The sequence below is a fragment of the Loxodonta africana genome, chromosome 2 (genome assembly GCF_030014295.1).
Source record: "Loxodonta africana isolate mLoxAfr1 chromosome 2, mLoxAfr1.hap2, whole genome shotgun sequence".
Lineage (NCBI taxonomy): Eukaryota > Metazoa > Chordata > Mammalia > Proboscidea > Elephantidae > Loxodonta > Loxodonta africana.
Window position 1 is genome coordinate 59,493,707 of NC_087343.1, and position 144,179 is coordinate 59,637,885.

General features: G+C 39.4%; 1 protein-coding gene across 3 annotated transcripts; it reads right to left on the reverse strand.

The window, feature by feature from the left end:
* Positions 1–9,189: 9,189 nt before the first annotated feature.
* On the reverse strand, positions 9,190–64,174 carry IL6ST (interleukin 6 cytokine family signal transducer). 3 transcript variants are annotated; one of them, XM_064272093.1, is made up of 17 exons: positions 64,032–64,169; positions 56,491–56,676; positions 42,160–42,238; positions 36,555–36,860; positions 35,519–35,639; positions 32,323–32,489; positions 31,659–31,813; positions 29,364–29,523; positions 26,644–26,726; positions 25,711–25,921; positions 24,969–25,151; positions 22,413–22,514; positions 22,077–22,223; positions 21,606–21,746; positions 20,353–20,449; positions 15,363–15,444; positions 9,190–14,488 (listed from the first exon to the last, which is right to left on the reverse strand). In XM_064272093.1, the coding sequence occupies exons 2-17, from the start codon at positions 56,539–56,541 to the stop codon at positions 13,748–13,750; spliced, it is 2,826 nt and encodes a 941-aa protein (XP_064128163.1). In that variant the 5' UTR covers positions 56,542–56,676; positions 64,032–64,169; the 3' UTR covers positions 9,190–13,747. The 3 variants fall into 3 exon arrangements, with proteins under 3 accessions (XP_064128163.1, XP_003408091.2, XP_064128170.1); XM_003408043.4 differs by lacking the exon at positions 56,491–56,676; XM_064272100.1 differs by lacking the exons at positions 9,190–14,488; positions 15,363–15,444; positions 20,353–20,449; ... (4 more) ...; positions 25,711–25,921; positions 26,644–26,726 and adding an exon at positions 27,110–27,287 and having other exon boundaries at positions 64,032–64,174.
* Positions 64,175–144,179: the final 80,005 nt, after the last annotated feature.

A 144,179-nucleotide genomic window follows, 5' to 3' on the forward strand; every position in this document is an offset into this window, starting at 1 on the left:
TACAGCTTTTTACTTCCCTCTGAGCTGAAATTTTCCGTCTTGGGCTACAGTAGCTGCTGCTGCCACCCCTTGCTGGGGAACTGCTTGAGGCTATGACGCTGCCTTCTGGGGACTGTTGGCCCCACACTCATCCATTAGTGTTGGCTGCAGATCACCGCCCCCCCCCAGATTCCTGAACTGAAACTGTGGTTGGTGCTTCTGAATCCTGTGTCCCTGGGCTGGTGGGGCTCACACCTGAGCCACCTGTGGAGGTCAGACTCTGCTCACTGGGACTCTGCTCAGTCTGAGGCCAGAAGCACCTTTTCCAGGCCCCAATCAAAGCCTCGTTCTCCTGTGTTAACCTTCTTGAGAGATGCCCGTGTTGGTCTATTTCTCAGTATTCCTGGCCCATGGACCAGCCTCATCTGAGACCAGAACCAAGTGGGAGCTAGAGACAGAAACCAAGCCCAGAGATCAAAGTATCATCTTATTGTTGCCAAGGAGCCCTGGTGGTGCAGTGGTTAAGTGCTAGGCTGCTAAGAGAAAGGTTGGTGTTTCAAACCCTCCAGCCGTTCCTCCAGAGAAAGATGTGGTGGTCAGCTTCCATAAAGATTACAGCCTCAGAACCCCTATAGTGTAGTTCTATTCTGTCCTATAGGGTTGCTATTAGTTGGAATTGATTCAAAGGCAGTGGGTTTGGTTTTTGGTTTTTGGAGGCCAAGGGGCTCCAGCAGGTTGAAGGTAAGCCACCTAAGAGGGGACGCAGGTGCAGACAGCAGGAAGCATGAGAACATGGAAACTGGAGGAGCTGAGGATGCAACCTGGTAGGAGTGCCAGATTTAGCAGATAGGTACCGAACATGTATTTGTTTAACATGCACTGTTCTATGTGTTTTTTTCAAAGATTATTTCATTTAATACTCACCTGGCCAGTCCTTAAGGGCTGTTGTCAATTGCTGTCAAGTTGGCTTTGACTCATGTAAATGGGACGGAACATTGCCCAGACCCGCACTATCTTCGTGATTGTTAGTATGCTTAAGCCCATTGTTGCATCCACTGTGTATTTTGAATGTCTTTCAACCTAGGGGCTCATCTTCCGGCACTATATTGATAGGACAGTGTTCTATTATAAGCCATAGAGTTTTCATTGGCTGATCACCAGACCTTTCTTCCTTATCAGTCTTAGTATGGAAGCTCTGCTAAAACCTGTCCACCATGGGTGACCCTGGAAGTATTTGAAATACGGGTGGCATAGCTTCCAGCATCCTAGTGACATGCAAACCATCATAGTGCAACAAACTGAGAGATGCATGGTGGTGTAAGAGGTGGTCCCCCACTTTTAAGGTAAAGCATAGTGATTTGGAGCAGGAGCACTGGAGTGAAGTCTAATTGTGAACCCCGGCTTTGCTATCTAGTTATCTATGGTCTTGCATGAGTTTTTCCACCTCTCTAAGCCTCAGTTCCCTTATCTGTACACTGGGGGAAATAGTAGGATTACTGCATAAGATTAAGGGAAGATGAAATGATGTAATGATTGCACTGTACTTAACACAGTGCTTGGCAATAGTAGGTGCCCAATGAATAATAGCTTTCGCTGTTGTTATTATTGCAGATTTGGTAACTGAGAATTAGAGAAGTTGTACCAAGTTTGCCTCCAAAGTCCATGCTCCTTCTGATGGGTAACCTTGCATTATATTACTTGTTTGTTTCTGTGTGGGTCTATCTGTGTAACTGAGGAGAGTTGAACATGAGAGGGGTATGAACCTGTTACTGAGAACCTGCGGAGTGTCTGGGGCAAGAGTGCCACATTTTTCTACCCCCTGTGCTGAGTGCCATTTTCCCTGATACTGGTGGTAAACCAGGAGGCATCCGTCCAGGCCAGCAGTCCCAGGGCAGTATTCTGGGGAGGTTAGGCAGTTGATGCTGCAATAAAGGTGGAGGCAGATATTGGGAAAGTGGAAATGAATTGTCTACAATTCTCTTAAAAGAGGAAATGAGGCATTTCTCAGCCCTTTCTCATTAGTGGAAGTCTGGAGAGACACTTGTTGGGTCTCAGTCTAGTCATACTCCTGGAAACCTAACTTGCTGTAGGCCCCACCCACCCAGCTGTCCCAGGCACAGCACTCCCATGAGTCTCGGGGCACAGCCCAACATGCTGCTGTTGACTCCGCTCAAGTACACGAGCCCCAGGCAGTAACAGAGTGGCCTCCCTAGAACAGAAACCGGTTGTCCTAAAGAGAAGGTAGGGCCTGGTTTCAAGGACTAGGAACCCAGAACCTGAATATGTCAGGACGTTTCTCCTTGGAGCCTCACTTCATCTACAACATGAAAAGTGGGGTAACCTCTCTTTCACCTTCCTGACTTCTTTATCCAGACAGAGCCTCCTATGGCCAGAATAATCCTTGGAAGTAAGGATGGTGAGACTTCGTGTCACATACTTTGGACATGTCATCAGAAGGGACCAGTCCCTGGCGAAGGACAACATGTTTGGTAGAGAGTCAGCGAACAAGAGGAAGACCCTTAATGAAATGGATTGCCACAGTGGCTGCAACAATGGGCTCAAGCATAACAAAGATTGTGAGGATGGTGCAGGACTGGGCAGTGTTTCATTCTTTTGTACAAAGGGTCACTATGAGTCGGTATGGACTCGATGGCACCTAACAACAACAGTTGGAGAAGAGACCTGCTCTGTTACCTCAAATGCAGTATAAGGGCTGTGATTGGATGTCTCTATTGAAACGGCCCCAACTGAGGTCAGAGATCTATGACAAGATGTCACCCTGGATGTTCCCCTTTCTGCACCAGGAGTTGTAAAAGTGTCCAATTACCTCTCCCTAGTTGCTCATCTGTGGATTGCAGATAAATCCCTCTGTCCACGCTGAGACTAAGGGAGATATGACAACTTGGGGAAGGGGGCCTTGGTTGCTTGAGGAAATCACACCTTTGGCAAAGGGTGAAATAAAAGCAGGGCAGATAATATCTGGATGTTGTTCAGAGAGTTCAAAAGCAATTATTTTGGCCAGTCCTGGAAATTAAATCTCATTGCCACCAAGAAGAAAAGAACTATAGTTTAATCTGACCCAGAGGAGTGAAGCAACATTGGCTTGAAAACAGTTTGCAGACACTGGTCCCCCTCTTCTTCACCAGTGCATGTTTGTCACCACAGAAAGTTCTCTTTTAGGAACGCATGCATGCCTGATGAACAGATGTTGCCTGGATACAAAGTGAGTATTTTCCCCTGAAATCATTCCCCTGTAAAGAGGGAACTCCCTAATGGTTAAGTCCTTACAAAGTTTCTCATATTACAGACTCTCTAAATTACGTTGCAAATAAAAGTTCTGCTTGGGAAAGACCCATTTTTCCAAAATGACCTCCCTGAGGCTAGTTTGGGAGAGGTATGGAGAGCTCCAGAAGAAATCAACACAAAAGGAGCCAAAGGCAAAGAGCAAAATTTAATAACTATTCCTGAGGTATGAGCTCACGATTAAATATATTAGATTTCATTGTTAACAAGTTTTTTAAAGATCACTTTAAAAAACAAAATAGTAGGAGGTTCCATTTTGGAGATGATAAATATGCATTTATAAGATAGTTGGGAGGAAGTTATGTTAATATTACACAAGTGGATACTTGTGGCTTGGAATACCTTTTTGAAGGACAGCTTCATCATGGCCAAGCTGTGCTGTGTGTCAGACGACGAGATGGAAGCACTTGGGATATGCTCCAGGAAACTCCACTGATGATTCAAAAAGGGAATCCTTTCTGGTGACAAGGAAAGACCGCATGTCCAAATGCTTCACATTTGATTTCGATTGGATAGAATTATTTCACAAGGTTTGAGTGAGCTCTAATTTTCTCTGAATTTTTGCTTTTTTGACTCACTGAGTAAATATTTAGCTTTAAAAAGCTTTTGCCCCTGGTGGGGGTGGGGTGGGGATGGAAATCATATGCTTCCAAGTTGGAGATGGGAGGAGGGCGACTCTTTGCCCATGGGCACTAGGCAATTCTGGGTGAAACGCAGGGAAGACACATTTTAATAATAACAGAAGCCTTTAAAAACCTGTTCTTTCTACTCATTCCTTCATCATTTCATATTTGCAAGATTTACCATGCACCTATTCTCAGAGCCCTGGTGGTGCAATGGTTAAGAGCTATAGTGAGCTATGGCTGCTAACCAAAAGGTTGGCAGTTCAAATCCACCAGCCCAGCCACTCCTTGGAAACCCTCTGGGGCAGTTCTACTCTGTCCTATAGTGTCAACTTGACTGAAATGGGTTTGTTTTTTTGGGTTTTATTATGTTCTCAATACTATGCTAGGTGCTGAAAGGTCACTAGGTGGTGCAAATAGTTTGCGCTAGACTGCAAACCAAAGGTTGGTGGTTTGAACCCACCCAGCAGTACTGTGGAAGAAAAGGCCTGGTGATCTGCTTCTGTTACAATTACAGCCAAGAAAATGCTATGGAGCAGTTCTACTCTAACACGTGAGGCAGCCATGAGTCAGAATTGACTGGAAGGCAAATAACAACAACCTGCTAAGTACCAGGGACCCAGAGATGAATGAGACAGGTTCCCTGCCTGCAGAGGGCGCCCTCAGGACGGAGGGCGCCCTAAACTGGGTGGAGTGGGGTGGGGTGGGGGAAGAGGAAGGAAGAGAATCATGCAAGGTGCCACCAAGGAAGAGCTGTTTGATTCTTTTCCAGCTAAACAAGGGATTGGAGTTGGAGAACATTTTAGGATAAGAAATCACATACAAAGGCTGGGAGGTGACAGGAAATCATGTGCAAAGGACTGTATGTTTCAGGAATGATAAAAATTGTATAGCTGGGGAGGAGGCTACGAGCAGCAGAAAAGAGAGTCACAGAAGGGCCGGGAAGGGCCACGGAGTCGGGAAAGCAAATGTGGGGGAAAATGGTCCAAGCAGCTGGACTGTGCATGTTTTTCGCAGTTGCCAATGCTGCTCCCTAGTGGATTTGCGGGGAGATGATCGGGAGAAGCTGGAGGCCAGATGGAAGCAGCTCCACGTGGAAATACTGTCCAGTTTGTGCACTTGGCTGCAGTGCCCAGAAATTCTACGGCACAACCACTTGGAACAGAGTGTGGTTCCATACTCAGGAAAGGTCTCTTGCCCTCATATCCTTTGCCACCGGATGCAGTGGGCCAGATTCCACAATTAGAGGATCTTTTCGTTGGTCAAGATTATGAAACTGTAGGTGGTGGTGGTTGTTAGGTGCCGAGGAGATAGTTCTGACGCATAGTCACCCTATGTACAACCGAATGAAATACTGCCCGGTCCTGCACCATCCTCATAATGGTTGTTATGCTTGAGCCCATTGTTGCAGCCACGTGTTGATCAACCTTATTGAGGGTCTTCCTCTTTTTCCCTGGCTCTCTTCTTTACCAGGCATGATGTCCTTCTCCAGGCACTGGTCCCTCCTGATGACATGTCCAAAGTAATGTGAGACAAAGTCTCGCCATTCTTGCTTCCAAGGAGTATTCTGGCTGTACTTCTTCCAAGACAAATTTGTTCATTCTTCTGGCAGTCCACGGTATATTCAGTATTCTTCACCGACACTGTGATTCAAAGGTATCAATTCTTCTTTGGTCTTCCTTATTCATTGTCCAGCGTTCATATGCATATAAGTCAATTGAAAATACCATGGCTTGGGTCAGGTGCAACTTATTCCTCAAAGTAACGTCTTTGCTTTTGAACACTTTAATGAGGACTTTTGCATCATGTAATACGTCATTGGATTTCTTGACCGCTGCTCCCATGGGCATTGATTGTGGACCTAAGTAAAATGAAATCCTTGACAACTTCAATTTTTTCTGTTTATCATGATGTTGCTTATTGGTCTAGTTGTGAGGAATCACGTTAAAATGCATTATCCTCAGGAACCGGGCACATTCACCTCCCCTACAGGCCTTGGTGTTGCTATATGGCTTCAGAGCAAAGGATGTGCTAGCAAGGGAGGGCAAGCCCCAGCTCTTAACTCAGATGAAGGTGTGAGGAAAGATCCTGATTAAGAAACACTGCTCTGGGCTTAAGGCTCGAGGTGGGGATACTGGGCACTTTGAGGGCCTGTTCACAATGGTGGTGGGAGGAAGAGACGAGGGAAAGTCAGAAAGGCCTGGGGAAAAAGAAGTGCATTCCTCCATAAGCTGGCCCTCGGCCTGCCCATCATCAAGGTTTTTGCTAAAAGCAGTTCAGTATAGTGGTTAAGATCATGAGCTTTGGAGGTGGGTTAGGGTTAGAATCCAGTTCTGCTCTTCATCAACCACATGACTCTGGGCAAGTCATTCAACCAGTCTGAGCCCTAGGAATCTGTAAAATGGTGCTGATATCTGAGAGATTTCCAAAAATTTGATGACACAAAATAAACACTCCATGAATGGTATGTACTTGTTCACCTTTATACAACCTGCTCTGGGTGGCCCCAGAAGCTGATCAGAAATGTCTGCTGATTTACCTTGATGAGGACCAGCCTTAGACATGTAGGCAATCAGTCGCTCCTCACACGGGCAAAATAAGCAGCCTGGGGATCGCTGTCTTTTGTTGAGCACCCCAATTTGGCCTTGATTTTCCTTGGGTAGCAATTTCTAGTCACAACTCTAAACGTGGAACTTGGACTCTCTCAGATCTTTTCCTAGGCTCTGATGCTGGCCAGGTAGCCCTGGTGTTAGTAAGTCTGGAGTGAACAATTAGCAAATCCACACTTTGATCTATAGCGAAGGGCAGGGGCTGCCTTTTCGTTCTACAAGTGCTTGTGCAGAACTATCTTTTCTATTATCACAATCTCAGAGCCTCTGAGAACCTTTGTATTTAAATATTCTCTTTCAGCCATTCATTTAAAATCATGAGCTCCCCCTCACGGTACCTTACAATTCTAGTTCCCCCCCACCCCGCCGTCAGTCAATTCTGACTCATAGCGACCCTATAGGACAGAGTAGAACTGCCCCATAGAGTTTCCAAGGAGCACCTGGTGGATTCGAACTGCTAACCTCTTGGTTAGCAGCCATAACACTTAACCACTACGCCACCAGGGTTTCCGATTCCAATTCCAATTCCAGAGGACAGAAATTTCTATTAATAAAAGCAATCACTAGTCAACATGCTTCTTCTGCCTATGGCCAAAAAACCACCAGGAAAACAATTTCCTAGAAGGATGGGACCCGGATGTGTACTTACTAGTGATATCCTGGACCTGATAGTAAAACAAGAGTGTTCTAACATCACTGAGATGTGAGACTTCTAGTCAACACGTGGGTCTTATTCACTGTTTGGACAAGTGCTCTGGGCGATAAACCATTTCTGCCTGCTTAGTTACTCTAGCTACTCTGTCCTGAAAAGATCACCCAGCACCTTTTTTTCTCTACTTTTATTTTTGCGTGAAGATTCCCACTACGTATCTCCCAATGTTATCCCAGAAAGATTCCAATTTCATACAAATGCACAAATGTATAATTAAAAAGCCATTTAAGTGGAAGATAATTCTTAATATAAAAAATGTTCCAGAATGACAAATGGCATTCCAGTTATACATTTCTGGTAGGTAAAAATGACATAAGGATTGCAGGCAAAAGAATTAGGTTTTGAACGTCCACAGATTTCTAAAACTAACCTGTGCCTTCCTATTTGTTTAAAACCTCTAGCAGTTGGGAGAAAATAAAAATACACGCTGAACTTTGACTATAAAGGCGGATGAAATTTTCTTCCTCAATTGAGATAGGACTGTTGAAGTTGCTGAGAAACTACGCGGCCTTTCTGTGAAGAGGGGCCAGGAGCCAACCTCAGGGAGCGCAGCAGGGACAGGAGCTATGACCACCAGGTGTTCTTCTTTTGTCCACCTCAGCTCTCCTTTCTCCCACTTTCCCAGTTCTCTCCACTAACTAGACAAAGCATGGGGCTTAAATACATGTAAGATCGCATGTGTGTGTGCGCACGCACACACATATCTGTTATACCAAACCAAAGACACCAAATCCATTGCCATGGAGTCCAACTCATAGCGACTCTATAGGACGGAATAGATAGAACTGCCCATAAGGTTTCCAAGGCTGTAAATCTTGAAGGCAGCGGAATGCCACATCTGTCTCCTGCAGAATGGCTGGCAGGTTCAAACCACCAACCTTTCAGCTAGCAGCCGAACGCTTAAACACTGTGCCACCAGTGCTCCTTATGTGTTATACAGTACTATATTTTACATTTGTATTTTCAAAGTGTGGGAGGAATGTGTTCTGTAACTTTAAAAAGAGCCTAAACTGAAGGTTAAGCAATCTTGAATAAGGAAATTATTCCCCTGACTCTGGACTATGGAAACAGAATGCTGCACAGGAGTTATATAATCTTTTTGGAAGCAGAATGGCCTGAATCCATCAAACACATTAGGATAAGACAAGAAGTACCATGCTTTAAGAAGTCAGGCTGAACCTAAAAGAACCATAACCAAGTATAAAATTTTCAACAAAAGATATACATAGCTCAAGGCCAAACTACCATTTCCATAACTTCTACTACATATGTGATGGATGAAGTTTGTTGGCTGGTGTGTGGATTTTTTTTGGCTTATTGCGTATTTTAGATAAAATCACAATGTGAAGGTTTGCAACCTAATAGCACAGTTCTTCCTTCCCTCAGATGGAACTGTTGACAGAGCTAATTTCATACACGATTACCCGTACACTCAGAAGGCAGAAGTGGGATGTGGTGTGTCAATCTGCTGCTTGCCTCGCTGTGACAGGGAGAGACACCAGCAGAGTCTGTGCTCAGACAAGCCACAAGATGGCGCAGCACCTCTGAACTTGTTGCCTCGGCAACTGGTAGGAAAAAAATCCATCCAGAAGGTAAGATGTCTGGGACTCCAGAACTCATCTAGTAAATCTGGACAACTGGCAGAAGAATCGGCCATTTCAGAATCTGTGCTATATGTTATTAAGGCCAAGATAGTGTATCAATTTTTTTTTTTTCTGAATCTTATTCCATTATATCAACGTGACCCTATATGACTAAAAAAACAAAAAGCCAAACCCGCTGCCGTTGATTCCAACTCATAGCCCCTACAGGACAGAGTACAACTGCCCCATAGTTTCCAGGGAGCACCTGGTGAATCTGAACTGCCATTGTTTTGGTTAGAAACTGTAGCACTTAACCACTATGCCACCAGGGTTTCACATCACAGTAATGACAGTGAAATGGTAGGATCACACACAAAAAATCTGAGTAAGAATTTATTTCTTAAATTTAAGGGATCAGACCTTATACATGAAAGAATATTTACGGTAACATTTAGAGTTATGTCAACATAAAAATGATAGCTGTGGTTACATTTAGTACATGCAATTCACTGCAAAGGTAAAAATACATATAATACTCTAGACAAGCCTTCTACAGGAAGTTAGGTTAGGTGGGGTAAACAGCAAGTGGACTTGAAAGTACTGCATTTACCAGTACAGGGGACACAGCCAGGGTAGAAAAGGAGACACACCTAACGCTAATCACTGCATTGCAGTCCTAGTGAGTTTCACATTTATTTTAGAGAATATTATTCAATATACATATACATTAAAACTAAAGGATTTTCAAATATCCACCTTTAAAGCAACACTTTGTTTCTGACACATCACATTTTCATATTCATGTAACAGCATTTGAAACAGGTAGTTATCACTCAGACCAAACTTTGGTTCAAGGGATAAAAGATCTGGAACATGTATGACCATCAGCCTCAAATGCATTTTCACTGTATCTACCAACTTTAATGAAGAACTAGGAAATAAATTAGCCAGTCGAAGGAACTACTGACTCAAAAAGTCCTTAAAATTTTAGGAAAAAATAACAATAGCTCATGCTGAGCTGTCTTTTTTTTTTTTTTTTTGATCCAATGTATACTAGAACATCATGCTAATACACAGACGGCACATATGATTAAAAAAAAAAATAGATTAACCCAAAAGGTATTACATTTGGCTTTGGAATTTTTTTTTTTTTTTCAATTTTTTACTTACATCTCAATAGAATAATAAGAATTAAAACCGTTTCCAAGGAAGCCCTTATGGGCTTCCATGGGCCATCTTTGTGTTTATAAAGACTGAAAAGGAACTGCTGTAAAGGACCAGTCCAAAAAATTGGCTGTAGGTTTGCTAGTTTATACCTTCTCTGAACTCTATGACAATGCCCAATTTTAGGCTAAATATCTTGCCATTTTATGGCTCCATTATTTCTCTAACTTACATAAAAGTGCAAAAAACTTTAAACTTACCTGGGCAATACAATCTAATGCTCCATACAACAGAAAGATAACCCCAAAATATTTCTGAACAATTCACTTGAAGTTTTATGTAGCTTATTAATTTGACATTTTACCAACAAAATAAACCTTTACTAAAACAGAGGTTTCTCAAGTGGTAATCATTTTTTAGATTAAAAATATATTATCATTGCAATTTAGTTTAAGCATGGTTTAGAAATTTGCTCCTAAGAACCAGCTGAGCAAAATCACACAAGAGTGATATGAAATATAAAAGAATGGCGGGAGAGCTCTCCCGCTTGACTTACTTAGTCAATATAGGCCAGTGAACGGAAGATTTTAGGGAATTCTACTATACAATTATTCTATTCTACATTGATGTCATAATTTTAACTAGTTAACTATATGGGTCAAAAAAATCTCTTAAAATTATATTTACCTGATTTCTATTTCTAAAGTGATTTAGGATGTTCTACTTGAAATCTGAGCTTTAATAAAGAAACGTTTTTAAAGTATGCTTCAGCGTCACTAATCCTTAACCTCGCAGGAAAAGCTATAGTTGCTGGAAGACTTCATGTGGTAAGACCTCTTATCAAGAAAGAAGGGCAAATTTAAAACAATTAGGTAGAGAATACATGGGAACAAAGAGCTTATAAATGATTTTGTTTTCCCCCTGCCTCTACTCAAATATTTGGTGTGATTTATGTGTTAGAAAAAAGATTAAAAGTTTAGATATGAATGAGTATAAAGTCTGCAGTTTTATAGTTTTTCAAGAGTTTTCAGCATATGTCTTTCTAAGGGATGAGGCTGGCCTACCAAAATTCCAGTAACTAATTGTCAAATTACAATAGCCACACATGGAAGACACATCCACTGGGTTATCTTCCCCCAATCCTACAGGGGGACAGGGATAGCACAAGCAGTGAATGAGCTTTATCCACATATCCAGAAAGAGGCTGTTTTCTTATATGCTAGTTTACTTCAAACAAAGATAAAATGTGGGGATAGTAAAGATTTAAAGAGTAATAAATCCACTAACTTTTACGTAGACTAGTTTTCATACAAATAAACTAGATTTGTTCCTCTGCATACCTAAAATACAATCTGCATGCATCAAAACATGGATTATTGTAAGACGTGCTCCAGGAAAATAATTCTGTATTTAAATCAAGTTTCGTGATTGCTTTTCTCTATAGGGCAAAGATGTGTATTACATATTAGTGCTCAAATATATACATTCACTTCCTGAACGAATGACTCTGCACAGTAACCGTGTATCCACTTAAAGGTCTAAAGTGCTCTTGTGGCTGGGGGGCAATCATTCACTGCACCATGTTCTATAAGGTTCCACATACAAATCTGCTTACAAGATGTTCTTTCTTAAACAACCCTTCATTTTCATTCTCTTAGATCACCAGTTCACATAACTGCCCCCATCCCAAAATGTACATGTTCACACTACAATGTTCTTCGTAATACTGCTGTTTGTTATGAGGAAGGTTATAACTAAGAACATGATGACAGTAACATGGCTACTTATTTTGGAGAATAAAAAATGTAATAGATTAAAATTTCCTGATGACATATAGCAAGATCGATCTAGTCCTGTCCTGGACCAGCCTTTGATGACTGCCTTAGATGATGGTAATGTCATTACCTTGTAGTGTGAGTTTGGGTCTCTGTCCCTCCTGGGACTCTCTGTGCCTAATTTTCCTCATCTGCTTCTAATTCTGTCACTCTTCCAATCTCATGTTGGTTTTGACAAAAGGAAGAAACGGGATATATTCAAATAAAGCATCTGCGGTATTTGGGAGATTGTATATGTGAAAGAACTCTGAAACTGTTAAGAAACAAAACCTGTTGCTGTCAATTCCAACTCAGCAACCCTACAGGACAGAGCAGAACTGTTCCATACGGTTTCCAAAGAACGCCTGGTGGGTTCGAACTGCCAACCTTTTGGTTAGCAGCTGTAGCAGCTCTTAGCCACTATGCCACCAGGGTTTCCTGAAAGTGTTAAGCATTATATAAATGCAAGAATAAAAAAGGATAAAATAGGAAGTCTATTGTGAACAATATACTGTGAGAATAAAAAACAGAATTACATTCCAACAGTAAATACTTACCAATTTTTCTTAGTCTTTTATTCTTCAATACCCTCTACAAAATATTTTAAGTCTGCCTGGCTTAAATATGATAGAAAAACAACACCTATTTCCTCCAAACTCATTTGATAGCAGTAGTCTAGAATTAAACTACTGATGGTTAATGGCCACTATCTTTAGCTCCTGCCATGTCAAATGTGGTGGACAAAGGATGGCCTGAATGCGAAAGTGGGTTTAGCGCTAAACTCTGGAGGACTGGCTCACTTCTCCCCTGAAAAACAATATTAGAAGGAAGAGATTTAAAATATTCCTAAATCATAGCATAGAACTAAGTCCCACTCTACCTCAAAACTGTAGATATTAAAATATTATCTCTTCATTAAGTGCTTCTATAATATGGATATTTGCTAACCGTGATATTTACATTTCTGGGGCGGTGTTTCATTTGTTTGTTTTCGTGAGCAGCGCCCAAGGCCTCTAATTTAGTTTGCTTCAATCACCTACCAGAGATTTTTCAATCTTGTCCTACTTAAAAATAAAAAGTACATTAAATTAAAACACATTTTAAGCTGAAGATATATGGTATAAAGTGCTTTTTCAACCAAATTCTCTGAAGTGTTAAGAGGAAGGGTCAATAATTTTGTATATATACATGTATAGAAGTATGTTAAAATTTAAGCCTTTACAAGTGGCAAAGATTTTTGAAATGTTTAAGATAGTTTGTGGCATTCATTCCTAGCTCTACCTGGGCACTCTGCAGAGTTTGTGAAAATGGGTTATCAAAGACATGGCCAACAGCAATTTTGGAAAAGTTTAGTGAAACTAGTGACTATGTAATATTAAAAAAAAGAATATTTTTATCTGCCAAGTTAAAGCTCTAGAATTCCCTTTTTTTTTCTTTTTTTTGCTCAGACTACAAAAGCTAGGCTCATACCATATGGATCTCTTTTTAAATTATGTTATCAGCTGAAGTAGAGGTTTCTAGACTTTGCTCCTCTAATTTTTTATATTCACTCTCCCTAAGTAATTTTATTTGATGATTATGTTTATCAAAATGTGTATGGTTCTGATTATTAAGTATTATGCTGCTTAGTATTTAAATAGCCTCTGTTTTCTAGGTAGCAAAACAAAAATGAGAAGTTTTACTTTACGAATTCCTGGCAAGCTTTCTGTTTTTCTTCAGTGCAAACATCCTGAAACAGCACAAAGTCATTCAGCTATTCAGAGGATGAAGTCAGTTTATGTAGTGCTTAAAGTAATCCTAGTTATTCTGGAATGGCAACAGCCCATGTGAGAGTACAGTGTATTTTTGTCCTTAAGGGCAAACGATCATCTTCAGTGAGTGAAGATTATTTTTATCTGAAATGACAGATAAAGTATTTTTAGCTTGTCTTACTGCTGATGTTGGAACAGGAACTAGTCTTTTATTGAGGCACGTAACCACCTTGTCTTACAGTCTGTGGTAAGTAACTTTTAGGCATTCCTTCATCAATCGCAGTCTCCATCCCAACTGTTTCAAATCTCTCTACTTCTCCCTCAGTACCAGGACCAAAATCATCTGCTGTAGAAATTTCTTGAAACATTTTCATTTGCCCAGATCCATAGGACTGTGAAATATGATCTGAAATCTGCTGCTGTTTAAGTCTGACAAAACCTTCCTCACTGACTGATGAAACATGCTTTGGCCTTTCAAAATGCGAAATATCTTGACTGGTTTCAGGTTGACTGCAGTTTTGTTTGAAATACTGTTGCCTGGGCAGTATGCCGTCACCACTGTCTACATTATCTACTAACTGTAGGTCTTCCGGCCGCTCCTCTGAATCTAACAAGGGCTGGGTGGACTCAGATCTTGAGAAGACTTGAACCGATGGAACCTGGTGTCTGTAGCCGCTGTGTACCACAGTAGAATACTGGACAGTGCTAGAAGTGTTTTGTCCAGATTCATTTTCATCACTGCTAGAAATGCTTGGCCTAGAAGATGACATGCACGAAGACCCTCCAATACCACTGCTGTGTCCTTCAGTACTACTTTTTTCCTTCTTAAATAGGTCCGTTGATTTCAGATCTTCTGGAAGAGGCTTTTTGTCATTTACTTCTATTTCCACAACACTTACATCAGTGAAATTGCCATCTGAATACATTTGATCTTTTGAATTAAAATTGTGCTAAGGAAGAGAGAAAATGGATTATTACCTATAGTATATCTTCATGCCACTTTAGAAATACTTTTGACAGAGATATATATACATGGCAAATATTAGTTAAAGCCACAGAGCTAATGCATCTCTGAAACTTCTAAGTAACTTTCAATGGTACAGAGATAACCTACTTATGTCACTAGATCACTGTCGCCTACTCAAACTGTAGACATTGTGAAATCAATCTAACGAGTATGAATCAGGCTATATTTCTTCAGAACTTCCAAATAATATTTTGATAAACCAATGTCTACAAAACAGTTTTCATACACAGAAAATTATTAAACAGTTTAGTATTAACTGGACAGAAAATACATAAAATACATTAAGAAAAAAATCAAACTTGAATGACTGGGGTTTTGTAGCAATATAAAAGTACACATTTTAATCTGTTAATGCAAGTCGATGATCATTTTGTCATCATTTTTCCTTTAACATATATTTTAAGTTCAAAGAATTTAGTGTAGGTTTCCTGCAATCATTTCATATCGGTATTAAAATGGTAGACTATTAAACTTGGTTTTAAAATTCAATCCAAAATGCTTCCTTATTAGCACAAAGTAGTTTTAGCACTTAAAAGTTCTCAATTTTCAAGATCAACCAAATATTTTTAATGTTTACTGAATAGAATTAGGAATATCAGAACAGATATGCTATGATGACAATAGACCCCTAGAATGTATAGGCATTCTTTTAAATTTTGATTGAAATTCTCATTTGCATACTATTATTCTGTTTTCATTTACTTTTCAATTAAGACCGACAATCTTTTGGTTGAACTATATACACACAATCTAATACACCTGCATATTATAAATAACTCAGAAGCGTTTTATCTTACCCTTGGAGGTGTGTGAGGTGACCACTGGGCAATATGACTCTTTGAAGGATCTGGAACATTAGGCCAGATATGTTTTTTAATCCTGGAGAGAAAAGAAATATGGCATGTGTAGAACCACATGTAATAAACGATGCAGAGTCTGTTTCTAAACACGTTCACCTAAGAATCTTAAGAACCACACCAATTATTCAAATAAACAAAAATACCTATTCTATTCCCAAAAACCAAAACTCTTGCCATCAAGTCAATTCTGATTCACTGCGACCCTGTAGGACAGAGTAGAACTGCCCCATAGGGTTTCCAAGGAGCACCTGGTGGATTTGAATTGCTGACCCTTTGATTACAGCCAAAGCTCTTAACCACTATGTCACCAGGGTTTCCATTCTACCCCTAAAGCAAACAAAAAATTATTTTTCTTGTATCCAATAGAAAATACTGTTATAAATGCGTAAGGATCTTAATCCATTCATAAAGAAAAAAAATGTTAGCAAGGCTAAAGCTAATAATCAGTATTCAATTAAAAAAAAAATCTCTGAAATCAAATGCTGTAAGAAAAACCACTGTTAAGAACCATATCCAGACCACAAAATGTGTGGTTACACCCGCTTCCAAAGAAAACAAAAAAAAGTTCTATTTCCAGTAAAAAGAATCCAGATAGCAAAATAAATTTTAACACCAAAACCAAATAAAATGTAATACATTTGATTTTTTACAAGGAAAAGAGGCAAACAACAGTAAACATATGCAAATCATTCAGGATCTCCGTATCACCAAAAACTTAAGGTTCTACTCTGTCACGGGGTGAGCCGAAATTGACTGGATGACACCCAACAACAACTGCAATGATGGACACATGACATTATGCATTTGTCAACACCCACAGGAGGGTACAACACAAAGAATGAACCCTAATGGAAACTATGGACTTCAGTTAATAATAATGTAGAAATATCAGTTCATCAATTATAATAAATGTACCACACAAATGCAAGATGTTAGTAAGACGAGAAACATTATGCAGGGGGAGGGTTATGGGAACTCTCTGGTACTCTGCACAATTTTTCTGTAAGCCTAAAGCTGTTCCAGAAAACAAAGCGTATTTGAAACAAAAACAAAAATCTTATTTAAGTATGTTTACTTTAGTGTGGTTCCCAGGCCAAAGTTAGAGGTCCTAGGTGTATAGTAAGTGAATCATCTTGAGAATGTTAAGTGCAAATTTAAAGTTAAATAAAAAATAAAAACGAGTAATGAGAAGTGGTGCTTCTGGGAATGACAGAGTAAGTTCCTTGCAGACTGACTCTCCTGCAGAAAACAACTATAAAATCTAGACGTAATAGAGATAAAATGGATGAATTCCTTAAAAGATATAAATCACCAAAACAGAGTAAAGAAGAAAAAGAAAACTTTGCCAGCCCTGTATTTATAAAGAAATTGAATTTTCAATTAAAAATCTTCCCACAAAGAAAACTCCAGGCTGAGATGGCTTTACTTGTGAATTCTAACAAACATTTAAAGAGGAAAATACTACACAAATGTTACACAAACAATTCCAGACAACAGAGGAGGCAACACGTCCCAAATCATTTTATGAGGCCAATATTAACCTGACTCCAAAATCGGAAAAAAACACGACCCAAAAAAGGACAGACTAGTATCACTTATGAACACAGACACAAAAATCATTAACAAAATATGAATAAAAATGAATCGAGCATTATCGCAGGAATGCAAGGATGGTTTAACATCTGAAAAAAAAAAATCAATGAAATTCGCCATATTCATGGAATAAAGGAGAAAAACATACACTTATCTCAACAGATGCCGGAAAAGTATCTGACAAAATTCGACACCCGTTCTTGATAAAAACTCTCCACAAAATAGAAATATAATTTTCTCAAGCTACAGATAATACCAGTATGTAACAGTGAAAGACTGAATGCTTTCTTCCTAAAGAAACATGACAAAGATATCAGCTTTCACCACTTCTATTGAACACGTACCGAAGTCCTAGCCAGTGCAATAAGAAAAGCATAAAAATTTGAACTAAAGGCAAAAAAGAATTAAAAAGTATAAAGATTGGGACAACCGTTTTTACTTGCAGGCAGCATAATCATGTATGTAGAAAGGAACCAAAAAAGGTTACTATCATTAGTAAGCGAATTTAACAAGGTCTCAGGATACAAGATCAATATATTAAAAAGATCAACTGCTTGCTGTATACCAACAGGGAAAATTAGAAAGATTAAAACCCATTCATAATACAGAAAAAAAAAACCAAAACCAAATCGGCTGCTGTCGAGTCGATTCTGACTCATAGTGATGCTACAGGACAAAGCAGAACTGCCCCACAGGGTTTTCAAGCAGTGGCTGGTGGATTTGAACTGCTGACCTTTTGGTTAGCAGCTGAGCTCTTAATCACTGTGCCACCATTTACAGCAGCATTGAAAAATACTTAGGAAAAAGTTAAACAAAAGATGTGCAAGGCCAGTCCACTGAAAAGTACAAAACACTGTAAAGGGAAATTAAAGAAATCTAGATAAGATAAAATCCAAAACTCTGCAGGTTTTCTTTTTTAAGGAAATTGAAAAACTGGTATCGAAACTTATATGAAAAGGCAAAGCAACTGTTCAAAATAACTTTGAAAGAGAACACAGCTGGAGGACTTCCACTATTTGTTATCAAAACTTACTATACAGCTACAGTAATCAAGACAGTGCGGAACTGGTGTAAAAACAGATGTATAGATCAATGGAACAGAACTGAGAGTCCAGAAATACAGACTTACATAGACTTTTTTCTTTTAACAAAGATATCAAGGCAATTCAGTGGTGGGGAGGGATATAGTCTTTTCAACAAGTGATGCTGGAACAACTAGATACTTGTAAAAAAAAAATGAACCTTTACTCTCACCATGCAGCATGCACAAAAACTCAAAACGGATCCCAAACACAAGAGCTAAAACAATTAAACCTGTAGGAGAAAATATTTTTGACACTGGGTTAGGCGAAGACGTCTTAAACAGGACACACAATGCAGGAACCACAAGATAAAAAATTGATAAATGAATTTCACCAAAATTAAACATTTTTGTTTTTCTAAAGTCACAGACTGGGAGAAAAGATACAGACTGGAAGAAAAATATAAAAAATGACAAAAAGATACGGACTGGGAGAAAAATATAAAAAATGACAAACATTTTGTAATCACAACATATACATAAAAATGCTTACAGCTCAATATTAACAAGACAAACAACCCAATTTAAAAATAGGCAAAAGATTTCAGCAGGCACTTCACAAAAGAAGATATATAAATAGCACATGAAAAGCTGTGCTTAACTGTGCTCATGAGGAACCTTTACATAGGTCAAGAGGCAGTCATGTGAACAGAACAAGGGGATACTGCGTAGTTTAAAGTCAGGAAAGGTGTGCGTCAGGGTTGTATCCTTTCACCGCACCTATTTGATCTATATGCTCAGCAAATAATTTGAGAAACTGGACTATATGAAGAAGAACCCGGCATCAGGACTGGAGGAAAACTTATTAACAACCTGCGATATGTAGATGACACAATTTTGCTTGCTACAAGTGAAGAGGACTTGAAGCACTTACTGATGAAGATCAAACACCACAGCCTTCAGTATGGATTACACCTCAACATAAAGAAAACAAAAATCCTCACAACTGGACCAATGAGCAACATCAAGATAAACGGATAAAAGACTGAAGTTGTCAAGCATTTCATTTTACTTGGATCCACAATCAACACTCATAGAAGCAGCACTCAAGAAATCAAAAGAGATACTGCATTGAGCAAATCTGCTGCACAAGACCTCTTAAAAGTGTTGAAAAGCAAAGATGTCACCTTGAAGACTAAGGGGCGCCTGACCAAGCCATGGTGTTTTCAATCGCCTCAGATGCATGTGAAGGCTAAATGATGAATAAGGAAGACTGAAGAATCGAATGCCTCTGAATTGTGGTGCTAAAGGAGAATACTGATTATACCATGGACTGCCAAAAGAACGAACAAATCTGTCTCGGAAGAAGTACGACCAGAATGTTCCTCAGAAGAAAGAATGGCAAGACTACATCTCACATACTTTGGCCATCTTATCAGGAGGGACCAGTCCCTGGAGAAGGACATCATGCTTGGTAAATTAAGAAGAAGACCCTCAACAAGATGGATTGACACAGTGGCTGCAACAATGAACTTAAGCATAATGACTCTGAGGATGGCACAGGACGGGGCAGTGTTTTGTTCTGTTGTACACAGGGTGGCTATGAGTCAGAATCAACTCGAAGGTACCTAACAACAACAACATGTGAAAAGATCCCATCACTAGTCTTCAGGGAAATGGAAATTAAAACCACAATGAGATAGCAGTACACATCTACTACACATCTACTAAAAAGTGGACATATGGAATTCTCATACATTGCTGGTGGGAATGTAAAATCACCCAACCATTTTGAATAACAGTACAGCAGTATCTTACAAAGATAAACATACACTTAATAGCTAGGAGGAGAAATCTCACTACTAGGTGTTTATGCAAGATAAATGAAAACATACGATCAAACCAAGATTGGTATGTTAATGTTCATAGCAGCATTATTCATAAAAACCACAATTTAGAGACAAGCTAAACTTCTATCAACAGATAAACAAATTTTGATATATCTGTACTGTGAAATACTATTCAGCAATAAAAAGGGGACAATATTAGTAATGCAAGAATATGAATGTTCAAAAATGTTATGCTAAGTGAAAGATATTTAGTTCCAATTACATGAAATTATAAGAAAAGAAAAACTACAGTTACAGTAGGCAGATCAGTGATTGCCTGGAGCAATTGACTGTAGTAGTACACATCTGTATACAACTGTCAAAATTCAGGAAATTACACACTTACAATGGATGAATTTTATTATATGTAAACTATACCTCAATAAAGCTGAAAAAATACAAATACATGAATAAGACTACTTACAGGTCTCGCTTATTAAAGCAGAATAACACTCCCAAAAGAGTTGTCAATAGGAATCCTAAGCAAACAGGCACAACTATGGCTTCAATTTCTCCTTGGGCTAAAAAAGAGAAAGTGGTGAGATGGGAAATAACTGTTGACACATATGCTAAAGAGAAATAATACAACTTTCCTGCCAGATTCCTATTAAAAAAAAAAAAAAAAACCCAATGGCCAGATTCCTATAGAAAAGATAAAATGCCATCTTTTCTCTCCACTCCCCTCTCTTCTTGGTAAATCTCATCTTAGCCATTTATGCCTTACACAGTCCCTACCCACGTAAATAAATAAAAAAAAAATTTACCCACATAGTAAGCATAAAATAAATGTTGGTTGGGAGAATAAAATTAGTTCCGCTTACTGGAGAGATAACCTACCTGGTAATTTAGAGCTTCCAAACCTAACCGTCTATGATCTATGATGTGCACTCAGTGGGATCTTAGCAAAAACTTATCTTTCAGTTCTAACACTCACTGACTGACAAACTGTATCAGAACAAATGAGTACTGGGCAGAAATTGGAAAAGCTGTGAAACAATCTTTTTTTATTTTATTTTATTTATTTTGTTGTTATTGAGAAAATACACAGCAAAACACACACCAACAGTTTCTACCTTTATAATTTAGTGACACTGTTTACATTCCTCACCCTCCTTTTCTGAGCAGTTTCTCCCCCATTAACATAAACTCACTGCCCCCTAAGCTTCCTATCTTATCTTTCGAGTTGCTGTTGTCAGTTTCATCCCATATAGATAGCTCTTAAAAGAGCACAATGCTCAAGGCAGGCATTCTTTACTAGTTAAGCTAAACTACTGTTTGGTTTTAAGAAGACTTCAGGGATATTTTTGATTTAAGGTTTAAAAATGATTATCTCAGGGCAATAGTTTCAGGGGTTCATCCAGTCTCCGTGGCACCACAAAGTCTGGAGTCCATGAAAATCTGAAACTCTGTTCGGCATTTTGATCAGGATTCTGCTATAGAATCTTTGGTCAAAATGTTCAGTAATGGCAGCCAGGCACCATCCAGTTCTGGTCTCAGGGCAAAGGAGGCAGTAGTTCCAGGAGGCAGTTAGCCACACATTCTACATCCTCCCTCTATTCCTGACTCTCCTTCTTCTTCTGTTGCTCCAGGCGAATAGAGACCAATTGCCTAGTGTGGTTAAATTAAAAAAAAAAAAAAGGAAAGAAGGAAAAAAGATCAAATTTCATTATTCCTTACCAAACTTTGGAGTAGTAAAAGTGAAATCGGGTCCATACATTCCACCTTCATCTGTGTATGCTGCCATTCGTACCATGTACAACGTGTCACTCGTCAAAGAGGACAGCGTGTATTCTGTGTGGGAAGAATTCACATTCACGGCTGGAAGAAATGAAGTAAGTGGGCTTTATTCAACCACTCAACGTTCTGCTTCACCTGGACTACGTTTGGTATTATACAAGAATTAAAAATGAATTAAAATATTTTACCAAAAAACAACTTTCATAGCCCTAAAACAATGTTCTTCTAAGCATAAAACAATATTTCTTTAATAGGATCATGAAAGCAACAGTAAGGCATATTCTCAGGTGACTCTCTTCCGAGGATAATATGGTACACTAAGAAGCATAACATAAAAAGGTGAGATTTAAACCGGTATTTAAAAGTTAGAAAAAAAATCTGATTCTTAATAACTGATAATGGCTTTATTACCGGTTTCATTTCCAAGTGCAGTTTTATAAAGTATAGTATAATTTCTGATAAATCCATTTTGAACATCAACAGGGAGTTGGTCCCATTCTAAGACAGCTTCATTTTTCCCCACTTTTTTTGTCCGAACGGTAGGTCCTTTTGACGGTGCTGTAACAGAATAAATGTTATTTGCTAACAGAAAACCATCAGAATTCAGTAAATCATTAGATTCACATAAAATTTCCTCATCATAAAATTACTGAACATAACGAAACATACCCTTATGTAAAACTGATAAAATGTCTTTGTTAATACAAAACTCTTAATGTTTTTCAAAGAAAGTGAGTTTGGACTTACCAGCCTGTTTAAGGTATGCCCTTATGGATTCAGGGCTTCCTGGCCCGTCATCATACACTGGAGTAACTGTTATCAAATAGCATTTGCTCTCCATTAGGTTCCCTAAAGTAAGAATAGTAGTCTAAGCATTTTTTTCTACAATGAAAAAGTCATATTCATTCCATTACTGATTTTCATAGTTTCATGACCATTTATCTTTCTTTTAAAACATTAAAAAAAGCATTACCTTTTTTGTACTGGATTCCAACTCAACAGAGTAAAACTGTTTTTAATAAACTATAAATAAAACAGGTTACTTTTATTACCAGTACAGTGGATAAAAGAAAAATATTTGTATATAGTTAATACAAGTAATTACTGCAACTATAGTCAGGGTTTACATTTACCAGGTTATACAACACTGATCTCAAATTATCCTGGGCCTTATAATTTGACGATCCTAATTATCTGAGAATTGCTTAATAAACAAGTTCCACTAATAAGACCTAGGAAAAGCATGAACGGTCCTGATTTGTGACTGGGAAAAAAATATTAGTGCTGTTTCCCATAGAAAGGGGGGAGGGTAGCACTAGAAAACTACCACTTGTCTGTCAGTTGGTTGTACTGTGGTGGCTTATGTGTTGCTGTGACACTGGAAGCTATGCGATGGGTATTTCAATACCAGCAGGGTCACCAATGGTCAGAGCAATTGTGAGGATGGCACAGAACTGGGCAGCATTTCACTCTGTTGTACACAGGACTGCTACGAACCAGAGATGACTCAACAGCACCTAACAACAACCACCCCCTAGAAAGTAACACATTAAAAAAAAAATTATCAAAATATAATTCCTCCAAATTAATCTATCTTTTTCATATGCAACAGCAAAATATTCTTTCTTTTTATACATTTTATTTGTCTACATCAGAAAGGAGCCCTGGTGGTGCAGTGGTTAAAGCATTCAGCTGCAAACCAAAAGGTCGGTGGTTCGAACCCATCAGCCATTCTTCGGGAGAAAGATGTCGCAGTCTGCTCCCTTAAAGATTTACAGCCTTGGAAACCCTACGGGGCAGTTCCACTCTGTCCTACAGGGTCGGAATTGATTTAATGCAGTGGGTTTGGTCTACATCAGAAAATAAGGTGAAAACAGACATTATGCTAATGTTTTAATGTCTACATAGTAAAGCCTGTGAGAACTGGAACTCTGCAGAACTGCCTTGTTGTTCCTGGTCTCGCATGTTTTTTCCTTTGATAGGGTGCAGTTGTACCATTTTTCTATCACTTATTTTAACGGGAAATATTTGCGTTTTCCTTCTCTGACAGGTTTCTGTCTTCCACAGGTTCCAGTTTTCACAGGTTTTACTGTACCTTCAACAAAAACTCATTCCCTTAGCCATTATTCATGAAGTTATATGTGCCTTTGCATTCTTAAACAGAGTAATTTTACCATCCCTTGATTATTTATGATCATCAAGAAGATAAGAAATTTTTATATTCTGTAATAATGACACTATCAGGGCTACTGAAGTATCTGGGGCCACCTGCTCCAACCCTAAAGGCTCCAGAACCTATGCTACGCTTTTTTAAGAAAGTTAGCTTTGCCAAGCATTTAATTTCGTAAGGTTGTGAAACTAGACAACCAAGCTCATTAGAATTGCATATCAAATAATAGGCTAATAAAGGCCACACAGTTTCTTTTACAAATAAAGCTCATAAACTTTATGGCAGGTATCTCTCTCCTTAGAGGTTTTTTCTGATTAATCATATTACTCACAGCTGAATTCTAATGATTATTTCTTTTACTAATAAAAAAGCACATACAAGTTGTTTCTGTTTTCTCTTTAAAGTTGCTGTATCATTTTAAAGCCACTTATGAAGTGGCTTTAAAATGATATAAACACAGACATAAACACAGAGCGATCCATCTGGAGGCTCTGTAACATCCACTGGAGTCCTGGTGGTGTGTGGTTAAGAGCCTGGCTACTAACCAAAAGGTCGGTGTTTGAACCTACCAGCCACTCCTTGGAAACCTATGGGGCAGTTCTACTCTGTCCTATAGGGTTGTTATGAGTTGGGATCAACATCATTCTGTCCTAGAACTTTAACTTAAAAGACTTAAGGAAATCTGAGCTCTAGTTCTGCTTCCCCTACTCAACACCTGTAAGAAGTTAAATAAGTCATCCAGGGACTCTAGGAAACTATTTCCTAACCTGAAGAATGAGGAAGCTAAATCAGATACAGAGAAGACATAAACTAGTTAGTGACAGAGGCTGGATGATCTTTTATTTCTATATTACTTTACAGTTTATGAGCATTCCTTTGAAGATCAAAACAAAATTAAGGTATAAAGGAAGATGATATTAGCCCCATTTTATCCATGAAGAGACCCTGCAGTTCAGAGAGGTTAAGTGTGACTTGCTGAGAGTCACACATCTAGTAACTAGAGGTGCTATGATAAATTGGAAGTGTTTTCAATGGACCACAATGTCTACAAACCAGAAAAGGATATGTAAGAGAGAAATCTCCCTAAACAGTTAGAAAAATGATATCAACTTAATGCTTTCAGCTGGGTTTACCTCTTAAATAGGTGAGATGTATGGTACCGTCTTCTTGTTGCCAGTCTGGGATACAGGGCGATTTATCTGATAACACACACCACTCAAGTATATATTTATTTACAGACTCATTAGAAGCAGTCCATTCTACCCAAAGCTTATTATCTTTGGGGAATGCTTTAAGATTCGTTACAGGGTGAGCAGCTTTAAAAAAAAAATTGACAAATGGTAAAAAAAATTTTTAATTTGAAATTTTGACATTTTATAGTCATTTCCATAACCATGTGACTGATCCTGCTACCACAACTTTTATAGCATATAATATTAACATTTCCATGACCGAAAATACTTTATTATAATTTCCATATAAGGGAATTCATTTATTTCAACTATTTATTCTTGTTCTCTCAAAATTCTTCAACTGTTTTGTACATGTAAGTCTGTAACTGCAAACTTTTTGTCTTTGAAAGCTAAACAATATATTTAAATCATGTGAATATAAACTTATCAGAACTTTAAGTATTTTTTAAAATCCAGGTAAGTAATCAGAAAAGTGCTAAAAGGAATTAAGCATCTTACTGCAAGATTTAAGTGAGCCACATAGTGATGAAACGGGTCATTGGGCTGCCGACTGACTTCTGAAACTATAATTCTCTCTGATGCTGAGGGACAGTCTTAGGCTACTCTTCTTTTTTCACTGGAGCCCTGCCCACTCCTAACCACCCTCTTTGGCACTAAGCCAGGCTCTCTCACAGGCACAAACCTTGGAAGTCACAGGCAGGGATGGTTAAAACGGACGCATCTGATCTGCCAACCAGATTTCTTGCTGTCAGAGTTGCTATATAGCGATCATTTGTGAGGTTTACTGTCAGTTTTGTGTCATTAACTCTGTAATTTTGAAAGTGAGATTTCCATCTTGTAAGAGTCACTTCATAATCCAAGATTTTCCCATTGGCTTCAAAAGGAGGCAACGTCTGTAATAAAATAGCTTATTTAAAAAAATTATTTCATAAATCGTGAATAAAGCTAACTAGTTTTTCTTTGTTTTCACTAAGAATTGTCACCAATTGTGTCAAACCTCTAGGTATTTAATTGGAAGGGACAGGCAACCTCTTTGTGGACTTGGTACTACAGTAAACACACTACATACTGATCAGCTGAAAGAGAAGAAGGGACATCGTTCTGTTAGCTCTTAGTTCTTATTTGTTATATGCAGTTCTGTACTGTGGCTGTGTGGACCTCAATTATTTTATCTTTTTATTAAGCATTTCTCTCTACCTTCTTAGTATGATCTACTTATAGCACATTTATGAAATATGTGACAATTTTATATTTTCTAGTTATCAGCATACATTTTGTTGCTCTTTATGTTCAAAAGACTGATTACCCAAAACTTCTTTTCTATGAGGTGCCCTGGAAAATTCAATAAAGTACTAAAACATACTTTTTATACAACTTATACTCTTCTAAAACTGTGCTGAGATCCCTATGAGGTGTTATAGTTTGATATCTGATTTCTATGCAGTATATATAAAAGCTTGTTTCTATTTAATTAATAAACATAGTTAACAAGAACTTTGCTGATATTAAAATGAATAAAAATTTAAGCTTTGGGAGAAAAAAAAGACTCTACTCATATCATATAAAAAAGTATTATAAGAGCTAAAAGAATTTAAACATGTCATTTTTTCTTTACCTTCCATATGAGTTTTACAGGTCTATAGCCATGAGTATGGGATGGCTCTATCTTATACCAGAAACTTGGTTCCTTAGATGGTTCTAAAAATAAAAAAAGACAAAAGCTTTTTAAAATAAAAAAATTTTAACAGTAAAAAAAAAATCCTGGAAGTTGTTTTCCTACTATTCTTGTCTTTTACCAGTATTTTCCTTTTCCCATCCCAGCATGTTATGCCTGGGTCTTCTTTCAGTCAGGGTAATAGTTTGATGATTTACATTGTACTAGAACACTTTCCTAACCTCAAAATTGTAAGCATACAAATATATCCTAAGCAATAACCACAACATGCATCATTATTTCCTTGCACTAAAAAATCAAATTGACAAATCATTTAAATAAACGCTGAAAGCTCCCAAATGTATATAAGATCTAAGAATATAAAACAAATCAAGATAAACAGAGTAAATGTGTAAGTTTATTGATTTATAATGGGATGCTTCAGGACAAAAAACCAAACCCACTGCAGTTGAGTCGATTCTGATCAATGACCCTACAGAACAGAGTAGAAGTGTCCCACAGGGTTTCCAAGGCTGTAAGTCTTTATGGCGGCAGAATGCCACATCTTTCTCCCACGGAGTGGCTGGTGGGTTGGAACTGCCGACCTTTCAGTTAGAACCAAGGGATAATAGGATATAGTTAACACTAACTCACAGAACTACAGAATTGAAGATTGTTAGAATGTCCAATGTGTTGTTACATATATATTTACCACAATTAAAACAAACTCACAGGATTGTTGTGATAATCACCAACCACGTGAAAAAGCACTTTTAAAATATAGTATCAAGTACTAGTAAATGGGCTTTTAAAATTCCTGTAGTATCAACTGAGTTTTCAAAATTTTTATAAATATCATCACAAGATATGGTACTTAACAGAAGAAAAAAGGATCTGAATGAAACTTAAGCAGTGCTGTGCTGATCATGAAAAGGCAATTATAGATGAGAAAACAGAGGAAGGAGGAAAGACAGGCAGACCAGGAAGGCTGGTACAGGAGGTTCAAAGAAATACAAAGTGCCATAAAATAAAGAACTAAGTGCAGTGCTCAAAAGACCATAACGTTATAAAGGAAACTTTATGGGCCAGAAATATTCCCTAACATATGTCCTAACATAGCAGAGAACCTAGAGGCTTCATTCACTAAGTTGAAGAAATGCCTAGTCCAGTGGTTCATAGCTTTTTGCGCTCCAGAGTTCTCTTTCATTGGAAAAAGATTATGTACTCCTCCCCACAAAAAATGAACAAAGGCACCAAGCACAGTATTTCACCTACATTTAGAATGTTTCCTGAGCTCTCCCAAACTGACCCATATACCTCTAAAGGGCCTAAGCACCCCTATTTAAGAACTCCTGGTCAAGACAAAGGCATCTGGATGAGGAGCCCAGAATGGCAGTAGCAGGATTGCTTTGCTTCCTGGCACTTACAAGAGTGGAAGAAAATTCCTATGGGGGAAGGACACTTTTCTGCCTTTGACATTTTCAATTCATGTAACACTCTAAGTATCTAGCAGAGTTGGAGGTGAAGGGATATGGATGGTAGGGAGGGGTTTCTAAGCCAAAGCTGCTGTCATTCAGACCTAAAGAATTGGAATTGTGATAAAAAAAAGTTCAAAAACAAAAACCTATATGTCATAAAATTATATCTTGAAGGTTACACAAGAAATTAGTAATGTTAGTTGCTTTGGGGAAGGAATATTAAGACTGTGCACTCTTTTGTGCTCTTTGGATCCTACTCTACACGTATTATATTATCTATGGGAAAAAATGAAAATCAACCAACCAACCAGCCCTTTCCTAGGGACTATCAAGTGCTGGTAGGAAAAAACAGGAACAAACAAAAATATATATATATACACCCACCCACCCCTCACTTATCAAGACATGGTTAGGTTCCAAAGACCAGGGTGTCACGTAAAAATGGAGGATAGCCACATCAGATTATCAAATGGAGGATGACTACGTCATTACATAGCTGTCAAATTGCATCATTATATAACTGTCAAATTACATCACTACGTAACTGCCAAACCACTGAGAATCATGGCTCAGCCAAGCTGACACATCACCTTAACTATCACAGCCAGCACTACTTATCTCGTACCTTGGTGTTTGTTACTGCCAGACGTACGTTGTTGTTAAAGAACAAAATAGTTGGGATGGCAGATTTTTTAGCATTGCTGCAAATGCAAAATGTTGGATAACAAGATAGTCAATAAGTGAGGAGTAGGGGTGTGCGTGTGTGTGTGCACGTGTGTGTATACATATAACAAATATCTTTTTTGATAGTGAGGGTCTAAAGTATATTTTGCTACACAATATGATTATGTTTCAAGACATAATTCTCTGGTTAGGGATAATCTGTAAGCCCTTTCCCTTTATAAAATGTTCTAGACTTATCAACCTTTAAGCAATTCAATAGTATTCTGATAATATCTAACATACCATTCCATGATAATTTTCTTGAATTAAGTATCAAATCAATAATGCATGTTAAGTTTTATATCCTGGTGTCCTTAAATGGCACTGGGTTTGGTTTAGTTTTTTTGGTTTAAGTTTGAATAAAATGATCGAAAAATAAGAAGCAATGTGGTGTACTCTAAACTCAATATTACTAAAACCAAACACAACTCACAGCCAGAATTCCAACAATTTATTTTTTCATATACTTAATTTACTTACTAGCTTCATATGTGATCCCACTTGCTTCTTCACTCCAGTCACTCCAGAATCCCTTACCATCGTTCTTCATACAACGAATCCTAAATACATATTCTGTAAAAGGTTTAAGGTCCTGGACGGTGAAGGAAGACCGGGTGGATGATGTATCTTCAGGAGGAATCTGAACCAAAACAAATCAACCAACGACAAAAAAAAAAAGGTACTTGTAATAGGTTTTATATGTTGTACAAGATTTTAGAGATCAATTTAATAAAACAAGACTAATAAATTAATCTCAAACTCTGAAAGAAAGAAGTACAAATCAAAAAGCAGTTAAAAAAAAAAAACAGTGAAGTTACTATGTTTGAGAAGTATGGAAATATCTATCATTCTCCATTTATTTTTTTTTTCTCTCCTTCCTGGGACCTATAATACTCAGGGTCTCAACAGAAAAAAGATGGTACACTGCAATTAATTCAAGGAAGGTTTAGTAAAGGGACTATGGGCAAAATGTAGGGGAACCTCCTTAGAGTACTCTGGGATTTTTAACAACAGGGAACTGTTATCACTCTAAGCCCAAAGGGGTGACGGGAGGTACCAGAACCTGGAAGAAGAGTGTCAGACAGACAAGGTTGCCTTGACAGGAGCAGTGACCTTCATCTGAGACACAGCCAGCTCCAGAGAGGGAGAAGGGGAAACAAATATGCTATCTTACTCCCTTCTATCCCTCCTCTCTCCTGCCAGGCCTCCTCCTCCCATTATCCAAACTCATCTGGAAGCTAGAAGGGATAGAAACCCACTGATGGAATCCATACAGGTCAGTATCCCAAGACAGACAGCAAGGTGGAAAAGGGTAGAATGTAGATCTGGACAGGCAAAAGGAAGATATCCAGCCTAATCTTTCTTTAGTTCTTTTTCCTACTCTGAGATTTCAATATTGGGTACAAATAGGAGTCAGTCTTTTTTGTACCACTGAATTAAGATCCTGTGATAATAAAAAATATTTTGAAGAACCTCAGGTATGTATCCACTCAGTACAACGTGAAATATTAATCCAACTTTGTTTTGGTTACTTTTTCTTACTGTATTCTGAGCCCTTTAGTGGGACAGAGGACAGAAGCAGTAAGGTCATGGGCTCAGTTTCCTTTTGAGTACAATAGTGCAACCAGAGAAACAAAAACAAAAACCTATGTACTCTTAGTGACGAATGGAGTCATGACAAAGAATAGTAGTGGTAGCTGAATGCTACAGTTAGCTTTTTGAAAAGCTCTAAGAATTTCTTTGGGTAACAGCATCATTTTTGGGTGGTGGTGTTGTGCGTTGTCGAATTAATTCTGACTCATGACGACCCTATAGGACAGAGTAGAACTGCCCCACAGGGTTTCCTAGACTGTAATCTTTACGGGAGCAGATTGCCAAGTCTCTTCTCCTACGGAACCACTAATGGGTTCGAACTGCCAACCTTTTGGTTAGCAGCTGAGTGCTTAACCATTGCGCCACCAGGTCTCCTTATCTTTGGGTACGCCATTCTAATTTAACTTTTTTTCCTTCCAGTATTAAAAGTTTCCCACCAAGCCCTTCATCTATCTCTGAGGTTGGCAAACATTTTCTGTAGAGGGCTACTGTTGTTGTTATGTGCTGACGAGTTAATTTCAACTCACAGCGACCCTACAAGACAGAGAAAACTACCCCATAGAATTTTCTAGGCTGTAATCTTTATGGGAGCAGATCACTAAGTGTTTTCTCCCACAGAGTCATTTGTGGGTTTGAACCACCAACCTTTTGGTTAGCTGCTGAGTACTTAACCATTGTGCAACCAGTAAATATGTTAGGCTTTGTGGGTCAGATGATCTCTGTTGCAACTATTCGACTTTGCTATTGTAGCAGGAAAAAATCAAAGACAATACATAAACAAATGAGTGTGGCTGTGTCCCAGTAAAACTTTATAAAAACTAGGCTGCGCTAGATTTGGACCAACTCCTGCTCTAGTTTATTTATATAATTTCTTTATTTTTGCCCTTCACTTAATTTGCTTATTACTTGCACGCCTTTCATCTTTAATCAAAAATGATATTCCTTATCACCCTACATCCCTTCCATATTTTACTTGAAGGCGCCTGTATATAGCAAGACTGTGTTTTCTCTCCGGATGTCTTCTTGTTTGCTCTTTTTTGAAATAAAGATCTAGAAGAAGGGTCAATCACAATATCTCATGTAACCAGAAACTTAAGACATTTAGAAAATGATTCAGAAAACTTTTTAGCTTAGAAGGTCTACAAGAAAGATTACTGAAATAAATAATAACTTTTGATTTACCTGGCTCCAAGTTGAGGCATCCTTGGTCCTATACTGAATGTTGTATTTCAGTCCTATAAAAGTCTTAATACTTGGGTTGATCCAGGCCAATTTTAAGATACTGGACAGTTCCTCTGAGTTTCTCACTGATAAATTATGTGGTGGATTGGGCTTCACTGAAGAATAAAACCATGTTTTACTTTTAAAACTTCACATACAAACTCAAATATACTCTGTATTTTTCTTTATTTCACAATACTCATTTATTCTTATAAAATGAACTAATTACTCTGAAAACAATGCTATGTCATGCTATTATAATGGAAAGGAAAATTTCTAAAGAAAACTTTAGTTTTGTCAGTTTATTCCATTTGTTAATCTTTTCCGGATATGAAAAAACAATTAAATGCTTATAATATATCAAATTAGGAAAAAAAATGCCATACAATGGTTGAGAACTGGACAAATACTAGAGCATAACATTCAAAATGAAAATTGCTGCGAGTGTGAGATTATGGATATTTTTCTTCTTTCCAAACTATTTCTAATGTTCTTGATAAAGTGCCTTTGTAAAAAGTAAGATTAAGTAAATGCTTGTTTCTATATTAATTAAAATCTGAAAATTATTTTAAATTATAAACCAGTGTATAGTCTAATAAATTCCCAAATTCAAATTTATAATTACCTTTATCTATAGGATCAAAATTGATATGATCTGATGTAATCTTCCCAAGGGCATTCTCTGCTTCTACCCAGACTTCAATGTTGACAAAATATACAGGAGAATAATCAAGAGTACATGAGTTTGGGGTGTCACGCTTCGCTTTACAGTCTGCAAACTTCTCTGTTGCCCTAAATATAAAATTAGAAGAGTCAGTCATTAAAGATAGACTTTTAAAAATTAGAGTGAAAAAAGCTACTTGAAAAGGGTCTCATGAGATGAAGACTGTTGTAGCAAAGTTTGGAATAAACTGTTCATCACTAAAGGTAAGTGCAATTTCTTAAAAATTAACCAGTTTCTCTTTAAAACCAAGTGTGATATATGTATCTTAAGACAAAATTATTTTCAAATTTTTACTTTAAGAATACTGCATTTTAGAATTTCATGATCTATGCCCCCGTGCTCTCCAAATATTATTTTTATCTATTTCCTTGTGCTCCTAGCCCTGTTTTTTCCCCTTTCCTAAAACAGAATCCTTACTGCGCCAGAAATGTCTTTCTCTAAGCATAATAAGCTTTTTCCAAGCACCATATGCTAGGAGTGACAGAAGGGTAGGGGTAAGAATTTTCATCACCCTAGGAAATTTGCTGTTTCTTTCCAGCCAACCCCACTCCACCCTGGCAACCGCTGTTCTGATTTTGAGCAACATAAAAAGCTTCAAGTGATACTACTATATTTATTCACTGTGTTATAGTTGTATCCCAATTAAAATATTTATGTAAACACACTACTTAAAAAAAATGGAAGGATAAATAAAAAGTAATTTTAATCTTAAAAGCAGCCATTGGTTTATTGTGGGATAAAGCAAATTAATAATTATGTTGGTGTCGTTGGGAGCTACAATTTTCACTGTAGGCAAAAGGAAATACAGATGTAAGATAGAGAAAATTAAGCAAAAACCTGTGGTCCTGATTACAAATTGGAAGTAACAGTATGAGTTCATGATATTTTTAAAGAAAACAAATATTTCCCAGCTCTTTCCACTGAAAAAGCCTAAAATCGATGATAACCCAGTAGCAATCAGTTCCCCTGGCACCCTGGTTGTAGTCTCCGTTATTTCACACTAAATGGAGCAGGGCTCCTTGGAAAATAGTTGATTCTAGGTCTGGAGAAGGAAATGTAGAAAATGAAGCTGGAATATCATATCAGAAATCAAGAAAACTATCAACAACTAATGAAGTTGTGTCAAAAGGATGCAGCAATCAACCACTGACCAAAGATAAAACAATTTAAGCAGCAATAAAAATAATAACTATAACGCACTGAAACATATCAAACCTGTTTAAATGTGAATTCATAATGAGGGGAAAACCTCTTGTTATTCAACTTTGGGGGATGCCAGGAAACCAACTCATTATAAAACTGGTTAATAAAGGGAAAATATTAACACTTTTGGCCTTTGTTATATAAACAGTACCTCAGGGTAACCAATAGTTGATAAAGGGAAGTTTTTCTCAAGTATTTCAGCCAAAAAATAGAAAAGGAAATGATAAAATACCACCACTTTGTAATTCATAAAGAAATAATGATCACTGACGATTGTTCAAATTTTTAGGTAAAAAAAATTAATAGAAAGTAATGACATGATTAAATCTCAACATTCTGCTGAGCCACAAAACCCTTTCACAAAAGAGAACATAATTTATGATTCCATCTGTATGACATTTTAGAACATGCAAAAATAATACCTGGTAAAGATAAGCAGTTACCTCACGGGGGCAGAATGGGGGCAGGGAACGACAGGGGAAAGGGCTTAAGAGAACTTTCTGGGGAAGCTGGTAATGTCTGATATCCTGATAGGAGTGTGAATTACACAGGTGTATGCACTTGTCAAAACTCACTGAATGATACACTTAAGATTTGTGTATTTCACTGTATGTAAATTTTACCTAAAAAAAACTTTGGAAACAAATATTGAACTCTAGCTAATGTTATAAATGCTGAAGTGTTTAGAGGTTTGGTATACTAATGTCAGCAATTCACTTCGAAATGCATAAAAAAAAGATGATTGGTAGATGGACAGAAGGATCATAGGTAAGTTTGTATGCGATAAAACGAATACAGTAAAATATTAATTGTAGAATCTAGGTGGTGGGTATATATACAAAATTTACTTTACTGTAAAATTCTTTTAACTTTTCTACATTTGGAAAAAAACAACAATCTTCCCAAAACAACCCAACAAATGGATGGGGAATTTTATACTGAATAGATTGGGCTGACAGTAGCTGAAAGCACAGCTTCCATCTTAGTACCAGGTATTATGTGTTTCCTGATGGAAGTACACACTGCTCTTAGGAAATCTTTTTGGAGAAAAAAAGAGTAAAAACTGAATCTAATTAAGTCTCTAGATCTAACAGCAATTTTTAGGAAATATAGGGGCAGAGGGCTATGTTAAATGATGTATAACATATAACAACGAAAATACAAGGAAAAAGAACCTAGAGATTAACAGAGACTCACAAGACATACCAGCAATTTGCAATGTATGCAGCTTATTTGGATCCTGATTCAAAATAATGTTTTTTTAAAAAAATTATGAGACTGACAGCAGGGGAAATGTGAAAATTTACTGAATATTTAAGGATATTAAAGTATATTGAGGTATACTATGGTATTGTGGTTTAGAGAGTCCTGCTCTCTTCAAGATACATACTGAAATATTTAAGAAGCCCTGGTGTACAGTGGTTAAGTGCTCAACTGTTAAGTAAAGGTTAGTGGTCTGAACCCACCCAGAGGCTCCTCAGGAGAAAGCCTCAGCAATCTGCTTCTGTAAGGGTTACAGCCCAGGAAATCCTATGGGGGCAGCTCTACTCTGTCACATGCGATTGCGGTGAGCGAAAAATCAACTCGACGACAACACTTGAAATATTTATGGATGAACGGATACCATGCCTGGGATTTTCTTCAAAATAATCTGGGATGGGGTACATATGAAATAAGACTGGCCTTGAGCTGGTAATTACTGAAGCTGGGTGATGGGTACATAGAAGTTGATTATACTATTCTTTCTACTTATATATTTATTTGGAATATGCCAAAATATAAAATTAAGTAAAACGTCCAAAATTTTGCATTTAATATTACCTCTTGACAAAATAAAAACCTCAGCAAAAATGATTTAATAAATCCAAAATACAAGAAACTTAAAATAACCTACCATTCAGATTTTAAAGTATAGTTTGTTTCCAGGTATGTCTTCCTTCCAGGATCCCACTGACACATCATATTCTTTTCCTCATTCACAATACAACCCAAATTTTTAGGTTTTTCTGGAGGCACTAAAAGAGAATAATTAGCATTAAAAAAAACTCCAAAGTTTTATATGCCTCACAAGACATTTACAACATAAAATTAGATACAAAACACAAACCCAGGCAAAAGGTATGGACATAATGAAATAGTGGTTACTAAGGAGTTAATTTTCTATATAAACTCAAACTTTTTAGGTAGTAATATGTATTTTGTATCATAATTGTAATTTACTAGTTTGTTTCAAATTAATTTTCTAGAAAAAACTAACATTCATTTATAGCTATATGATAGTATCAACTGATTGGCCCATTTAGCTTATTTTTAAAAATATTTACATGTGTTACTAAGTAGTAATTAAGTAAAAGCAAAAATGGTTAATTTATATTTTTATCTTCCTATTGTTTCCCAAACTCTGTTGGAGGGAAAACGAATATCAAAATCGCAAAGTTTGGGTGACCCACAAATTTGATTCTATATTTTGGATCATAGAAAGTTTACTCTATTTACTGAGACTTATCAGAAGGACTTTCTCCCGTATTTACGCACTTTCAGGTAGCTGCTTTACACGTGCAATTTCTCAGTAATTAAGTGGATGTGAAAAGTTACTATGAACGCATTCACAGGTTTCAATTCAAGAATACTTTCTTGGGGGGGCCTCATGGTATGGAATGTTTTTCTAAAAAACTGACAGATACTTGACTTTCAAGGCCACATAGAAAGCTTCATGTTATTCTCTAGGCTTTTGTATATTAATAATGCAAATGTAGTTCCTAATTCTAAGCTTTTTTTTTTTTAATGAATGTGTCCAAATGTCACTGAGGCCACAAATTATCGCACTTCATAAAGATCAACACACAACAATGAAAATGCAGTTCACTCGTCATGACAAATTCTGAAATAGGACCCCTTGCGCCCCTCCAAAAAAAAACAACAAAACTCACAGCCTGAAATGATGGTGATTCCATAAACATTCTGCTCAATCTGCCCGAATGCATAAATGTTACAAGTGAGTTGAGTATTTAATGAAGAGATATCTGTAAAGCTGACACTAGATGCTGTTCTGTTTATGATAGTATATTGTTCCTTCGGAACAGTAGCATGGTTTGTTTTCCAGAAAATGTTATCAGCATTTACATCAAAATTATCCATACACTTTTCCTTTAGTACACAAACTGCAGTGAAATTAGAACCAAGTTGTACAACTGGAGATTCAGGGCTGATATGACCACATGGATCTAGAAGAACACCTGAGAAGGAACAATAGAAAACATTAAAACAGGGTACAAAATGATTATCTGGCTGGGAGCCAGTCGCAGAAAAAGAAGAAAACACACAACTGCAAACAAATACTGACAATTTAATGGCTAAATTTGTAAAGAAATATGTAAATTATAAGAAAAATGGAGCTGGCTTAAGAAAAATCTATTTAGGCTTCAGCCCATAGTATATTATTCTAACTTTACTGTAGAAAACACAAACTGTCTGCAACATGATTCATACCTGTCCCATCACCTACCCTGCCTCTTGATTCAACCCAGGATCTAAACTAAACTCTCCCCCTCTCCAGTCCCGAATGCTCTTGAGAGGTGGAACTAGGAAGGGGCAGAAAGAGACAATATACATCATTCATACTGGACAACAAAGGAAACAGCAAAGGAGCAATAAAAAACAAAGACTAGAACAAGATAGGCAAATACATTAGTTTTAACAATAAATGTATGAGATAAAATCTCAATTAAAAAACAAAGAATCAGACTGGCTAAAAATAATAAAATACAAATATATGCTTTAACTACCACCTACTTCATGCTGATAAATCCCTATCTTTAGCCCTAACCTCTCGCCCATCAAAAAAAAAATCAAACCCGTTGCTGTCAAGTTGATTCCGACTCATATGGACCCTATAGGACAGAGGAGAACTCCCCCCATAGTTTTCAAAGAGCGCCTGGTGGATTCAAACTGCTGACCTTTGGGTTAGTAGCTGTGGCACCTAACCACTACACCACTAGGGTTTCTGTGATAGCCTACAGGTACCTTAAACTGAACATGTCTAAAGCTAAATGTATCATGGTTCCTCTCAGACTTATTCTTTTAATTTCTCTATCGCTGCTAATACCACCACTCCCATCCAGTCATCTAGGCCAGATACTCTATAATAAAAACAAACAAACCCGTTGCCGTTGAGTCGCTTCCAACTCATTGTGACCCTATAAGACAGAGTAGAGCTGCCCCAGAGTTTCCTATGAGTGCCTAGTGGATTCGAACTGCTGACCTTTTGGTAAGCTGCCACAGCTCTTAACTACTACACCACCAGGGTTTCCAGATACTCTATAGTCACCTTCAAAATCTCCAATTAGCCTCCTCCAGTCCCCAATTTATAATACTGCACAAAGTTTTGTTGGTTATACATTCTTAATATCACATTACCAACCCTTTCTTGACAACCTTATTTTGATTGTTGAAGCTCAGACCATCATTTTAAATCATAGTCTGGCCTTCCAGTTTATCTTACATGCTGCTACCAGAGTTACCGGCTCTAACATGATTATACTATTTCCCTATTTTAATTTATTGAACAGTTTTCTATTACCATCAAGATAATGTATCACCATGCCAAGTATTTGGCATGACTCTATTCTCTTTCTCCAGTGTCATTGTTCACAAACCTATGGCAGTTTTCCCCAGGGAATTCCATTCACCAGTACGTCCTTGGGTTCCATTCTATTTGAGCTTCAGTTTTCTCACTTGGAAAATGAAGTTAATAGTAACTATCTTGAAAGGTTAATATTAAAAATTACTTATGGTAAATACCTAGTATAATGCCTACTATTCAATAAAAATAAATAGTAGCCTATCATCATCATTACTGCTTTCCATAGAAAGGTAATCTAGTCACACTAATAAGATCTGCAAGGTTCTCTTAGGAGTGACTAGTTCTAGCAGTTAAGGTGAAAGGCAAAGAATCACAGAATCTGAAACTGAAAAGAACCTTGAAGATTATTTACTTTAACACTTTATTTTACAGATAAAGAAAGCTGAGATACCTTCACCTACTTAAAAAAAAAAAAAAAACCAAACCCGTTATCATCAAGTTGATTCCGATTCGTAGTGACCCTATAGAACAGAGTAGAACCACCCCATTAGGTTTTTGAGGAGCGGTTGGGGGATTTGAACTGCAAACCTTTTGGTTAGCAACCGAGCTCTTAACCACTGGGCTCCGTCTTCACATACTCAACCTCAGTTATCAGCCAGATTCTTCCAATTTCCCTCTTGGTCCAAGCTAGAGGGCCCAAAGTTAAAACTACTTTCAAAAGTTAAACAATTATTTTTTTATGTCATGTTATGGATTGAATTGTATCCCCGAAATATGTGTGTTAACTTGGTTAGGACATGATTCCCAGTATTCTGTGACTGTCCACCAATTTGTCATCTGATGTGATTTTCCTATATATTGTAAATCCTACCTCTATGATGTTAATGAAGCAGGATTAGACTGAGGCAGGACTCAACTGACAAGATTAGATTATATCTTGAGTCAATATCTTTTGAGATATAAAAGAGAAGCAAGCAAAGAGACAGGGGGACCTCATACCACCAAGAAAGCAGCACCGGGAGCACAGCCCTTCCTTTGGACCTGGGGATCCTGCACGGAGAAGCTCCTAGGCCAGGGGAAGACTGATAAGGACCTTCCCCCAGAGCCAACAGAGAAAGCCTTCCCTAGGAGCTGGCACCCTGAATTCGGACTTCTAGCCTCCTAAACTGTGAGTATAAATTTCGCTTTGTTAAAGTCATCCACTTGTGGTATTTCTGTTATAACAGTACTAGATAACTAAGACACTCCGTATTTCTCAAATCCTGCAGTAGGAATTAAAATGTCTTTGCAATCAAAACTGTACTCCCAAATGAAACTCTGGGATCTCACAGGGTCCATTAGGCCCAGAGTCGGAAGGTGAATTTGTTTCAAGACTTATGATGTGGCTTGTTAATATCACTTCCTATGGTGGCACAGTGGTTAAGAATTCAGCTGCTAATAGAAAAGTAGGAGGTTCGACTCACCAACCGCTCCATGGAACAAAGATGTGGCAGTCTGCTTCCATAAAGATTTGTTGTTGTTAGGTGCCGTCGAGTAGATTCCAACTCACAGTGTCCCTACGCACAACAGAACGAAACATTGCCCAGTTCTGTGCCAACCTTACAATCGTTTTTATGCTTGAGCTCACTGTTGCAGCCACAGTGTCAATCCACCTCATTTAGGGTCTTCCTCTTTTCTGCTGACCCTGTACTTTGCCAAGCATGATGTCCTTCTCCAGGGACTGATCCCTTCTAACAACATGTCCAAAGTATGTAAGACGCAATCTCACCATTCTTGCTTCTAAGGAGCATTCTGGTTGCACTTCTTCCAAGACAGATTTGTTCATTCTTTTGGCAGTCCATGGTGTATTCAATATTCTTCGCCAACACCACAATTCAAAGGTGTCAATTCTTCAGTTTTCCTTATTCATTGTCCAGCTTTCACATGCACATGATGGGACTGAAAATACCATGGCTTGGGTCAGGCGCACCTTAGTCTTCAAGGTGACATCTTTGCTTTTCAACACTTTAAAGAGGTCCTTTGCTGAAGATTTACCCAGTGCAATGCATCGTTTGATTTCTTGACTGCTGCTTCCATGGGTGTTGACTGTGGATCCAAGTAAAATGAAATCCTTGACAACTTCAATCTTCTGTTAATCATGATGTTGCTTATTGGTCTAGTTGTGAGGACTTTTGTTTTCTTTATGTTGAGGTGCAATCCATACTGAAGGCTGTGGTCTTTGATCTTCATTAGTAAGTGCTTCAAGTCCTCTTCACCTTCAGCAAGCAAGGTCGTGTCACCTGCATAATGCAGGTTGTAGTGAGTCTTCCTCCAATCCTGATGTCCCGTTCTTCTTCATATAGTCCAGTTTCTCGTATTATTTGCTCAGCATATGGGTTGAATAGGTATGGTGAAAGGATACAACCCTGATGCACACTTTTCCTAACTTTAAGCCATTCAGTATCCCCTTGTTCTGTCTGAACAACTGCATTTTGATCTATGTAAAGGTCCCTCATGAGCACAATTATGTGTTCTGGAATTCCCATTCTTCGCTATTTTATCCATAACAAAGATTTACAGCCTTGGAAATCCTATTGGACAGTCCTACTCTCCTACAAGGTTGCTATGAGTTGGAATTGACTCGATGGCAATGGGTCTGATTTAGATTATTTTAAGTCTCAGTGCATATATTACTCTCAGTTTCCAATAGTATGGAACTTGATCTTGTGGAGGATCTCTGCTAATAACTTACCCTGTGACAGCGAACCGGTACTTACAACTCTCAGACCTCATTTTATTCATTGGTAAAATCATTCCTGTGTCACTTTCCCTGAAGTAATTATAGGGAATAGCAACATGTTAAAAAAAAAAAATTGGCATAGCAGCACTTACGAAAATACCTTGCGGGGGGAGGGTGCAGCTGGCAAACACAGAAGGCATGCGTTATTTGAGTAAAAATACGGTAATCTAGCTTTATAGGGTTATCAGGCTATTTGAGATAAAATTGTAGAGAGTATTTTAAGAAATTTGTTTCATAAAGTTATATTTTACGTTCATGTCGGCAAGATGAAGAAATGTGGATCAGAATATACCAGACCAGATATCAGACTGAACATTACGAAATTTCTGATATTTAACTATTTTCAATCTACAAAAACAGAAATTTCATAGGTTCAAACTAATAGATTTATTTGATTACTCATACACAAAAAACACTGGCTAAGAAGAAAGTCAACCAAGAGGGAAGTCTTGAGTAGTATGCTGATGCCTCCTGACCTCAGTGTCCTGGTGGCAGACTGTATATTCCAAAGATGGCCACATTTATTTATTCCATCCCACATGTTCTTCTTAAAATGTGACTGATACTCCTTTTACTATGAGGTTGGAGTCTATACTCCCTCCTCTAAGATCTGTGTGGGTACTTGCGTCTGCTCCAGCCAATGCAGTGTGCTATGTGACTTCCAAGGCTAGGTGGTTAAAGTAGAGCTTGTGACTTGACTAGATATCTTTCTCACATGGGATATTTGCCCCTGGAACCCAACCACATGTTATAAGGAAGCCAAGGCCACATGGAGATGCCACGTAGGGGTGTTATGGACATCAGTCCCAGCAAAGCTCTCAGCCTACAGCCAACATTAACACCAGACACATAAGTGAATAAGCCTTCAGATGATTGTAGCCCAAAGTCTGAATCTTCCAGCTAAGGGCCCGGACATTGTAAAGCAAAGATGAACCAGTCTGCCTGTGCTTGTCTGTATTCCTGACCCTATGAAAAATAGTAATTATTGTTTTAATGTTAAAACAACATTAAAACAAAAATTATAGCAAATAATTATTGTTTATTGTTGTGTTTTGGGGTCATTTTTGAGGCAGTAATAGATAACTCCTTAATAGGTAACTAATGCTATGTTAATTTCACCAACAGCTTGGAGGAAAACACAGAAGACACACTTACCAAGTTTCATGAACCTTACCTATAGATTCAGTGGCGAGGAAAATAAATGAAGCTTGCACTATCCTAGTCCACAAAGTCAACATCTTGTATAGATATTTCTGTAAAAGATACATGTAATATTATTTTTAACATTTTTTTCTCTCTCATATACACACATAATAAGTTAAGACACAATTTCTAAAGCTCTTGTTTCCATTATGTAGTTGTTTTCTAAAAGCTGGTACAATTCCTATGAGAATGCAGAAAACAAGTCTTCAGAATGTTTTCCTTTATTCCCATGGAAGTTATGGCTATGTAAAAGACTGCCAGAAAACATAATTTATACTTTAAGGTTAATTGAGAGGGCACCAAGAAAGTCAGAAAACTAAAAAAAGGCTATAAATTTTTAAAATTAGATGAAATTTGTATTACGATTTGGTCCTCAGTTACTAATAGACTCAGTATATTAAAAGATAATTATATTTAAAAATATAATCCAGACTTTGATGATAATACAAAATGTTATGAATAGCACACTTCATGTCTCTGTACAGCTAAAGTTTACTTTCTATCCTTAAAAATGAGGTGGGGGAGTGATTTCTTGGATGGGTGTCCACTTACTGTTAGAAACATTTAAATCTGCTAGCTTTCTATGGCACATAACATTAGTTCTGAAACTACCATGCACATTAACTTAATGACTAGTTTACTTAATTTGAGACTCAAAACAACCTTAAGTAATAATATTCTAATTCAGATACATGAAACTGATAAACTACAATTTTTTTAAACAGATATTGTATAATCAGAACTTTTTTTTACAATTATCTTCAATATGCAAAATAATTTTTAAAAACAATTTATACTGATATTCATATTGATTGTAACAGAAAAGTTCCTTCTTTATAGAGTATAATATATATTCTTTTTAACATAACCATAGAAGCATCTAAAATATATTCATAATTCCCTAATATCATCAAATACTAAATCAATGTTCAAATTTTTCTGTTTCATAAATTTGTTTTAAACAATTGGTTTGTTTATATCAGGACCCAAATTAAGTTCACATGCTGCATTTGAGTGATTTGTCTCAAGTCTGTTTTAATCTACACATTCCCCTTTCCTTTTTTTTCCGATGTTTATTTTTTGAAAGAATTAGGTCAGCTGTCCTATAGAATTTCTCACATTCTAGATTTTGCTGTTATCTCCATAGCGTCATTCATGTTCTCCCTACACATGCGGCTTTTCAAAATTACAGATAATCCTGGGTTCCACCTAACAAACCTAACTCTCCAGGGTAGGGTCCTGGCGTGTTCATAGTTTGAAAAGTTCCTCAGGTGATTCTAATGTGCCACTAGGTGAGAAGCACTGGCCCAGAGTTTGTTTTTTTTTTAATCTATTTAAGTTTTTCAGTCAACGAGATTTTAAAAATATAACAAATGTCTATGTAATAACTTCCTGTCATAGGAAAAAAAAAGGAACAAATACAGTCCCATTCTTCTCCTCCAGTCCCAGTTTAACTGCTATTTTCCCACGTAGAACTTATGCTTCCATTACATATGCAGTTACCCGTAAATAACGTATAGTACTACATTTATTCTCAGAATACGAAGATGGTTTAATATTATAAAAATCTATTAATGTGGCAGTGTGGTTTGCAGCCAGATAATGGTGGAATCTGTAAATCTGTTATTATGTACTTCTTTAAAAAAAAAAAAAATCTTATTGCTATAACTAACCATATTGACAGGTTAAATGCACAAAAGCATATGATACCAAGAATCCAGAAACAGTATTCATGATTAAACTTTGCCCTCATTCCTTTTTAGGGGGAAAAAAACCCACCAGCAAATTAAGAAAAGGGAACTTATTTAACTTCATAAGGGGAATCTACCAAAAAACAGAGTAAGCATAGTGAACGATGAAACATTAACTTAAGAATGAGGGTTCAAAACCCAAACCAAGTTCAACTCCTCAAAATGACTTTTGACTTTGGCTGACTAAATATAACCTATTAGTACTATTTCAGAAAGAATCATTTAGCGACTAATGCTCAAATTATTTTGAGGTGCCCTTTCAATCAGCTGGCATTATATCTGCACCTTAAAATCAGAAAGAAACTAATCAATAAAGATGTGATTGGCAGGGACAAATGCCAGTATTAAGTGGGAAAGGAAGGCTTGGGTGAGGGAAACCCTTATAACTGGTCAGTTTATTAGTGGCTATTTTCATGTTAAGATACCTAAACAACCTTATAAGTGTGGGGTTTCAGATAACAGGGACCCCTTTATTAGTTTCAAAAATATTAGAGATGGAGGAGATAAAAGAAACTACTCAAGCCAGGGCCAGAAAATACAGGGCACAAATGCTGCCACTCTGCCTTTGCGTGGCAAACATATCAAGTATTTACTGCGTCCTTTCCCATGGAGACCAGACATGCTTCCAGAATCCTCAATGAAGTGCTCCAGGGAATTATTTGCAATTAGCTAAAGTTAGAACATGAAATGAGGCATCTGTGCCTTATGAATCTTTCATTTTACTGAGGAGCCTGGGGGCCAGAAAAGTAGTATGACTTCCTGAGACTCTAGTAGCTAAAGAATTAGAATTTTTTTTTTTAACTTGAATAAACTAGTGATAGAAAGGAGCTACTTACTCAGAATATAGGTAAAATCTCAAGTTTTTCATTATAGAGAAGATACACACACAAGCAAGGGGACTTCCTGCCAATACAGCACCACAGACAGAAGCACCACACCATCCCTCCACAGCAAAGACTCAAAAAAGCTAAGTAGAACAGAGACAATCTTCAATCCTGGAATCCGAAGTGTCAAATGAAGAGATAAAGAATTCAGCCCAGCACAGAATGGAATAAGAAACTGACACAGAACAGTGAGCAAGGAGAGATATGTGCAGAGGTTCCCTATCAGCTAACGCAGCACAGATTCGCCATCTTGGACTCCTGTACGAGATCGGTGGATGGGGGCAGGGAAAGCTGCTTCACAGAGCTCCCAACAGGAGACAGAGCACCGAGTAACCAGCGATACACGCTCACACTGGTCTGCTCCCTGAATGCCATTTGTCTGTTGCTGGTGTTGCTTTTTTTTCCATTTCTTTTGGTTTCTTCCATGCCTCCCACCACCTCCCCCTCCTTTCTGTCAAACACCTGGCTTGGTGTGCCATCTTTGCTTTTTCTTGAAAGGCTGTGAAGCACCACTCAACTAGGGAACCACTCCCTTGGCCCGCAACACCAACTAGTGGGATCCCCAAGGCCTTTTTTTTTGTTTTGTTTTGTTCTGTTCTGTTTGTTTTTTCTTTTTTGCAGCTTGGGAGCCCCTTTTGGCTGGGCTGCACTGCACGGCTGAGAAGCCACTTCCCCAGTCTGCGTAGTTGCATGGGTGGGATCTCCAGTGGCATTTCTTTTTTCTTTCTCTTTTTCCTTTCTTTCTTCATTTCTTAGTTCTCGTCTCTCTGTACTTACCTTCTTTTCCTGTCTCCTGAATATCTGGTGCTGTGTGACATCTATACCCCCCTCTAGCCAGGCTATACTGCGTAGCCTGGAAGCCACATCCCCTATCTTCGCAGCTGCGCCAGTGGGTTCCCTGGGGGCTTTTGTTTTCTTTTTTTTTCATATTTTCATCTAGTTATTTTTTTCCCCTTTTTTCCTCCATTTCTCGGTTTCTCATCTCTCCACTCCAAAGGCAAACTCCCTTAGCACTCTTTTTTTTTGGCTCTTGTTTCTCTCTCTTATTTCCCATACCCATCTTAGCTCCACACATCACAACCTCCCCTTCTTCCTGGCTACCTACACCGTGCACTGAACATCATACCCCCGAGAAGCACAGGCACAGCATACTGGAACCTGCCCAGCACTGACTCCTGGCCTGCCCTGTCGGCCCTATTACATGTCACAAATTACCCATCCCAGCCCCTCCCCTTCAGCTGGACCTGCCCTGCTGCACCATAGCTGAGCGACTGGCCCTGCCCATAAGGAGGTGAAAAGTATCATGAGTACAGATGGGTGAATAACAAAAATGCACAATCTGCCTACTCAAGCATAACCAAATAAAACAAAAAAGCATGATGAAACAAACAGATCTACAATCAATAAACGAAGAAAATAACTACTGAATGTCACAAAGACTGCAGATAATATCAAAACACATAAAAAAGAGGACAGCACGGTTCCAGTAGATGCCCAAAATAAAACACCAGATGACTTTCCAGTAGAAAAAAGAGCACTAGAACTACCTGAATTCAAATCTCTAACATTCAGAGCTATACCAGAGTTGAAGTAAAAAACAGACAAAAATGAGGAAAAAATAGACAAAATGGAAAGAGCAGACAAATTCATGGAAAATACAGACAAAAAAATGGAAGAATTCTGGAAAATAATACAGGAACAAGATGCTAAAAATAAATTCACAACTAGAAATCATACCAAAAAAAAAACAATTAGAAATCCAAAGATAACAACAAGCTCTCAGAAATGGACAGTGTCATAGAAGGGCTGAGGAGCAGGTCTGAAATGATGGAAGACAGGGTCAGTGAAATTGAAGACAAATACTTGGATACAACTCTGTTTGAGGAAACATCAGAAAAAAAGAATGAAAAAGCCATGAGAATTATGTGGGATACAATCAAAAGCAAAAATTTGAGAGTGACTGGAGTTCCAGACCGGGGTGGGAGGGGGGGAGGAAATGGAAAACACAGAGAGGATCATTAAAGAACTGCTGACAGAAAACGTTCCTAATACCATGGAAGATGCAAAGCTGACCATCCAAGAAGCTCAACGAATCCTAAAAAATTCACTGAAGCATATCATAATCATACTTCCTAAAACCAAAGACAAAATTCCTGATAGCAGCTTGAGAAAAACAAAAAGTTACATACAAAGGAGAAACAAAAAGACTAAACTCTGCTTATTTGGCAGAAACCATGCAGGCAAGAAGGCAATGGGATGACATGTTGCCAACCAAGAATAACATATCCTGCAAAACTCTCATTCAAATATGATGGTGAAACTAGAACATTTCCAGATAAACAGAAATTAAGGGAATATGTAAAAACCAAAACAAACTTACAAGAATTACTAAAGGGAGTCCTTCGGTCTGAGAACAAACAACATCAGACCACAGCCTGAATCCAGGACACAAGATTGTACCAGCCAGATACCAACCTAGGAAATGAACTCTCAAGGACTATCCAAAACCAAAAGAATTACAACAGGGAACCAGAGAGGTTACTGTAAATGACAACAGCATCAGAACAACAAAAGAGGGAATAAACAGTATAGGTATAGAACTTTCTAATGGAGAAGAAGGCAAGGCAATACCAAATAATAATAGACTGGTTCAAACATAAGAAGATAAGGGTAAATTTCAAGGTAACCACAAAGAAAGCTAACAAACCTACTCATGAAAATAAAGAAGAAAAACATAAAAGTCTCAATAAAAACAAAATCTACAAAAACAAAAGAAATGAAATAGAAATCCACGAACAAAAGGAATTCAGCACAGGAGAGTAAGAGGAACAAAGAAAATGTTAGCACCACAAAAGAAAAGCACTACAAAATGACAGCAATAAACTCACACCTATCAATAACACTGACGTAAATAACCTAAATGCAGATGGAGAGGGACAGAATAAATAGGAAAAACAGGATCCATGAATATGCTGTTTACAAGAGACACACCTCAGAAATGAAGACATAAATTTATTAAAAATAAAAGGATAAAAAAAAATACATTAAGCAAACAGCTACCCAAAAAGAGCAGGAGTGGCAATATTAATGTCAGAAAAAATAGACTTTAAAACAAAATCCACCAAAAAGACAAAGAAGGGCACTATATAATGATTAAAGGGACAGCCATCATGGAAACTTAACCGTAATAAACATCTACGCACCCAATGACAGGGCTCCAAAATACATAAAACACACTCTAACAGTACTGAAAAGAGAAACTGACAGTTCCACAATAATAGTAGGAGACTTCAACACACCACACTCGGTAAAGGACAGAACATCTAGAAAGAAAATCAACAAAGATACAGAAGAGCTAACGGATAAAATCAGCCAATCTGACCTCATAGACATATACAGAACACTTCACCCAACAGCTGCAAAGTACACATTCTTTTCCAACACATGGAAACGTTCTCCAGAATAGACCACATCTTAGGCCACACAGCAACCCTCAACAAAATCCAAATCACTGTGATAATACAAAGTTTCTTCTCTGACCACAATGCCATCAAAGTAGAAATTAACAACAGGAAGAGCAAGGGAAAAAAAAAAAAAGAATAACATGGAAACTGACTAACCCTGCTTAAAAACCACTGAGTAATAGAAGAAATCAGAGAGGGAATCAAAAAATTCCTAGAATCAAATGAGAACCAAAATCTTTGGGACACAGCAAAGGAAGTCCTCAAAGGTCAATTTATAGTAATAGATGCACACAAAAAAGAAGGGACAAAATCAAAACATTAACTACACAACTTGAACAAGCAGAAAAGAGAACAGCAAAAGAAGCCCACACCCACGAGAAGAAAGGAAATAATAAAGAACAGAGGAGAATAAATGAGTTATAAAAAAACAACAGAAAGAATCAATAAACCCAAAAGTTGGTTCTTTGAAAGGATCAATAAAATCAACAAACCACTGGCCAAACTGACAAATGAAAAACAGGAGAGGACACAAATAACCCAAATAAGAAATGAAATGGCAGCCATTATAACGGACCCAACTGAAATAAAAAGGATCATAACAGTATTATGAAAAACTATACTCCAACAAATTTGAAAACCTAGAAGAAATGGACAAATGTCCAGAAACACACTACCCACCCAAACTAATGCAGAATGATGCTGAAAATCTGAACAGATCCATTAACAAGGGAAGAGATTGAAAACGTAATTAAAAAAAAAAAAAAAAACTCCCAACATAAAAAAACCCTGGCCTGGATGGCTTCACTGGAGAATTCTACCAGACATTCAGAGAAGAGCTTATGCCAGTACTACTCAAACTATTTCAGAACACAGAAAAGGAAGCAGTACTTCTGAATTCATTCTATGAAGCCAGCATAACCCTGATACCAAAACCAGGCAGACACCACCAAAAAAAAAAAAGAAAATTACAGACCAATATCACTCATGAATATAGATGCAAAAATTCTCAACAAAATTCTAGCCAATAGAACTCAGCATTATATCAAAAAAATAATACACCACGACCAAGTAGGATTTATACCAGGTATGCAAAGGTGGTTCAACATTAGAAAATCAATCAACATAATCCACCATGTAAATAAAAGGAAAGAATCACATGGTCATCTCAATTGATGCAGAAAAGGCATTCAACAAAGTCCGACACTGATTCCTGATAAAAACTCTCAATAAAATAAGTAGAGAAGGGAAATTCCTCAACGTAATAAAGGGCATCTATGCAAAACCAACAGGCCAACATTGTTCTTAATCTCCTTGAGAAAAGGAACAAGACAAGGATGCCCTTTATCAGCACTCCAATTTAACAATGTCCTGGAAGTCCTAGCTAGAGCAGTAAGGCAAGGAACAGAAATAAAGGGCATGCAAATTGGTAATGAAGAAGTTAAACTGTCCCTATTTGTAGATGATATACTACACGTAGAAAACCCAAAAGACTCCATGAGAAAACTACTGGAACTAATACAAAGAGTTAGCAGAATAGTAGGATACAAGAAAAACAAACAAAAATCAGTTGGATTCCTATACACCAATAAAGAGAACGATGAAAAGGAAATTAGGAAATCAACTACACGTAGAAAACCCAAAAGACTCCATGAGAAAACTACTGGAACTAATACAAAGAGTCAGCAGGATAGTAGGATACAAGAAAAACAAACAAAAATCAGTTGGATTCTTATACACCAATAAAGAGAACGATGAAAAGGAAATTAGGAAATCAATACCATAGCCCCTGAAAAATAACATACTTAGGAATAAATCTAACCAGGGGTGTAAAGGATCTATACAAAGAAAACTACTAAACACTACTGCAAGAAACCAAAAGAGATTTACATAAATGGAAAAACAGACCATGCTCAATGATAGGTGGACTCAACATTGTGAAAATGACAATTCTACCCAAAGCAATTTACAAATACAATGCAATCCCAATCCAAATATCAACAACATTCTTTAAAGAGATGCAAAAACTTATCATTAACTTTATATGGAAAGGGAAGAAGCCCCAGAGAAATAAAGCACTGTTGAAGAAGAAGAATAAAGCTGGAGGACTTGCACTACCTGACCTCAGAACCCACAATACAGCTAGGGTAGTCAAAACAGCCTGGTACTTGCACAACAACAAGGTACATTGACCAATGGAACAGCACTGAGAACCCAAATGTAAATCCACCCACCTACAGTAACCTGATCTTCGACAAGGGCCCAAATGCAGAAAAGACAGTCTTTTTAACAAATGGTGCTGACGAGACTGGATGTCCATCTGCAAAAAAATCAAACAGGACCCATACCTCACACCATACACAAAAACTAATTCAAAATGAATCAAAGACCTAAATATAAAGCAAAAACTATGAAGTTCACAGAAGAAAAAATAGGATCAATGCTGGAGGCCTTAATACACAGCATTAACAGCATACAAACCACAACTAACAACATACAAACTCCAAAAGATAAGCTAGATAACTGGGATCTTCTAAAAATTTAACACTTATGCTCATCAAAAGACTTCACCAAGGAGTAAAAAGAGAACCTACAGACTGCAAAAAAAATTTGGGCTATTACAAATCAGACAAGGTCCAATCTCTAAAATCTACAAGAAAATCCGACACTTCTACAACAAAAAGACAAATAATCCAATTAAAAAATGGGCAAAGGAAATGAACAGACACTTCACCAAAGAAAACATTCAAGAGGCCAACAGACACATTAGGAAATGCTCGGGATCACTAGCCATTAGAGAAATGCAAATCAAAACGACAACGAGACACCATCTCACCCAGGCATTACTGGCACTTTTTGCATCCAAAAAAAAAAACAGGAAATAAAGAAAGTTGGAGAGGCTGTGGGGAGATCAGAACTCTTATGCACTGCTGGTAGCAATACAAAATGATACAACCATTTTGGAAAACGATACAGCATTTCCTTAGAAAGCCAGAAATAGAAATACCACTCCTAGGAATATATCCTAAAGAAATAAGAGTTGTCACGAGAATAGACACATGCACACCCATGTTCACTGTAGTGTTGTTCAGAATAGCAAAAAGAAGGAAATAATCTACACGCCCATCAACGGATGAACAGATAAACAAACTGTGGTACATGCACACAATGGAGTATTACGCAACAATAAAGAACAATGAATTTGTGAAGCATCTCAAAACATGGTTGAATCTGGAGGGCATTATGCTGAGCAAAATAAGTCAATCACAAAAGGAAAAATATTGTATGAGACCACTACTGTAAAAACTCATGAAAAGGCTTACACACAAAAAGAATCAATCTTTGATGGGTATGAGGGAGGGGAAGGGTGGGGATAAAAAAAACACTAAATAGACAATAGGTAAGTGGTAACTTTGGTGAAGGGTAAGACAGTACACAATACTGGGGAAGCCAGCACAACTTGTACAAGGCAAGGTCATGGAAGCTCCACAGACACATCCAAACTTCCTGAGGGATGGAATTGCTGTGCTGAGGGCCTTGGAGAACATCTTGCTCAAATGACATAACATAGTTTATAAAGAAAATGCTCTACATTCTACTTTGGTGAGTAGCATCTGGGGTCTTAAAAGCCTGTGAGTGGACATTAGGATACTCCACTGGTCTCACCCCTTTGGGCACAAGAAGAATGAAGAAAACTAAAGATACAAGGGTAAGATTAGTCCAAAGGACTAACGGACCACATATACCACGGCCACCGCCAGACAGGGTCAAGTAAAACTAAATGGTGCCCAGCTACCACTACTGAATCCTCTGACAGATATCACAACAAAGAGTCCCAGGCAGAGCTGGAGAAAAATGTAGAACAAAATTCTAACTCAAAAAGAAAGAACAGACTTGCTGGCCTGACAGAGATTGGAGAAACCCTGAGAGTGTGGCCCCTGGACATCTTTTCAGCTCAGTAATGAGGTCACTCCCGAGGTTCACTCTTCTGCCAAAGATTGGACAGGCCCACAAAACAAAATGAGACTAAAGAGGCACACCAGCCAAAGGGCAAGGACTAGAAGGCAGGAGGGGACAGGAAAGCTGGTAATAGGGAACCCAAGGTTGAGAAGGGAGAGTGCTGACATGTCATGGGATTGTTAACGAACGTCGTAAAACAATATACTGTAAATATATTTTTTATGACATAGTACTAATTGTACTATAACTGTGCTGTTTAATGAGAAACTAGTTCTGTAAGCCTTCATATAAAGTGCAAATAAAAACACACACACACACACACAGTCAAAATAAATCAGTGGTGGCATGAGGAACAGAAACCAGGTTTCAATTTCCAATTCAATCGTGTTTACTATGTGAAACCTTGCACTATTAGTAAATACTGAGATTGAAAACAACTTCAGAGAAACAAATTTCTATATGGCAAAAATGACCATCGAGAAAACCAAAAACCAAACCCACTGATATCAAGTCAATTCTGACTCACAGCGACCCTACAGAGTACAACTGCCCCATTGGGTTTCCATAGCTGCAAACCTTAATGGAAGCAGAGTGCCACATCCTTCTCCTGTGCAGCAGCTGGTGGGTTTGAGCTGCTGACCTTCTGGTAAGCAGATGAGCACTTCAACCACTGTGCTACCAGGGCTCTGTAAAATAATCATAAGTAACCTCAAAAGATACTTGATAAGATGAAAAAAATGTTACTTCATAGCACGACCAAAGATATTCCCTAATATATGCAGGCTACCTAAAAAAAAAAAAAGACTACCTACGAGTCACTAAAAAATACCAATACTTAGTAAAAACAGGGGCAAAGAGATTTGAATAAGCAATTTATAGAAAAGAAAGTACAAGCAATTCAAACACATGAAAAGACACTCTCAGCCCCCTGCGTTATAAAAGCTGTAAACGAAAACTGCCCCGGCAGGATACAGAATGACACAGCCACGCTGGAGAGCAATCTGATAGCTGCCTGATAACTCAGCGTTCCCCCAGCGCTTACCTTGCTTACCAGATCATCTGCGATGAACAATGTCATTTTTTTTTCAGCACATCAAAGATTCTGCTTCTAGGTATGGCTGGTATCTGTCTCTCTCTCAATCTCACAGCACCTTCCTTCCTACAGAATCAAAACCTCTTTTCATATTTAACAACCCCTGACAGGCGCAGATGACCCCCGTAAGCAAGGTAAGCACGGGCTTACTTGTGCTTACGTTCAAATATGAAGTGAACGTCTTTGATGTGCTGAAATTGTTCATTACAGATTAGTAAGTAAATACAAGTAAGCCTGTGCTTCCTTGCTTATTGCATTATCCGCCCTTGCTCCTAAGTATATAACCAAGGGAAATGAAAAGGTCTACAGAAGGACTTACATTCAAATGTTCACAGCAGCTTTACTCATAATAGCCCCATACTGGATACAACCACTTTGTGTTGCTTATCCTACCTTTCCTGTTTTATTTTTCTCCACAGCAGTTTCTAAAATGGGTTGGGAAACTTTACCTGTAAAGGGTCAGATAGTAAACATTTTAGGCTTTCTGGGCCTATGGTCTCTCTTGCAACTAGTCAACTCTGCTGCTGAACTGCAAAAGCAGTCATAGGCAATACAGAAACAAACGGGCACGGCTGCATTCCAGTAACTTTATTTACAAAAACAGGCAATAGGGCAGATCCAGTCTGTAGGCTGTTGTTTGCCAACCCGTTATAAAATACCATACAATTTACTTACTTTCCTTATTGCCTGTGACCCCAAAATAGAATGTAAGCATATGAGGCACAAAGTTTTGTCCATTTTGTTTCTTGCTATATTCCTAGCATCTAGAATCACTGCCTAGCATAGTAAGCACTCTATAAGTATTTGCTGGATAAACTACCTTCATTATATTGAAATGGTGCATAATACATCAGTGTATGGATACACTGTAATTTAATCAGTCCCTTTAACATTTAAGTGTTTCCAATTTTTGCAATTTATAAACAATATTATCATAAGCATCTCTGTATAAGGAACATAACACTGTACCTAAAAAATTTTACATAAAAATTATTCATAGGATTACAAAAATGAGGACTGTAGTAGCTTTGCATATTTTCTATTTGCTTCTTTTCTGTGTGATGATTTACACGCACTAACCATTTTTTCCTTCTTTTTCTTCCCATTTTTATCTTATATACAAATTGTTGGAAGTTAACTTTACAACTTTGTCTTTGGATATCAGAAAATTCAGTGGGACTATGCCGACAATGGATACAACGATTCTTGGAACTACCTATCTCCTCATTTTGGAAAGAGCAAAAACTTCCCATTTATAAGTGTAGCTGTTTTTTGTTAGGCAGAAAAACAAAAAATTATCTATAGGATAAATTCTTCAGTGGAATTATGGCGCAAGGAATACATGCATATTGAAAGTTCAAGGAATAATTCCAACTCTTCTTTAAAAAGAATCTGTAGGTTTAATTATTATTACTAATTTGGATTCGTCGGCCCCTGTAGCCATGTGAGTTGGGAGAAGCCTATATCTGACACACAGATTTGGGATTTGCCAGCCTCCATAACTGCGTAAGCTATTTCCCAGACGCGATTTGTGAGTTCTGTGAGATGCTACGTCGAGAGATATATAAACGGAAAATGAAAAACTGGCAGAGAGTATAACCACCTTTCAAGAAAAAAAGACAATCAAATGACAAACAATTAGTACTGAGAGTTTAATATAGTAGTTGAACAAAACATCACAAAATACAGCTCTCCTATAATGGAGCAAAAGCAATATATTGGGCATCCTAAAAAAGAATGTACATTCTTCAGCTGTTGGGCAAAGTGCTCTATGTATGTCAGTGAGGTTCGATTGATCAATTATGTTTAAACTCTTATATCCTTATTGATGTTTCTGGCTGCTTATCATTGAGGAAGGTGTGTTAAAATCTCCAACTCTGATTGTGAATGTTATTTTTTAATGTATTTTTAAGCTATATTATTAGATTTATCCAAGTGAAGAACTGTTATATATTTTATTGTCAGATGTTCATTTTTATCTCTAATAATACTTGATGACTAGAGTCTACTTCTTCTAATATTAATATAGTTATACCAGCTTTATTTATGCTCAGTATTTGTAGGATGTATTCTTCTTCATCTTTTAACTTTTAACATTTTGTGTCCTTATCTTTAAGGAGCCCGGGTGGTACAGTAAGGAGCCTTGGCAGTGTAGTAGTTAAGCACTCAGCTGCTAACTGAAAGGTCAGTGGTTTGAACCCACCAGCTGCTCCATGGGAGAAAGATGTGGCAGTCTGCTTCTGTGAAGATTATAGCCTTGGAAATCTTATGGGGGCAGTTCTACTCTGTCCTATAGTGTGGCTATGAGTCAGGATTGACTCAGTAGTAATGGATTTGGTTTTTTGGTTTGGTGGCGCAGTGGTTAACATCTCAGCTGCTAACCAAAAGGCTGGCATTTTGAACCCACCAGCTGATCTGTGGGAGAAAAATGTGGCGGTCTCCTTCCGTAAAGATTACAGCCTTGGAAATCCTATGGGGCAGTTCTACTATGTCCTGTGGGATTGCTCTGAGTTGGAATTTGACTCGATGGCAGTGGGTTTGGTTTGGTTTTGGTCCTTACATTTGGGGTGGATCTCTTGTTGATAGGACGGCATATGGTTGGATTTTGTTTATTTTGTCTAGTCTAACAATCTGCCTTATTACTGCATTGTGTAGTCTTCTTACATAAAACAAGTTTTGATAAATTTCAAAGGATGAAATATATATATTTAGCTCTCCTATATACCAGGTTGGGGCCTTGGTGGCTCAGTGGTTAAGCAGTTAGCTGCTAACCAAAATGCCAGCAATTCAAATCTACCAGCCGCTCCTTGGAAACACTATGGGGCAGTTCTACTCTGTCCTGTAAGGTTGCTATTGAGTTGGAATTGATTTGAAGGCAATGGGTTTGATTTTCTGGTATACATCAGTTAAAAATACACCAATTAGAAACCATACCAAAGGGAAAATGTAATAGAAGAAATCCTATTCACAATAGCATTGAAAATGATATATACCTAGTGAAAAAAAGCTAGTAGAAAATATACAAACACAAGAAAAAGGGCAAAATGGCAAATATGGTGTTAAGTATAATTTTTCAACAACAGCAGCCAAAAAAAATTAATAATAATGATAAATAAAAAAGACAGGCAGCAGCTGTTGATACTACTTACGTACAATGAAATACCCGGTGGGATAAATTTTCTTGGTTCGAAGGTTTAGGGTCATGGTTTCAAGGGTCTGTCCGGTCAATTGGCCTAATGTTTTTAGAGTCTCTGTTCTACCTCCAAGTTCAATGATAGGGCCTAGGTCTTAAAAGTTTGTGAGCAGCCATCCAAGATACAGCAATTGGTCTCTACTCGCCTGAAACAGCAGAAGAAGAAGGAGATTCAGGTAAAGAAGGAAATGGGCTGCAGGTCTAATTGCCTCCAAGAACTACTGTCTCCACTGCCATGAGACTAGACGAATGGGATGATACCTGGCTATTATTATGGAACATTTTGATCAAGGACCCAACAGATGGATCCTGATCACAAAGAGAGAAAATGTAGAACAGAATTTCAAATTCTTACAGAAACCAATGTTAACTTTGGTGAAGGCTACGACAGTACACAATACTGGGGAAGTCAGCACATTCAGCACAACTCAACCAAGGCAAGGTCATGGAAGCTTCAAAGACACATCCAAACTCCCTGAGGAACCGAATTACCGGGCTGAGGGCTGGGGACCATGGTCTCGAGGGAGATTTAGCTCAGTTTTTTTTTTTTTTTTTTTAGCATAACATAGTTTATAAAAAAAATGTTCTACATCCCACTTTGTGAGTAACATCCGGGGTCTTAAAAGCTTGTGAGTGGCCATCTAAGATACTCCACTGGTATCACCCCATCTGGAGCATGAGAGAATGAAGAAAACCAAAGACACTGGGAAAGATTAGTCCAAAGGACTAAATGACCACAACTACCACAGCCTCCGCCAGACTGAGTCCAGCACAACTAGATGGTGCCCAACTACCACCACTGACTGCTCTGACAGGGATCACAACAGAGGGTCCTGGACAGAGCTGGAGAACAACGTAGAACAAAAAATTCTAACTCACCAAAACAGACCAGACTTAGTGGTCTGACAGAGACCGAAGAAACCCCGAGAGTATGGCCCCCGGACACCCTTTTAGCTCAGTAATGAAGTCACTCCTGAGGTCACCTTTTAGCCAAAGATTAGACAAACCCATAAAACCCTGGTGGCGTAGTGGTTAACAGTTCAGCTCCTAACTAAATGGTCTGCAGTTGAATCTACCAGGTGCTCCTTGGAAACCCTGTGGGGCAGTTCTACTCTGTCCTGTAGGGTCACTATGAGTCAGAATCAACTTGATGGCAACATATTTGTTTTTTTATAAAACAAAATGAGACTAAATGGGCACGCCAGCCCAGGGGCAAGGATGAGAAGTCAGGAGGTGACAGGAAAGCCGGTAATGAGGAACCCAAGGCCGAGAAGGGGAGAGTGTTGACATGTTGTGGGGTTGGCAACCAGTGTCACAAAACAGTATTTGTATTGTTTAATGAGAAACTAATTTGCTCTGTAAACCTTCATCTAAAGTACAATAAAAAAAAAAATTCTTACAGAAACCAGACTTACTAGACCTACTGGGACAGGGGAACCCCCAAATCTATTGCCCCGAGATACTCTTTAAGCCTTGAACTGAAACTATGCCATGAAGTCATCTTTAAACTAAACAACAGCTTAGCTCAATTAGTAAAGAATGTTTCCCTTGAGCAGCGCACTCTTAAAGAATTACGTACGTGAGATCAAATTGACAGCAGTAACTCTAAAACACATAGATGTTTAGGGAGTCTAAGTTAGTGGTAGTGAAACAGTATGGGTAGAGATAATGAGAATGGTAACACAATATGAAGAATGTAACTAATGTCGTTGAACTGTACATGTGGAAAATGCTGAATGGGTTTGTTTTGTTATGTATATTTTCACAAAAAAGTATACAAGGTCTTTATGATGAAACTATAGAATTTTACTGAAGTGCTTTATTAAGGTCTAAATATCATACGGCAAGGAAACCCAATATAGTAGACATATAGTTCTTCACAAATTAATATATAAATGTAATACAATTTTAACCCAAATTGCGAAGTGGTTTATTAAGGAACTTTACAAACCAATTTTAAATTTCACATAAAACATGAAAGAAAAGCCACAAGCTAATTTTCAAAAAAAGAAATACTTATTCTACTATAAAGCTGTTATAATTGAACCATGGCACTGGCACAGGAACAGACAAGTCAATCAATGGTACAATAAAAAGACCAGAAACTGACCCAAATATAAGTAAGAATTTAATATCTGATAGAGGAAGAATCTCATTGCACCGGGGAAATAAAAGACTATTCAATAAATAGTATTGGGACAACTAGTTCCACAAGCAGGAACATAAATTTACAGCCCTACTTCATCACAGACACGGACACATTCCCTACTGATTCAAGACCCAAACGTGAAAACAAAATTATAAGAATACTGGACAAAAATAAAGAACATGCCTTTATGAATTATCATTGACTATTTCTGAGATATGAAAAAGTTTAATGATGACTTTGATGAGCATCCATGTTCTCACTATAGCCTAATAAAACATTATAGAGTTGAACCTCAAAGTTTAGAGAAGGATAATATACACAGTGCTACAGAAGCACAGACAATACCAATTCAGACAGGGCGCAGGAGAGCCCAGTTATGAAATGTGGGTACAGGTTTTTTTAGACAGAGAAAACAGCATGTGCAAAGTCAGAGAAGCTGCTGAGCTATACATCATCTTCAATTGTCAAATCATGATTACCAATGCCAAAATGCCAGAGCGTGGCAGTTTACCAATCAGAGCTGTATTATCTGAAACACAGCTCTGAAGAGTTTACTTTGTGCTGTGGATGGGGAGAAAGGGATAGAGGGTAAAGACACAGGGGTGTACATAAAATAGAACACCCGAAGAAAAACAACTGTGCATAAGGCACCACTGTGATATGCACCACTCAGAAGTAATGAGGAAACCAATCTACCCTGGAGCAAAGGATAAAAATGCTTAGTTTGAGTACAGAGAAAATAAACTTTTGGAGATAAAATATTCAAATTTTAACAGGGACCTCAGCTTTCCTGTGTGAAAGGAATGTAGCTCCTGCTCTGGATATGTATTCCTGCAGCTTTAAAGAAGTAATCTATACTCCAGTCATACTTTAACAGATGGAGCTCTTTTTTTCATGCTCAGTTAGCTAACTTAATTTTCACTGAATCTCAGTAAGATAGACCAGACAGACACAGAATGAAAGACACCGCAACCATTATAACAACGATCACAAGAGTTTCTCAGCATTTCACATTATTCCCTGTACTTCTTGAATTTCTCACATTCCCAGGTTTCTATGTAACCCTAACATGTGGTTGAACTCTTTCTTTTACCCATTTTCCTGTCTCCCGTACCAAATTCTCTGCCAACTTTTATCTCCAGGCTAGGAATGTACCTCCAAAATAAAGTATTTGGCTTCTACTCTTTTTAGATACCAATTTCTTTAGAGACACATGATTTCAACCATCACCTTCAATCAAAATAATTTCAAGAATTCTGCCTTGGACTTTTCTTTTAATTCCAGCTACCTGTTATCTTCTTGAATATTCTGCCTCTGAGTCAAATAAATTTAACAGACCTAAAAACAACACAACGCACTCATGAACACACGTATACATAAATGCACACTTTTTAATCACAGCATTTCCCCCCACACCTACAAACAACTCACTCTCTTGAAGTCAACATGGCCCGTCTTTGACTCCTACCTTTCCCTTACATTCTATCTTTTCTCAGTCACAAATTTTATCCAGTCTTTTTTCACAATGTTTTTCACATCTGTCCCTTCTTTCCTACCTCCTACCATCACCAATCTAATTTAGGCACTGATTACCTCACTATTTGCTCTCCTGCTTCCAGTCTCTCCTCCCTCCATGTCATTGTGAACACATTGGTGGATGAATCTCTCTAAAACACTACTTTAAACCCTCTACTCACTTCCTCAAAGGCTTTTGAAAGGGTCAATAATAATGCCGAACATTTTAGGCATTCAAGGACCTAAAATTTTGCCTCCCATTTACAGGTCCAATCCATTTCTCCAATATTCAAGTTTCTCCTAAAAATATTCTTTTCCTCAGGTCTCCCCCTCAAGTGACACCACCATAAAACTTTTCGAAAGTATAGCCAACAATCTACTCCTATCACGCTGAAATTATTTTTGTAGTTTCCTAATTGCAAAGTAAATATTTAATCTTCTCACTTTATTTGACCTCACCATGTCATTCACAATTTAGTCTTACCTGTCATCATTCCCTACTACTCATTCCTACAGACTTTATGTTCAAGCCACAGCAAACTACTAGACTTTCTGTAACACATCTTGTTCTTTTGGAGTTTGTGCTTCTACATACTACTCCCTGCCTCTAGATACCTTTGGGGGGTGGGGGTGGGGGTAGGGGGGTATGATTCTGTGGTACGCTATTAACCATTTAACAGCCAGATGAAACAACATCTCTTCTGAAATTTCTCCCTACTTTATTACCAACATTGGAAACCCTGGTGGTGTAGTGGTTAAGTGCTACGGCTGCTAACCAAAGGGCCGGCAGTTCGAATCCACCTGGCGCTCCTTGGAAACTGTATGCTGCAGTTCTAGTCTGTCCTATAGGGTCGCTATGAGTCGGAATCGACTCGACAGCACTGGGGGGGTTTATTACCAACATCTTTGCTCCCAAGGTGCAGTATGCAGTTCCCTAATAGGATTCATAACACCACACTGTAATTTGTTTTTATGTCTTAATAATCTCACATACACTATGAGGCAGACAGCAAACACTTAAAAGTGGGTTTTAAAAGGCCTTCTACTAGGGCCATATTATTCTACTATCACTCAAGTATACTACATGAATAAGGAGCATGCATCACGGTTAAGAGCTCAGGCTCTGGAGCCAGACTATATAGGCATGTTTTCTGGCTCCAACACTTACAAGTCATGTAACACTGCACAACTTAATTAACCTCACTGTGCCGTAGTTTTCCATGTGTAAAAAGAGGACAATCAAAATACCTACCCTGTAAGGTTATGAGGATTAAGTGAATTTCAACATGGGTAAAGTGCTAAGAACAGTGACTGGCACAAAATAAGCATTAAGTACATATTAACTGTTATAACTACTATACCTTGCTTATTTTCTGACCCTTTCCACATGTTAATCTTGTATTTGGAATGGGCTACCTTCATTTTTCCACTTATCCAAATCTTACCCAAGTTTCAAGGCTTACCTCTGGTAAAACCATTGATTATTCCAAACTATAAATGATCATTCACTAATTTAAATTTCTACAGCAGTTTTCTGTATCACTCTGCATTTAATTAAAACTGCTTGCATCCTTCTGATTTCTCATGCATACGACTGTCAACCCAATTTCTATAAACTCATTGAAAGTCCTGATAACATCTCATGCATCATTGTGAGTTCAGACAGCCAGTGCTTAGGCACTTAGTCTGTGCTACTTAAAGTAATAAAACTCAGTAGAAACCTCAACTCTGATCATACTGCCTTTACAATCAAAGAAGGGGAGAAGGCAACAGGCTGCAAATGTATTAGGGCCAGGGAATTCTCTCATTAAAACGAGGAACTCTGATACAGTTCCTGAGAGAAAAAACCTGTCCTTCCACTGCAGGAGTTACGGGTGGCCCCTAAACTCCCCAACCAAATTGCAACACTGGATTCTCTATGAGAAATGGTCTGCATGACAAAACGATTGAGCACACAGAATACGGAGTCACACACATCTAGGTTTCACAGGGACCCTGAGCCTTTGTTCCCTTCTCTATAAAGTGGGTATAATAACACCTATTTCACAAGTATAACCTACCTACTGCCGTTGAGTCGATTCTGACTCACAGCGGCCCTGTAGGACAGAGTGGAAATGTTCGTAGAGTTTCCAAGGAGCCCCCAGTGGATTTGACCTGCAGACCTCTTGGTTAGCAGCTGTAGCACTTAACCACTAAGCCACCAGGGTTTCCTTCACAGGTATAGTACAATCAAAATTCACCCAACATTTAACTGCAGTGCAAATTTCTTTGGGAAAAGATTTAAATAAACTGAAAACACTGCAATTCATAAATAAAAATGAGAACACAATACAATTTTAGTTACATAAGACAACGTTGTATTAAATTAGCTGGTAGTATTTGTAATTCTCTTAATCACCAATGAGAAAATTAAACACATGCCATATTGTTAATAATACGGACTTGAGATGAGGGAAAGTTTTCACTACAAACTTTTTGACACTTTCTCTTTCTTGTTCAAAATTACTCCAAAATAGATATATTTTAAAAAGCACAAATGGTTTTAACATTCCAGTTTATAATTCAAATACACTTCTAAACAGAAATTAACCTGAATTGATGAAATCAAGAATTATTAGACCCAAAGCTCACATAATGATCTGAGTCAGTAATTTCAAATTAAGAGTTGTTCCAACTTGAAATTGGCAGTCACACACAGTCTAAAGGGTTTGTTTACAGCATTGACAAGATTAAACACTGACAAGACCAATCTTTTGTAAGATTCATCCGGGTATTTTAATAATAATTACTTTAAATCAACGTAATTGCTGAAATGCCCAATGCTACACAAATTAAACCAAAATGGGTTCCTCCTCCTTAAGGAAAAAATAATAGAACAAAAGTTGCAAGTGTTATTTTTAACCTGTGATATTTTCCAGTTTGGTGTTATGAATAAAATGCCCCTCATCCACTGGAAAACTGCCTTGCTGCTTATAATAACCTTTAAACTTGGTGTGTGTGCGTGTGTGTGTGTGTGTGTCATTTTAAAGACAGGCCGATTCGTTGCCTTAAGCTTGGGCCCTTAGGATACGGTGGTATGTGAGATTATTTAGGAACGATACATGTAATAGATCACAAAAAAAAAAAAACGTTAGTTAAGAATGTTTTAAGCATTGTGAACTTTGAACAATGTTGAAACGTTACACTATGAGGCTGAAAAGATGGTTTTGGGTAAGGGTAATTAACCTCTGGGTAGAAACTGAAGGGTAAAGTGCGGGGCTGGTGGAATTTAAGAAATGGAAAGGGGGAGTGAATGGGAGGAAGCGGGGACTTGGTAACCAAACGGAGCCCTGGTGGCGCAGTGGTTAAGAGCTCAGGCGGCTAACCAAAAGGTCGGCAGTTCGAATTCACCAGCTGCTCCTTGGATACTCTATGACCCAGTTCTACTCTGTCCTATAGGGTCGCTATGAGTCGGAATCGACTCGACCGCAACAGGTTTGGTTTTCAAGCGTTTGGTAACTAGGGTTTATGATTCAGAACGGATTTTTTTTGAGGCGGGGGCTGGGGGCTGGACACAGTCTTAGAAGAAGGGTGTGTGTGTTTAAAGGTTTGTACTTAGTGCTGAGAAACAAAGGTGACAAAGTTGGGGAAGTAGAATTCGGAGGTATGGGAGCAAGGAGAGGAAGGAATGCGGGGATTTCCAGGCTGAGGCTGACAAGTTCGGGGCGCGCGCGGTTGGTGCCCCCCTCTCTCCGGAAGACTGGCCCCTCTATTGCCAGGTCCGCCAGCCCGTCCACCCCGGCAGAGCCTTGGCCCTCCCGCTACACAGCCCTTCCCCGAGCCCCGGCCCCTCCTCACCTCAGGCCGCGACGCCTCGATCCTCCGCGCCTCCACGGCGCACGTTCCTCTCAGCGCCGGTCCAGGCTGGAACCTTCGGCCGGACGGCCGCGGCTCCCCACCTCCGCTGCGCCGGGAAGGCCTCGGCGCGGCTCCGCGGGCCTCTCGGGTAATCGCCCGGCTCCGGCTCGCCCCGAAGACACCGCGCGCCGTCCTCCTCTCACGCCCGGGCTAGGAGCTCCTCTGGCCCCGCCCCACGGCTCCCTTGCGGAGCCCGCCCCCGGGCTCTAGGCCTGCGCGCTGATTGGCCTCTGCGAGACCCGGCTCGCCCCAGCATTGGCTCAGCGGCCGCTCGACCAAGAGGGGGCGGGACGCCAAGGGGCTACGATTCCCGTAACGCGACTCCTGGCGTCCGGGATTCCGGTGGCAGCGCCGGCGTCGTCTCTCCCAGACAAGATCGAAGGACTCCCCCCAGCTCCCCTCTGCTTGCGGAGGGGTGGAGGGGCCGGAATGTTCCACTTTTCGTGGAATGAGGGGGCCTTGAGCGGAGGCCTGGGTGCTGCCTGTGCCTTCCGCCCTCCTCGCTGGCCGCGGTCCCTCGGCCTGGCTTCGCGGCCTTTCCCGAGGGGCTCAGAGCCGCTGGGAACCGCCGGGCTCCGTGGGGATGAGAGAGGCGTGGGAGCGCCTCGGGGAAAGTGAAGGGTTCGGTGGTCGGGACTCCACACGAGATTGCCACAGATTGTGGCGGCGGCTTTGGGCCAAGTCTTAATGTAAACGAACTTTATAATACCGCGATATGTATTTTTTAAGTAAATGAGTTTGGGTGTGATTGATCAATGAATGCCAGAGCTGGTGACCCGCCAGGATTTTCTTTGCGGTTTGCACCTCTCAATCTATGATAAAAATACTGAGTAAAAACCAATTTCATTGTAGTTCACCCCTTCCCATTTCAAAGCCTGGGAAATAAACCTCCAGGCTCTCTTTGGTATATATGTTTTTCCAAAACAGGATGAAATTTTTTTTTGTTAATGTATTTTGTGTGTGTGTTCGTGAGCGTAAAGAAACACATCCAAGGCCAGGCAGGCTTTTTGTGGAAGACTGGCAGGCAATCGTGGTTTGATGGACTTGAACAAATTATGCCCATAAATTAAAAGACAATTATAAGGTTCCTCATTATTGAGGATTCAGATAGACTAAAACAGATCAAATTATTATCTGTTAGTTGTCTATCAGGTAATTTTTAAGACACAGCAAAATGCACCCACTATGTTTCCAACATAAGCGGAGGCCGGGGCAAACCCAATGACAGTGTTGGAGGAGAAACAAAGCTATATTCTGTTGAGCTCCTGCTTCTCCCGTCGCCGTCGCCGTATATCAGAACTGCAGATTGTGACCCCATGAATTCTAGCTTTTCCACTTAATGTTGTTAGGTGCCGTGGAGTCGGTTCTGGTAATAGAATAGAAGAAACACGGCCCTGTCCTGCACCATCCTCGCAATCGTTGCTGTTCTAGAGCCCATCGTTGCAGCCACTGTTGTCAATCCAGCTTGTCGAGGGTATTCATCTCTTTTGCTTATTAGGGGTGTTTATATTAAAGCAGGAAACCCTGTTGGCCTACTGGTAAGAGCTGCAGCTGCTAACCAAAAGCCCGGCAGTTCGAATCCACTAGGCGCTCCTTGGAAACTGCGTGGGGCAGTTCTACTCTGTCCTACAGGGTCGCTATGAGTTGGAATCCACTTGATGGCAACGGTTTTTTTAAGCTGCAATGTCTAGTGGTTAAATGTACCCTCTGGTCCACACTGCCTGGTTTTGAATCCTGATGCGGATACTTCTTCCTATCTCGGTGACCTTGGGCAAGTCTTTTCAGCTTCCTCATCTGCAAAATGGGAATAATGGTACCAATCAAATAGGTCTGTGCTTAGCACATACCATCAGCTACTGTTGAGCCAGTTCTGACTCATGGAAACTCCATGTGTGTCAGAGTAGAACTTGTGTTCCAAAGGGTTTTTGATGACTGCTATTTGGAAGTAGATCGTCAGGCCTTTCTTCCAAGATGCCTCTGAGTGGACTTGAACCTCCAACCTTTTGATTAGCAGTGGAGTGTGTTAACCATTTATACCACTCTCAGACCACCTGGCACATAGTAAATACTAAATGTCAGCTATTAGCATTACTGAATCCTACTATGTCAATGTTTCCCAAACCTTTTAGCATCGCGGCTTATATTGAAAATGATGATATTTCTATGGCACAGGCGGTTGACAGAAGGGGCTCAATATCTCACAGCACACTAACCTGCCTTGGCATACTAATCAGGAAAGCAAAAGACTGAGTTAGCCCTTTTGTGGATATTTTTATAATTGGCTCAGCTCAGCCCCTCCCCCTAAGAAACTCACATTTGTAGGGGTGGTCAAAGTCCCAGGCTAAAGGGGTGAATCAAGACTGGAGAAAAATTTTTCAGGACAGTAGGAGGCCTTCCCCACTCTGCTGAAATTAAATGACTGCACCAGGGCTTCAATTCCGTTTAACTCCCTGCTGAAAATTTGCATTTCTAACAAGTTCCCAGGAAATTATGTGTAAGAATCACCTGGGGGACCTTGTTAAAATATAGATTCTGATTCAGTATATTTGGAGCGGAAATGCAAATTCTCAACGGGGAACTTTTTAGAAACCTGGACGAACGGGTTCAAAGCCCTGCTTTACAGACACCTCCACAGAATATTGGCTCAGCAATGACAACTTTTAGCTTAAGGATTTGTCACTAGAAATCCCTATCAAAATGCAGATGTAAGTGGGGGAAGTGACATATCAGTTGGGAAGCTCCTCTAAATGACCTCAGGCCATTTGGGGGTTTTAGATGTGCCAGAAGCAGAGAGTGGTGAACCTGTAGGGTGCAACATAAAAACACTGAGGTTACTTGGGAGTAGGTGTACAAAGCCGGGGGAAAAATGCTACTGAACAAAGGTGATAAATGTTGAAGGCAAACTTTGCCTGCCTTGGTATCTGCTTAAATCTGGCCCTGACGATGATAGCCATTTATTCTTCACTGGTGCCCAGTTGTGTCTCTGAAACTCTGCGTCAGCCCTGGAGCTAACATCATATCCTGCATCAATCTAACAATTTCAGCATCCAGGTTGATGACTCAGCGCCCTGACTTCACAATTTCTCATCTTTCTCTTTTCCAATGATCTTCAACTTTACATCAGCAGCCCACGGTTGTAGCCACACCTTCAACCTATTCATCAGATGAAATTGCTCCACCTCCATGATTTAGAGTTGTGACTATCCTCCTCTGTACCCATAGCCACCTACCCCTCTACCGCTCCTGTGACTTTGATCTCATTAAATCTGTAATTTGTCCTCAGTGTGACTTCCAGACTTTGGAAGAGTTCATCAGTTATTACCTTCCTTTATCTTCCTAAGCTGTTGGAACCCTCTTATCAAACATTTTAACTTTACTCTCGCTAAACCAAAAAACCAAACCCACTTCCATCAAGTTCCCACTCATAGCGACCCTATACGACAGAATAGAACTGCCCCACAGTGCTTCCATGGCTATAAATCTTTTACAGAAGCAGACTGACACGTCTTTCTTCCATGGAGCAGCTGGTAGGTTCAAACCACTGACCTTGTGGCTAATGGCTGAGTGCTTTAACCACTGCATTACCAGGGCTCCTTCCTCTCACTAGTATTTTCGATTTCCTTGACTTTCAGGCATGTTTCTCTTGTCAATTCTATTTCCTACTACACTCTTTTATTTTTCCAAGTTACTTCCCTTTTCCTTGAACTATCAGGAGCCCCACCCCAACATTTATTCTTAGTACAGAACCTTGTTTCATTATTTCCTGGGAAAGTCAAGAGCATTCTTAACATTTCTCCAATTTTGTTGTTGTTGTATGCCTTCCAGTCGAACCCAACTCAACAGCAATCTGATAGAACAGAGCAGAACTGCCCCATAGTTTTCTAGGCAGTAATCTTTATGGGAGCAGATCACCAGATCTTTTCTCCCTCGGAGGCGCCGATGGGTTCAAACTGCTGACCTTTCAGTTAGCAGCAGAGCAGAGTGCCTAACCACGGTGCCACCAGGACTCCTTCTTCTCCAACTTAAGAGGCAACTATATATTTATCTTCTCCCTTTTTCCCCCTGCCTCAGAGAAAGAAAGCGCCCTATTCTTTTAAAAGGTTAACTGCTTCTCCTATGTTTTTGGTCCCACTCCCACTAAATTCAATTCCTTAGTTTTACATTTCTCATTATTAGCATTAAATACCTCAGAAAATTAAAAAAAAAAAACAAAACTCAGTGGAGACTTAGAGACAGCTTTTCTGTAAGTATTAAAACCTCTGTAAACCTAAAAAAAAAAAATTAATTAAAAGTCATTAATTAAATGTAAATCTCAAAATGAAGCAGGTTAAGCCACATTATAATCCACTTAATAAAATGTATTTGGGATGAAATATGAATTTAAATCAAGTTATAACTAAATTTCCAAGCCTGTTTTTGTTAGTTGCCATCAAGTTGATTCCGACTCATGGTGACTGCATGTATACAAAGTAGAACTGCTCCACAGGGTTTTCAAATTGCCAGACCTGTCTTCTGAGGTGCCTCTGGGTGGGTTTGAAACGCCAGCCTTTTGGTTAATAGCTGAGTGCTTAACTGTTTGCACCACCTAGGAGCTCTAATTTCCAAGCTAGAAAGTAGGAAAGATTTATTTCACGCAACAAAATGGCAATAGTTTTTTGACTGCCATTTAAAACACTTTCTGAAGAATAATATATATTCAAAAAAACAAATATATCATAAGACTACAGCTTGATATATTTTCACAAACACACCTGTGTAACTAGCATCTAGATCAAGAAACAGAACATGACCAGCTCTAGAAACCCCCTCCCAATCCCTTTTATTTCTCCCCCGCCATAGGTAACTACTCTTCTGACTTCAAACAGCATAGTTTTATGCCTATGATTTTAAAAATGAGAAGTTAGCAGAAATTTCTTAATGTTATTAGTATTTGCATATTTTATTTCATTTTAATGACTAATTAGAGTAAAAGAGTTTGAAATGAAACAAGTTTTGTTCCACATAAAGGCTAATCACAGATGCAGATTGAAGGAGAGGGGGTCTGTTGTTGTTGTTAGGTGCCGTCGAATCAGTTCCGACTCATACCGACCCTATGCACAACAGAACGAAACACTGCCCTGTCCTGCGCCATCCTTACAATCGTTGCTATGCTTGAAATCATTGTTGCAGCCACTGTGTTAATCCACCTCATTGAGGGTCTTCCTCTTTTCCGTTAACCCTGTACTCTGCCAAGCATGATGTCCTTCTCCAGGGACTGATCCCTCCTGACAACATGTCCAAAGTATGTAAGATGCAGTCTCACCATCCTTGCTTCTAAGGAGCATTCTGGTTGTACTTTTTCCAAGACAGGTTTGTTCGTTCTTTTGGCAGTCCATGGTATATTCAATATTTGACTCTACTTGGAGGAAGCAGCTCTTCCCCAGTCTTCTTTTGAGTGCCTTCCAACCTGGGGGGGCTCATCTTCCAGCACTGTATCAGACAATGTTCCACTGCTATTCATAAGGTTTTCATTGGCTAATACTTTTCAGAAGTAGACTGCTGGGATCTTCTTCCTTATCTGTCTTAGTCTGGAAGCTCAGCTGAAACCTGTCCTCCATGGGTGACCCTGCTGGTATCTGAATACTGATGGCATAGCTTCTAGCATCACAGAAACATATAAGCCCCCAAAGTACAAGAAACTGACAGACACGTAGGGGAGAGGGGATCTAGCTTCTGATTTCCCTGAACCTCTGGGAAACCTTGTTAAAATGGCCATGTGCTGGTCAATGGCCATGTGCTACCCTGCTCATAGGGCAACTTAGCTCCAGAGAAGAAAAGGTGAGTGCAGAAGTTGAAAGAGTTAGGTGCATCCTATTCCTGACACATACATGTATAAAGAAGTAAAACATTAGGACGCAGCTTCGGGCTTGCCCAGACTTGCTCCAGAATATCATCATGGGGACTCTGAACACACCTTGCTTTTGTTGACTCTGATATAACCTGTGTAGAAGCAAGGGCTTTTCTTTGTTGATTCTTGTTTGGCCATGTCTCCCTGGAAAAGAATATTCTTCAGTTATAAAATCAGTCCCCAGGTTCTAATCTAACATTTATGCTCAAACCAAGTAGTGAAAAATACCAAGATGATTTTCGTAAAAAAAAAAAAAAAAAGATATATATATATATATAGTGGCCTTATATGACCACTAATTCCAAGCCCCCTACCTAGGATTTGCGTAAAGGTACAATACTAACTGTATTAAATAATGACTTGGACACATGGGTGTCTGTCTCATCAAGTGAAGAAGGCAGTGCCTACTGAAAAGGCAAAAATTAAATGAATATACTTCCTAAGAAAGTTGGAATTTCCTGAAAATTTTCTCCTCTAATTTTTTTTTAGAATTATAGGGTGACCATCTTCCAAGATGAACAAATAATAGATGGAATTTAATGCCAGATTCAAGGGAAGCTGGAAACAAAGTTAAGATAGCACATATTTCAAATTACAAGAATCATTATTTTGCGGGTAGCAAGTACAGCGGACAGACTCTTCAGGTGAACTGCATGCCTCAGCCCTAGAGTTGTTCATACCTTTTTACCTTCCTACCCTTGAGTGTGAGGAAATGTATATGATCATATTATATAAAATTATAAAAATAAACATTTTTATTTTTATAATTTAAAAAGTTGCCATCACGTCAATTCTGACTCATGGTTAGCCCATATGTAGCACTCATCTTACTGGCATTTTTAACTCCCCTGTGGCTTTGAAAATAAAACTTCTATGTGTGGGCTGACACATGGCAAGGAACTGAGGGTAGCCTCTGGCCAACAGCCAGCAAGAAAATAAAGCCCTTGGTCTTAGAACCTCAAGGAACCGCACTTGGCCAGCTACAACAGATGCTTCCCCTGTTGATCCTCAGATGAGACAGCGTCTTCAGCCAACACCTGGATTGCAGCCTGTGAGACCTGAAACGAATCAGCTAAGTTGAGTCTAGATGCCTGAACCACAAAAACTGTGAGATAATAAATGTGTGTTGTTTTAAGTTGCTAACTTTGTGGTAATTTGTTCTGCAGTGATAGAAAATTAATACAGCAGGCAAGAAGTGAAAGCTAGCTATATAAATGTTTATAGTGAATGTTAGTTGTACACATTCAAATCAAGCACTTCCTAAAGTCAATAGGAATGGAGATCTGAAGAAACAAATTACATTAAGAAGGAGACTGCTCTGACGTGTTGAAGGTTCTGGAATTAAGGGCATCCCAATTGTTCCAGTTTATTAAATTTATTCAATAAACATTTATTGAGCATCAGCTATGTGCCAGGCACTGAAATATGGATCACAGCAAGATATACATCTTGTCCTTGAGGACCATGAAGTCTAATGAGAAAGACAGACAAGTAAACCAATAAGGACAGCAGTGTCATGGTGCTATCAGAAAGGTGTTAAGACAGTGTTCTGGGTGAACTTGTGCATGACTGTTTTAGGAACTGGGGTTTATAAGAACTACGTTACCTCTACCTACCTCCAGTTTCACATTTTCACACTCTGTGTTGGATTAAAGATGGCCACAAATTCTTTGACACTGCTTTAAGGAAAGATAGGGTCCATTTCCCCTTAAAACTGGGCAGGCCTGAGTACCGTATTAATCAACAGAGTACAACAAAGTTACTCTATGCCAGACTGGGGTCCAGTATTTAAGAGGACTGGTAGCTTTCACTTTCATCTGTGGAAGCTCTGAGCCATCAAGTAAGAAGTCCAACTATCTTGTTAGAACCTATAGAGAGGCCCTGAGACTACAATATGGAAAAGCAGAATGGTCCAGCTGGACCAAGCCTTCCAGTTGTCCCTGCCCAGGCATAAGGCATGTGAGGAAAGCCAGGTGAATACTGATAGTGACTCCAATGAATTGACTAGCTGAGTCCTAACCTACAAAAATGTGAGCTATAATAACATGCTTGTTGTGTTGAGTCACTGAGTTTTGTTTGATAAATACAGCAGTAAATACCCAGCAAAAAACCCTGTAGTATAGCAAATTACTTAATATGGCCCTTCTAGCCATAGTATGTAATTACCACCAAATGATGAATGGTACTATGTAAATTAGGTGCTTGTGGCCCACCAAGTGGATTGGATAACTTGCTAATGTAAATAAGGTACATGGCACCCTTGTGGGGGTGGAGCCAAGCAAATAACATTTATGGAACCCTAATGAGGGGATTGGTCATTTTTGTCATCCAGCTAGGCTTAAATGGAGACACAGAGAGAGAGGAGCTGAAACAGGGAAGACGGCAAGAGATGATGGGGCAGCAATAATAAATGCCATAGTGATGTGAGATGGCAGGAACCAGGAGACCAGTGCAAGACTGCTACAGTGTGGCTTGCCAACCTATGGAGCTAGGAGCTTTGTAACACCTGCCCAAGAAGGTCCCCAGTAAGGCCCAGCTGCAGAAGACAAGAAGAAACTGTCCTGATTGACGAACTGTGTCCTGAGTTATTCCTGTTACTTCCATGTTGATCCTGATCCTGAGTTGTACCCTATTACTTCCCCAATAAGCCACTTAACTGTAAGTACGGTTCTTGAGTTCTTTGAGATGTTGCAGCGGATTACTGAGCCCAAAGATGGGAGGGAAAGTACTGAGGGGAGGGAGAATAGTTGATGTTAGAGATGATGGAGTGGTAGAGCAGTTTGGAAAAGTTGGGCATTTGGGGCATCTTTAACATTCGCCTCATAGGCACCAGCTTTGTGCTGGTCCTTATAAAAGAAATTATTCATTCAAACTCTCACATCCATCATGCACATTGCTGCAAATCTGATCACCTTGCTCTCCTTAAATTTCTTCCAAGCCCCTTTTGTATATCATAAAATTCCTCCACTACCTGACCTCTACTTCTCCAGGCTTACCTTCTGATGTCATCCAATTCTAGACCCTCATATTAAAAAACAAACCCAATGCCGTTGAGTCGATCAACTTACTAATGGTTACTGGGCCAGTTTCCAATACAGTGTTTCCTACTTCCATGCTAAGAAAAGGCAGTTTATACTGTTCCTTGGCTTACTACTGCCTTCTTCATTCTCTTCCCCTAACATGCTCATCATCTTTCATTACTCGTTTTAGGAGTTATTTCTTCCCAAAAGTTTTCTCTTACTTCTCACTGCTCCAGACCGTGAGAAACTCACAACAAAAGAATGCAAATAATTTCTGATGGCCTCTAACACTAGAAAAGGAATTGCTTATTTAGAAAAGGCTTCTAGATCACAGAGCAAAAAAAAGAACGGAGGAAACCAGGCAAAATGTCGTTGTTAGGTGCCGTCGAGTCAGTTCCAACTCGTAGCGACCCTATGTACAACGGAATGAAACACTGCCTGGTCCTGCGCCATCCTCACAACCATTATTATCCTTGAGCTCATCCTTGCAGGCACTGTGTCAATCCATCCCATTGAAGGTCTTCCTTGTTTTCGCTGACTTTCTACTTTACCGAGGATGATGTCCTTCTTCAAGGACTGGTCCTTCCTGATAACTTGTCCAAAGTATGTGAGATAAAGTCTCACCATCCTTTCTTCTAAGAAGCCTTCTGGCTGAACTACTTCCAAGACAGATTTGTTCATTCTTCTTGCACCTCATGGCATATTCAACATTCTTCGCCAACACCATAATTCAAAGGTTTCAGTTCTTCAGTTTTCCTTACTCATGTCCAGCTTTCACATGCATATGAGGCAATTGAAAATACCATGGCTTGAGTCAGGCACACCTTAGTCTTTAAAGTGACACTTTTGCTGTTTAACATTTTAAAGAGGCCTTTTGCAGCAGATTTGCCTAATGCAATGCAGTCATTTGATTTCTTGATTGCTGCTTCCATGGACGTTGATTATGGATCCTAGTAAAATGAAATCCTTGACAACTTCAATCTTTTCTCCACTCATCTTGATGTTGATTATTGGTCCAGTTGTGAGGATTTTTGTTTTCTCTATGTTGAGGTGTAATACATACCGAAGGTTGTAGTTTGTGATTTTTATCAGTAAGTGCTTTAAGTCCTCTTCACCTTCAGCAAGCAAAGTTGTGTCACCTGCATATTATAGGTTGTAAATGAGCCTTCCTCCAGTCCTGATGCCATACAGATTGAGTAAGTGTGGTGAAAGGACACAACCCTGACGTATGCCTTTCTTGACTTTAAACCACATAATATTCCCTTGTTCTGTTTGAATGACTTTGTCTTGGCCTAAGTTCAAGTTTCTCATGAGCACAACTAAATGTTCTGGAATTCCCATTCTTCGCAATGTTATCCATAATTTGGACAACATAATCGGGGAAAATTGCAGATCAGAAAAGTTCCTTTCTCCTTAAGCTAAATACCAGCACAGCTCATTCTATTTCTGTTTGTGTATTAGTCTCTCTCAACACATATAATGTCATGAATGCTTTATTAGTTGTGTAAACAAAGCACCACGGAAGTTCTGGAGAAGGGATATTTTTGCCTGGTGAATTTGGAAGATCCCTGCCAGAGGAGTAGACATTGAAGCAAATTGTTGAAAGATGAATAAGAACTCACTGGTTAAGAAAAGGGAGGAAAGGAATTCTAGGCAGAGGGAATAGCAAGAGGAAGAAGGAGCAATAATGTGAAAGGACAAGACATGATCAAGAGGTCTGGTGAGGCTAGAGCAAGGAGTTCATGGGTGAGAGATGAAATAAAATAAGCAGCTAGAGGCCTTCTTTAGATGCCATCCTGTACAGGAGTTTGTCCTTCATTTTGTAGGGAATTATTGAAGTTTTTTCAGCAGGAAGCTGCTGTGATCAGATTTCTGTTTCACAAGGGAAATCCTGTCAACCCCGTGGAGAATGAACTGGAAGAGCAAAGGACTGGAGATGGTAAGTCCAGTTAACAGGCTACTTCAATAGTTTATACTCAAGCTTGAACTAGAGTAGCTCCTCATTTTAGAAGGGAAAGGAAAATCCTATTCTGAGTGGTTCCAGGGAGACAGGATAGGCAAACCCAATAGTGGGACATGACAAGAGAGATGTTTGGACTGATCTGAGATCAAAGCCTCATGCCACCAAGTTGTGCATTCTTAGGCAATTTGCTTAGCATCTTTGAGACTCTGTTTCTTCATCTGCAAAAATGGTCGAATTTAATACCTGCATCTCAGGTTGCTGGAAGGCTTAAATGAGATAACATGTGAAGGTAACTAGCATGGAACCTAGCACAGATTAGACATTCAATGTTTACATGTAATTTTATTTCCTTTGGTTATCATTTGATATAAGGAGTGAGGTGAGGGAGTTATTAGGGATGAGTGCAAGTTTTATAGCTTGGACAAGTTGTTGGACGGTGAACAAGAGTGGAACAGATTCATTGAAGAGGAAGATATTAAATTCACTTTGAGAAGCTGTCATTGTTACCTTCCTCTATTTGAGAATTTCACTCTTTTGTCTCCTCATTTCTGTGACTGCCAACACCCAATATCCTGAGGTATGCTAAACCCGTTGCCACTGAGTCCATTCAGTCATAGTGACCCTACAGGACAGAGTAGAACTTCCCCATAGGGTTTCCAAGAAAAGTTGGTGGATTTGAACGGCTGACCTTTTGGTTAGCAGCCATAGCTCTTAACCACTGCATTATCCTGATGTATAAGTGGAAAGGAAACCCTGGTGGCCTGGTGGTTAAGTGCTATGGCTGCTAACCAAAGGGTCGGCAGTTTGAATCTGCCAAGCACTCCTTGGAAACTCTATGGGGCAGATCTACTCTGTCCTATAGGGTCGCTATGAGTCGGAATCGACTCGACGGCACTGGATTTGGTTTTTTGGTTTGGTATAAGCGGAAAAGAGGAAGACCCTTAACAAGATAGATTGACACAGTGGCACCAACAATGAGCTCAAGCATAACAACGATCGTAAGGATGGCTCAGGACCGGGCAGTGTTTCGTTTTGTTGTGCATAGGGTTGCTATGAGTAGGAACAGACTTGACGGCACCTAACCACAATAAAAGGCTAAAAAACAAACCAACCAAAAAACCATTTGCTGTTGAGTTGATTCTGACTGATAGTGACCCTATAGGACAGAATAGAACTGCCGCATTGGGTTTCTAAGGCTGTAATCTTTACGGAAGCAGACTGCCACATCTTTCTCCCATGGGAGCAGCTGGTGGGTTCAATCGCTGACCTTTCGGTTAGCAGTCGAGAGCTTAACCACTGCACCACCAGGACTCCCGTATAAGGCTATAACTCTTATGAATGTCAAACCATGCTTGAAATCAAATCAAAGTACACCTAAAACTGTCAAAAGTAGTTAAAGGGAATTGTAATATTTCTTTTGTATCTCCTGAAGAATCACTGAAGAAGGTTGGTCAGTTGGTTGTGGTAGAGCAGCTGGAATGTGCTGGAGCTCCAGGGTAAAATGGCCAGAGAAAGCTGGTCTTGATAGAATGAGAGAGAGAGAGACAGCGAAAGAAGAAATGAGAAAAAATCGCACAGCCTTAAGTGACAGACTGAGTAGCTGTTGGGGTGGTCCTGGAGGTTCTCTAGGTCTGAGTTAGATCCCTCTGGAAGACTGATCAATGGTTTCTATGTCTGTCTCTCCCAATAACATCCCCCCCCTTTTTTTTACACATATCAGTAGGGCTGTGGTATGAAACTAGAACATACTCAAGGATGCTATAGATATATACACATATATGTAGCCCTTAAAAGAAAAGAAAATTCAATCTTCATTTCTCTTTGAAAACGCTAGTCTCCCTGATGAAAGATGAGGTAATATTAGTCAATTCTGAGTTTTTGCAACGATTTCAGAATTAAACCTGCTCATTTCAGGATTTTCTATCTCTCTTTTTTTCCCAGAGACAGATAACTTCTGGGTCAGTAGGAGAGAAGTTCTGTCCTCAGTCTTGATATACCCCGGAGACTGCTGAGATGAACAATACCCATGTGGTTCTGGGGTGCCATCACCCCTACATTAGTCCCCTCTGGATGTATAATTCATGACACTTTCCACTTTCCTGTATCATTTTCATGACTACAAGATTCCTTGGGCTCCATGTCAGTTAAATTCTGTACCCTTTTGGGGAGCACAGGGACAATTTACCTCTTCTCATGTGTCTCCCTGAGGCTGCTAGAGATTCAGAAGCGCTGCCTGAGTCTTTCCCTATGTGGCCATCTTTACCTTAATGCTCTCACATTATGTAGCCTAGGTAACATTTACCAGGCTGATGCCTCTGAGGATTCCAGATGATAACAGATTCCCAACATTATCATGAGACTCTGTCCCCTCTTCCCACCTCAGAGTTAACTCCCAGGTAAGGGGCATGGTGCAGGGCCCTTTCTTAAATCTTCACCTCCTTGAATTCTCTTGCTTTTACTCCATTTCTCTACCTTTTCCCTCCGTAACTTTATCTAGGAGCCCCAGTGTCAGAGTGGTTAAAGCACTCAGCTGATAACTGAAAGGTTACCACCTACCAGCTGCTCTTCGAAAAACAGGGCAGTCTGCTTCTGTAAAGATTTGCAGACTTGCAAACTCTATGGGGCAGTTCTACTCTGTCCTGTAGGGTCTCTATGAGTCAGAATTGCCTCCATGGCAATGGGTTTTTTTGTTTTGTTTTTTACCTTTATCTAGCCAGGGGTTGAGGGTGGGTGGGAGGTTGATGTTCGTGGGAGGGGCTATTAAAACTGGTCAGCAAATACTCTTCCCAAATCTTTCTGTCTTATACCTGGACCTAAGCTTTGATTTGATGTTGTTAATCTGTGCTAGTGCTGTGATGTTTCTAAAGCAATGGGGGAGAGTTGATAAACGGAAAGTGCAGGAAGAAAAAACACATTCTTGGATAAATAGTTTACTGAAATATATTGATATACTAGAATAAGTTTTTGCTCTCCCAAATCTATTCTACCTTTTCTCATATTTGCCAAGACAGTCAAAGATAGGAAACTCCAAATCAGAATGAAGACGGTTTGCGTCTCTAATCTGATTCCTGCTGTGTAAACAATAAGAAGAGGGAAAGGATCAGCCACAGCTAGAAACTGGCTTGCAAGTACCGGGGACCCAAGCCTAAATCTAGATATTTTCCCAAGGGTTGACTGACTTGGGAATTGAGCCTTGGAGGTCATGTATAAAATTTCTCAGTGACGTTCAACTTAGCCCATGTTCTCTGTTGTGGTAAATGAGCGGGGAAACTAAAAAATACCGTCTGGCACTGAACTTCCCTCCCTGTGTCCAGATCTGGTTCTGCCTTGTATAGCTGTGTGCAAGAAGGTCATCAATACCCAGATGTGCCACTGCATCCCATTGGCCATTTCTTCATGTGTTGCTGCCTCCTTCACCCTCTTCCCTCTTAATATCGTTATCATGAATATTTTTTCATACGCTTCTCCACCTTTTTCTGCATGCATAAAGTGGAAAAAGAAATGAAAGAACGCATAATAACTTTTGTGTGTTTACATGTAATGGTAGGAGATGAAAGAAGGGAAACTGAGTATGTCTTTTATCTCCCATAGTGTCTAACAACAGATGGACTAAATGGTCCAACCTATATGGTCCAACACAAATCTAAACCATTTAGACTGTGTTTTTGTAATTCAGTCCAAAAAGATAAAGTGCTTTTTCCCCAAAGAGGAGTAAGTCAAGTTGTTCTTCTCTAACTGATCAAAGACAGATATTCAATTCCTGAATAACAAGTAAACCCATTGCCGTCGAGTTGATTCCAATTCATAGTGACCCTACGGGACAGAGTAGAACTGCCTCACAGAGTTTCCAAGGAGCACCTGGTGAATTTGAACTGCCAAACTTTTGGTTAGTAGCCGTAGCTCTTTACCCCTACGCCACCAGGGTTTCCAAATAACAAGTAAGTATTACCTTTTCTTGAGTTTCAGCTATGTGACAGGAACTCACAGTAGGCATTTATATCCAATTAATCTTTAAAAGAAACCAGTGTGAAAGGTGTTGTCTTTCTTGTTTTACATATGGGTAAGCAAAAGCTCTGAGAGTTTGAACAACTTGCCCAAGGCCATACGGTTAGAAATTTGTTGAGCTGGAATTGAATTTGTTCCCAAAATCATGCTGCTTCATGGTGCCACATGGCCATCTCACCCATATCTCACAAATGCCTTCTAATGATTTTCAGTAATTTGCGCTTCCCAAAAGTATAATGGGATAGAAAGGTTTGGGATAAAATTCTCGATTAATTGGAGTTAGTCGGAATCGACTTGATTGCAATGGGGTTTTTTGGTTTACCTCCTTTTCTACCCACAATGCTTCGTAATGTTGCTCCCTATGATTTGGGGGCACTAAGGCAGTGATTTTTGCGAATAAGGATTGCTGTGTGTGAAAATCAGAATGATAATAACAAACACTAACTCAGTGTTTACTATGTGTCAGGCATTTTTATAAGTGCTTTATATCCTTATTTAATTCTCACAACAACCCTATGAAGTTGGTAATATTATTATTCCCATTTTAGAAATAGGAAAATTGAGTCTCAGAGGGTAGAGCAATTTTCCCACGGTCTCCCATGGTCTCACTGCTACTGAATAGAGGCATTGGGATTGGAACCCAGGCAGCCTGATCCCTAAAACTGTGTTCTCAAACACTATATCACTTGTGATGCTATTCATAATTACAAGGTAAAGAGATATATACAATTCAAAATACAGTCTTGTTACCAGTTTCTAAATCAGTTAGGGTTCCTTATGCTGCCAGTAACAAAATAACCAAATACCATTTCTCAGAAGTCTAAAAACTGTCAAGCAAGATTTGACAATGGCTCAAATGATGCCACCAAGGATTTGGCTTCTTTCTATTTCTCTACTTTGCTTCCACAGGGTGGCTGGAGCTGAGGGCTCTACCCAGTGGCCATCTGGCTGCTCCTGCTTTCATAGTGGTGAAATGACTGCAGCAATTTCAAATCTAACATCACCATTCCCCTAGGAGAAGAGTAAAAGCTTGTCTTCTCCGAAAGTTCCAGCAAACATGTCATACCTCATTAGCTGCAATTAGGTTACATGTCCACGCGCAGACTGTGGCAAGGGGAATGAGAGAACATGACTTGCTTCAGCCCATTGGGTTCAAACTCTGTAGCTTACCCAAAACTCATGTCTAATAACAAGTGTAAGGTGTTTCCCCAAAGTAAACACAGGGGACTATTTCCTAGAGGGAGAATATACACTGGGCAGGAAATGGCAGAAATGTCCACTGCTCCCACACATCTACTGCCTAGAAGTATTAATATTTTGGTATATTTCCTTCAAATCTTATTTTCTAAGAATATTTCATATGCATTTTTTTTCAGTTACCCTTATGGCCTAAACACTTCCCCATATTGTTAAAAGCCCATTTTAATGACTATGACTACACTCATAATACTTTGAACGGTTCAATGAAATCTTCCGATAGATTCCATAAACAAAAAATACAGATAATGGCAATAGGCATGGCTGAAGCGTGTAGTAACTTTAAATTAGCCTGGGTATACTTCTGAGTATCCTCCTGGAAGGAAGCAGCTGCCTGGCTGCTTCTCTTGTCTCCACTACTCTTGTTTCTCCTACAACTGCGCCTCAAATCCCTTGTCTGCATGGCTACTAGGGTTTAGCTAGTGTGGGGAGAGGATAAGCAGAGGGTCAGCTCAAACTTCACAGCAGGATACTTTGCTCTATCCCCACCATTGCCCAGTGGAAAACTTTTAGACACCAACACACACTCCCTGTGGAAGAAACGTTCTGGCTTAGGTGTAAAGACAGAAGAATGGGAAAAGATGAATCAGAATTATGGGCAATCACAGATGGAAGGAGCTACCATTGCATGACCCTGAGGAGCTACCATCATATGACCCTGAGTGGCCCTGGCCTTGGCTCTCTGAAAAAATACAGTTATCACCTGCTAACCAAATGGCAAAGTGTTTGGAATTTTCACTTTTAAGACAGCCAATTTCTTTAGGCTTCAGCCAGAATGTTTTAGATCCTGGATCTGCGGGCCTGAACTCATTCGTGCTTATTCTAAGTAGAATAGTTGCGTTGGACCTGTGGATTAACAATCAACGTTGTGCCAAACAAAATATTTCTCTTCTTTGAGACAAGTAATGAGTTCCAATATGCTTCTTGAGTCTCTCTCACGTAAGGAAACAGGCCACATTATTAAGCTGCCTTGAAGGAAATTAGATGATTGCATTTGGAAAGCTAGCACTCCAGAAGAGAGGATGTTACCCAATACAGAAAGTTATTAATTGCTATTTTGTGCCTTTAGATGGCTTGGCATTTTGTGTGTTATCCTCTAAGTGAGGTTCCCAGGGATTGTATTATGTGCTGAGAGGAGAGTGCAAGGTACTGATCAAGGGGTGTGTGACTGCTGGCTCTGTTCTTCTGGTCTTGGTGGAAGGAAATAGCCAGGCAAAGCACCTTTCACATATTCAACAGTTGGTAAGTGTTGTTTATGATGATGGGTCTGAGAGAAATCACGCCATGTGGAGACAGAAAACCAGGTGGCTCTATTACTTCTTACCTTTATACATTTTTACAGATCACTTCGAGCCCCGATGGTGCAGTATTTAAGAGTTTGGCTGTTAACCAAGTAGTCAGCAGTTCGAGTCTACCAGCTGCTCCTTGGAAACCCTGGGGGGCAGTTCTGCTCTCTCTGATAGGGTCACTATGAGTTGGAATCGACTCGACGACAAAGGGCTTGTTTTTTTTTTTCAGATTCTGCCTCCTCTGAACTTCCATTTCCTTATCTGTAAAATGGGAGTTCAGTCTTGTTCAGCAAGTTATTATGAAATCTAAATAATGTATGTAAATTTGCTTTACTGAAAAAATACTTTACAAATGTTAAGAGATATTATTGTTACTATTATCACTATTAAGTTGACTCTAGAAGACTTACAGATTGTTGTTGTGTGCCATTGAGTCGATTCTGATTCATAGTGACCCTATATGATAGAGTAGAACTGCTCCATAGGTTCCTAGGCTGTAAGTTTTAAGGAATCAAATTTCTGGGTCTTATCTCCTACAGAGCTGCTGGTGGGTTTGAACTGACAACCTTTCTGCTAGCAGCCGAACCCTTAACCACTCCTACAGATTGACTAGTAAACTGTGATAGTTTAGGTGGTAATCCAAGGCTTAGGGTCTCAGAAAAACAATGAAAATATAAATGTCAGACCCTTATTCTACACATACACACGCACTCACATTGCAATTTGTTTAGTTGGTACCCTTGGTATTGACGGGATGGACTTTTTCACCTTTCTAGTTCTTGCCACCCATTCACCAATAGTCAAGGTAGGACTCTTGGATGGTTTCCAGGTTCCAGAATCATAGCTTTTGAGAATTGGTAGACACCCTAGAAACAGACTTGTATGTCCAAACTTCTCATTTTACAGATGAGAAAATTGGGACTTACCTGGTACAAATTAGTCCCTGATTTAAACAATTAGTTAATAGCAGAATTGAGAGGACAATCCACAATCCCAGGCTCTTTTCACTGTCCCAAGTTAATGTGACATAGAACGAGTGACTGGAGCAGACTGAGTCTGATGTTAATTCCCAAAGTTATCCTGTCACATGGAAATCCAAAACCTTCTATTTGCAAATAATAGATTCTTCAGTAACTGGCTGAGCTTGATTGGAGGCCAGAGAAAGATTGTTTAGTCTGAGAATCACCAATGGATTTTGTCACTTTTCTGACATCACTACATTACACCATCCCTAAGGGTATTGTTTATTCAAGCCTCAAGTTGCAATAGTGAAGGATTCTATGGGGAAAATATTAAATGACGCAGGAAGCATCAAAAGAAGATGGAAGGAATACATAGAGTCACTATACCGAAAAGAATTGGTCGATATTCAACCATTTCAGGAGGTAGCATATGATCAGCAACTGATGGTACTGAAGGAAGAAGTCCAAGCTGCCCTTAAGGCATTGGTGAAAAACAAGGATCTGGGAATTGATGGAATATCAACTGAGATATTTCAATAAACGGATGAAGTGCTGGAACTGCTCACTTGTCTATGCCAAGAAATATGGAAGACAGCTACCTGGCACAACTGACTGGAAGAGATCCATGTTTATGCCTATTTCCAAAAAAGATGATCCAACTAAATGCAGAAGTTATCGAACAGTATCATTAATATCACACACAAGTAAAATTTTGCTGAACATCATTCAAAAGCAGCTGCAGCAGTATTTATCGACAGAATACTGCCAGAAATTCAGGCTGGATTCAGAAGAGGAAGCGGAACCAGGGAAATCATTGCTGATGTAAGATGGGTCCTGGGTAAAAGCAGAGGACACCAGAAGGATGTTTGCCTGTGTTTTATTGACTGTGCAAAGGCATTCGACTGTGTGGATCATTGCAAATTATGGATAACATTGTGATGAATGGGAATTCCAGAACACTTAATTGTGCTCATGAGGAATCTGTACATAGACCAAGAGGCAGTTGTTCAGACAGAGACTAGGGATACTGATTGGTTTAAAGTCAGGAAAGGTGTGCGTCAGGGTTGTGTTCTTTCACCATACCTATTTAATCTGTATGCTGAACAAATAATACAAGAAGCTGGCCCATATGAAGAAGAATGGGGCATCAGGATTGGAGGAAGACTCATTAAAAATGTGCATTATGCAGATGACACAACCTTGCTTGCTGAAAGTGGAGAGGACTTGAAACACTTACTGATGACGATCAAAGACCACAGCCTTCAGTATGGATTACACCTCAACATAAAGAAAACAAAAATCCTCACAGCTGGACCACTAATCAACATCATGATAAATGGAGAAAAGATTGAAGTTGTCAAGGATTTCATTTTACTTGGATTCACAATCAATAACCATGGAAGCAGCAGTCAAGAAATCAAAAGATGTGTTGCATTGGCCAAATCTGCTGCAAAAGACCTCTTTAAAGTGTTGAAAAGCAAAGAGGTCACCTTGAAGACTAAGGTGCCCCGACCCAAGCTGTGGTATTTTCAATTGCATCGTATGCATATGAAAGCTGGGCAATGAAAAAGGAAGATCGAAGAAGAATTGACAGGTGTTGGCAAAGAATATTCAATATACCATGGACTGCCAAAACAATGAACAAATCTGTTTTGGAAGAAGCACAACCAGAACTCTCCTTAGAAGTAAGGATGGCCAGACTGCGTCTTACATACATACTTTGGACATTTTGTCAGGAGGGATCAGTCCCTAGAGAAGGACGTCATGCTTGGTAAGTAGAAAAGGGTCAGCAAAAAAAAGGAAGACCCTCAATGAGATGGATTGACACAGTGGCTGCAACAATGGGCTCAAGTATAAAAATGATTATGAGCATGGCCCAGGACTGGCCAGTGTTTCCTTCTGTGGTACATAGGGTTGCTATGAGTCAAGGCACCTAACAACAACAAGGGTATTGTTTAGAAAACTTTGTGGTGGTATAGTTCTTGTCAACTGCTTTGTATAAGAAACAATACCTGCCATTCATCAATCAACAACTGAGTGCCAGATATTCTATTTAAATCAGCTAACTTAATCCTCTCACCAATCTGAGAAGTTGGAACTACTTTCCCATTTTACAGAAAAAGAAATCAATGCTCAAACAGGCTAGGAAATTTGCTCAAGGACACAGAGCTGGTAAATGCATGTCAGAGCCAGGGTTCTAAACCAGGACTGTAAAACAGTGAAGCCTAGGCTCTTTTTACTACTTACAGTTGTTAGCGAGTATGAGACTAAGCGTGATTGTGTCACTGATGAGCACATCTTTAGTTCTTGGCCAATTTGAAAACAAAACTTTTGCAAGGCTTGCCCAACACAATTCACACTGTTAAGATTTTTTTACTTCAGGCAAGTAGTTAGAATCTGTCTTTAACAATTAGTTCACATTTTCAGTTTTGACGTAAGCTTGCCACATCTTTTCATTTGATCTTGTCTTCCTTTTTCAAGTTTCCTAAATACTTCAGGCTCCTTCCTCGAATGTGAAGGGAAGGAAAATAATCAGTATAGATAATCAGATATGGAACCTTTGGTTTGAATAAACATGGGCAAAAATAGGATTTGGTTGCTGTTTAAGGTTAAGGAATGAAAATAAATATTTTTTAGATGACTAGCTGAAAGACAGTCCTGTCCCTCCCTTTTCTTGGGAATTTTATATACACTTAAACATTAAACAAAGGATCCTGAAGAGGAAGGTGAGAGGTCTTTGGCTATTACTTCGGCCGTTTGGCTGAAATTAGTTTATGTGTAGACAACACATATTATGCTTTGTTCTGGAAAATCTCATTCTGTGTGCAGGGCACATGGGCCATGATGGGGGTGGGCAGATGACTAAGTGGGAGTTAGAACATTTCTCTTTGAGCCCTGGCTCTGTAACTTCCTGACTATGCAGCCTTTGGCAAATCACACAATTACTCTGAATTTCACTTTCCCAATTGGTAAAACGGAAATAAGAAAGGCTGTCCCTGGCTACTGCACAAAGACAGTATGAGGACCAAATGAGAGAACAGATGGGAAAGAGCTTTGTTAAGTGTAAAATGCTGGGCAAATGTATGGAGTTAATATCAACCACAGAGCTTCCTAGCTTTGTAGGTAACTAAGATACAAGGAGTCCTAGTGGTGCAATGGTTAAGCACTTGGCTGTTAACCAAAAGGTCAGTGATTCGAACCCACCCAGTGACTCTGTGGGAGAAAGACCTGGCAATCTGCTTCTGTAAAGATTTCAGCCTAGGAAACCCTATGGGGCAGTCCTACTCTATCATATGGGGTCGTTACGGGTCACACAAGGGATAACAACAATCCATGATAGTGAGGCAGGGTAGAGGTGGAGGTGGGGTTTTGCGTTGAGGAGGATATTGGCAGTTTTTATGTTCAGATGCTAAGCTGCAGGTGCCAGACAGGCATTCATCAGGGAAAAGCCTGCTCTCTCTAGTGCAGCTACAGACTCCAGTTTCTTCTCTTCACTATTCATTCACTGCTCGGCCTATGAAGGTAAGGCCCTTCAGCACCCACATCCTAAAGCCCTTCACCTCCTACAACCACAGGGAAGAGGAAAGTTGGTGCACAGCCACAGAGAGGTTGGGTCACTAGTAACAATAACTGCTATTTATTGAGTGCTGACAATATGCCAGGCATGGGGCGAAGTGTTTTACATGCGTGGTCTTATTTATTCTTCGTGCAGATACGATTATTAACCTCATTTTACAGACGAGGGAACTGAGGGTCAGAGGGGTCAAATAACTTGCCCAAGATTACACAGTTGGTAAGCAGTGGAGCCAAGAGTCAAATTTAGGTGGCCTGAGTCTAAAAGCCACAACCTCAAACACTAAGCTATACTGCATTTTTAGAAGACAGAGCCACCTTCTGAGTCACGTACATCCTCACATTCTTAGCCTCCTGCCACAGGACACAACCCCGCTGATGGTATCCAGTTTCCAAAGAGAACATAAGCAAAGAAGGGGGTTGGGTACTGATGGTGGTCTGGCAGTTCCATTTCCGACCCACCACACAGAGGTCTCAGAGTGAAATAATGTCCTGTTCTGTGAGGTTGGCCCAACATTTTTCTGGTAACCTATGTATTTTTTCCAGGGAAAGAAAAGGGGGGAAAGAAGCAGCCTTTTGCTCCTGGAGATTCTGCCTAATGGATGTCTGTCATGGTTTGAATTGTGTCCCTCAAAAATATCTGTCAGCTTGGCTATGCCGTGATTCCCAGTATTGTATGATTGTTCGCCATTTTGTCATATGACGTGATTTTCCTATGTGCTGTAAATCCTACCTCTATGATATTAACGAGGCAGGATTAGAGGCAGTTATATTAATGAGTCAGGACTCAATCTACAAGATTAGGTTGTGTTTTAAGCCAATCTCTTTTGAGATATAAGGGAAGCAAGCAGAGAGGCATGGGGACCTCATACTACCAAGAAGCAAACATCAGGAAAATAACTTGTCCTTTGGACCCAGAGTCCCTGTGTTGAGAAGCTCCTGGACCAGGGAAGACTGATGAGAAGTACCTTCCCCCAGAGCCAACAGACAGAAAGAAAGCCTTCCCCTGGAGCTGGCGCCCTGAATTCAAACTTCTAGCCTCCTAAACTGTGAGAGAACAAAATTCTCTTTGTTAAAGCCATCCACTTGTGGTATTTCTGTTATAACAGCACTAGACATCTAAGATAATGTCATAAATTGTCTAATTCCAGTTGGGCCACAGGAGAATTAGAGTTGTAATTAAGGCAGGGTTTTGTGTGATAGTCATAGCCAAGCAACATCTGTGATCTGGGAAGGGAGAAGGTTGCTAATAGTGCAGCAACTGACACCCGCCATGTTCCTTATCTCCATAGGCCATTGGAATCACCATCTCTAGCAAATATTTGCTGAGCCTCCTTGGTGCTGCATACCAAGGAGCTGGGTGATTATACATGGTAAGGCACTTAGACATGAGAGAAGGCAGTGTATGATGAAAGCAGATTGGTGGCTCATAAAGTAATTGAAAGTGAGCTCTGGAGAGGGGGAAGCACTTCAGGGTGGAGTGGTCAGGTTGGCTTTTATGAAGGAGTCAATTGGACTTCCAAGCATGGATGTGATTTGACTAAATAAAGACAGATAAGGATTAAAAGGGGAAGCACGAGAGGAGAACATTGTGGGAGAGCAAATAGTGCAAAGAAGGATCCAGAACAAGTGAGAACGAGCACTGGCATGTTGGGATGCTTTCAGCTACTTGAAACCAAAGTGACTTAAACAAATTTATTCTTTCACATAGTCCAGAGGTAGGGTGGGCTTCAGGATTGTTTGATTCAGAAGCAAAATAGCATCATTAGAGACCCAGGTTTTTTCCCTGTTGCAGTCCACAGAGTCAGTTCCAAAATCAGACAAAACCAACCAGTTGCCATCGAGTGGATTCTGACTCATGGTGACCCTATGTCTGTCAGAGTGGAACTCTGTTCCATAGGTTTTTCAGTGGCTGATTTTTTGGAAATAGATTGCCAGGCATTTCTTCTGAGGTGCCTCTGGGCAGACCTGAACCACCAACCTTTTGGTTAGCAGCAAGTATGTTAACTGTTTGCACCACCCAGGGACTCCAACCTCAGGCAATATGCTCCCTTTTTCACGTCGCACAGAAAAGAGATTGTCTCGTCTTTCCCAGAAATCTCAACTTAGTCTCTTTTTGTATTTCATTGGCCCATACTGGCTTTAGGCCTGCCTGTTCCTAAACCGATCACTAATAAAGGAAATGGAATACTATGAATGGTTTAGACCAGTGGATTTCAAACATAATCATGCATCAGAATTACCTGGAGGTCTTGTAAAAATAGATTGCTGCATACCTAATGATATGAATGCAACTAGAGGAATCCCAGAGACAATGCTCCCCAGAACTTCTGATGGCACAGGACAGGAACCATCCCCGAAGACAACTCATCAGGCATGAAAAGGACTGGTCAGCGGGGGGGAGAGAGATGCTGATGAAGAGTGAGCCAATTAAATTAGGTGGACACTGGAGAGTGTGTTGGCAACTCTTGACTGGAGGGGGGAAGGGAAGATAGAGAGAGAGGGAAGATGGCAAAATTGGCACGAAACGAGAGACTGAAAGGGCTGACTCAATAGGGGGAGAGCAAGTGGGAGAAGGGAGTAAGATGTATGTAAACCTACATGTGACAGACTGATTGGAATGGTAAATGTTCACTTGAAGTTTAATAAAAATTAATTAAAAAAAAAAATAGATTGCTGCCTCACTCCAGGTGTCTGATTCAGTAGGCTTGGGACCAACCTTGGAATTTGCATTTCCAACAGGTTTCCATGTGGTGCTGGTGCTGCTGGTCCATGGCCAAACTTTGAGGACTGCTGTCTTAGACTAATCAGTTGGGATTGAATATATGTTGGAGTTTCAACCACATGCCTCCTACAGGTATGGCGACAGTTCCTGTTTATGCCTGTTGGGCTGATGTAATTATATCCTTCTTTCACTCAAAAGTGTCCTGGACATTTTGACATATTTATTACACGATCACTTTACTACAGGGTACTTTGAGGTCAAGTTCAGGACTCTTCTCTACAACTAAAACTAGGCCAGCAAAGCAGGATTCATCAGTAAAATGTATGATTCCAAATGAGAGATTTCTTCTCTGTCCTGTGTATAAGAATCCAAGCGTGGAAAAAAAAGCCATCATTATCAACCATATTTCACTCATCCTGGATTCTGACTGATATGTGTTAGGGGCATGGCTCCTAATTTATATGGAAACTGTTCTCTACTCATAGCTTTTGATATCTTTTTTGTTTAATATTCTTAATAGTATAATTCACTTTTACTAAACAGTAAGGCATCAGTTGTTAAGTAACTCCTTTTATGTCTTATGCATATTGGCTGACAATTTTTATGAACATATGAAATGTATTTTATATAGGCTAAACTATATATTTTTTTGGCCATAAAGTAGCTCAGAGTGAAACAGAGTTCAGAATTAATAAATAGTGTTGGTTGCCAAGAATTTCTGGCTCATTCAGAACTAAAAGTTTTTACTGAAAATTAACTACATCTGGCAATCATAATAGAAGACCATGCAGTTTCTGAAAGAAAAATAGTGAAAGAATACTCCTGTTTTTCTTTCTTAATCTAGTTTCTTTTTCTTGGCTTTTTCTACCTAAAAGTTACCAAAGACTAGGTTTGAAATGATCTTACATATTAGGCACCTCCAATCTTATTCACGGAATCAGATTGAACCTCTTTTGTGGTTCTTTCTTAAGAAACTATTGTTTCTTAAGAAACAGTGTTTGGGATGCAGTTTAAGAATTTACTTAGGCCACTTCCTCCCAACCCTACACAGAGTTATAAACCCAAGCAAAAATCCAGATGAGAACCATACACATCTCATTGTTCTTTGTAAAACCAAGAATTGTGACATTTTAATTAATCCAAAATTGTTTGAACTTTGTTGTTTTAAGGCTTTTACTAAACTTTTCATTTCATGCCAAAATGACCACATATGGTTCCAATCCTTCAGGATAAGCACAATTTGGAGTCAATCTAGTAGAACAACAACATTTCGAAAGTTCAAATATGGTATACTAATTTTGGGGTTGGAGAGATCCTAACTGTTCCAGGCTTTTATTCATTGTGGGAATCCTCTTTACAACATCCCTGAGAGATGGCTATTGCAACTGAGTTACTACCTTAGTGCTAGGGAGGCCAGAGCTTTAGGGGTTGGGCAATTGGTTTCGTTGTTGAACAGCTTTAGTTAGAACATTTTCTTACAGTGGGTCACTATATGCCTCCTGCTATGTTTATCTGTTGTTCCCATACTGGAACTTTCAGTTATCATGCCCATCCTAACGCTTGTGTTCTTTAACCTTAAATGTACAGTTAGTTCCATTGTTCTTTATCTGATAGGATTTCCAGATTGCTGCTCAGACTGATTGCCCGCTTTGAGATCACTCCAGCTTCTGTCTATCTCATCAGATGATGGTATCTAGAACAAAACATACGAGGCATTGATGGGTCAGGGGTAGAATTCTTGCCTTCCATGCAGGAGACCTGAGTTTGATTCCTGACCAATGTACCTCATACACAGCTACCACCCATCTGTTAGTGGAGACCAGTGTGTTTCTTTGATGCTGATCAAGCTTCAGCAGAGATTCCAAACTAAGACAGACTAGGAAGAAAGGCCTGGCAACCTACTTCCAAAAATCAGCCAATGAAAACCCTGTGGATTACAATGGTCTGATCTGCAATTGACTACAGGGATGGCGAAGGATCAGGCAGTGTTTTGTTCCACTGTGCATAGAGTTACCATGAATTGGAGGGCCAACATTGTTGCCAGCTATTAACAACAGAACTGAGCATTATATTCTAAATGTATTCTGACCAATGCAGAGTACATTAAGACATTACTTTTTGTGAGCTAGATTCTATATCCTCTTGTGTCTGTATATAATACAGTTGGGTTTGCTTTCTCAGAAAACACATTATACACAGGCTAACCTAGTCACCCAAAATCTGCATACTTTTCCAACTTATGAGCTTTCCCCCGGGCCCTGTAATTAATTCAGTAGACTCTCGGATTACTAAGTAGTTGAAACCATATGAAAAAATGGGGAAGAAAACTGATATGTTACTGTACAGACTTGAACTCCAAGATCCAGTAGGGTTAGTGGTAAAAATTAATTCTGTGTTGAAAAACTGGTCTACTGCCAAGAATTGCCTACTTAAAAATTGACATAGTGCAAAGAACTTCAGACTGAGTGTTAGGAAAGCTGAATGTAAATCTCAGCCTTACAAATGGTTAGGTCATTGGCCATTGGACAAGTCACTTCCCCTTTCTGTGCTTCAGTTTCTTTACCTTGGACTAAACCAACGGTTTCCTATATCAGAGATTTCACAAACTACACAATTAAAAAAACAAAAAATGAAAAATTGTGTTTGGGTGCTTTGTGGCTAACTTTGAAATTACTTTGTATTTTGCCAAATCAGAACGTTAAACACACACACACACCCCCCATCCAGTTCCTCTACTATCACCATCATTTTATGAAATAAAAGAACATTTGAACACCAAAAAAGGAAGAACATCATAATCTCAGAATGGCAAATAGAAAATTCACATTTTCTCTAAGGACTGGTGAAAACTCTTGTCACTTACTAGATGACCTTTTGCAAATCACTGACTTAGATCATCCCTAAGATCCCTACAAGCTCTCCCTTTCATAGGGTATGAGGGGTTTTCAAATTAGGTGTAACACTTGTGACCTCAGGGAGTAAAAAATCATTCATTAATCCAATAAGTATTGACTGAGCACCAGCAAGACATTTAAAAGCTAGGATATAAAAAAAAATACCAATGAACAAAACAGACAGAATTCCTATGCTTGTGGTACTTACTGTTTAGAGGGGGAGACAAAAACAAAACAAAACAAAAAAACCCAATGCTGTCGAGTTGATTCCAACTCATAGCGACCCTATAGGACAGAGTAGAACTGCTCTATAGAGTTTCCAAGGAGTGCCCGATGGATTCGAACTGCCACCCTTTTAGTTAGCAGATATAGTCCTTAATCACTATGCCACCAGGGTTTCCTAAAGTAGGAGAGTGACACAAAAAATAAATAATACACGTAATGCGTAAGTAAATTACATACTGTGTTGGAAAGTGCTAAATGCTATAGAAAACAGGAAAAATTAAAGCAGGGTAGGGGGTTTGGGAAGTACATTTTTCTGGTCACAGCATAGCAAGGAGCCCTGGGTCTCATGAACATGATAGCCACCTTTTCTGCTTCTGCTGCCTCCAACCCAGCCATGAATAAATTGATTAATTTAAAAATTCATTATGCATTTCACATATTTAATATCCCTAATGCAGGACTGTTGTGGATAATGACAATTAATTCAATTTAGGAAATAGTCACTGAGTTATTTATTTAGAGTCACAGCTTGTGATTTTATTTATTAGCAGTATATCTGATTTTCAAAATGTCTTGTTTTAATCAATTGATTCATCATCCATCATTTAGTCAACAAGAATTTATAGACTGGTTGTTATGCACATGGGTGAATTATATATATTAAAGCTATAGTCATGAGCTCTAGATTTCCTGGATGTTCCTAAAGAAGAAATTGGGTGCCTAGAAATATTACGAAGTTAAAAATGGCAGTGTTGTCTAACCCAAAGAATATAGCTGCAACGTGAAGCATTTTTGGCTCTTTTGCTTTATAATTATGTAAGGATATGTTTTCACAATACCTCTGGTAGCTAGATTAGCATGTTCTTATTGTGCATGTAAGGATACTTGAGATTCCAGGAAGTTAGATGCCTTATTCTTAGTCACTTAAGGAGTGTTTATATTGAAATGGAGACCTTTGGTATACAGGTCATTGTCTAGCAGCATCTGACCTTGAGCCAACGAGTCCTCACTATTAACACCCACCCAGACCCTGCCTCTCCTCCCCACATGCCTCTTCCTGGGCTCGACAAAGTTGGGGTCACATTATTGTCAAAAGGCCTCAGGTGTCAAAAGTTCTTAGGGTGCTACAGGTCTCCTGACTTAGCTAGAGCTGTTCAGCGTTTCCTCTGGTCCAAACAAAAAAACCCCAAATCCATCGCTATCCAGTTGATTCTGACTCATGGTGACCCCACGTGTTACAGAGAGGAACTTCTCCAGTGAGTCTTCTTGGCTGTAATCTTTACAGAAGCAGATCTTTAGGCCCTTCCTCCACAGAGCTGCTGGGTGGGTTCGAACTGCCAGCATTTAGGTTAGTAGGTTAGTCCAAGCCCATTTCCATTGAGTCAATTCTGACTCAGCAATCCTATAGGACAGAGTAGAACTGCCCCATAGGGTTTCCAAAGGTGGCTGGTGGATTTGAACTGCCAACCTCTTGGTTAGCAGCTGGGCTCTTAAGCACTGTGCCACCAGGGCTCCAGTAGGTTAGCAGTTGAGCATAAAATGCACATTTATTCCTCCAGCCTGGGTATCAGCAAATATAGAAGGAGAGTGTGGGGATGAGAGTGGGGATAGAAGAAAAGCCTGAAAAACAGCCAATTCTTTATTCCAGCTCATTTATCTTACTGCTTTATCTTACAGTCTTTCTTAACTTGCTGCCCATCCTACCTGCATTGAATGACAGAGAAAGGAAAATGACAATTGCAAAGAAATTCTAGATATGAATGACCCTGGCCACTGAACTTTTGGGAATGTCTTGTCCAGGCCTAACTTTTGGGCTTTCTTAGCTGAATCATAGGCAGCTATGGTTTTCAACCTGGTTACAAAATGGGCACAGGAATCATAGACACCTCATTGCTCTTTACAAACAAAAAATTGTGAAATTAGTTAATCCAAAATTGTTGTTTTAAGCCTTTTACCACTTTTTTTTTTTAGCCCAAATAACCACATATGGTTCCTACCCTCATCAGAAGGAGTATCACTCCAGGAAGATGTATCAAAAGCACCTGGGAAAAAGTTGTCAAACTATGACTCTTCCTCCAACCCCAAGATGATTTCATAGGCTAGCAAATGTTCTGAACACTGGCTATACATTAAAACTAAGGGATTAATTTTCAAAAATACCCATTCCTGGAGCTCATCTTGAGGGATACTGAGGTCTGGGGTAGAATCCTGACTGATATTTTTTTAAAGACCCACAAACCAAAGGGAAGGGGAAAAAAAAAAAAACCCCATTGCTGTGGAGCAGGTTCTGACTCATGTGTTACAGGGCAGAATGCCTCTATAGGGTCTTCTTGACTATAATCATTACAGAAGCAGGGCTTTCTTCCACGGTGCTGCTGGGTGGGTCTGAACTGCCAGCCTTTTGGCTAGTAGATTGTTGTAAACAATTTGCACTACCTAGGGGCCTTTAAGGCCTCATGAATCAAAAAAATCCATTGTCATCAAGTCAATTTTGACAGAGTAGAACCACCCCATAGGGCTTCCAAGGAGCGCCTGGTGGATTCGAACTGCCAACCTTTTGGTTATCACCTGTAGCTCTTTACCACTATACCACCAATGTTCCCTTATAGGTACTTTTAATGTGCAGCCAAATCATTGCTCTGGTGAGCCCTTATTACAGAGGAGAGTGTGTTCTATCCCAAATGTTATACTCCCCGGTTTGTGTGCGAGTGTGAGAAAGAAGCTTGAGAACCATTAATCTAGTTCCTAGCATTAGCATGGAAACCCTGGTGGCGTAGTGGTTAAGAGCCTTGGCTACTGACCAAAAGGTTGGCAGTTCTAATCCTCCAGGTGCTCCTTGGAAACTCTATGGGGCAGTTCTACTCTGTCCTATAGGGTATGTCCTCTTAGTGGGAATGAATTAGATGACAATGGGTTAATGGGTTAGTATTAGCATCACCTGAAGATTTATTAAAATGGTAAGCTCTCTGGCCTCGCTCCAGATCTACTAAATAAGAAACCCTTGGGGTGTGTCCCAGCAATCTCTGATTTAAAATCCCCTCTAGGTGATTCTGATACACTTTAAAGTTTGAGAACCACTGTCCTAACCTAACCTGTAGGAGTTTGAACTGGTAATTTGAATACAACTGAGTTAGATTCAGGTCCTTTCTAATAAAGAGAACCTGGGTCTAGCAAGAAATGCAACAAGCATAGCACTTTGTTTAGCTAAAGAATTAAAAGTGTGGAGATAGAAATGTTAGCCATTAACTAAGGAGGAGCCTGAGGGTAGGGGTTGTATATTTTTCTTTTGAGGTATATTTTTCGGGAAATCACACCAAGGTATGCAGTTGTTTTCTCCCCTGAATTAAAGCTTTTTTTTTTTTTTTTTTTGCTTCAACTATGTGTTTATATTTTAACCTGCTCTAGGCAGGCTCTGCCCATAATCAAACAATGTTTTCAAAGACAGTGAAGATAAGCAAACAAAGCCCTGCACTGGACAAAAGGGCTGGAAAACACCCCAAAGCCACCCTGAGCCAAGTCTTTGAGCCCGCTCCCTGGGAATTCATTGGGTCCTTCATACAAAGTTAAAACCAAAACACCAAACCTGTTGCCGTGGGGTCACTTTGACCCATGGCAACCCCATGTGTTACAGAGTAGAACTGTCCCATACGGTTTCCTAAGCCGTAATCTTTACTGGAGAAGATCCCCAGGTCTTTTCTCCTGCAGAGCAGCTGGTAGGTTCAAACTGCCAACATTTTGGTTAGCAGCCAAGTGCTTAAACATTGCGCCACCAGGGCTCCTTCTATACAGTATTACAAACCCATTCCCATGGACTCGGTGCTGACTTGCAGTGACCCTATAGGACACACTAGAACTACCCCATAGGGTTTCCAAGATTGCAAATCTTTATGGAGGCAGACTGCCACATCATTTCCTGTGGAGTTCAAACCACTGACTTCTTGATTAGCAGCCAAGTCCTTAGCCACTGAGCTACCAGGGCTTCCCATACAATGTTCCAAAACTGAAAACCAAACCCATTGCCGTCGAGTTGATTCTGACTCATAGAGACACTATAGGTCAGAGCAGAGCTACCCCATAGAGTTTCCAAGGAGCGCCTGGTGGATTTGAACTGCTGACCTTTTGGTTAGCAGCCATAGCTCTTAACCACTATGCCACCAGGGTTTCCTCATACAACATTAGCACTTGTGAATACATATCAGACTGTGCTAGTTCATCACAATTGGAGCAAAGAGTGAGGCCAGTTCCCTAAACCATTTTGTCCCTTAGTGACCCATTTGGCTTTGATAGAACCTTTATATGTAAGTTCTTCGGAGGTAGGATGACTTGTGCGTTTTCAGACATCCTGGATATTATATTTTCAGCTTTCAATCATATCGATTGAGAATTTGAGTGATATTTCAAAGCAAGAGAACTCTGGTATCATGGGAAAAGCCTGCGAGTAGACAAACTTTCATACAGAGTCGAAGTTCTTTCTCATGGCAGAATCTATTACATGATCAGAGACCTCAGATCATGTTGGATTAGACTGAAAATTGTTCAAGGGGTTAGGTTGCTTCGGCATTCACCTGTTCCAAAGAGCTCATAAATTTCTTAGGAGTCGATTGCTCTTACTGGGACTGAAGACATGCTTAAAGTCAGAATGTGAAGGTAATGATTCACTCTGAGATTTCATATCAAGCCACAGGAACTAAAAATGCACGTGCAGTTCTTGATGTGAAACATGACCTGACATCTGAATTGGTTTAACTTCCTCAAATTGCCGTATTGCTGAAAACAGCTTATTTCTTACTTGAACATAGATGAATTTCGTCTGTGCTGTTACGATCTGAACCTTTGCCTTCAAGAAAATTGACATCAACAAAGCATAATGGGTTACTATACTAGTCAAGAGCATGTACTTTGTGTTCAAATCCTCTGACATGGCTTGTTAGGGGTGTAACTTTGGATAGATTGTCTAACCTTCCTGAAGTACTGTTTCTCTACCTGTAAAATGGGGAAAGAGTTGTACCAACCTCAGAAGTTACTGCAAGGATTAAACAGGATAAAGGATTGAACATAGGACCTGGCACATAGGGAGTGCTCAGTAGGTATTAGCTCTTATTTGCGGAGGTTATAGCATAATGGTTAAGAGCAGGGTTTTAGCGTCAAACTGTCTGGTTTGAATCCCAGCTTTGCCTCTTATTAGTTGGATGGCCTTGAACAAGTTACCTAAAATCTCTGTGCTTCGGCTTCCCCATCTGTAAAATGGGGATGGTAATAATATTATTTTACTAGTTGCTACCCAAAAAAACCCAGTGCTGTCAAGTCGATTACGACTCACACTAGTTGCTAGAAGGATCAAATGATTTGCTGTAGTAAATGTAAAGTACTTAGAACATCAATTGGTATATAGCAATCCTGGACTATTACCTAATACTATTATACAGGAATCATGGCATAGGATTCCTGTCAAGGTACAGTGATGGCTCAGGAACCTGATCTTGGGTAGAATCAGACTAATATTACTACTGATCTCTCCTTAGCTTTAGTGCCTGGTTAAAGACAACAACAAAAACAAAACAACAAAAGCAGTTGCCATCAAGTCAATTCCACATGAGGGTTTCAATGGCTGATTTTTCAGAAGTTGCTGGAGCCAGCCCTTTCTTCTGAGGCACCTAGCAGTCTAGGGCACTAATTGTTTACATTACCCAGGGACTTAATTACTTGGTTGTTGTTGTTATTGTGTGTCTTCAAGTGGATTCCAACTCATAGGGACCTATAGGATAGAGTAGAACTGCCCCATAGCGTTTCCTAGGCACTAATATTCTTTACGGGAGCAGATTACCAGGCCTTTTCTCCCATGGAGTGGTTGATGGGTTCAAACCACCAATCTTCCAGTTAGCAGCTGAGCACTTAGCCATTGTACCAACAGGGCTTTTAATTACATGTTTAACACTAGCTAATTCATCAGAGATGAAGTTGAAAAAGAAATCCAGAGGGAGCTGGAACAACCCACCACCAGGTCTGCCCCTAACATTTCAGGGCGCTCAAAGAGAGTATAAATGAAGGCCCACCTATCATATTTTAAATACCAAAATGTTGCACACCAAGTTAACAATCTGTTAAATGAAAACAGTTTCTATCCTCCTATCTTGACAAACATACATTTATAACAACTTACAAGTGCAGGTTCAAATGTAGAATTCTCAGAGTTCTATGCTAGAGGTTAGAGGTACAAAGAGCCAGGGCCCAGCCCCGGCCCCCAGGCCCTTCCATTGCCCAGCTTCTTCCTGCACTCAGCCCAGTGATCAAGCCCTACCCCCCTATTCCATACACATGCCAGTGATGGCAACTGCCACCTAACAGTATCTCAGCAGATGCCCTGGAAGCTGGCCTGGGCTCTTGGGGAAGGAAATTCAGAGCCTTGGGTATCAGGAACATGGTTTAGAGGGGTAATGTGGGGCGGGTTCCTGGTAGGCACAGCCTATCGACCCTGCAGACTCCTTGATCTCTGTGTGGAGGAAAGGCAACCAGAGAAAAGCTAGAATTCTTTCTAAAGAACGGGACTCAGAGTAGGGAACCCAATGAGCCTGAGTCCAGGGTGGTTGTTGTTGTTAGCTGCCATTGAGTCAGACCCCAACCCATGGCAACCACATACACAACAGAATGAAACACTACCTGGTCCTGCCCCATCCCCATGATCAGTTGTGGGTCAAACCATAGGGTTTTCATTGGCTGATTTTTGGAAATAGATCATTAGGCCTTTCTACCTAGTCCATCTTAGTCTGGAAACTGCTGAAACCTGTTTAGCATCGTAAAACATGCAAGCGTCCACTGACAGATGGGTGGTGGCTGCGCATGCGGTGCGTTGGCCAGAAATCAAACCCAGGGTCCCACGTGGAAGGTGAGAATTCTACCACTGAATCACCTCTTCCCAAAGATGCTCACGGGGAAGGAAAGAAACTGATTTCATTTCATGTGCATTTGGCCTAGGTAGAGACTCCCCTTGGGAATTTCGGCCAAGAACTAAGTGGACATTGACAGTTAACAATCATGGACTATTTAGCTAGATAGTTGCCTTAGGTGTCATCTAGTCCTCATTGTACAGTTGGATAAAAAATAAGGGCCAGAGACTTTCCTAAGGTCTCATAGAACCTTTCTGAGATCTTGGCATTTTGAAATCCCAGGTATATACCCTTTTGTTGATTAGGTTATTAAAGTTTCACATTTTGTTTGTTAACTTTCAGAGGCAGGCCTACTGAATCTGCTAGAACTTTGGAAAATGCTTCACAAGTTTTTGCCTCATTTGCAGGCCAGAGTTACTCATGTCTGCTTGACCTGGGTTTGATGAGGCAAGACCATTTGGTTAAATAGCATATATAGTCAATGGTGTAATTATTTATTAGTGCTTTTCTTTTCACTTGTTAATCAAAGAAAATGTGTGTAGTAACATTTTGAAGAAGTGAGGCTTTGGATATTCACAAACTGTTATTTGACCTGACCAGACAAACATATGACTAAAAGAGCAAATAAAGTTCACGAGGTTAAAACGAAATGTTTGTTTCAGGTCAAGCGAAAAGTCTATTCAGGTCACGTGAAGGAGGCAGCTTTTGAAAGGGGCAAGAGGTAGCTAAGGTACAGGTCAGTAATGGTGCTTATATCCCGTCACATTCCTGAGAGCCTAGCAGATTGGGAGGGAGATAGTTGGAGCTTCAGAGGACTGTGGTCTAAAGAAACTCTGCCCTTTCCTTGAATATAGGCAACCTATTTTTTATTATACCAATGACATGGATGGGCCTTCTAGACAGGAAACCAATAAACCAAGCTAGCTGTGTCAATTCAATTTCAAGTCATGGTGACCCCATGTGTTACAGAGTAGGCCTGTGCTGTTGAGTGGAACTGAGCTCCATAGGATTTTCAAGGCTGTGACACTTGGCAGAGTGCCAAGCTTTTCTTCTGAGGTGCCTCTTGATGGCTTTGAATTGCCAACCCTTCGGTTAATAGTTGAGTGCTTAACTCTTTGAGCCACCCAGGGACTCCTTTCCAAACAGGAGAAAGGCCTAATTATGATGATAATAATTCATATTTATGCAGGATATTTTCATTTTTAAATGACTTCCACACATTTTAGTACATTAGACTTGGTTGGCCGTGTGTTATTATTATTATTTCTTTTTGAGAATTGACAATATTGAGATTCAGAGAGATTAAGTGGCTGGTCCAAGGCCATACAGCTGATAACTAGGACTTGAGTCCCTATCTTTTGGCTCCACTTCCACTATAACATGCTATAACCATTAAAACAACCAGAAAGTGTGAACATCTCTTACTTAGACCTTGGCTGTGCTTATCAAACACAATGGAATTATTTTAAGAAGGAAGACTAGTATACTTCATCTTCTTCCAGTTTGCAGATGTTCTTTGCTCATGGCTTGGGCAGTCCAGGTGGTCCCTAGGCCCCTCTCTTCTATTTCCAGGACAGAGTACTCCAATACGCTCCCTTTCCCTTTGCAGCTCTGCCTCAGACAGAAATGGTCAAGGGCCACTGCTGCTGCTCTTAGCTTTGAAAGGATGAGATTGTATATGAGAGAGATAGGCTTGCTTTCAGGCTATTTGTATGTGGAAAAGATCACTGTAAAACGGGGCTGACTTTAATATGGCTCAGGGAGGGGGAAAAGAAATGTTGCCTGACGTGATTGGAGTTTACTTGCAGAAAGGAGTAAAAGTCATTCAAAAGAATGTTCCAAATAATTCCATTAAAAGATAATGTAATACTTATTGTCATTTTCTCGATTATGAAAGAAATCTTGCAGATTTCTTTGTAGAAAACATAGAAGGTAGATAAAGAGGAAATAAAGCGTAAAGAGGAAATAAAGTTCACACTAATTCCCCCAGAGATAATCACTGTGAACATCTTGACATGTTTCTTCAAGTCTTTTGTTCTATATTTAAAATATTGAGACCATATTATATATATAGTGTTCTATAGCTTGCTTCTTTCATTTAGCATTATATATTTTTTAATGCATGTGCCCATGTCATTAAATATTTTTAAAATGTGTAATTTTACTTTATGGATATATGACGATTTATTTAAATGCTTTCCCTTTTGTGAACACTTAAGTTTGCATCTAATTTTTTAGTTTTACAAATAATGCTATAGTAAATATCCTTAACATGATTCATGATTTTCTAGTTCTATCTCGAATATCCTTAGGATTGATTTCTTAGAAGTGGAGTAATTGGATCAAGGGTTACAAATCCTTTTAAGACTCTTTACACTTAGAGTAAAATTGCTTTTTTTTTTTATTACTCTGGTAAAAAATATATATAACAAAACATTTGCCCATTTGACAACTTTTACGTGTATAATTCAGTAACATTGATTATTTCATCACATTGTGCAACCATCGCCATTGTCCTTTTCCACCATTAACAGAAACTCAGTGCCCCCTAAGCAATGAGAGTCAAATTGATTTTCAGAACACATTACCAATTTATTCCCCAGTCAGCATCATAGGGTGGAGTCTGCTTCACCGCATCTTCCCTGGCACCGAACCTTGACTGATGGTTTGGCACCAGGGCCTGGCTCCTGAATCAAGCTGTCTAGAATTGAATCCCAATTCTAACATTTCCTCACTGTGGATTAGGAAATGCTGCTTAACAGCTCTGTGCCTCAGTTTCTCAATGGGCATAGCAATAGTACCTGCCTCATAGAGCTAGTATGAAGTTTAAATGCCATGTTATAAGTAAATACTTAGAGGAGTGCCTAGCACATAGCAAGTACTCAATGAATGCTAGTCTATTATCGTTAATAAAATAGTGTCCCAATTTGATAGCTGAAAAGGCATATCTCATTGTTGCAGTAAATTGCATTCTTTGATTACTAGTCATGGTAAACATCCTTTATTTATTTATTTTTTGACAATTATTTTATATGTGTGTGTGTGTGTATGCGTGTGAATTGTGCATTCATGTCCATTGCTTAGTTGCAATTCAGGTTAGTATTTTCTTGTTATAGGTTTGTTAGAGTTCTTTTTGTATTAAGGATATTAATCTTAGGCATGTCACATACAAATATTTTTCATAGCTTGTGATTTGCTTTTGGTCATTGCTTATGATTTTTATTTTGTAAATGATTAAATAACTATGTGGTAAAAAAATATGTCTTCTTTGATATTTTTCTTCTATTGCTTTTATGCTTAGAAATCCAGCCCTCATCCCACATTAGTTTGTAAAATACAATTTATCATTCATAAATTGAATTTTTATATATTCTAAGTTCTGTGTTGGGGTTACCTAAAAGATTACATTTTTACACCAATACAACACTTTTAATTACTCTAGCTTTGTGTTTTAATACTCGGTAGTGCAATGACTTTCTTGTTCAAAAATTTCTTAGAAATTCTTGAATGCTTATTCTTTCAATTTATTTCATCATCATGTTGTCAAGTTCCCACCAAAAAAAAGTCTTTTGGTTGCTTCTCAGTTCACCTGCCCTGATTCTATTCCTCACCTCTCTCCTTCCCTGCTCCCAACTTTCTCTGAGCGATAGGCACTCCATCTTGATTCCTGCGGTAACTGTCTAAATGGCTCCCCTCTAGGCCATTTGTTATGGAGTGAATTGTACTCCCCCGCCCCGCCACCCAAATGTGTTGAATTCCTCGCCCTTATACCTGTTGATGTGATCCTGTGTGGAAATAGGAGTTTTCTTATGTTAATAAGGTCACTCCAGAGTATGGTAGGCCCTAAACCTAATTACTTCTGAGTTAAAACAAGAGCAGAATAAAAAGAAAGACATACATAGCGTGAAGACAAATGTGGTGTGAGGCTCATCTACAAGCAAAGGATTACCACAGGTTGCCTGTAGTCACCAGAAACAAGGAGAGAGGCCCTTAGGGGAAATCAACATGGCCGACACCCTGATTTGGCCATTTAGCCTCAAGAGCTGTGAGAAAATAAATTTCTGTTCTTTAAAGACACCCATCTGTGATGTATCTGTTACGGCAGCATTAGGTAGCTAAGACAGTGCTCAACAAATATTTGCTTATGGGTCTCATTCATTTACACACACATTATAGGGAAGAAGGGCTATTAATTAATGGTTCCAGTTAGTTCACTTTGAGGAAATCAAAAGGCCACTCCATCTTTAGAAAAATTCCTCCACAGTATGTGTAGTATGATTGCTTGATGTTGTTACCTGACATAGACTCGGCCCCGCCTCACGGATCGCAGAGTCCATGGCCTCCGGCTCCCGGATTCCTCATGTGTCGTACAGTAGAACTGCTCCTGAGGGTCTCCTTGGCTGGAACCTTTATAGAAGAAGTTCACCAGGAATTTTCCTCTGTGGAGCTGCCGAGTGGCTTGAAACTGCCAACCTGTAGATTAGCAGCTGATGGCAAACCGCTTGTGCCATCCAGGTTCTCTTTTTTTTTTTTATTTTGTATTGTGCTTTACGTGAAAGTTTACAGAGCAAATTAGTATCCCATTCAATTTTGTTGTTGTTGTTTGCTGCCATCGCGTCAGTTCTGACACATAGCCCCCTATGTACAACAGAATGAAACACTGCCTGGTCCTGGACAACCCTCAGAATCTATGTTTGAGCCCATTGTTGCAGCCACTGTGCCAATTCATCTTGCTGAGGGTCTTCCTCTTTTTTGCTGACTCTCTGCTTTACCAAGCATAACGCCCTATTCCAAGGACTGGTCTCTCCTGATACTGTGTCCAAAGTGTGTGAGATGAAGTCTCGCCATCCTGGCTTCTAAAGAGCGTTCTGGCTGTACTTCCTCTGAGACAGATTCGTTCGTTCTTCTGGCAGTCCAAGGTATATTCACTATTCTTTGCCAACACCGTAATTAAAGGCATCAATTCTTCTTTGGTTTTCCTTATTCGTTGTCCAGCTTTCCCATGCATGTGAGGCGATTGAAAACACCATGGCTTGGGTCACGTGCACTTTAGTCCTTAAAGTGACATTTTTGCTTTTTAACATTTTAAAGAGGCATTTTGCAGAAGATTTGCCCAATGCAATACGTCTTCTGGTTTCTTGACTGCTGCTTCCATGGGCGTTGATTGTGGAGTCAAGTAAAATGAAATCCTTGACAATTTCACTCTTTTCTCCATTTATCATGATGTTGCTTATTGGTCCAGTTGTGAGGATATTTGTTCTTTTTTTTTTTATGTTGGGATGTAATACACACTGAAGGCTTGGTCTTTGATCCTCATCAGTAAGTGCTTTAAGTCCTCTTCACTTTCAGCAAGCAAAGTTGTGTCATTTGCATATTGCAGGTTGTTAATGAGTCTTCCTCCAATCCTGATGCCACTTCTTCATATAGTCCAGCTTCTTGTATTATTTGCACAGCATACAGTTTGAATAAGTATGGTGAAAGTATGCAACCCTGACACACACCTTTTTCTGATTTTAAACCATGCAGCATCCCCTTGCTCTGTTTGAAAGACTGCCTCTTGGTCTATGTACAGGTTCCACATGAGCACAATTAACTTTTCTGGAGTTCCCATTCTTGGCAATGTTATCCATAGCTTGTTATGATCCACACAGTTGAATGCCTTTGCATAATAAATAAAACACAGGTAAACATCTTTCTGGTATTCTCTACTTTCAGCCAAGATCCATCTGACATCAGCGATGATATCCCTCATTCCACATCCTCTTCTGACTCCAGCTTGAATTTCCCTGTCGATGTACTGCTGCAATCGCTTTTGCGTGATCTTCAGAAAAATTTTACTTGTGTGTGATATTAATGATATTGTTTGATAATTTCTGCCTTCTATTGGGTCACCTTTCTTTGGGATGGGCACAAATACGGATTTCTTCCAGTCATTTGGCCAGGTAGCTGTCTTGAAAATTTCTTGGCATAGAGCAGTTAGCACCTCCAGCACTGCATCTGTTTGTGGAAACATCTCAATTGGTATTCCGTCAATTCCTGGAGGCTTCTTTTTCACCAATGACTTCAGTGCAGCTTTAGACGTCTTCCTTCAGTACTATCGGTTCTTGATTATATGCTACCTCCTGAAATGGCTGAATGTTGACCAGTTCTTTTTGGTATAGTAACTCTGTGCATCCCTTCCATCTTCTTTTGATGCTTCCTGTGTCATTTAATATTTTCCCTGTAGAATCCTTCAATATTGCAATTCGAGGCTTGAATTTTTTCTTGAGCTCTTTCAGCTTGAAAAATGCTGAGCATGTTCTTCCCTTTTGCCTTTCTAACTCCAGGTCTTTGCATATTTCACTTGCTTGGTGATAATGAGGTCTCTCTTCCACTGAATGGTTTGTACTTAAAGTGTTCCGTGACGTTGGTTACATTCCCCTCAATGTGTCAGCATTCTCCATTTTCACCCTGGTTTCCCCGTTTCCTTTTGTCTGATTTTTCTACTTCTTCCTGCCTTCTCGTATTTCCTTTTGGGCAAATGTTGTCCTTTTGATCTCATATAATTGAGTGTTCTAAGGGTTACTGGGTTGGGTTAAGGAACAATTTCCTTTTGGGTGTTATTGTTTATTTTAAGGGCCTATCTATTGTTTGGCTGAAAGGCAGTCTCCGGGAATGGCTTCAGTACTAGGTCAGAAGGTGGCTTATGGCCATGGTCTCGGGGGTTCCTCCAGTCTCTCTCAGGCCAGGAAATCTGGTATTTTTTGTGAATTTGACTTTTTTGTTCTATGTTTTTCTCCCACTCTGTCCAGGACCTGCTGTTGCGATCTCAGTCAGAACAGTTGGTAAGTGTAGGCAGGAACCATCTAATTCTTCTGTTCTTGGGGTTGTGTAGGCTGTGGTTCATGTGGTCAATTAATCCTTTGGACTAACTGCTCCGTGGGGTCTTTGGTTTTCTTCACTCTTCTTTGCTCCAAATGGGAAGAGACCAATAGTTGTATCTTAGATGGCCACTCATAAGCTTTAAAGACCCCAGATGCTACTCACCAAAGTAGGATACAGATTATCTTCTTTATGAACTATGTTGTGCCAATTGACCTAGATGTTCCCTGAGTCAATGGTCCCTTGCCTTTGGATCTAGGAGCTTCGTCCTACGAGGTGTTTGGTTATGTCTAAGAAGTTTCCATGACTGTGCCCCTTGTGTACTCTATTGTCTACATTAATATACATGCAGTACCTATGAGCAAGGAGACACTGCACGGCTTAAAGTCAGAAAAGGTGTGAGTCAGGGTTGTATCCTTTCATCATACTTATTCAATCTGTATGCTGAGCAAATAATACGAGAAGCTGGACTATATGAGAAGAATGGGGTATCAAGATTGGAAGAAGACTCATTAACAAAGTGTGTTATGCAGATGACACGACTTTCTTGCTGAAAGTGAAGAGGACTTGAAGCACTTACTGATGAAGATCAAAGGCTACGGCCTTCAGTATGGATTAACATGAAGAAAACAAAAATTCTCACAACTGGACCAATAAATAACATCATGATAAATGGAGAAAAGATTGATGTTGTCAAAGATTTCATTTTATTTGGATCCACAATCAACTCCCACAGAAGGAGCAGTCAATAAATAACACATTGTGTTGGGCAAATCTGCTGCAAAAGACCTCTTTAAAGTGTTATAAAAGCAAAGATATCGCTGGAAAGACTGATGTGTGCCTGATCCAAGCCATGGTGTTTTCAATTGCCTCATATGCATGAGAAACCTAGGCAATGAATAAGGAAGACAGAAGAATTGACGCCTTCGAATTGTGGTGTCAGAGAAGAATATTTAATATATCATTAACTGCCAGAAGAATGAACAAGACTGTCTTGGAAAAAGTACAGGCAGAATGATCCTTGGAAGCAAGGATGGCAAGACTTCATCTCACATATTTTGGACATGTTATCAGGAGGAATAAGTTCCTGGAGAAGGACATCATGCTTGGTAGAGGGTCAACAAAGAAGAGGAAGACCCTCAATAAGATGGATTGACACAGTGGTTGCAACAATGGGTTCAAACATAACAATGATCATGAGGATGACACAGGACTGAGCAACATTTCATTCTGTTGTAGGTGGGGTCGTTATGAGTTGGAGCCGACTGAACAGCACCTAACAACAACCTCTAATTATACATGTAGAAATATCTATAACCAAACCTATATCTGCAGGTAGGTGTGCTCCCTTACACCCTCCCACACCTCTTTAGCATATACATATACCTATGTATCCATTCCCAGATTATTGTTTGTTAATAATATTGTTGCAGGATTATCTATGTCATAGTAATGCGCTCTTCTCAGTGTCTTCCTTTGCCTTGGTCACATTATGCCGACTTCTCTCATATTATTATTTTTTTTCCCCATCACCAGTATTAACACATGTCTTCTTTCTAGTTATTAATTTTCCCTCCCTTTCCCTCCCATCCTGGGTAACCATCAAAGAATTTCTTTTTTTCTTTTTTCTTTTCTGTTGTGAACTCTTTCTTGTGTTTTTATAATAGTGGTCTCATACAATATTCGTCCTTTCGTGATAGACTTATTTCACTCAGCATAACGTCCTCCAAATTCATCCGTGTTGTGAGATGTTTGTTGGATTTGTCATTATTATTTATCATTGTGTAGTATTCCATTGTGTGTATGTAGCGCAGTTTGCTTTATCTATTCATCTGTTGATAGGCACTTAGGTTGTTTCTATCTTTTTGCTATCGTGAATAGTGCTACAATGAACATGGATGTATATATGTCTACTCATGTCACTGCTCTTATTTCTTTAGGATGTATATCTAGGAGTGGGATTACTGGGTCATATGATATTTGTATTTCTAGCTTTTTAAGGAAGTGCCATACTGTTTTCCATAGTAGTTGTACCACTTTACATTCCCACCAGAAGTGTGTAAGTGTTCCAATCTCCCCATAACCTTGCCAACATTTGTTATTTTGTTTTTTCGATTATTGCCATTATTGTTGTGGTGAGATGGTATCTCATTGTAGTTTTGATTTGCATCTCTCTCATAGGTAATGATCGAGGGAATTTCTTCATGCATTTGTTAGCTGCCTGAATGTCTTCTTTGGTGAAGTGTCCATATCCTTTGCCTGTTTTTTAATTGGATTGTTTGTCTTTTAGTTGTTAAGGTGTTGAAGGTTTTTATGACTTAGAAATTAGACCCTTGATGGATATGTCATAGCCAAAAATTTTTCTCCAGCCTATAGGTTCTCTTACTCTTTTGGAGAAGTCTTTTGAAGCCTCATTGCTTAATTTTTAGGAGCTCCCATTTACCTAGTTTATCTTCTGCTGTTGTACATATTTAGTCATGTTAATATTCTATTTATGCCGTATATTAGGGCCCTAATGTTGTCCCTATTTTTTCTTCCATAATCTTTATAGTTTTAGGTTTTATATTTAGGTGTTTGTTCCATTTTGACTTAGTTTTTGTGAATGGTGTGAGGTATGGGTCCTGTTTCATTTTTCTACAGATAGACATCCAGTTTTGCCCTAGCACCATTGGTTAAAGAGGCTGTCTCTTCTATGCTTAATGGACTTTGGTAGTTCATCAAAGATTAGCAGTCCATTTTTGTCGTTACATGCTCTCTTAGTTATCTATTGCTGCTATAACAGAAATACCACAAGCGGATGGCTTTAACAAAGAGAAATCTATTCTCTCACAGTCTAGGAGGCTAGAAGTCTGAATTCAGGGTGTTGGCTTCAGGGGAAGGCCGTCTCTCTATTGGCCTTGGCGAAAGGCCCTCGTCACCAATCTTCTCGTGGTCTAGGAGGTTCTCAGCACAGAGACCCTGGGTCCAAAGGTTATGCTCGCCTCCTGGTTCTTCATTCTTTTTAGAACGAGGTCCCTTTGTCTCTCTGCTCATTGCTTTCTTTTATATCTCGAAACAGATTGACTCAAGATACAACCTAATCATGTAGATTGAGCTCTGCCTCATTAACATAACTGCATCTAATCTTGCCTCCTTAACATCATGGAGGTAGAATTTACAACACATAGGAAAATCACATCAGATGACAAAATGGTGGACAATCACACAATACTGGGAATCATAGGCTATCCAAGTTGATACAAGTTTTTTGGGGGCATTTCAACCCATAACACATGCTGTTAAGTTGGTTCTGACTCATAGTGATCCTATGTACAACAGAATGAAACACCGTCCAGTCCTGTGCCACCCTCACAATTGTTACCCTTAAGCCAAATGTTGCAGCCACTGTCAATCCATCTAGTTGAGGGTCTTCATCTACTAGGCATGAAGTCCTTCTCCAAGACTGGTCCCTCCTGATGACATGGCCAAAGTACATGAGATGAAGGCTTGCCATCCCTGCTTATGAGAAGCATTCTGGCTTCTTCCAGGACAGATTTATTCTAGCTGTCTATAGGTGGATGGATTTTCATCTGGGTTCTCAATTTTGTTCCATTGGTCTACGTATCTGTTGTTTTACCAGTATCAGGCTCTTTGGACTACCATGGCTGTATAGTAGGTTTTGAGATCAGGTAGTGTGAGGCCTCCCACTTTGTTCTTCTTCAATAATGCCTTACATATCTGGGGCCGTTTTCCTTTCTGCACGAAGTTGGTGATAAGTTTTTCCATCTTGTTAAAGAATGCTGTTGAAATTTGGATTGGGATTGCATTATATGTAAAGATTGCTTTGGGTAGTATTGACATCACAATATTAAGTCTTCCTATCCATGAGCATGGTATGTTTTTCCATTTATGCAGGTCTCTTTTGGTTTCTTGCAGTAGTGTTTTGTAGTTTTCTTTGTATAGGTCTTTTATGCCCCTTGTTAGTTTTATTCCTAAGTATTTTATCTTTTGGGGGGCTATTGTAAATGGTATTGTTTTCCCGATTTCCTTTTCAGAGTTCTCTTTGTTGGTGTAGAGGAATCCAACTGATTTTTGTATGTTGATCTTTATCCTGCTACTTTGCTGAATTCTTCTATTAGTTCCGGTAGCTTTCTTATGGAATTTTTGGGATTTTCTATGTATAGGATGATATCATCTGCGAATAGGGATAGTTTTACATCTTCCTTACCAATTCAGTTGCACTTTATTCCCTTCTCTTGCCTTATTGCTCTAGTTAGACTTCCCATAAGATGTTTAATAACAGTAGTGGTAAAGGGCATCCTTTGTCTAGTTCCTATTCTCAAGGGGAATGCTTTCATTCTTTCTCTGCTGAGAATTATGTTGGTTGTTGGTTTTGTATAAATGCCCTTCGTTATGGTGAGGAATCTCCCTTCTATTCCTCTTTTGCTGACAGTATTTATCAGGAATGGGTATCGGACTTTATCAAATGCCTTTTCTGTGTCAATTGAGATGACCACATGATTCTTTTCTTTTTTTTTTTTATTTATGTAGATGGATTATGTTGACTGATTTTCTAATGTTGAACCATCTTTCCACATCTGGTATGTATCTGACTTGGTCATGATGTTTTGTTTTTTTTTTTTTTTTTGATAGGCTGTTGGCTAGAATTTTGTTGAGGATTTTGCATCTGTATTTGTGAGGGATATTGATCTATAATTTTCTCTTCTTTTGTCATATCTTTGCCTGGCTTTGGTTTCAGGGTTATGCAAGCTTCATAGAATGTGTTTAGGAGTATTCTTTCCTTTTCTATGCTCTAAAAAAGTTTGGGTAGTATTGGTGTGATCTCTTCTTTGAATTTTTGGTAAAATTCTCCAGCAAAGCCATCTGGCCCAGGCTTGTTTTTTTTTTTTTAAGTTGTTGTCGTTGTTGCGAGTTTTTCTATTACCTCTTCAATCTCTTATTTTATTATGGGCCTGTTCAGTTTTTCTACCTCAGTTTGTGTCAGTTTAGGCAGGTAGTAGGTCTTGAAATTTATCCATTTCCTTTAGGTTTTCAAATTTGTCGGGGTGCAGTTTTTCATAGTATTCCGGTATGATCTTTTTTATTTCAGTTGGTTCTGTAGTAATACCACCCATCCCATTTCTTATTTGGATTATTTGCTTCTCCTCCTACTTTTCTTTTTTCAGTTTGGCCAGTGGTTTGTTGATTTTATTCATCCTTTTAAAGAAGCAACTTGGCTTGCTGATTCTTTCTATTGTCTTTCTGTCCTCTGTTTCATATATTTCTGCTCTTATCTTTATTATTTCCTTTCTTCTTATGACTGTGGGCTTCTTTTGTTGCTCTCCTTCTGTTTGTTTGACTTGTAGGGATAATGTTTTTATTTTGGCCCTTCCTTCTTTTTTGGTGTGTGTGTTTATTGATATAAATTGACTTCTGAGCACTGCTTTTGCTGTGTTCCAAAGTTTTAGATAAGTTGTGTTTTCATTCTTATTTGATTCTAGGAATTTTTTATTTCATCTTTGATTTCTTTTATTACCCAGTGATTTTTAAGCAAGATGTTATTAAATTTCCATTTTCTAAATTTTTTTCTCCTTGGTCTGCCTGTTACTGGTTTCTACTTTATAGCAAAAATGCTTTTTTTTTTTTTAAATAGAGAAAATGTTTTCAATTATTTTGATATTTTGGATTTTATTGAGGCTTGCTTTGAGGCCTAAAATGTGGTGTATTCTGGAGAATGATCCATGTGCTTTAGAAAAGAATGTATACTTTGCTTTTGTTGGGTGGAATATCCTGTATATTTCTATGAGGTTGAGTTGGTTGATTCTGGCATTTAGATCTTTTGTATCTTTGTTGAGTTTCTTTCTGGTTGTTCTGTCCTTCCCAAAAACAATGTGTTGATGTCTCCTACTACTATTGTGGCACTATCTATTTCTCTTTTCAATGCTGTTAGAGTTTGTTTTATGTATTTTCTAGCCCTGTCATTGGGTGCATATGTATTTATTAAGGTTATGTCCTCTTGGTGGATGACCCTTTAATCATTATGTAATGTCCTTTCTTATCTTTTATGGCGGATTTTGCTTTAAAGTCTATTTTGTCAGACATTAATACTGCCACATCTATTCTTTTTTGGTTATTATTTGTTTGATATGTATTTTTGCACCCTTCGAGTTTTAGTTTATTGATGTCATTGTCTCTAAGGTGTGTCTCTTGTAGATAGCATATTGACAGGCAGCGTTTCTTTAATCTATTATGCCACTCTCTGTCTCTTTACTGGTGCATTTAAGCCATTTACATTCAGTAAATTAGAGATAGGTGTAAGTTTATTGCAGCCATTTTGCTGTGCTTTTTTCTCTTTTTTTGGTGTTGACGGTTTTCTTTGTTCTGCTTAATTTTCTGTACTGAGTTCTGTTTGTTAATTTTCTTTTGTTGTTGTTAATTTTGTGTTTCCTGAGTTTTTGTATTTTTCTTCTTTTTTATTTTGGTGGGTAGTTTGTTAACTTTCTTTGTGGTTTGAAATTTATCTTTATTTTCCTAAGTTTAAAGCAGTCTTTTATTTCTTGCTATTCCCTTGACTTCCTCTCCATATGAAAGTTATATAACTACACCATTTATTCCCCCTTTTTGTTTTGATGTTATTATTTACAGAGTGATGTCTCTGGTTTCCTGTTTTCAGTTTAGTTTTATTTTTGATTATTCCTTATCTGGGTTGATATCTGGCTGGTGCTGTCCTGTGTCCTATTCTCAGGTTGGTGTCTGATGTTTTTGTTCTCTGTCCAAAGGACTCCCTTTAATATTTATTCTAAGATTGGTCTGGTTTTTACAAATGCCCTCAATTTTCATTTATCTGCAAATGTCCTAATTTCACCATTGTATTTGACCAAAAATTTTGTTGGATATGTAATTCTTGAATGGCAATTTTTTTTTCTTTTTTTAAATTATACTGTGGAAAAATATACATAACAAAACTTACCATCTTAACCACTTTCAAGTACACTTACTGTTTTGTGCAGCTGTCATCACCGTTTATCTCCAGAACTTTTTCATCACCCGAAACAGAAACTCTGTACCCATTAAGCAGTTACTCCACTTTGTTCCCTCTCCCAACCCCTGGTAACTTCTAACCTACTTTCCATCTCTATTTGCCTATTCTAGAGATTTCACTTATATGGAATTTTACAATATTTGTCTTTCTGTGTCTGGCTTATTTCACTTAGCCTAATGTTCTCAAATGGAACCCTGGTGGCACAGTGGTTAAGCATTGGGCTGTTAACCAAAAGGTCAGAAGTTGGAGTCCACCAGCCACTCCTTGGAAACCCTATGGGGCAGTTCTACTCTGTCCTATAGGTTGCAACTTGACGGGAATTTTTTTTTTTTTTTAAATATTTTCAAGTTTAATCCATGTTGTAGCATGTATCAGTGCTTTGTTCCTTTTATATGATGTATATATACACCACATTTTGTTTATTCATTCACCAGTTGATGGACAATTAGGTTGTCTTTACCTTTCGGTTATTGTGAATAATGCCACAATGTACATTGGTATACAAGTGTCTGCTTGATTCCCCGTTGTCAGTTCTTTCAGGTATATACCTAGGAATGGAATCACCAGGTCATATGGTAATTAAATGTATAATTAAAAAAAAAACTTCATTGTGCTTTAAGTCAGTCTCTCATACAAAAATTTATATATACCTTGCTATATACTCCCAATTGCTCTCCCCGTAATGAGACAGCACACTCCTTCATTTCACTTTCTATTTTTTAGTCCATTCAGCCAGCTTCTGACCCCTTCTGGTCTCTCATCTCATGAACTACCCACATAGTCTCATGTGTCTACTTGATCCAAGAAGCTCACTCCTCACCAGGATCATTTTCTATCCCATAGTCCTATCCCTGGGCTAACAGAAGGTCTGGAGACCATGACCACTGGGGTCCGTCTAGTCTCAGTCAGACCATTAAGTCTGGTCTTTTTCTGAGAATTTGAGGTCTGCATCCCACTGCTCTCCTGTTCCTCAGGGGTTCTCTGTCAGGGCAGTCAACAGTTGTAGCCGGGCACCATCCAGTTCTTCCGGTCTCAGGCTGATGTGGTCACTGGTTTATGTGGCCCTTTCTGTCTCTTTGGCTCATAATTACCTTGTATCTGTGATGTTCTTTATTCTCCTTTGCTCCAGGTGGGTTGAGATCAACAGATGCATCTTAGATGGCTGCTTGCTAGCGTTTAAGAACCCAGACACCACTCTCCAAAGTGGGATGCAGAATGTTTTCTTAACAGATTTTATTATGCCAATTGACATAGATGTCCCCTGAAACCATGGTCCCCAGACCACTGCCCCTGCTATGCTGGCCTTCAAAGCATTCAGTTTATTCAGGAAACTTCTTTGCTTTTGGTTTAGTCCAGTTGTGCTGACCTCTCCTGTATTGTGAGTTGTCTTGCCCTTCACCTAAAATAGTTCTTGTCTACTATCTAATTAGTGAATACCCCTCTCCCTCCATCCCTCCCCACTCTCATAATCATCAAAGAACATTTTCTTCTGTGTTTAAACTATTTCTCGAGTTCTTATAATAGTGGTCTCATACAATATTTGTCCTTTTGCAATTGACTAATTTCACTCAGCGTAATGAAATATTTCAAGGATTCATCATTGTTCTTTATCGATGCATGGTATTCCATTGTGTGAATGTACCATAATTTATTTATCCATTCATCTGTTCATGGGCACCTTGGTTGCTTCCATCTTTGCGATATTGTAAACAGTGATGCAATGAACATGGGTGTGCATATATCTGTTTGTGTAAAGGTTCTTATTTCTCTAGGATATATTCCAAGGAAAGGGATTGCTGGATGATATGGTAGTTCTATTTCTAGCTTTCGAAGGAAGTGCCAAATCTATTTCTAAAGTGGTTGTACCATTTTACATTCCCAACAAGAGTGTATAAGAGTTCCAGTCTCTCCACAACCCTTTCCAACATTTATTATTTTGTGTTTTTTGGATTAATGACAGCCTTGTTGGAGTGAGATGGAATCTCACTGTAGTTTTGATCTGCATTTCTCTAATGGCTAATGATCATGAGCATTTTTTCATGTATCTCTTTGTTGTTGTTGTTGTTAGGTGCCATCGAGTTGGTTCCAACTCATAGTGACCCCATGCACAACAGAACGAAACACTGCCCAGTCCTGTGCCATCCTCACAATCGTTGTTATGCTTGAGCTCCACTGTGTCAATCCACCTCGTTGAGGGTCTTCCTCTTTTCCACTGGCCCTGTGCTCTGCCAAGAATGATGTCCTTCTCCAGGGACTGATCGCTCCTGACAACATGTCCAAAGTATGTAAGATGCAGTCTCGCCATCCTTGCCTCTAAGGAGCATTCTGGCCACACTTCTTCCAAGGCAGATTTGTTTGTTCTTTTGGCAGTCTATGGTATATTCAATATTCTTCACCAACACCACAATTCAAAGGCGTCAACTCTTCTTTGGTCTTCCTTATTCATTGTCCAGCTTTCACATGCATATAATGTGATTGAAAATACCATGGCTTGGGCCAGGCGCACCTTAGTCTTCAGGGTGACATCTTTGCTCTTTAACACTTTGAAGAGGTCCTTTGCATCAGATTTACCCAATGCAATGCGTCTTTTGATTTCTCGACTACTGCTTCCATGGCTGTTGGTTGTGGATCCAAGTAAAATGAAATCCTTGACAACTTCAGTCTTTTCTGTTTATCATGATGTTGCTCATTGGTCCAGTTGTGAGGATTTTTGTTTTCTTTATGTTGAGGCGTAATGCATACTGAAGGCTGTGTCTTTGATTTTCATCAGTAAGTGCTTCAAGTCCTCTTCGCTCTCAGCAAGCAAGGTTGTTTCATTTGCATAATGCAGGTTGTTAGTGAGTCTTCCTCCAATCCTGATGCCCTGTTCTTCTTCATATGGTCCAGCTTCTTGTATTATTTGTCCAGCATACAGATTGAATAGGTATGGTGAAAGAATACAACCCTGACGCACACCTTTCCTGACTTTAAACCAATCAATATCCCCTTGTTCTGTCCGAAAAACTGCCCCTTGATCTACATAAAGATTCCTCATGAGCACAATTCAGTGTTCTGGATTCCCATTCTTCACAGTGTTACCCATAGTTTGTTATGATCCACACAGTCGAATGCCTTTGCGTAGCCAATAAAACACAGGTAAACATCCTTCTGGTATTCTCTGCTTTCAGCCAGGATCCACCTGACATCAGCAATGATATCCCTGGTTCCACGTCCTCTCCCGAAACCAGCCTGAATTTCTGGCAGTTCCCTGTCAATATGCTGCTGCAGCCGTTTTTGAATGATCTTCAGCAAAATTTTGCTTGCGTGTGATGTCTGTCAGTTTGCCGTACTGTGGGGGCTTGTGTGTTGCTGTGATGCTGGAAGCTATGCCACCAGTATTCAGACACCAGCAGGGTCACCCATGGAGGACAGGTTTCAGCTGAGCTTCCAGACTAAGACAGACTAGGAAGAAGGACCCAGCAGTCTACTTCTGAAAAGCATTAGCCAGTGAAAACCTTATGAATAGCAGCAGGACATTGCCTGATATAGTGCTGGAAGATGAGCCCCCCAGGTTGGAAGGCACTCAAAAGGTGACTAGGGAAGAGCTACCTCCTCAAAGTAGAGTCGACCTTAATGACGTGGATGGAGTAAAGTTTTCAGGACCTTCATTTGCTGATGTGGCATGACTCAAAATGAGAAGAAACAGCTGCAAACATCCATTAATAATCAGAACCTGGAATGTACGAAGTATGAATCTAGGAAAATTGGAAATTGTCAAAAATGAAATGGAACACATAAACGTCGATGCCCTAGGCATTAGTGAACTGAAATGGACTGGCATTGGCCATTTTGAATTGGGTAATCATGTAGTCTACTATACTGGGAATGACAACTTGAAGGGGAATAGTGTTGCATTCATCGTCAAAAAAGAACGTTTCAAGATCTATCCTGAAGTACAACGCTGTCAGTGAGAGGATAATATCCATACGCCTACAATGAAGACCAGTTAATACTACTATTATTCAAATTTACATGCCAACCACTAGGGCCAAAGGTGAAGAAATAGAAGATTTTTATCAGCTGCTACAATCTGAAATTGATCAAACATGCAATCAAGATGCATTGATAATTTCTGGTGACTGGAATGCAAAAGTTGGAAACAAAGAAGGACCAGTAGTTGGAAAATATGGCTTTGGTGATAGAAACAATGCCTGAGATCGAATGATAGAATTTTGCAAGACCAACGACTTCTTCATTGCAAATACCTTCTTTCACCAACATAAACAGCGACTACGTACACATGGGCCTCGCCAGATGGAACACACAGAAATCAAATTGACTACATCTGTGGAAAGAGATGATGGAAAAGCTCAATATCATCAGTCAGAGCAAGGGCAGGGGCTGACTGTGGAACAGACCATCAATTGCTCATGAGAAAGTTCAAGCTGAAACTGAAGAAAATCAGAGCAAGTCCACGAGAGCCAAAATATGACCTTGAGTATATCCCACCTGAATTTAGAGACCATCTGAAGAATAGATTTGATGCATTGAATACTAGCGACCGCAGACCAGATGAGTTGTGGAATGACATCAAGGACATCATCCATGAAGAAAGCAAGAGGTCATTGAAAAGACAGGAAAGAAAGAAAAGACCAAGATGGATGTCAGAGGTGACTCTGAAACTTGCTCTTGAGCGTCAAGCAGCTAAAGCAAAAGGAAGAATTGATGAAGCAAAAGAACTGAACAGAAGATTTCAAAGCCTTCTCGAGAAGACAAAGCAAGGTATTATAATGACATGGGCAAAGAGCTGGAGATGGAAAACCAACAGGGAAGAACACACTCGGCGTTTCTCAAGCTGAAAGAACTGAAGAAAAAATTCAAGCCTCGAGTTGCAATAGTGAAGGATTCCATGTAGAAAATATTAAACGACATAGGAAGCATCAAAAGAAGATGGAAGGAACACACAGAGCCATTATACCAAAAAGAATTAGGCGGTACTCAACCATTTCAAGAAGTGACATATGATCAGGAACCGATGGTACTGAAGGAAGAATTCCAAGGTGCTCTGAAGTCATTGGCGAAAGACAAGGCTCCAGGAATTGATGGAATATCAATTGAGATGTTTCAACAAACAGATGCAGCACTGGAGGTGCTCACTTATCTATGCCAAGAAATACGGAAGACAGCTTCCTGGCCAACTGACTGGAAGAAATCCATATTTATGCCTATTCCCAAGGAAGGCGATCCAACCGAATGTGGAAAAAATTACGTATGTATCTCTTAGCTATCTGAATGTCTTCTTCAGTGAAGTGCCTGTTCATATCCTTTGTCCATTTTTTAATTGGGTTATTTGCTTTTTTGTTGTTGAGCTTTTGAAGTATTGTGTAGATTTTAGAGATAAGACGCTGATCAGAAATGTCATAGCTAAAAACTTTTTCCCAGTCTGTAGGTAATCTTTTTACTCTTTTGGTGAAGTCTTTGGATGAGCATAGGTGTTTGATTTTTAGTAGCTCCCTGTTATCTAGTTTCTCTTCCAGTGTTTGTGCATTGTTAGTAATGTTTTGTATACTGTTTATGCCATGTATTAGGGCTCCTAACATTGTCCCTATTTTTTCTTCCATGATCTTTATCATTTTAGATTTTATATTTAGGTCTTTGGTCCATTTTGACTTAGTTTTTGTGCATGGAGTGAGGTATAGGTCTTGTTTCATTTTTTTGCAGGTGGATATCCAGCTATGCCAGCACCATGTGTTAGAAAGACTGTCCTTTCCCCATTTAACTGACTTTGGGCCTTTGTCAAATATCAGCTGCCCGTATGTGGATGGATCTATGTCTGGATTCTCAATTCTGTTCCATCGGTCTATGTATCTTTTGTTGTAGCACTACCAGGCTGTTTTGACTACTGTGGCGGTATAATAGGTTCTAAAATCAGGTAGAGTGAGGGCTCCCACCTTGTTCTTCTTTTTCAGTAAGGCTTTACTTATCTGGGGCCTCTTTCCCTTCCATAAGAAGTTGGTGATTTGTTTCTCCATCTCATTGAAAAATGTCGTTGGGATTTGGATTGGAATTGCATTGTATCTATAGATGGCTTTTGGTAGAATAGACATTTTTACAATGTTAAGTCTTCCTATTCATGAGCAAGGTATGTTTTTCCACTTACATAGGTCTCTTCTGGTTTCTTGCAGTAGTGTCTTGTAATTTTCTTTGTATAGGTCTTTTACATCTCTGGTAAGATTTATTTGTAAGTATTTTATCTTCTTGGGGGCTACCGTAAATGGTATTGATTTGGTGATTGCCTCTTCGATGTTCTTTTTGGAGGTGTAGAGGAATCCAACTGGTTTTTGTATGCTATCTTGTATCCTGATAACCTGCTGAACTCTTCTATTAGTTTCAGTAGTGTTCTTGAGGATTCTTTAGGGTTTTCTGTGTATAAGATCATGTCATCTGCAAATAGAGATACTTTTACTTTTTTCTTGCCAATCTGGATGCCCTTTAATTCTTTATCTAGCCTGATTGCTCTGGGTAGGACCTCCAGCACAATGTTGAATAAGAGTGGTGATAAAGGGCATCCTTGTCTGATTCCTGATCTCACGGGGAATGCTTTCAGGCTCTCTCCATTTAGGATGATGTTGGCTGTTGGCTTTGTATAAATGCCCTTTATTGTGTTGAGGAATTTTCCTTCTATTCCTATTTTGCTGAGAGTATTTATCATGAGTGTGTGTTGAACTTTGTCAAATGCCTTTTCTGGATCAATTGAGATATGATCATGTGGTGCTTATCTTTTGTTTTATTTACATGATGCATTACATTAATTGTTTTTCTAATGTTGAACTATCCCTGCATAGCTGGTATGAATCTCACTGAGTCATGGTGAATTATATTTTTGATATGTTGTTAAATTATATTGGCTAGAATTTTGTTGAGGATTTTTGCATCTAACTTCATGAGGGATATAGGTCTGTAATTTTCTTTTTTTGTGCTGTCTTTACCTGGTTTTGGTATCAGGGTTATGCTGGCTTCATAGAATGAGTTTGGGAGTATTCCATCCTTTGAAATACCTTTAGTAGTGGTGGTGTTAACTCTTCTCTGAAAGTTTGGTAGAACTCTGCAGTGAAACCATCCCGGCCAGGGCTTTTTTTTGTTGGGAGCTTTTTGATGACCTTTTCAATGTCTTCTTTTGCTATGAGTCTATTTAGTTGTTCTACCTGTTTGTGTTAGTTTAGGTAAGTAGCGTGTTTCTAGGAATTCATCCATTTCTTCTAGGCTTTCAAATTTGTTAAAGTATAATTTTTCATAGTAATCTGATATGATTCTTTTCATTTCAGTTGGGTCTGTTGTAATATCACCCAACTCATTTCTTATTTGGGTTATTTGCTTCCTTTCCTGTTTTTCTTTTGTCATTTTGACCAATGGTTTATCAATTTTGTTAATTTTTTCAAAGAACTAGCTTTTGGTCTTGTTAACTCTTTCAATTGTTTGTTCTCTATTTCATTTAATTCTGCTGTAATTTGTATTATTTGCTTTCTTCTGGTGCCTGAGGGTTTCTTTTGTTGATCTCTATCTGTTCAAGTTGTAGAGATAATTCTTTGATTTTGGCCCTTTCTTCTTTTTGCATTTATTGATACAAATTGACCTCTGAGCACTGCTTCAGCTATGTCCCAAAGGTTCTGATAGGAAGTGTTTTCATTCTCATTGGATTCTATGAATTTCTTTATTCCATCCTTAATGTTTTCTATAACCCAGTCATTTTTGAGCAGGGTATTGTTAAATTTCCAAGTGTTTGATTTCTTTTCCCTGCTTTTTCTGTTATTGATTTCTGCTTTTATGGCCTTACAGTCAGCAAAGATGCTTTGTAACATTTCAATGTTTTGGATTTTGCTAAGGCTTTCTTTAGGACATAATATGTGGTCTATTCTAGAGAATGTTCCATATGCATTAGAAAAGAAAGTATACTTGGCTGCCGTTGGGTGGAGTGTTCTGTATATGTCTATGAGGTCAAGTTGGTTGATTGTGGCATTTAGATCTTCCATGTCTTTATCAAGCTTCTTTCTGGGTGTTCTGTCCTTCACCAAAGGTGGTGTGTCGAAGTCTCTCACTATAACTGTGGAGCCTTTCGATGCTGTTAGAGTTTGTTTTATGTATTTTGCAGCCCTGTCACTGAGTGCATAAATATTTAAAATGGTCATATCCTCCTGGTATATTGTCCATTTAATCATTATATAGTGTCCTTCCTTATCCTTTGTGGTGGATTTAACTTTAAAATCTATTTTGTTAGAAGTTAATGTTGCCACTCCTGCTGTTTCTTGATCGTTGTTTGCTTGATATATTTTTTGCATCCTTTGAGTTTCAGTTTGTTTATGCCTTTAAGTGTAAGGTGTGTCTCTTGTAGGCAGCATATAGATAGATTGTGTTTTTTTAATCCATTCTGCCTGTGTCTGTCTCTTTATGGATGCATTTAGCCCGTTTAGATTTTAGTACTGTCATTTTGATGTCTTTTTCTGTGTTTTGTTGACAGTTTCTTTTTCCCACTTAATTTTTTGTGCTGAGTAGTTTATATATTGTCTTTTCCTCTTATTCGTTGTTGATTTTGTTTCTGCTGAGTCTCTTTTTTCTTGTGTTTTATTTTGATGAGTAGGGTAGTCTCCTTTGTAATATTTACAGTAATATTTACCCCTATTTTTCTAAGTTTAAATCTGACCTTCATTTCTTTATATCGTCTTGTCTTCCTCACCACATGGAAGATCTATGACTGCATTTCTTAGTCCTTCTTTGTTGTTTTAATGTTGTCTTCTTTTACGTAATGACATCGCTGTTTCCATGTTTTGAGCATTTTTTTAAATCTTGATTTATCTTTGTGATTTCCCTGCCTGGGTTGACATCTGGTTGCTCTCTCCTGTATTCTAGTCTTGGGTCGATATCTGATATTATTGATTTTCTAACTAGAGAACTCCCTTTAGTATTTCTTTTAATTTTGGATTGGTTTTTACAAATTCCCTAAACTTCTGTTTATCTGGAAATGTTGCAATTTCCCCTTCATATTTGAGATACAGTTTTGCTGGATATCTGATTCTTGGCAGGCAATTGTTTTCCTCTAATGCTTTATATAAGTCATCCCATTCCCTTCTTGCCTGCATGGTTTCTGCAGAGTAGTCAGAGCTTATTCTTATTGACTCTCGTTTGTAACTGACTTTTCGTTTACCCCAGCTGCTCTTAACATTCTTTCTTTATCTTTGGTTTTGGCAAGTTTGATTATAATATGTCTTGGTGACTTTCTTTTAAGATCTACCTTATCTGGAATTTGATGAGCATCTTGGATAGATATCTTCTCATCTTCCATGATATCAGGGAAGTTTTCTGCCAACAAATCTTCAACAATTCTCTTTGTATTTTCTGTTATCCCTCCTTGTTCTGGTACTCCAATCACTTGAAGGTTACTTCTCTTGATAGAATCTCATATGATTCTTAGGGTTTCTTCTTTTTTTTTTTTAATTCTTTTATCCGGTTTTTCTTCAAATATGTGGGTGCCAAGTGTTTTATCTTCAGTCTCACTAATTCTGGCTTCCACTTCCATAAATTTTGCTCCTCTGACTTTATTGAGTTGTCTAATTCTGTAGTTTTATTGTTAATCTTCTGAATTTCTGATTTCTGTCTCTCTATGGATCCTTGCAGCTTATTAAATTTTTCATTATGTTTTTGAATAACCTTTTTAATTTCTTCAGTTACTTTATCCCTGTGTTCCTTGGCTTGGTCTGCATATTGCCTGACCTCCTTCCTGATATCTTGAAGATGTATATTAGTCTTTTGTATTCTTCGTCTGATAATTCTAGGAAGGCACCTTAGTCCAGAAGATCCCTTGATTCTTTGTTTTGAGAGCTTGTAGAAGCGATCATGGTCTACTTCTTTATGTGATTTGATATTGGCTTTTGTTTCTGGGCCATCTGTAAGTTATTGTATTAGTTTATTTTATGTCTGCTTACTGTATCCTAGCTTCTTGCTTTGTTTTGTTTTGATATGCCCAGATAGATTGCTTGAGTGAGGTAGCTTGATTATTTTCACCTTTGAAGCTCTAATGTCCTGTCCCCAGATGGCTACAGCTGTTGTCAGGTATATGAGCCTAGAAGTCCATTCAGTTTTCTTGTATGGGTTTAGCTCAGGTGTCTAGGTAGTTAATCATCAAGTATGTGGTAGAGGCTGTGTTCTACAGTCTTAGAGGGGCAGGGGTAATGGCTGTAGGTACCAGTGCCTGGTTGCAGCGGGGGGTCATGCTCTGAACAAAGCAGGGGCTGACAGGGCTGAAAGCATATCCCTGTTCCCTAGAGCACACAGGTGGGTGGGTTCCGCATATGAATCATGGGCACCCAATGCTTTTGGATGAAAGGACTAGGAGGTAGCAGTTATCCTTGGACCCCTGTCCTGGGTGTCTGGGTGACGTGAGTGGAGCCACCAGTCCTTAGGCCCTTGATGTGGGTAGGCGAATAGGCAAAGCAGTGTCAAACATCAAATGCCCACCACTCCACCACACAGCTGAAACAATTGCAGTCTGCCAGCAAGGGCCTATTCTCCTGAAATAGGCCCACACAGGACCATGCAGGGGGAAAAGTATTCAAAGTCCATGGACCACTTATGCCTGGACAGGAGCTGCTCCTGTACCGAGCTCCCCAGGTTAGTGGAGCTGGCAGATTATTTTTTCCACCAGCTCTGAATTTATTCCTTCTCAAAAGCTTATGACACTCAGCAGGTCCTATCTCAAGTCCAGGGAAATCGACAGCCACTGCAGCCGGCCTGGGGGCCATGGGCATGGTAAAATATATGCAAGTACTTAGCTTTTTCAGAAAGCACTGTTCTTTTCTGGTTCTGGAGGTGTGAGTAGGCTGTGTGGCTGGCCGTTTCTCCCAAAGAAAACTGCAGCTGAAAGCTACCACCAGCCCACTGCTGTTGCTCCCGGGAATGGTGCCTGAGCTTTCCCGGCGAATCAGGTGCGGCAACTTCTCTCTATTTCTGAACCGTCTCTCCCTCTCCCTGCTGCTTGGTCTGTTCTCTAACTTTGCCTTTGATGTTCAGGGCTCCTAGCTTGTCATAAATACAATAGTTTCACTTGTTTTTTTGGGTGTTTGTTGTAAGAGGGATCACTGGACACATCTGACTACTCCACCACCTTGGCCCCACCTCCTCTTTCAATGTTTAATATATGTCATCCCATTACCTTCTTGCCTGCATGCTGTCCGGCAAGTAACATAGCTTAGTCTCATTAGTTTTCTTTTGTAGGTTACTTTTCATTTTCCCTGAGCAACTCTCAGAATTTTTTTCATCTTTGGTTTTGGCAGGTTTGATGATGATATGTCTTGGTGTCTTACTTTTGATGTCTATCATGTACGATGTTCATTGAGCTTCTTGGATGGCTATCTTCTCATCTTTCATTATATTAGGGAAGTTTTCTGACAGCAAATCTTTGACAAGTCTTTCTGCATTTTCTTTCTTTCTTTTTTTTTTTTTGCCTCCTTACCTTCTGAATGGAAACTCTGGTGGCCTAGTGGTTAAGTGCTACAGTTGCTAACCAAATGGTCGGCAGTTCGAATCTGCCAGGTGTTCCTTGGAAACTCTATGAGGCAGTTCTACTCTGTCCTATAGGGTCGCTATGAGTCGGTATCGACTCAATGGCACTGGGTTTGTTTTTTTTTGGTTTTGACCTTCTGAATATCTGATCGCACATGAATTTTTCCTCCTGATACTGTCCCACATAATTCTTAGATTTTCGTCATTCTTTTTTTTCTGATTTTCCCTCAAACAAATTGGTGTCAAGGGATTTGTCCTCTATTTTGCTGATTCTGTTTTCCATTCATTCAATTCTGCTCCTATATCCTCCTTTTGAGTTGTCTATTTGTGATATTTTATCATTAATCTTCTGGATTTCTAGCTGCTGTTTTTGTATGGTTTCTAGTTGTCTATTTAATTTTTTGTTTTGTTCTTGTGTTGTTTTCCTGAGTTCTTCTATTGCTTTGTCTGTGTTTTCCTTGGTTTTGTCTGTGTTTTCTTTAATCTCTTGAAGAAACCGATAGAAATAGTCCTTTGAATTCCTTATCCAGTAGTTCCATTACCATGTTTTCGTCCCAAAGGTTACTGGTCCTTTATTCTCATCACTGGCTAAGTCATCTTGTCCTGCTTCTTTTTGTGGTTTGATATTGTCTGTTGTCTTCAAGGTATTAATGTGCTATTATATGTAATTATTTATTATATGTCTCTTGCATCTGGTTCTTTGCATTGTTTTTTTATGATATATAGGAGTAAGTGTGGTGTACATGCTACTCTTGTCATTAGTTTAGTCTCACTGGAGCTCTCACCACCTGACTCTGGGTGGGTGGGGCAGTGGCTGGATATGTGAGTGTGGGCCTTTGTTTGCTGGTCTTTTGGGGTGGCTGAGGATGTAGCTGGTTGTTGCTGATGAGGTGACGTGTCTGTATGGCCATTCACCTGGGTACAGGTGCAGGGAATATTCTCAGTTGTCACCAGGTTGGATGGGGTGTGTGTACACTGCTAGTTGCCAGGTGGTTGGGGCGAGGTTGCCCAGGTCATGGGTCACCAAGTGAGTGGTAGGGAAACTCTCACCCAATGGTCCCATGTGGGCAAGTCTGTACAGGAGTGATTGGAGTGAACACAAGCTTCCAGTTGCAGGGGATGGGGCATTACAGGGTCAAGGCAGGGGATGCTGCCAGCTCATGGGTGCCCACAAGGAGAGCATGCTAGAGCGCTATGTTGGGAAGGGTGTGCCTCTGGTCTCCAGGCCCCTGGTGCAGGTGGCTGGAGGGAGTAGGAGGCACTACTGGTCTGCAGGTCCCCGGTGTATGTGCCTGGGTATTGCAGCAGGTACCTCCGGTTCATGGGCTCCCAGTACCAATGGCTGAGTGAATCGGCAGGTGCCACCAGTCTGTGGGCCCCTGGTGTAGGCAACTGGGTGTAGGAGTGGGTGCCACAAGTTCTCTAGCCTCTGGCAGAGTTGGCTGGGTAGAAGAGGGGGTGCTGCTGGTCCCTGGGCCCTGATGCCAGTGGCTCTGTGGAGAAGCAGATGCCACCAGTCTACAGGCCCCAGCTTGGGCAGGTGGGCTTAGGAACAGTTGTCACCAGTCTGTGGACACCTGGCATGGGTGGGTAAGCAGAAGAGGGGGTGCCGTGAGACCATGGGCTACCAATATGGTTGGGTGAGTGGAGGCTGGGGGGTGCTGACTGTCCGCAGACCCCTAGGACAGGTGGTAAGGCAGAGAAGCAGGCATCACTGTTCCTTGGGGCTCTGGTGCTGGTGGCCAGGCAAAGATGTGGGTGCCACCAGTTTACAGGTCCCTGGCATGAGTAGCTGAGTGAAGCGGCGAGTGCTGCCAGTCCGTGGGCCCTGGCTCAGGTTGCGGGGTGGTGATAGGTGCCCCTGGACCATGATCGTGTGTGGCGGGGGGGATGAATGAGGGAAGCTGGGTGACACTGCAGGTCTATGGGCCTCCTGCCCAGGGGATTGGGGGATGCGCAGTGGGCGAGTTAAGTGCACCTGACTTCCACAGGATGGGGAGCACTGCTGCTTGTCTCTGGACATAGGTGCAGAGTCACTCCTGTTTGTCTGGACCAGGTGATGGAGGCTTTTGTGGGGAACACTGCTTGCTTTGTCTCAATACGGCCATGCTATTCGGGTTTGTCTGGCAGGGTACTGGCAATCCGTAATTCTCTGTGTCTGCTGTTTTTTGTACAATGTCTCCTTCCACTTGGCATTCAGTCCAATTCTTCAGCCTTGCCTTAAATGCTCAGGGTTCCAAAGTTGTTATCTGTAACTGATTCACTTGTTTTCTTGGGTCTTTGTTATAAGAGGTTATTTATTTTTATCTTAAATTCACTTTTTTTAAAAATTGAAATCTATACAATTCAATATCCCCTGAAGTCCTCTTAAAACCAACCAACACTTTAGCTTAACTAGTAAAAAATGTTTGCCTTGAGCATTATGCTCTGTTAAGAACTATCCATATGGAATTGAATTGACAACAGCAACTTGATAAATTAGATAGGAACCTCAGCGGGCAGTGAGTTTCTGTTAATGGAGAGAAAGAACTCAGAAAAGGAGGGTGAGAATGGTTGCACTACTAGAAGAATATAATCGATGTCACTGAATTATACATGTAGAAACTGTTGAATTGGTGTATGTTTTGCTGTGTATATCCCCAATAACAACAACAAACTAAACAAAATTTTAAAAATCTGCACAATTCAGATTTCTTTGGTTTCACCTTATGCCCTTTTTCTGTTCCAGGATTCCATCCAGGACACCACAATACATGTAGTAGTTGTGACTCCTTAGGCTCCTCTTGGCTGTGAGGATTTCTCACTCTTTTTTTTTTTTTTTTTAATAGACTTTATATTTTAGAGCAGTTTTTAGTTTACAGAAAAATTGTGCAGAAAGAACAGACAGTTCTCATATCCTGCCTCCCCCTGCAGATTATTTTTCCTGTTAATATTAGATTTACTTTTTTGAAAGGCAAGTGAAATAGTCATGTAAAGCAAAGCTGAGATTCAATTAACTTCCTGGAGCTTTGTTTTAAAAAATATGTATACATATACATAATGGTACTATGGGTTACATGTAAGTTTAACTAAGCATTAGCACAATTTTCTAAGGCCTCCTATAGATTAATCCTGACCAGTGCTCAGTCGCTGCTAGGCACACATGGCTATCGAGCACTTGAAATATGGGGAATTATATTTTATGTTTTATTTCTTTTTAATTAACTTAAATTAAATCCCTACATGTGGCTAGTGGCTACTGTATTGCACAGTGGAGCTATCAATAGTAAGTGACTTTCGGACCCTCCGTAAATGTTAAAATTGACCAATAATCTTGATCTCTTATCATATCTTGTGTGTTTCACTAACTCAGTAAATTATTCCAAGACTGCTTCAGTTGAAGGCAATAGATTCTAGATCCAGAACAAGAAGTTCCATTACCCTATCTTGTGCCCAAGGCAGACACGGCTAATTGATCATGGTATTTTTATTTTCTCTGTGTTTAGAAGTAGCTTTGTAATCTTTCTCACTGTAAGCCTCTGGAAAGCCACTACTAACTGAGCGGAGTAAATAATGGGCTAATAGCATTGAAGGCTCACTATGTACCAAGTACTTTAAAGGACGTCACCCCATGATTAAGTCCTAGTTATTTCAGCCAATGAGATCTGCATCTTCTTTGCGTCAGGAACAGTCTTCCAACTTGGTTGGCCATTAACCTGCTCAGTCACACAGGACAATCTAGTCAATCCAGTCAATGGAAAAAGGAACTCATTTCTTTCCTCACAATACTTGAAAAAACTTCAAATATTGATCTGATCTTCATTCCACTACAAAAATTATTTGTACAAACAGGAGACGAAAAGAAAAAAACATTTACTAAGTTTATGTCGGCATCGTGCAGGATGCTTTAGATATTTTATGTCAGTAGCAGCTAGAAGAACCACCCAGAATATATAAAGCATCTGAAATTCTCTCCTTCTCTTCCGTAAAAAGAAACAAATAACTGATTTTTAGGTGTTTAATTCAGATTCAGAAGAGGCTGTGGAACAAGGGATATTGTTGCTGATGTCAGGTAGATCTTGGCTGAAAGCAGAGAATACCAGAAGGATGTTTGTTTACCTGTATTTTATTGACTATGCAAAGGCATTCGACTATGTGAATCATAACAAATTATGGATAACATTGCAAAGAATGGAAATTCCAGAACACTTAATTTTATTCATCAGGAACGTGTACATAGACCAACAGGCAGTCGTTCGAACAGAACAAGGAGGTACTGCATGTTTCAAAATCAGAAAAGATGTGCATCAGGGTTGTGTCCTTTGACCATACCTATTCAATCTGTATGCTGAGCAAATAATCCGAGAAGCTGGACTATATGAAGAAGAACAGGGCATCAAGATCAGAGGCAGACTCATTAACAACCTGTGTTATGCAGATGACACAACCTTGCTTGCTGAAAGTGAAGAGGACTTGAAGCACTTACTGATGAAGATCAAAGACTTTACATCTTAACATAAAGAAAACAAAAATCCTTCCAACTGGACGAACAAGCAACATCACGGTAAATGGAGAAAATATCGAAGTTGTCAGGGATTTCATTTTACTTGGATTAGCAATCAATGCCCATGGAAGCAGCAGTCAAAAAACCAAATGACGTATTGCATTGGGCAAATCTGTAACTTGGTTACTTTAGGTTTTAATTGCCTTATCTATAAAATGAAGAGGTTGATGTAGAATTTATTATCCTTCCTACTATTCCAAAAAACAACAATTATCCAAAGTACTCATTCTCAGAATAAAAGAAAAAAAGAAAAGCAGCAAGTATTTACTGAATCTGCCCCTTAATGAACTTACAAACAAATAAAGGAAAGGAGGTAAATAACTATATAGTCAACATAAATTTGTACAAGACTATTACAAACTGCTAAGAAGATACTAAGGTAGAGCTTGGACTTCTGGATTCTAATGACTGGGGGAGGGTGGGGTATGGTTAGGAAAAGGGTAATTATGAGTCTTAAGCTGTACTGTCAGAAATGCCAGACTTACACAAAGCAACCAGAAAAAGAATATCACCATGGTCTTTCAATATCTTGTTCTTAGGAAACATAAATGAGTATTCCTGGAACTCTGATAAGCCAGGTTCCAGCAGGCAGGTCAGCTGAGGTTCAGCCAAGAAGGCTATTTTCTTAACATTGTGGCTGCCTGGACTGAAGGGAGAGAGACACTGTTAGTTTCAAACTTTTCTAGGCTATAACGCATGTTCGAAGGATCAGTGTGTTTTCTAGAAGAAGCAGATATAATCTATAAAAAAAAAAACCAAAACCCCCAAAAAACGAAACAACAGCAAAAAACCCTGCATGGTTGTTGCTGTTGTAAAAACCATGTATGAGAGCCCATATCATATTTATATATGATAATTACTGTATTTTCTTTACATAAAGAAAGGTAATAATGCATTTTCACATGATGAGAATAGTTAAAATATTTGATTGGTCAAAACTACATTAGGAGGTGAACGCTCTGAGGCCAATAGGTGACTGTCTGGTGCTTCCAGATCTACAGATTTAATTTCATGTCAACAAATATTTGCAGAGTGTGTGTGTCTTAGTTTTCTAGTGCTACTGTAATAAAAATATGACAAGTGGATGTCTTTAAAGTACAAATATTTATTTTCTCACAGATCTGGAGGCCAAAAGTCCAAATCAAGGTTTTGGCTATATGGATTCCTTCCTTGATGGTAGTCCCAGGTGTTCTTTGGTTCCTTGGCCTGTAGATGATCCTCACGTGGCATTTGTCTTCCCTGTGTGTGCGTGTGTCTGTGTCTAATCTGATCTTTTTATAAGTCAAAGTGATTGAATGTAGGACCTACCTTACTAGGGTATTATCTAATTAACATAACGAAATTAATGCCCAGGTACAGGAGTTAGCATTCCAACACATACTTTGGGGAGACACAATTCAATCCATAACAGTGTGCCAGGTGCATCCCCCAGTGGGGGATGAAACAGATACAGCCTTTGTTTTGGAACTTAAGAGTCTAACGGGGGGCGGGGGTGGGGGGGACACACTTAAAAAAATAAACACCAGAGTAAATACCTGATTAAAAATTGAAATAAAAGGCCTTAAAGGAAAACAATAGCATGTTGTGAGAGAAGAATGGGGAGGATCTGATTTGGATTGAGCAGCTGAGGAAGTGGAGACCTGGCTGTACTTTTCACTGCCGGTTAAAGAGACCCTGAACCACGTAAACATAACAGTATAATCCATATGTTATTTAGGGGTCTCTGGCTTCTTCATATCTAGATAAGGTTTCCTGGAACATCACCCTTATCTGTGGAGTGAAAGGATTTTTCAATTCTGCACATTCCTCAGAAATGCAAGGTCTTATGATTGCCTTTTGCCCTGAGTTCCTGCTTTTGCAAAATGATTTAGATTATGGCACATTTTGCTTTCCTGAAAATGTGGTTTCTGTTCCATGCCATGTTAACCCAGATGTGAAACTTAGCCTCCTTTTAATTGCCACAGAACTCCCTATTGAAAAAACAAACAAACAGGACTATTTCTTACTCATGTCACAGTCCAAAGGGTGTGATGAGGAAGCCTTGTCGAATGGTTATTCACTCCTTCCATCTAGTGGTTCCAGCATCTTCTTGGGTCATGGAGTCCTCTGCTTCTTCTTCTACAACCAGACTGCAAGAGAGGGAAGAGAGTGTAGAGGATAATGTGGGAGTTTTATGTGCCAGGCCTTGAGGTGGCACACATCACTTCTGCCCACATTCCATTGATTAGAACTAGTCACATGATTATATCTAACTGCAAAGGAGGCTATAGGGTCGCTATGAGTCGGAATTGACTCGACTGCAGTGGGTTTGGTTTTTTTGGCAAAGGCAGCTGGAAAATGTAGCCTAGTTTTGAGCCCAAAAATATAATGGTATTTATCAAATATCTGTTTCTGCCACAGGACTTATATTGCACTTACACAAACAAATGTTACATATCCTAGTTTTTAGGAATTCTTTGGCCTTCTCACTACTAAGGATTTTTAATGTAATCTCCAAGCTCCTGCAAAGCTCCCGTCCCCTCTCCACTTTATTCCTTCATTCTTTCTCTCTCTTCCCATACTACAATATTCCTGTGAGGTTTTCCTTATGTAGAAGGTTTTTTATTCTCTCATGGCCTTGTCTCCTTCTCCTGGAGGGTACTGAGGCTCTCACTTTCCATCCAAGTGGCTTATCAGAAAACAAAGATAGTTCTTCCCAAGAGAAGAATTCTTCATAGGACATCAGATTCGGGGTCATCTGAAAAACCATGTGACCTGTGTTTGTGCTTCTCAAACTGATAAAAATATATTCCTGGAAACGTTGTTGTTGTTAGATGCCCTCGAATTGGTTCCGGCTTGTAGTGACCTAGGGACAACAGAGCAAAACACTGCATGGGCCTGCGCCATCCTCACAATCATTGCTATGTTTGAGCTCATTGTTGCAGCCACTGTGTCAATCCATCTTGTCCAGGGTCTTCCTCTTTTTCACTGACCCTCTGCTTTACCAAGCATGATGTCCTTCTCCTGGGACTGATCCCTCCTAATAACATATCCAAAGTAAGTAGATGAAGTCTTGCCATCTAGGCTTCTAAAGAGCATTCTGGCTGTACTTCTTCCAAGACAGATTTGTTGGTTCTTCTGGCAGTCCACAGTATTTTCAATATTTTTTGCTAACACCATAATTCAAAGGCATTAATTCTTCTTTGGTCTTCCTTATTCGTTGTTCAGCTTTTGAATGCATATGAAGCGATTGAAAATACCATGGCTTGGGTCAGGCATACTTTTGCCCTCAAGGTGACACTTTGCTTTTTAATGCTTTGAAGAGGTCTTTTGCAGCAGATTTGCCCAATGCAACATGCCCATGGAAGCAGCAGTCAAGAAATCAAAGGACATATTTCTGAAAATATGAAGCCTTATTCCTGAAAATGCATAAAACTTCAAGATAAAAATAGGGTCTGTTCCTGGCTCAGAACAATTTCCCTAGGGGCCATGTCTGTACCACCTCCGGCCCCTCCACTGCTTCAGGGGAAACAGCCCTTTGCAACCCACTGTTTTAATGTGTGGGTCACTGGGTGGCACAAATGGTTAAGCATTTGGTGAGTGACCAAAAAGGTAGGTGATTTGAACACACCCAGTGGTGCCTCAGAAGAAAGACCTGGTGATTTGCTTTTAAACGTGGAGTACAGTTCTCCTCTGAAACACACGGAATCGCTGTGAGTGAGAATCTACCTGATGGCAAATGGTCTGATTTTTTTGGTTAATTCTAAGGTACCGTTTGAATCTTCTAAAAATGATTGGTCGAGGGATGATCATGTGACCCCAGTGCCTCTGTGAGACTTTAAAATATGTGTGTGATATTCTTTTCTCTATCATGGTGAAACTGGGGAAATGGAACCCCAAATCCTACCATGTCTTCCATATAGGAAGAGAAGCAGAAGGATTAGAAGCAGAGAGGAAAATTGTACTGGTGATATCAAGCCCTGAATTGCTCATTCCCTTGTCCTCCCTGGTTATATGAACTAACAGAGGCCCTTCTCCCTTTAAGCTAGGTCAGATATTGTGGTCCCTTACAACCAGAAGAATTGATTCATACAGTAAATACGGTACTTTTTTCCTGAAGAGTCATTTTTACTATTGTCAAAGAGAGAAATTAATAACAGATACCTTGCTTTAATTTGGGGGTTATCATACCCACAAAACCAAATATTCACTTTAAAGGAATTCCTGACCAAAATTAATCTGCCAGAGCCTTTCCTTCCACCCAAAGTTGCAAATCCTTTCTTTCCTGTTGGAAGCCAGGCTTGCTTAATTTGAATTTCAAAAGATATGGCTGGGTAAAAAAAAAAAAAAAAAAAGGAACCAAACCCAGTGCCCTCTAGTCGATTCCGACTTATAGCTACCCTATGGGACAGAGTAGAACTGCCCCATAGAGTTTCCAAGGGGCGCCTGGCAGATTTGAACTGCCAACCCTTTGGTCAGCAGCTGTAGCACTCAACCACTATGCCATCAGGGTTTCCAAGAGGGCCAGAAATCAGTTGATCTCAGTAAAAGGGTGAGGGCAGAATTCAATCAAAATGGTCTCCTTATATGTATATAGAATAATTGCTCAAAATAAACCTTATGTTTAAATTTTGTTGTGTTTTAAGCATTTTTAACACTATCAAATTGTGCAACTCCTCGACAGTATTTTTATTTTATATAATATATATACCTATACATGCTATGGGCTAGATCCTTGGCTATCCCCTAGGGCCTTAGGGGCTGTACGTATCCCTCCTCACCTAGAGACATTTAGGTGGGAAAGTTGGGGGCACATTGTTCTCAGCTTGGAACAGGGTTAAATTACTCCTCTCCCCAAGAAGGAACTTCTTCCTGGGAACTGTGAAATAATGAGTTTTTTAGTATTCTTTCCAGTTGGAGGTGTTTCTTTGGAAGGGTGAGGCAATAGAAGCAGGAATATGAAATACAGCAGGAGCAACATCTAAAAAGTCTGCCGAGCCATCTGGCATCAGGAGAATTTGCCCAGCTTGCTTCCTGGAGGTTTTGATAAAATTTATAAATAATTTATGACACAAGGGCTTCAAATGAGTTTATAAAGAAAATGAAGTGCTATCACAAGCTGTTGCAAGCTGTAAGCCCTCAGCTACCTCCCCCACTACAAAAAAGTGCCAGTTTTGAATGGAAAGGAAACACTCATAGCTCCATTTCCTCTCTTGGGCACAAGCAGCTCTAAAAAAAGAAGCAGTGTGAACAGAACGCCTCAGAGAAAGAGTTGTAGCTATCGTTTGCAAAATGTTGAGGAAGCAAAGCAAGAGTGTTAACAGAAATAGTTTGAGAGCAGGGCAAGCAAAGAGAGTCGCAAATTAGAAAATACGCTCTACTGAGGTAGAAACATCAGCTAGCATCTACCTCCCTGCAGAAGGAGGTGGGTTTGTTTTTTGCCCTTTGTTCCGCAGTTGAAATCAGCTTTATCTTCCAATCTAAACATTGCCTACTTCTTTTTTCTTTCCTTCTTATACCTCTGAGTTTCTATTTGAATTTTAACTACCTTGTTTGGGTCGATGATCAGCCACAGCAGGATATGGCTTTTTTAAAAGTGAGATTTTGCTTTACAATGAGCACAAGGTTAGACTCACAATTAATGAGACTGGTTACACATAAACACCTGCACACTATATTCATCTATTTTTCTTAGCTGTGAATTTTCACGAATAGAGATCTAGCACGCTTTGAGGAGTGTATTGTCACCAATGCGCCATTGGCTCGCTTTGGTATCTCAGCCAAGCAAATCTCTTGCTTTTCCTTCTATGTAAACAGGTGTCAACTTTTATGAAAATAATCAAAATGACCTACACTGGAATTGCTTAGGATTACCAGACTTCCAACATAAAATCTGCTGGTTTCTGATTTGGAGTTGCTCTTAAAAAAAACTTCAGTTGTTAACCCACAATATTTTGTTGCAAGCTGTTAGGTTGCATTATGATTCCCTTTAATGGAAATGATTTCCACCTCAATCTGATTAAGATTTATCTGATAAAGGGATAAAGTATAAATCATATTTTTAAAGAAGGTTCTTAAGTGGTCACACATTTAGTATGATTTCAGTTTCACCAACACTAGAAAAAAACTTACGCAAATGGAAGAAATTGATGAAGTAAAAGAACTGAACATATGATTTCAAAGGGTGGCTGGAGAAGACAAAGTAAAGTATTATAATGACATGTGCACAGATCTGCAGTTAGAAAACCAGAAGAGAAGAACACGCTTGGCATTTCTCAAGCTGAAAGAACTGAAGAAAAAATTCAAGTCTTGAGTTGCAATTTTGAAGGATTCTGTGGGCGAAATCATGAGTCTCAACTGATTTGATGTCAAAGGGTTTGGTTTTTTGGTATGGGCGAAATATCGAAAGACAAAGGAAACACCAAAAGAAGATGGAAAGAATACACAGTCACTATACCAAATAGAATTGGTCGACGTTCAAACATTTTAGGAGTTAGCATATGATCAGAATCAATGATATTGAAGAAGTCCAAGGTGCACTGAAGGGAATGGCGAAAATCCAGGCACGAGGAATTGGCAGGATACCAACTGAGATGTTTCAACAAACAGATGCAGCGCTGGAGATACTCACTCCTCTATGCCAAGAAATTTGGAAGATAGCTATCTGGCCAACCGACTGGAATATCTATCCATATTTGTGCCTATTCCAAAGAAAGGTGATCCTAGAGAATGCATAAGTTATCAAATAATATCATTAATACCCCATGCAAGTAAAATTTTCCGAAGATAATTCAAAATATGGTTGCAAAGTACATCAACAGGCAACTGCCAGAAATTCAAGCCCAATTCAGAAGAAGACATGGAATTAGGGATGTTTGTGTGTGTTTTATGAACTGTGCAAAGGCATTAGACTGTGTGGATCATAATAAATTATGGATAACATTGTGAAGAATGGAATTCTAGAACACTTAATTGTGCTCATGTGGAACTTGTACATAGACCAAGAGACAGTCGTTCAAACAGAACAAAGGAATACTGTGTGGTTTAAAATCAGGAAAGGTGTGAGTCAGGGTTGTATCATTTCACCATATGTATTCAATCTGTATGCTGAGCAAATAATTGGAGAAGCTGTACTATATGAAGAAGAATGGGGCATCAGGATCAGAGAAAGGCTTATTAATAACCTTTGATATGCAGGTGACAACCTTGCTTGCTGAAAGCAAATAGAACTTGAAGCACTTGCTGATCAAGATCAAAGACTACAGCTTTAGTATGGATTACACCTCAACATAAAGAAAACAAAAGTCCTCACGACTGGACCAATAAGCAACATCATTTTACTTGGATCACAATCAACAACCATGGAAGCAGCAGTCAAGAAATCAAAAGAAACATTGCATTAGACAAATCTGCTGCAAAACGCCTCTTTAAAGTGTAACAAGAAATAGATGTCACTTTGAGGACTAAGGTGTGCCTGACCCAAGCCATGGTATTTTCAATCACCTTGTATGCTTGTGAAAGCTGGACAATGAATAAGGAAGGCTGAAGATGAACTGATGCCTTTGAATTATGGTGTTGGCAAAAAATATTGAATATACCATGGACTGACAGAAGAAAGAACACGTCTGTCTTGGAAGAAGGACAGCAAGAGTGTTCCTCGAAAGGGAGGATGGTGAGACTTTGTTTCACATACTTGGGACATGTTATTAGGAGTGACCAGTCCTGGGAGAAGGACATCATGCTTGATAAGGTAGAGGGTCAGCAAAAAATAAGACCCTCAATGAGATGGATTGACACAATGGCTGCAACAATGGGCTCAAACACAGCAACGATTGTGAGGATGGTGCAGGACTGGGCAGTATTTCTTCCTGTTGTACATAGGGTTGCTATGAGCTGGAACTGACCTGTCGGCACCTAACAACAGCAACAACAACAGAACAAAAGTATCATGTATTCTATGTTCTGTGATCTACCATATATCCACTTTAACACATACCATTCTTGGGGCATGATAGTTTACTTTTGTACTTCTAGCCTTTTCAAAGTGCTGTGATGATAACCAAAGAAACAGTAATGGTAAATTTGTGCATCCCAAGTGTAAGTTGATTGTGATATAGTGTAACTAGGTTATCCAGCATTATTTATGCTCTGGTTTACCAAACAGAGAGCAAATTAGGAATACTTCGAGAAGTTTAAATTTTTTTTAATTTAGATATAGTAAAGTTCACTGTTTCTGGTGTTATGTTTTATGAGTTTGGATGAACGTATATAGTTGTGTTATCACCACCACAATCAAGATGCAGAATAGTTCCAGCACTCCTTAAAAAATGCCCTTGTGCACAGCCCTTTGTACTCAAAACCCTCCACCCATCCTTGTTGTTGTTAGGTGCCCTCGAGTTGGTTCCGATTCATGCCAACCTTATGGACGCAGAATGAAACACTGTTGGTCCTGTGCCATCCTCAAATCATTGCTATGTTTGAGCCTTGTTGCAGCCACTGTGTCAATCCATCTCATCCAGGGTCTTCCTCTTTTTCGCTGACCCTCTATGTTGACCAATTCTTTTTGGTACACCGACTCCATGTATTCCTTCCTTCTTCTTTTGATGCTTCCTGTGTCATTCAATATTTTGCCCATAGAATCGTTCAAAATTGCAACTTCAGGCTTGAATTTTTTTTTTTTTTTTTTCAGTTCTTTCAGCTTTAGAAATGCCAAGCGTGTTCTTCCCTTTTGGTTTTCTAACTCCAGGTCTTTGCACATGTCATTTCAATACTTTACTTTGTCTTCTCAAGCTGCTCTTTGAAATCTTCTGTTCAGCTCTTTTACTTAATCATTTCTTCCTTCGCTTTAGTTATTCATGATGTTCAAGAGCAAGTTTCAGAGTCTCTTCTGACATCCATTTTGGTATTTTCTTTCTTTCCTATCTTTTTATTGACCTTTTGCTTTCTTCATGTATGTCATTCCAAACTTGTTTGGTCTTTGGTCATTAGTGTTCAATGTATGAAATCTAATCTTGAGTTGGTTTCCAAATTCAGGTGGAATATACGCAGGGTTGTATTTTGGCTCTCATGGACTTCCTCTAATTTTCTTCAGCTTCAACTTGAACTTGCCTATGAGCAATTGATGGTCTGTTCTGCAGTCAGCCCCTGGCCTTGTCCTAACTGATGATACTGAGCTTTTCCATCATGTCTTTCCACAGATGTATTGGATTTGATTCCAGTGTTTTCCATCCATGTGTATAGTCACCATTTATGTTGTTGAAAGAAGATAATTATAATAAATAAGTCATTGGCCTTGCAAAATTCTACCCTGGCTATCAGTAAACTGTTCTCCATCACTATAGCTTTGCGTTTTCCAAAATGTCATATAAATGGGGTGTAGTATTCTAAGTGTTAGTTTGAATTCCTTCACTCTCTGTAAGGTAGTTGAGATTCATCCTTGTTGTTGGGCATGTCAGTAATTTCTTCCTTTTTATTTCTGAGTGCTGCTATTCTAGCCACCTGTTAAAGCACGGAATCCTCATATGTGGACACATGCTTCTGGAATTTATGCGTTCCTAATTAAGAGTTCGACCACTAACCAAAAGGTTGGTAGTTTGAATCTACCAGGTACTCCTTGGAAACCCTATGGGGCAGTTCTACTCTGTCCTGTAGGGCCACTAGGAGTTGGAATTGATCAGATGGCAACAGGTTTTAATGCATTGAGGATGACAGAATGAGCCAAATGAAGAAGATAGTTGGAAGTTGGGTTCAGAATTGAGCTCTGTCCCTCTGGGTTTTCCTAAGCTTCCACTGTAATGGGGTGGGAGGAGTCATTCTGAAAGGCAGGCATCATCCCAAGACCTGTCTATCTCAGGTAAGATTGAGTCTTTGAACATGAAGATCAGTGTGAAGAAGACAGTTTGAACTTACAGGCCCGGAAGACCCTGGTCTATAACCGTGAGGAAATTTTTCTCTCCTTCCTCTTTGTTTCCTGGAATGGAAGCCTCTTCGGATAGATTAGTATCAATGTTGCAGAAATTTAGACACTAACCCTCTCTACTTGTTGGCCATCTTTGATGTTTTCTTATTAAGCTTCATCAGTTGAATTGTGGAAGGACAGAAAGACAGACAGGATTATACCTAAAATAAAGCAGAAATGGCGGAAGGGTTTCTGTATGTTGTAGTGGAGGAGGGGAGAGGTACGGGGGCCAGGAAAACTAGTTTAGGTCTGAACCCGTGAGGAAGAAATAACTGATTGAATCTCCCACCACCTTCCTGCACATGAGCAAGAAGAGGAAGTTACATCCCCACCACACCCACCTCCCCTTTCCCACCTTCCCCTGCTTTCTCTGACTGGGAACATTTACTACAGACTTGGACTTGGAATGAGGAACAACCAGGCAAACTTGCAGGGAAGATGTGTTTGGCTTTCTCTTTATCTACCTTTTTGTGTCTCTTCCTCAGAACCTGGTTCCCTTCCAGTCTCCCAATATACCCAGCTTGGTGGCTATCTGCCCTAGTAGGACTTCGTGTAGTAAATCATTTCTGACAGCTTCTCTTTCCTCAGATCTTATTTTTCCTATGTCCTATCCTCCCATTAGAGCTAGTGTGAAATTAGACCTAAGGTGTGCTGAATGTCTGGCAGGGCCTCAATGTACTTGTCCTCTCCTTGTTTCCAGGTGATGTTATATTCTCTCCTTACTATTACCTAAATAAATGAGTAGTAGGGCCGGAGTGTGAAGCAACATGGTAGAGCTGTTGATGGAGTTTTTTTTGTTTATTTGTTTTTTGGTCAAGGGAACATTTAAATGCATATTACAAAGGGAATCGACTTAAATGTATTAACTTGTATGTATAAAAGGTCAAAATTCCAGGTTATTATATTGAAGCATAGAGTTAACATGCTCATTTATACACTCATTCATTCATCCAGTAAATAATTATGAAGACCTAGGATATACATGGGAGCCCTGGTAGTGTAGTGATTAAGAGTTTGGCTGTTAACCAGAACGCTGGCAGTTCAAATCCATCAGCCGTTCCCTGGAAACCCTATGGGGCAGTTCTACTCTGTCCTATATGGTAGCTATGAGTCGGGATCAACTTGACAGCAACAATTTTGTTTTTTCTTTTTTTAATTATGTACATATGGGGGCACTTGTGGTTCAGTGTTAGAGTTCTCACCATCCATATGAGATCCAGGCTTGATTGCTGGCTTATGTATCTCAATGCAGCCACCATCCACCTCTGTCAATGGAGGCTTGCATGCTGCTATGATGCCGAACAGGTTTCAGTAGAACTTCCAGACGAAGGCAGACTAGGAAGAAAGACCTGGTGATCTACTTCCAAAAACTAGCCAGCGAAAACCCTATGGATTACAACGATCCAATCTGCAACTGACCTTGGGGATGGTGCCAGTCCCAGCTGCAATTTGTTCTCTTGTGTGCTAACAACAACAACAACAGCAGCAGCAGCAGCAACACTATGTACATGGAACCCGTGGCTGGTGTAAACAGTTAGCTTGCTCAGCTGCTAACTGAAAGGTTGGAAGTTCCAGTCCACCCAGAGCCACCTGGGAAGAAAGGTTAGGCTATCTACTTCCAAAAAATCAGCCACTGAAAACTCTATGAGCACAGTTATACTCTGACACATATGGGGTCACCATGAGTTGGAATTGACTTGATGACAACTGGCAGTTACTATGTATGTATACTGTATGTATAAATAAGTTGTAGGTTCTGCCCTCAAGGCAGTTATTATCTGGGATTTACCACCTGAGAGAGAGAATTTGAAAAACTCATTTGGCACACACATTGATGATCCTTAAGGCAAACAATACAATTGCCCCACAGGCTGTAAGGGATACCATGAAAGTACATAATCACATCTTGGCAAATCATAATTCAGGGCACTTTTCCCACATGGCTGCACCCCTCTTTGGTTTCAGTAGTGGCTAGCAGGCCACGTTCTGTCACTAGCAACATTTCTCTTTGTGGGAATAGTGGTGTAATTGTGGACAGAAGTTCATGCTGAGTTCTATTTATAGCTTTTGATGACTCATTAATATGTTACTTAGGAAAAGCTAGCTCCAGCTCCAGCCTTCTACTTCCCTATTAGTCCAAAATATTCTCACCAGAGTTTTCTGAGGAAATAAAAAGCAAACTGAGAAATACTCCTAGCAATTTTCACCTCAGCCTTTTAATTTGTGTGATATTAGCCATATTTAGGTTCGGGATTACAAACTACAATTGTCAAAGTCACCTATGTCTTCCAGTGCTTACCAGCAAGTAGATTTTGTGCTAAGTAAAAGAAAAAAAAAAAAAAGAATTCAGTGGTAGACTTCCGAAGTTAAACTACCAGTTGATTTGGAAAATAAGTTCACCAACCTTCAAAAATATTTCCGTTCCCGGAAGTCTTTGCTCCTTTGGTGGTGATTGTGCTCTTTGTGACCTTTCCACACACGTGGCCTTCACACTTGCAACTTCGATTCCAACGCAGAAGATGCAGTTGGGGGGTGGGGGCTAAGACTGAGCTTTGCAGAGAAGTTAGGGTAAGACTTCGAAGCTGCTGTATTTTATCAATTCAGTCTGAAAAACAATCTCTGTGGTTAAGCATGTTAAATCCCCCTGTGCTTTCTTGGCAGCTGGGCTAAAGGTTATCACTCAGATGGCTGAGAGATGGGTAAGAGATAACTTAGACCAGAGAGCTCTCACTGAAGTGGCTTCAAAGAAGTTACTCGCGCTGTGTGCATTTTGGCGGAACCTCATAATCAGATACTGCTCTATGCTTTGTTAACAATTTAGCATATCACAGAAACTGCCAATAACATGTGGTGGCCAGGATTTGAAGCAACTCGAACTTTCACACAGTGGTGATGGGAACACAAAATAGCACAGCCACTTTGGAAAACTCTTTGGCAGTTTGATTTAAAGTTAATTAAGCATACACATAACATACAAGGCACCAATCTTACTCTTGGTATTTACCTAAGAGAAACAAAAACATGTATCTCTGGGCAGGGAGTGGTGCAAATGTTGGATCTTGAGGTTGAGGAAATAGCATCTACAATTTCATTGGCCAGCCTGAGCGAGGCGAGTTTGAGGGAGTGGAGCTGAGCACGGAGGAGCCTTAGGTGGAGGCCACAAGATGAGGCTGGAGATGCAGCCAGTGCCAGGGTTTGTAGGCAGTAGTAGGCATATTCGTTTTTTTCTGAGAACGAAGAGAAACTATTAAAATGTTTTAAGCATGAGAGTGACATAGATATGCTTTTTTAAAAGATCAGCCTGGCTGTGTACTGGGGGCAAGTATAGACATGGGGAGGCTGTTCAGTTGCCTGAGAGAATTTGTGAAGGGCTTGTGTTTTTTTTTTTTTTGTGTGTTAAGGTTGTAGCCTTGGGGGTATTCTCTTTTAATCCCTCAAAACCTCTGAGATGGTTTGCACTGATGCCTTTTATATAATGCTATTTTTAATAGAAAAAAAATAATGAATTACTGCTTCTTAAATTCGCTTGCTGTGGAATACTTGATACATAAAAAAGAATGTAGATAATATTAATTAAACATATTACATATTGAAAGGATTTTATCACATCAAATACTTAATGTTTAGTCATATTAAATCAGAAAATAATTAACTATTAAATCGTAAAAGATAAAAAAAAAATCTGTGAAGTCATCTTCCTACTTCAGAACTAAGATATTATCATTGCGAAAACCTTCTTTAAACAAGACCCTGAGCTCAATTTAAAAAAAGCGAAAACTCTAGCTTTAAAATACAGTGACATAAGTACTTTCTAACAGAGGTTGTAAGCAATTGAAGAGGCTGCCAGGAGAGGCCTTGGGTGGGGTGGGGGTGGGGCGGCAAGCTGCAAACAGTCTGAGTAACGTGGTGGAGGAAGGATTCTCTGGAGGAAAGAAAGGGCGAGTGGGTGGCTGCAAACATGCTTTCCAACCCTAAAATCCTCTGCCCCAATACAATGAAGAGCATAGATATATGTTAAGAGCAACGCTCTGAAGAGCATTAAAAAGCCTAGGGTGTTGGTTTCCTAAAATCAAATATGAAATTGTAGCTGCTTTTTTTTATAAATCCTTTCATTTGGAACAAGTAAGATGGAACTGTGTGCATACATGTATTCACATATATAGAAATGTGTGGCAGAAATATTTTAATTTCCCGAGCCCCAGGAATCACGGGTTAGGAGGCAGGTGAGAGATAGGAGAGAGCTTTGGCGTACAGAGGGAGAGGTTGCAACAACTCCATTTTCTATTCCACAGCCGGGGTTGGCAAAGGACAGCCCGCAGGCCAAATGCGGCCTCTTTTTGTATGACCCATGAGCTAAGACTGGTTTTTACGTTTTGTTTAATTAAACTTCTCATTTTGGGATAACTGTAGATTCACATGCAGTTATAAGAAGTAACACAGAGCGATCTCAAGTACTCTTTATTTGGTTTCCCTCAGTGGTAGTATCTTACAAAACCATACAATAAATACACAACCAGGAATTTGACATTGATACAATCCAAGAATCTGATTCAGATTTCCTCTGTTTACATGTATTCATTTGTGTAGTTTTTACAGTTTTAAACTGTTGAGAAAAAAATAATTTTTGTGACTTACGAAAATTATATAAAGTTCAAGTTTTAGTATCCGTAAATAGTTTTATTGGAACATAGCCATGTTCATTCAATTATGTGTTAGCTATGTATGACCACTTGTGTGCTACAGTGCAGAGTTATGCTGTTGTGACAGAGACTGGCCTGCTAACAAAATATTTACTATCAGGCCCTTTACGGAAAAAGTTTGCTGACCTCTGTTCTAGAGTATAAACAGCTGCAGGGAAAAAAAACAAAGTTCGTGGGCATAAAGTAACTTAAGGGAAATGTCCGGATAATATATATGCCTTTAGGCAAATGAATCATAATGAAAATGGGAAATTTTCAAGAGTGATATTTATAATACTTAAGTTGGTGCCACTTTGCTTGCCGGTAGCCTTAATTGTCCCCAAAATGCACAGTCTTAGCTTTTTTCACCATGGCGAAGGTTGATTATTATTATTTTTATTCTTGTACCTTTCGTTATTGTGCCAATAAAGGTGCTTTTGATGTAACAGAAAAAGCAACTGAATGTAGTTTAAGTAATAAGGAACTTTTATTGCTTATCATTACAATTTTAGAAGTAAGGGAGTTGATTAAGTTAATGGCTCAAAGACGTAATCAAGGACCTAAGTTCTTTCCACTTTTCTGCTTTGCCATTCTCAGCTTTTTCTCAGGTCCAGTCCCTCATGTCTTCAAGATGGCTGCCATAGTTCATGGTGTCCAAAGGCTGGGAGAGGAGAGGAATGGAAGTCCTTTTCTCCTGTTCCATTGTAAGGGTTAAGAACAATCTTCCAGAATTCCCCTAGCTGACTCCACCTCACAGCCTATTGGCCCGAGTTGCTTCACATGCCTATTCTAGCCTTGGTAAGGGAAATGGAATAGCATGATCAGCTTACA

Excerpts from the sequence above, each read along its gene's own strand:
- IL6ST (XM_064272093.1), bottom strand. The coding sequence starts at position 56,541 with ATGACCCTAAACCTTCGAACCAAGAAAATTTATCCCACCGGGTATTTC. Across the intron at positions 42,239-56,490 it reads ATCCCACCGGGTATTTCATT|AAATATCTATACAAGATGTT; the intron begins GTACGTAAGTAG and ends TATCTTTTACAG. Across the intron at positions 36,861-42,159 it reads CCTCGCCACTGAATCTATAG|GTGTTCTTCTAGATCCATGT; the intron begins GTAAGGTTCATG and ends GTTCCTTCTCAG.